Source organism: Gymnoscopelus braueri (genome assembly GCF_963280865.1).
Source record: "Gymnoscopelus braueri genome assembly, chromosome: 15".
NCBI lineage: Eukaryota > Metazoa > Chordata > Actinopteri > Myctophiformes > Myctophidae > Gymnoscopelus > Gymnoscopelus braueri.
Genome location: NC_137620.1, coordinates 12399147 through 12506646, shown reverse-complemented (window position 1 = coordinate 12506646; position 107500 = coordinate 12399147). Strand labels below are relative to the sequence as shown.

Genomic DNA, 107500 nt, shown 5'->3' with positions numbered 1-107500 from the left:
CACAACACCACCCACCCATAAAACAAACATGGGCAAATTCTCCTTCTACAGCACTGCCACCCAGGATTGGAATAGTCTAACTCCATCCCTCAAAAAATGCAGTTCGCTGGGCTCATTTAAAAGAGCCTTAAAAAATCACCTTTCAGGAGGCCAAAGGAGGAGGTAGTACCATTTTCCCGTTAGACAGCAGACCCTCCCCCCCCTGTTCTTGTACATATATTTTTTCCCCCTCTTTTTTATTTTTTTGTTGTACATAGTGTTATTTTTTTTTGCTGTTTATTTTGTAATGATATTTTAACTGTGGTGCCACTATATATGCCTATGAATTGAATACCAAGGCCCTCATTGGAAACAAGTCCGCAAGGACTTTTATGAACGGACCTGTTAGACAAAGTATTTTAAATGTAACTGTGCTGTTTTACATTTTTTGCCTAATAAAATATTCAATCAATCACACACACACACACACACACACACACACACACACACACACACACACACACACACACACACACACACACACACACACACACACACACACACACACACACACACACACACACACACACACACACGTGTGTTGACACCCAAACTTCCCCAGTGTGTGATCGTTGAATCAGTGTTTGTTGGCTGTTGTCTGCAGCACTCTGGTTTCAAGACACATGAACCTATGCTGAGGACAGCAAACTCTGTAGCTGTCTAGTTCCCTATATCCTACCATCATTATGCCAGAGATTCACAACCTATGGGCCGGGGCCTACTGGTGGGCCGTGAGGATATTGCAAGTTGGCCCCAAATAATTGGCAATACGCAAAATATTTAAGGATAATATAACATTAATATGAAACAATTGATGTAAGATGAAGTCATGGCGTTTTCTCTTTAAAACCTTCACTTTCAACCTTTATAAATTAATTTTTCATCGTGATACATATAAATAGTAACTATACTATGATAGATCCATCAATCCAAGCAGAAACACAATCGATTGACTGATCATTAATATCAAGACAATCCCTGATGAAGTTGGATACCACTGCCATGTTCGCCACACACACACACACACACACGCGCGCACGCACGAACGCAGGCACGCACACACGCACACACGCACACACACACACACACACACACGCACACACACTCCCCTCTGTCCACTCATCAGGGAGTCATTGGGGGGGGGGGGCACATTAGGAGTTAATTTGACCTATTCCCAGAGGTGTCAACCCTGTTGGGTCAGAGGACAGCTGTCACAAATGTGCCACCCTGACCCCAACAACATACCTGCTCAGACTAACAATGGGGGAAGGTGCTCAATGCAAACTAAGCACACTGACATGGTAACACGTTTCACACCCTGGCTGCTTTGACGTGTTAATATCATGGATGAACCCAACCACCCCACCATGAACCTCAAGCCAGAAAGCTGCAGCAAGCCATTTCCTTTTCCTGTGTTCACCCAACAGAGCCACACAGAGAGCCCATCTCCAAAAGATTAGGATATTTCTCTTTCTGCTGATGGGCCAACCACTAGCTTTGTAGAAAATCAATATAGTGGAAAGGACATTTTAATAGAGAACAGGGCGTTCTTCTTCAGTTAAACTTGTTAAACCCTGTTTGTGTTTGTGTGTGTACGTGTATGTATGTATGAATGGATGCATTATCCCCACCACATGGACTACAGTAGCCTATAATCAAATGGTATGTACTACTAACTACGTTATCCTCCTCTGTTCTATCTAATATTTGAATCTGGCATGCCAGAGCCAAGTATTAAACATATCATTTTGTATCATTGTGACCTCTCTAAGACTTAAGTAGGAAGAAATTATTGATATACTTCCTCAAGATTAGATTACAGTCCTTCCATCTCAGGAATGTGTGCCAAATCTATATGAATCATTACATCTATATGAATTATATTCTTCTGTAGAATTATTAATTAGTTATATTCAGTAAATGCTTCTAAAACATTGACATTTTAAAATAAATATTTTTTAAATGTCATAACTCCATTTTTTTTAAATGAAGTCTACTTTTAAATGACCGTTTTCTTCCACAACTATCATAATATTCTCGCTTATTTTGTAATGAATGTTGGATGATTATTATAATATATTTTGTTGCCATTGTATCACTAAATCCCAGATCTTATTTATTATATCTACACCAAAATTATGAAAGTAAGTAAGTACTATTTGGGCTTCTGATCTGATGCAATACCTTGCGGAGGAATAAAACCTAGTGCCAGTACGTCGGAGGTTTGTCTTGTTGCCTGGATACGAAGCGTTGCCAAGTTTCCCGAGAGAAACAAGCAACCAGGTCTATGAAAACAAGCCCAAAAGAAGCGAGCCTTCAAACATATTTGGCTATTTTCAAAAAAACAATTTGACATTTTAACAACACAAATCTTGTATGGGGGTCCCTGGCATAACATATTTTCAGATGGGGGTCCGCACTGCTCCACAGACAAATACATATTCATTTAGGGGTTCTTCTTCACTTGAGAATGTTTGAGAATCACTGGTTTAAACAACATTAGACAGCAAGCCCAAATAAGCAACTACACTTTAGAAACAAGCCCAAATAAGCAACTGCACTTTAGAAACAAGCCCCCACAAAAAACGCAACCACCAATATTTACAAGCAAATTTACAGAAAAACAAGCCCAAAGTCGCTTACAATAAGCGGACATGGCAACACTGTGGTAGATATTTTTCTGAATGAAACTGACGTCAGCCAGACGCCATGTTTGCTCTGAAAGCCGGCAGACCGTAGAGCGGGGGTCGGAGACCCCATATAACTCTATGGGAGACCCCTAGTCATGGTTTGTTACATAACCCAAAGTTCAGGGAACTATCTTTCTGCATCTATATTTTATAAACTCAAACTATTGACCATTTTAATGCAGTGAGATTTCAGGAGGACACACACATACATATATATGTACACACACACATATATACATATATATATATATATATATATATATATATATATATATATATATATATATATATATATATATATATATATATATATTTATTTATTTTTTTTCTTCTTTTTTTTTTTTTTCCCTTCTTTTTTTTCCTCCATCTTCTTCCAGAGAGCATTTGTTTTTACCAGAGTTGTAAACTATATTTATGTCTCTGTAAGTAAATACATAAATAAATCCTAAGTAGATATTATGTATCTTGGGGGGGGGGGGGGGGCTTTATTTTTCGCTTCTATGTCTTTAAGTTTCAAGTTGTGGTATTAAAGCCCAAGTGGGTTTTTCTTGCCTCATCTGCACATCTACTTTATAAATAAAACTATTTACCGTATTTTAAACGTTTATTTTGTTGTGTGTGGCGAATAAAACCAAATGAAAGTGAGACCGATATATTATTATATATTATATTATGACATTATATAATGTTATATAATATTATATAATATTATAACTATGAGTGGACTGGAGACCTTATTTTGAGCCGGAATGTCGTCCAGTTTCCCCCGATGCCTTTGAACGGGACAGCTCGATCTCGCGAGTGTCCATCGCCAAGAGTCACCGTGAAGGACCCTTTCAACAGATCTACATTATCGACCCACAAGCGAACGACACGTCAAGCGCAGCTTGTAGATCTGCGGTTTCGAGCCCGAGCGACACCGTCGTACTACATACATAACAGCACCATTGCCGTCGCTCGCGCGGCGTCCATGATAGATACGTGATGTTACCGCAGCGCAGCAGCTAGTGTTGCCATGTCCACTTATTATAAGCCACTTTGGGCTTCTTTTTCTGTAAAGTTGCTTGTAAATCATGGTAGTTGCGGGTTGCGGTTTTTGGAGCTTGTTTCTAAAGTGTAAAGTTGTTCTCAAATATTTTCATGAAAACGTTTTGTGCCAGGGAGCATTTGTGTTGTTAGAATGTTTAAAAAATATATATATATTCAAAATATTCCACATTTTAGAAAAGTTTTTGAAAATAGCAGATAGATTGGCTATTTTCAAATAGCCAATGCATATAGGTTTAAACTTTAAAGAGCTCATGTGGCCTAAAGGTGCTTCTTTTGGGCTTGTTTCCCTAGACCTGGTTGCTTGTTTCTCTCGCAAAGCCTGGCAACTCTGAGCAGCAGCGGCGGATTCCGGAGCTCGAGCTCTTCGGAAGAAGGAACAGCGGCGGCAGCGGGAGAGAAGTAACCGCTCCCCCTTCTCCTCCTCCTCCTCGGTATTACTTCAACTAACGGCAGGTAAACGAAACACAACACACAAACAAACACACGCACACACCGTGTTTGGTACTTAATGCGCTTTTGTTTACAAGCCGGTTGTCTTTACGTTAGTCGGGACGGTAATGGCGCACATTTTTGAAGGGAAAGCGTTCGGACGATCGGTCGCTTTACAGTCGCTTGCTGCTGGTCTGGTCCGGGGCAGCAGTAGCCAGCCAGCCGCTCCCCCTTCCTCCTCCATTTAACCGTCACAACAACCGGCAAGAATTATAGCTTGTAATGCAAAAACAATAAATGCCAAGTGCATGTTTTATCTATTTGAAGTTGTCTCTTCACTCTCTTGTCAAGGAAACAAGCGGTTTAGAACGAGAGTTTGCGTGTTGTTGTCGGTTCGAGTGAGTGAGCCGAGCCGCTCGATGCTATCTGGGGCTGTGCTTATGCTTGTGTGTATACACTCCGTCGTACTGTGGTGTTGTGCGGGGGGGAGAGGGAAAGCAGATCTCCAAGCGCACAACTCGCCGCGGACGCGACGCGCGCGAGCTTGCAGATCGGCTGATTTTCGGACGCGCGACACCGTCGTACGACGACGATGCACCGATCGAGTTTTTTTTTTTGCTAGCATGCTAATGCTAATAACGTTAGCTCCGTCGTTTAATCGAACGGGGAAGAAGAAGCGTCCCGTGTTTGTAGTAATGCGTTTCAACCTGCAAGCCCAACAGTGTTATGGTTGACATCGTTGTCACGTTTATTTTATTTGTTCAATTACGTTGTATTAAAACACCTGAATGTTGTTGTTTTTCCCAGTTTATTTGATTAATGAATTAAAGCTCGTTACATTGGGTTCAATGACGCTGTTGTAAATGAGCCCGTTCTCTCTGCGGTTAGCTCGTTAAGCTAAAGGTCGGTGGTTGAGCTAACCTTGCCGACCCGCCGCTGCTAGCCGACTGGAGTTGGTTTTAATGGCGTTTAACTGGCGTTGTTGTTTGTTATGGATCATGTGTTTTCATCTCGTTTTGCTTATTTTAACGTCATTTCATGTCAGCTAAGTGTCCCGAATACTGTTCTCTCTGGTCCCCAAAAGCCTCGCATATGATAGCTTTCATTGCATTGACATATTTATCGTAAATGCCATGCTAGGTAGTAGCTGAGGGTAAATGCATGCATTAAGCGGTCTCTTTTCTTGATAAGACATATGGCTATTTGTTATAACCACAGTTTTTGGTCGAACTTGTAATACTTCAGAGCCGGGTGCTTGTTGTGTCCCATCAGAACAAGCTGGGGTTGTAGGTTATAGCCTGTCGTCAGCCATGTTTGGCATTTATTGACAAACCAAACCTTTCAGGTGTGGTGCACTGTCTTACAAAATTGTCACAATTTTGTGCGTGATCGGTTTGACAGTTGAACTGATATGGTCATGAACGACGGTAAAGCGCCTTACTGTGCCCTTTTGACGCCTGTAACTGGTAGCTCGTAAAATGCCACCTCTGAGTGACACAAGCGTCAGCCAATGAGATGGGTGCAGCCTCCATTTGCTCCTCACGTTGGTTCCCTTGCCTAATCCACTACAGGCAATCAGGCACCAGTATGAAACACAGATGCCTTTGACAGCCAGTGTCTTACTGGACTGCCTACAGTACATAGTTGTAGGGCTGTCACGAATCGATTATGAAATTTCACTTGATTAATTGTCACACAGGTAATTGCGATTAACGATTTAGTTGTGTTTTGTTTTTGTCGTTGAACACCGGAACATATGAATGAAAATTCCATTTCTGTTTGGCTTTTAGGCTTGAAGTTGCACAGGGCAGATATGACAAATAAACTAAATATACAAAGAAATGACTGACTGACTTTATTTAACTAATAACTTTATACTTTTCAGAAAACATTAATAGTGAAAATAGCCAATCTACAACCCCACAACGTGTCTCATTGCAACGCGTTGTGAGCTTGTAGATCTGCTATTTCCACTATTTTTGGAAATGTTTGAACATAGAAAAGATTATGACGATTATGCTAAAATAATTGCGATTATCTCAAGTAATTGCAATTATGTAATACTTGTGACAGGCCTACATAGCTGTCACAATTGGACTTTGATATATATATATATATGTGTGTGTGTGTGTGTGTGTGTATATGTATGTATATATATATATATATATATATATATATATATATATATATATATATATGTGTATATATGTGTGTGTGTGTGTATGTATATATATACTGTATATATATATATAAGTGTATATATTATAGACTGAAAATTGCTGCCTAGATCAGCAGTCGTCACCCAGCAGTGACCATTTACAAAATAATACAACAGTAAAGCATAATATGATTTTCGTTGCTGAAACTGGTGACTTGGTTGGAATACCTTGGTTATCCTATTTTCTTGCCATTATGTTTGGCTCTGTGGCATTTTTAGACTTGGTCTTTGACTGTATTTTGGTGCTGTGGGATACTGTTTTCTGAAATCGAAAAGGTTTCACATAAAGTCTGCTTCCTCTATTTCAGGTTGTGCCGGAGAAGTAAGCTGTACCCCCAAAATGGACCCCTCTAACTGAGACGCAAACACAACTTGTGTTTTGCACAAGAGCTAGATGGCTTTCACCAGCCTAAACCATGCCTGACGAGTGAAGTTACCTTTTTTTTTGTTGCTCAAAGCAATAAAAAAAAAAAGCGGAAAGGAAACGGAGCATCCCACATGCCTCCCCATATAGAGCCCCATCAGGGCGTCCTGCTGGAGTGACCCCCATCATCCAGATAGGCTCTGCCTGTCTTCTCCACACCCATCCCCACAAGCCACCCTACATCAACAACCGGTCATGATGTTGCTCCGCCTGAAAATGGCCAACACCTGAGGTCCCATGCGCCCAGTGAGCGCCGATTCAGACGGTCCCGCTCCTCCTGAAAACCTGTCTCACCCCAACCTTCCCGTGGGCCCCCTGCCTACCTCAGAGATGTCCTTGCTTCAGTCCCTGGGCCCAGTGCAAAGCTGGCTGGGCCAGGAGCTTGAAAAATGCGGGATTGATGCCATGATCTACACCCGCTATGTCCTTAGCCTTCTCCTGCATGACAGTTATGACTATGACCTGCAGGACCAGGTGGGTCCCAGCAGTCACTAGGACACAGTCCCATGAATTCGATTGTCATCTGTGTGTTGCAGTATGCTTGTGTTAATATTCAGGAAATCTTGCATCTTATCTTCTTGCTTCGCCCTATTCACTTGTGTTATTTTCTCTTTCCCAATTTATGGCAATATTAATTATGCTTTTTTGTTTATATAGCTGAAATTGTGTATATTATTGTAGTAGCTCCTTGATGTGTGATTGTTGTTGCTTTGTATTTGGCAGGAAAATGACATCTTCTTGGGTTGGGAGAAGGGAACTGGGAAGAAATGGGGCAAGAGTAAGAAGAGAGGAGGGACGGACCTGAGCCTGGAGGAAATGAAGAAGCAAGCTGCTGTGCAATGCCTGCGTTCTGCATCTGATGAAGTGAGTATGGCTCTGCCCTAGTGTTGAACCCCATTAATGTGCTATATTCACATGGGGTTGGAAAAAAACCCACAGGGTATAAAGATACAATGGCAAGATGGTGCACAGTCATGAAATGACGGAGTGGTTTCTAGGCAACCACAGACAAAAAAAAAACACTCACATGGTCCATACGCCATATTTCCACTCAGTTGAGGGATGTAACTATGCCAAAATGATGCAAATAGTTATAGTATATTTCATTATGCGTCTTAACTCATTGAGTGCCATTCACGTGTTTTACCGCTATGGTGCAACGTGCCAATCACGTGTTTCACGTGTTTTTGATTATTTATTTTTTTTTAAACTAAAAATGTTCAGAACCCAAGATATCATTATCTGAAGATTTGCAGCTCCATCCACTCCTTGTTTAACTTATAACTGAAAAAGGCTGTGTCTCGCTTCCTAAGCACTTTTTTTTTTCTTTGGAAAAAAAATAAATCGCACTGGCCAGAAATAGACAGAAATAATTCTGGCACTCAGTGAGTTAAATATAGTTAATATTAAATATAGCTAAAGATACTTTCGCTAAGAAACTGTCCTGCTAAACTAAATTGATCTTGCAGCATCAAACTAAATTGATCTTGCAGCATCAAACAAGCAATGATTGAGCACTACACAAGCTAGAAATAAAACACAGATTGTTGTTTTATTGTAAATTAAATATCCTCAGCCATGCTAGTCAACTTCTGGCTAACAGCTGCCATGATGGCAGATAACAAAATTGGGTATTTTTCCTTTTTTATTTTTTGAAATATTTATCTTATATATATACTTTAATATACTTAAATATACTTTATTTATTAATGTGGACACCACAGTGATGCAGTCATGTCGACTACAAAGACAACACAAAATACAACATCGAAACAGAAGATAAAACAAAGAAAAGCAAGGCAAAACATTGACACAAAATATATCAGTAGAAAGGAAACAAAAACGCAAAATACAGAGGCACAAAAATACCATGAACCCATATTCTAGTTTATATTCTTTACAGCTCTTTTTCTCATTTGTTTGGTTGCTGGCCCCCCCGTCTATCCCAGCACAAAATCAGTTCTTTAGGCAGTTTTGGGATTTATTTACATTGTAAATGTGGACAGACAGGAAGGAGAGGCTGGAGCATATGGGTGATACACAACACAAATCTGACTGTCTGGAATAGAACGTTGAGATCACTTCAGCTATTTGTGCCCTAAAGTTTGGAAGTTTAAGTATGCTCTGTCAAGTGCGTAGTTTGCTGCGCATTGTCTAAATGTGAAGACGGCAGTTGGCTACACTTTACATATCTATGTGTGCTGTGTGTGTATTTACGGAGTTATAAATAATCAATTGGTGTGTTGTCCTTTCATTTACTGACATTACCACAATTGAATTTGAGGCGGCCTGTTTGTTGAAGCTTGGGCAAGTGATCTTCCACATCTGGCATCAAAACTTTTATGAATTGCATTAAGTATGCAGAAAGGATTCTTGTGTAATTTGTCTTAATTGTTTGTCAGAACCATGCTACTGTATGTATGAATTGTTGCTTATCGATGTGCATCCATGCAGATAGTATGATTGCAGATGGTAATTGCATTCATGATGAATAGTCTGCCTAAAGCTGAGCCTATTTGACAGGGTAAGTGGTTGAACTAGGGAAAGACCATCGTAATGTTTGCAGGGTTTTCATATGACCTCATTACACGGGTCACCTCATTTGGGTGTTACTGTGCTAGATTGTCAAGACATTAATTAATTAGTTATCACTGGCAAGGTTACAAAAAGGTCAGCTGAATAAAGTTTTATGTGATCATTAACTAATTATTGTCAGTGTAATGTGGTATATGACCTGGTAGTCTTTTGCATGAAAGCAATAAGCACTAGAAACTAGCACTAGCATTGTTTCATACCCTTCTGTGTAGAAAAAGAAGAGATTTGCTGCCATTCTAGTGAGTGTGTCAGTAGTATGGTAGGCAGTCCATAGTGGAGCTGGAGGGTGTACTGTGTAGGGGGGGAAGGGTCTGTTGGAGGAGGAGTAAGGAGTGTGCGTCCCTCTCGGGGGACTGGACGCTGCGGTCTATTTTTTAACCAGCACACCCTGCACGGGATTGCAGCAGTGAGCAGCAGAGCCGCTCGGCCTGTCAGCTGACCGGCATTAGCACAACGATGCAAGAGGAAACGCAGGGCATGGGAGAAAACTTTGCTTTGCTTTTCACTGAGCGGCATGGTAAGAAATCATACTTTCCGGCAGGGAGAAAGGCACATGTTTAGTTAAGGATTCCTGCTGAGCTGGTACTTGAGGACATGGGCTATGACGCTATGTTGTTGATGGCTATCCCACGAGCATGTTGGCTTTGGCAGTGCCTACATAGTCTGAGGAAGCATTTGGACATGGCTGCCTTACTTCTTTGTGACCCTAGTTGTTTACATAAAAACGGATCATGTTTTCTTCTTTTTATACAATACATAACAAACTTTAAAGAAAGCAGTGGGATATATATAATATATTGTAGTAAGTATTACATGTTTATATTTCATGGTGATACTCTAAATATATTTTCTTTTTTTTTCTTTGATGGCATGTCTCTCCCATAGCTAAATTTAACACACGGTCATGGTAGAGCGTGTCTAAGCTCTCTAAAGTCAGCTGGTTTGATTTCTGTCTACGCCATTCCTTTCAATCTGTTACGATGGGATCGATGTTTGAAACACCACTCATACCTTTGACGGTGCATATTTACTTTGACGCAGTTGGAGTTGTGTGTGTGTGTATAAAGAGTCTATACACAAACTTAGGAAAACTAATGGTTAATTCTACAGGTATTGGAAGTGTCAAGTCATGCAGTGTTGTTTAACCCATTAAGACCTGAGGGCGATTCTACAAAATGCCTTCTAAATAAGTAGTACTCACATTTTTAGATTTTTCAAAATTGTTCAAAAATGGCAGATGTACAAGCTCGCAGCGCCGCACATAGCGAATCGCTGTGAGCTTGTATATTTTTTTAATAGCCAACGCAAACATCTAAAATGACCACAGATGCTTTCCCGGTTTTAATGGGTTAAAAGCTATCTGAATGTACTTTTATGAGGAGGCATTTTAACGGTTGGCAAATGGTACAGGATGCAAACTGCCTATTACCATACTGTTGGGAAGACTCGCCCCGAATGGGCGAGCCTTCCCCTATTGGGCGGGCGCACGGGCGGGGACTTCCTCTACATTAGAAGAGTTAGGACGTCACATTCTAATACAGCCCGAATACCCAATCTCAGCACTGGCCTCAGTGGCGCACCTCGATAATCATTGGACTACCGATCCACTACCTCTGGGAGTCCGGGTTCGATTCCCGCTTGGGACAATACTTTTTCAAACAACCGCGGACTACTTTTTTTCGCAGATAAAGTATAGTTTTGGACCATGAGGGAGGCGCGCCGACTCAGCAGACCTTGAGGCCAAGGAGTCGTGCCTGAGCGCCTCCAGGCGCGAGTGCCCGCGACGACCGGCCGATGGTCTGCTAGTCGACTAAGCGCCGTCCGAGTTATGTACCGATAGGCACAGAATCGTTGTGGGGACTGCGTTTGCCCCAAATGCCACTCACTGCACTAACATAGCCCGCCAGCCCCGCCCCCTTGTGCTTCAACAGTATGGGAAAAGGCAGTTAGCGTACAGGATGGACATTGTTAACTAATGGTTAATTCTATTACAGATATCGGGGACGTTTATGGTCATGCAGTGCTGTTAAAGCTATCTGAAAGTACTGTCTAAGATGTCTACTAAGAGTAGACATCTTAACGGTTAGAAAATGGTACAAGATGGACACTGTTAATAGATTTGCTCCTTTCCTTTTTCTATATAGAACTCTGGAATTGAGAGCCTGGTGGAGGAGCTATGCTCCAAACTCAAGGACCTCCAAAACAAACAGAAAGGTTTGATTTGATCCTGTTTAATGCCATATTTAGTGCTAAACTTTTGACTTCTAACTAGTGAGAGAAGAAACATGACATAAAACCCTGCCTTATATGTAATGTTGTTGCTCTACTATGTCTCTGCAGAGGAAAAACAGATCAGGAAGAAATCTGATGGCTCTCAGTCTCCAGAGCGAGCGGAGTCCCCCTCATCAAAGGACCAGGTTGAAATGTAAGCTGCATCATGGCTATTGTGTAACCAAAATTTCATGTTTGTGTGAAATATTTGGTAATAAAGCTAGCTCATGTACTGTTATCAATACCACTGCATTTTAACCACGCTTCTCTCTTTGTGGCTTTAGGTACTATGAAGCCTTTCCTCCTTTGTCAGAGAAACCTGTTTGTCTCCAAGAGATCATGACGGTGTGGAACAAGGCTAAAGCCTGCGCATACTCCAGTTCCTCCTCCTCTGCCGCCCCACAGACCAGCACAGACACCTCCTCCCCAAAAGATTGCAACAGCGATGGTGAGGCTGTGAAGGAGAGAAACCTCGAGGCAAGCGGCAACGCCGCCGCAAGCAACGAGAGGGCCCAGCAACGACGTAGTAAGAAGGAGAAGGAGAACCGATACCATGGCGCCTCGACAGCGGAGGACAGATCTACCGTCTACTCCAAGAGACAGACGAGACACAGATCTGAGGGCAAGTATCGGCCCCGCTCCTGGTCGTCGGGCTCTAGTGAGGCAGGCTCGAGCTCAAGTGGGAACCAAGGCGACTCCAAATCATCCAGCAGCAAGGCAGTTAGAATCAGGCACAAGTCCAGGGAGGCAGTAAAGGGCAAGAGAGTGCGCAACAGCGGGCAAGTAAAGCTAGCTCTGAAGGTCATTGACAGAGACGAGCGAAGGAACACAGGAGGCAGCAGCAGCAGTACCACTGGCGGACCTGCCAAACATTCACAGCTTTATAAGAAGGGGAAGAGGCCGCTGAAGGAGATTCGTAAAGATCCAGGCTGGGGGGAAGTAAAAGAGCCCGGAGTTGAGGCCAAAAATGAGTACATGGAGGAGCCCCTGTGGTACACCGAGCCCATCACAGAGTATTTTGTACCCTTCAGTAGCAGAAGAAGTAAGCTGGAGACAACGTATCGAAGCAAGGCGGACTCTCCAGATGACTTCACCTTGTCTACAGACATGGAAAGGCTTCCAGAGAGAATCCAGGGAATCTGCATTGCCAACGAGAACTACCAGAGGACATACCTAGCAGCAGGCTCATTTGTGGACGGGCACTTTGTGGAAGGGCTGGTCGACGCAGAGGAAGAAGCTGCTGAACTCACTGGGACCTCAAGCTGCCCTCAGCCAGAGGATAGTAAAGATTTAGATGATGAGCATCTGTCTGAATTCACTCACTTCTATGAAGTTGACATTTATCAATCCATATTGGATACTAGTGCCTCAGACTCGATACAAGAGAGTCGAATCTTGAGCATGATTCGACAGAAAAGCAAAGAGCAAACAGACCTTGAGGCAGAATGTTGTTTAGTGTTAGATGGCCTTGAGCTGCGAGGGGAAAGTGCAATAAGGGCAGACTCGCAGGAAGTTTCAGGATCTGATGGATTCTTAATGCAGGATCTTGAAAACATGGCTCAAGTCTGGGGATGTTATTCACCCTCTAGCTCTGAAGACATAGATGGAGAAAGCTTTGTAGGAGATTCTCCCATTCGGCTCTCCCCCCTGCTAGACAGTGTTTCGTTCACCCTGAGCAAGTTATCCGGAAACCTGGAGGAGGCACATCTCCCTGAAGCGGCCAGTGAACCACCTGGTCTGAGCTCGTCCTGCTTCTCCCTTTTCGAGCTGCAGTATGAAAGCCCCACTCTTCCTTTCCCCCGCGACTCACTCACAGTTGGTCAAGAAAACAACACCGATTCAAGTAGCTGTCTTGATCCACATTCAAACAAGCAGTCTCGTTTGCTGATATGGACCAAAAATAGTGCCTTTGACGAAACTGAACACTGTTCAAACCTTTCGACGCGAACTTGTAGTCCATGGTCACATTCGGAGGAGACGCGGTCAGACAATGAGCAAGGAAATGCTCAAATGGAGGATCCTGCTCAAATTGGCAATGAAGAGATAAATTGTATAATCCCGCCGCTCTCTGGTACTTACCTAGAGGATGAAATCCTGGAGTTTTTGCAGGAAGACACTGGCAGTCAGTGTGAGGAGGTCAAAGTTCAGACCTTAACTAAGAAATCTAAATTGGAGTCTATTTGTGGCATAGCTTTGGAAGAGGATGAAAGCAAACAGTATGACACTGGCATGTTTTCAGACAATACAAACCAACAGAGTGATGAATACAGCTCAGGGATAATAAAGGATATTTGGACTGCGATTGGAGATGGCAATTCTGAAATGTCACAGCAAGGCGCAGAAAAGCCAAGTGAGGGACTGTTCTCCGAGGAGGGGAGCAGCTACCATTGCGGCTGTCTTGAGGTGCATGCAAAAGGAGCTCCAGCCCCGGGTCCCCAGACAAAGGCTGTGCAGCGGTCTGAGTATCACCTGTGGGAGAGCAAGAAGGAAGAGCAGGGCCTAGCCAAAAACAAGCTCTCCAAGGTAGACGGCGCTGGTGATTACATGACTCCGTCCAAGCCCTGGGACATGAACACTGACAAAGACAGCACGTCATTTATCCTGGGAGGGGTGTATGGAGAGTTGAAGACGCTAAGTGGCGATAAGAACTGGGCTGTCGTGCCACCTAGTGAAACGCAAGGCAGCCTGCTTCAGTGTGCCGCTGCAGCCGCATCTGCTGCCGGTACGGACATGGTCACCATCACTGGCACAGACGTGTTCATGAACGCCGGCAGCTGCTTCGCCCCTGGACATAGGCCCCTGTGGAGGCCGCTTGTCTCCTTTGGGCAAAGTGACCAGGCGATTAAAGGAGGTGCGGACGCATTGAATAAGGGATTTTCTTTCATCTTCCATGAAGATTTACTTGGGGGCTTCCACAGCGATGAGCGAGGTTTAGACTACCCGTTCTCATCCTTCAGCCTGAACAATCCCTTCTCTCAAGTCCTCCATGTTGAGTGTTCTTTTGAGCCTGAGGACATGGCTTCATTCAGCCCAGGGTTCAAGCCCAAATCGATACTGTGCTCCGACTCCGAGAACGAAGCCTTCCACCCACGACTGTATGGCATCAATCGGACTCAGTATAGGGCCATCCGCATTTCCCCCAGGACTCATTTCCGACCAATATCGGCCTCAGAGTTGTCTCCTGGTGGGGGGAGTGATTCTGAGGCCGAGTCTGAAAAAGAGGAGGTGCATCTTCCCGTCCTGGCGCCGGTGGACGTCTTTGATGATCCTCAGGCAGACCTCAAACCTCTGGAGGAGGATGCAGAATGCGAGGGCCCTTATTACGGCAAGTCAGAACTGGAATCTGGTAAATTCTTACCCAGATTAAAGAAGTCTGGCATGGAGAAGAGTGCCCAGACCTCTCTGGATTCACAGGAGGGCTCCAGTACCCTCCTTCCAATAGCTGAGCAAGAGATATGCTTAGACTGCGAAATGGCCGCAGCTGCATCAACCGCAGGGGGACGGATGGACGTCCCGGTCAGCAAGATTCAAAAGGAGGAATCGCCAGGAGAAAAGGAGACCTGTTTATGTGCCCCATCAGGTCCGATTGGGATTGCCTGTGACTTGCTTGCAGATGTTGCCGAGGTACGAATTTATAAATAGTTATGGTTTTAATGTGTGTGAGACTGTTGATGAAATTGCAAAGCCGCAATTTGGTATCATTTGGCTGTAAAATAATTTTAATTCTGCATTTTTCAATACATCTCCTGAGTGTCATTGCAAATAATCACATGACGTTTTCTCCCCACCCCTCCATTTTCCCAGTTCCCTCTGAATTTAAGTGGACAGGGAGGAACTAGCGACCAGCAAGATGAGTCCTGGTGGCAGAACACACTGTGTTCCCCCCTTTTCCCTGGATCTCAGTGTACAGGTAAAGATTACATTAAATTAGTGCATAGGCATTCCCATTGAGGATTAGGTTCACTGTATTTACACATTTACAAATGTGGTATAACTGCATTGCAGTGCATTTCTCTTCCCTGAGCTTCCTTATGCTACCAAAATGTCCGTACGGTTGCAGACTTTCTGCTAGTCTGCATCAGAAACATCCTGGGGGAAAGGACAGAAATCCGTTTTTGGTTAAAATAATCTTACATGTAATTTCTTCTTGTATTACTGTACAGGGAGAAGCAACATTTGAATACTCCAGTTTTGCAGTGGAAGCCTGTCATTGAGAGGAAAGTGCCTCTCCTTTTGTGACTGGACATCTACCAGCAAAGATTCAGGGGTACCTCAGAGCGAGAACACCTACCGTAGGCTACTGTTCCGAGGAGCGCCCCTCCACAACCCACCCTAACCCTGCTGAGTTTCATTTACTAACTTAAAACATTGTGTAATCAACAATCAGATCAACAAATAAGTGAGCAAAAAATAGAAAAACTCATGTTCTCCATGTTTTTTTGCGTGATGCCATGCGAGAACATGCATTTTAGATTTGTTTCAGTTAATTCTTCCATACATTGATCTTTGTTCAAGACTCACAGTTTATTATTAGGGATGATCTGTTTTCCCTTGTCAGTTTTCTTGCCACTTTTTTTTTCTTTCTCCCCCGCTTTTGAACTAGGGATACTGTAGTTGGTGGTGTCCGAATGGTTGTGCATGTGTGTTTGTCTTAACTATTCTCACTCCTCTTTTTCTAGTTTAAGCTGCAGCCATTTCTGTGACCTAACTGTGATGCAGCTGCTCTGTTCATAATGTGTGAAATGACTGCTATTGCATCCTCCATTTCTCATCTGCAGTTCAGAAAATCAGCATACGGATGTGGGGTATTTGAGTTAATTTAAATAGCCTGGATGCCTGTCTGAATGTGTAGTCGAGAATGCGTGCAGCTTTCTTTAAACGAAAAGGAGAAAAAATAATGGATTCCCCTCAAGTGTGAAAAGTTATTCTTAATGAGTCAGATTTTGAATGGTGATAGTCTTTCAAAACCTAATTGTAGACATAGTATGGGTTGTGAGGCAAAAAAAAAGAAAAAAGGTAAAATAAAAAAAGGAAATCCTAAGGAGTTTTGTTGGCATAAAATACTAATAACAAATCTACTTAAAATGCAATGCTATAAAATAATGGAAAAAAGGAGAAAAAAGTTTGCATTTTAGGGATAAAGGCCCATCACATAAGACAATTATAGCCATTTCCGCATTGACATGAATGGCACAATTGATTGGAAGTTTTTGTTATTTCCATGATACAAACAATTGGTGCTATGAATATGTTTAAACCTTTTTGAAGTTGCAGTTACATATTATGGCTGTGATGAGTAGATCCTAATAGCCTAGTTTTATTTGTAGCCCAGCAGTCGAGATCCATTGATATTTATTTTTGAGAAATTGTGAAAAGAAAAGGTTGGCCTATCACAGTTCTTGCTTAATGTGGCTTGGTTTTTATTTCAAAATGTCTTCTTAGTTGGGAGACCTGTCACATAGCTGAAAAATAAATACTTGCAGATATTTGAATTTCATGTTTCTCCAAATTCTTCTAAGCAGTTTATTTTCAACAGTCTGTGGGTGAAAGGACAAAATAATTTGTTTAAAATGTATTTCTCTTGTCAATGAAGATGCAACTAAAATGTGTAACAAATTGAATGAAAATAGTTCAAACCAAAAACATGACGAATACAATAAGGTAAATGTGTTTTTTTTCCTTTCATTTATTTTCTTTTTGAGGTGAGGTGTGTTCTTTTTTGTTTTGTTTACAATGTAACCAGTTGAAATATCCAGTAATGTCTCACTGTGTGTGTGCGTGTGTGTGTGTGTGTGTGTGTGTCTGCATTGAACTCGTAAAGACACTGGTTCAAAATGGGTGTGCTAGAACGTACAGTTTCTCTAAGAGTGAATGTATACAAAATGTACATTTACAAATTGCATTTGTGCCCTGCTAAATTAGTGATGCACCCGAAAAAAAGAAAAAAAATAAGTACGTTCCCTCAAACATCCCTTGAAGTGTCTGAATTAATAGTTTATTTTGTGCCCTGTGCATCAGTAATTACATTATTTAGTTAAATATCTGCAGATAAAGGCATTGTGCATTTCTTTGTGCACATCTTGTAATCCCTGCTGTGTATTATCGTTCCAGCTTTTCCCCCTTTTACTACTTTAATTATTTTAACAGGTTATGAGGGCGACAGCAGGGTAATGTTTTGCCTCATACCTTGAAATTGAAGCACAGATGACAAAAGTTAACCATGCCACCATTTGTAATGTGTTCATTGAGCAGAACAAATTTTGTCAACAATGTATGCAGACTTGCTGCAATGCACTGTCGCAGGTCATGGTTTGTTAGCATGGCATTCAAAATGTTTCCCCATTAGAAGATCTTGGCTGTAATGTGCAAATGGATGGAGTCCAGTTTAACTGATAAAGGACCTCATGTCTGCCCCATAGCTAAGTGTTTTTCTTTTTTTTAGTTTTCTTTGGTCAACTGCTGTGTAAAACTAAAACATGAATGAAAGACAACTCTGACTTCAGGCTTGTTTTATGTCAGATACTCAGGAACACTTTAATACAACTACAACTTGAGCTACTCTCAAATCTGTGACAGTGCATTCAAGCATTAGTGCAAAATATTTGATCGTAGCGCTGAAGTTATGGACAGTTCATTACTTTTGAGCTAACCACAGAGTAAAGCGATTAATTTAGAGGTAGTTTTAGAGCAAACTAAGCCATCGGAGATTGCATAAACAATGTGAAGGGGATTTTTGGGGCCCTCAGTCCTATGCAATACCTTGGCGCATGTAAAACATTCAAGAGTAAACTCATTAAAAACTTTGCATGTAGATTATTTTTTAATCAGGGAAAGCAAGAGAGAGGAAGAAAGAAACTCTTAAAAAGCAGCATGCAAACATCACACTCCATCTCCTTATGTTAAATTTAAAAAAAAAGATTTATTTTAAACAAAAAGGATGCGTAAATTTAAAGCAGCAATTGAAAGAATATATATATTTTGTGACTGAGTATGTATGTGGGAGTGTGTGCGCATCTTTGTGTCAGTGAAAGTGCGCAAGAAGCAAAGTCACAACATTTACCAACACCTAGTGGAAAGGAATGCATAACACCTTTCTCCATAATATTCTTCCATTGTTAGGCTGTGTTTTAAAAACGCGTGATGAGAATGCATTCAGAATCGGCGGGGCCTAACAACATTGAGTTCTGAGCACTGGTCTGAAAGTACATTCTCCAGCACTGACAAACCTGACTTTCCTCATCTCCATTAGAAGTCACCCCTTTCAACCCCCCCTCCCCCATGTCCCATCTAAACCCTGTGTCCCAAGTGGTTGTGTTCTGACTTCATGTACACCCTGAGTAAATTATTTTGTTTCATTGTGGAGTTTAACATCTAATAAAGGAATAAACCAAATACCTGCCTCTTTTTTCTGCATGATTTCACATGTTTGTAGATAGATCTAGACCTCTATTGATCCCACAGGGGAAATTCAGTTGTTATTGCAGTATAGAAGCTATGAAACGCAGGACAGATACAGAAAAAGGAGTAACAAATATGAATAAATGAAAATAGAGAATAAGAAGAAAATTATGCACATGGATAAGGAAAAGAGTATCCGTTACTCTTCCTAATTCCTATGCATTATTTTCAGAAAGAAAGATTAAAGGTGCTGTAAATGATACGAATCTTTTGTTGTAAAAAGTTAAAGCTTTATTTGGATAATCATTGCTATAAACTTTATAGTAAAAAGTGTTTGTTTTTAATAACACGGGTCTCCCCGTCTCCAGCTCTTTGAGTGAACAGAAAATACATTTTCAGGTGGGACACCAATTTCATTTCTCAGCCTCAATTTTATAGTGTTCCAATTCTGTCTGCTCATTCGTTTGTTTATCACTTCCAATTTCACTTGTTCATCCTGTATCCTGTATGAGCTCTCTCTCCTTATTGGATGAAATTGTTGGACTGGAAATGTATTTTATGTTTACTAAAGAGCTGGAGAGATGAGGAGACCCCTGTTACTGGACAAACTAACAATGATTGCTATAAGAATGTAGAAACAAAGAAAGAAAAATCACTTACATCACCTTTAAAGGTATACTACAGAAATCATGCATGTCCCTTATACACTTAGACTTCCTGGGAATTAGCATGACGAAAGAGCCACATTTGTGCATTTTGATAGATTTAGAAGTTATGTAGCATTCACTACATTGATACATTAGTCTCCACTCGCCATAGTCTCACGGTTGACACTAGGGGGCATGATGGTGATGCCTAAATCAACTACCCTGCTCTGAAAGAAACTGTGTAGGCCTACATGTAAAACGCAATTTGACATGTAATACCTAAAATATAATAAACAGCTGGGGGGGGGGGGGGGGGGGGTAATTTTCGATGGGTCACCAACACTGCCTCTGATTGCCTTGAGACTGGAGGTTGGCATACATGTGACATCTGCCAGACTGCCACATTGACTACTTCCTAATGTTTATTTATTATTTATATTTATTTATTTTGACCCTTGCTGAAACAGCTCTCTCTTGCTTGTACTTTCCTGTATGTGTATGTCTGTTTCCTGCCTACATAGGTTTACTTATTCCCAAATTGCCTTAGTTTAACAGGATAGGTGGGCACTAGGGACATCTGGGCACCTCATCTGGGCAACAAAATGTATCATTAGAACAATGTTTTTAAAGTAAAGTATACATGATTAGAACATGCTTAAACATTCGATACTATTCGACAGGTATAATATTTCTGCAATTGCCACAAATTCTACGCAACCTGTAGGCCTATATATATATATATATATCCAGTCATTTTGGGGCATAAAGAGAAGTTGGAGGATAAAATTAAGTCTGATAATGACCGTGCATGTTCACATCATGTATATACTCTAGAGAGACCATTACAAAAAAACAAAAAAACAAAAAAAAAATTTGGACAAAGTGCCCACCTATCCTGCAGAATAATACAGTTCTATTAAATTGTTGTTGTGTTATTTTTTTTTGAAAATAAATAAAGATTCGAATGAAGGCTGTGACAGGGTGTAAAATGACGATGGAGTTGATTATTTCTGCCTTCAGGCCAGGCATCATCATGATGATGATGATGATGATGACAGGTGAATCCATCCATCGGACTATTCTTGGCTCGATTGCGCCGCTCTGTTGTTAGTAAGTTTGTTTTAAAATGGCGGCGGAAGCATCGGCACAGGTATGTTTACAGTGTGGATGGAGGATACAGACAGACTCGAGTCTAAAAGAAGTGTTTGTTTTTTAAAATACATATAAAACAATACAGAGAGAATAACCACCGTTAAGGCATTTCGCCTCCGTTAAAAAAGCGGGGTGGTTTATTTTTTTTAACAGGCAGTTATTAACGTTTATAATTCACTAGTGCCGCAGCTGCACTTGATTGAGGAAGCGCTCGCTCTGCCCGCCCGGCTTTACATAGGAGGAAACAAGTGCACTACAATGGGGGAAGAAGTACTCACGTTTTTTACTTGAGTAAAAGTATCAATACGGCAATGTAGGAATACTCTCTGTTACAAGTATAAGCCTGGTGTTCAGAGTTAATTTACTTGAGTAATAGTACAAAAGTATTGGTGTCAAAATGTGCTTAAAGTGCCAAAAGTAAAAGTACTCGTTGTGCAGAATGTCCCATTGTAAATGTATACAACTCTTTTGAAAATAGCAGATCTACAAGCTCAATGCAGCATTGTGAGCTTGTAGATCGGCTATTTTCAATTGGCCGAAATATATATAGGGCTGAAGTGGTTAATGCGTGGTTTTGTAATAATAATAATCAAAATCTACAAAGTAACTACAGTAGTAACCACAGTTTTCATATAATTGTAGTGGAGTAGAAGTACAATATTTGCCTCTGAGATGTAGTGGAGTTAGTAGAAGTAAAAGTATAGAAAATTGGAAATACTCCTGTACGGTATAAATACCTCAAAATTGTACTTAAGTACAGTACTTGAGTACATTTACTTAGTTACTTTCCACCACTGGGGGGGGGACACAAGTGCTTTACTAACAAGAAGAAGTCCAGGCCGGTGTTGTTAATGTGGCATTTCTTTTTATAGCTTTTATACACCCTATTCTTTAAGTTAATTATTTCACATGTTGTGTCTGTCTTTTAAGTCATCCCCCTTTCTTCCCCCTTCTCTAAAAAGCTACCCTGAGGAGGAGGAACGCAGGTGAGGGTTGTTGGAGCAGCAGCCACAAGCCGCCAGGGCTCATCATCATCCTCATCATCCTCATCACCATGGACCCATCATCATCATCATCATCCAGCCTGCAGCTGCTGCACCCTGCCCACCTGTAGCATCAACCAGCAGCATCATGGCACATCACACCGCCAAGGACCGGGGAGAAGACACACAAAGTGGTAAATGTGTGATTCTTTCTCAACAGATTCTTTCTCAACAGTTTCTTTCTCAACATTTCAAGGACCCACCCAAAAATGTGATTATAACACCTGAGACTGATTCTACAAATGCCATCTAAACCAGTAGTTCTTTCAATAATGTTAAAAAATAGCAGATGTTCAAGCTTGTATATCTGCTATTTTTGAATAGCCAACGCTAATCATCTAAATTGACGCTTTCCTGGTTTTAATGGGATAAATACATAAAACTATGGGACCCCGACGAGCTAAGAAATGTTTTATTGTTAAGACTTGATTTGGTCTGATATAGTCTGTCATTTGGTGCAGAATGACTTCACTGTATGTACTGTAGGTATAGAGATAACAGTGGAAGTCGGATCAAAATGGCCATTATTATATTATTTACATGTAATAATGGTGAAGATTAGCTATCAGTTGTTTTGGTGGGGACCCCCTTAAGGACCCCCGAGGGTCCCCAGACCCCTTGTTGAGAACATGTGTATGTGTGTGTACATATATATACTATATATATATACACACACACGCTAGTAGTCACTTATCTATTCTTCCAGATAGCGAATTGTATTTATAGTATCTAGACATCCGTGTCATTCTAGGTATCCAATCAGGGAAAGTTAGCTCTAGAAAACCAGGAGAATAAAATTGGCAAAACATTGCCTGCAGGTAACTACCAGGAGTTATCATAGTTTTCTTTTTAAATTGACAACATTAAATGGATCCACGTTTAATTCCTGTGGAAGTGTTTGTTTGTGAATATCAGTAGCAGACAGGAAATACACCCAAGCTGTTCCCTAGCAACGCAATGCCACTGACAAAGGTCTATAAAGTCAGCATTACGAGAGTAGTCTTACTACTGAATCTAAACGACGTCACACAAGCATGGATGACAGCAGTTTATGGCATAGAAAGTTACTTTTAACCTCTCTGTCATTTTCATGATTGAAAAAAAAATTACACAACCCGGGGGTGGGCCAGAATATTTTTGACATGACCTACTAGTTAGTATACAGCCCTGTTTTTGTAGCAGTTTCTAGATGAAGGCTTTGGAGTGATGCAGAGAAGATGTAACTAGAGCGCAACAAGTGTCATGATATTAACCGATTAAATCCGGGAAAGCATCTGCGTCATTTTAGATTCACTTTTACCATTATTTTATACTTTGGCTATTCAAAAATAGCAGATATACAAGCTCATAGCGCGGCACGAGCTTGTATATCTGCTATTTTTTTAATCCTTTGAAAAAGCTATTTTGTGCAGATCTTTTAATATGCTGTATTTTTTTTTTTTTTAAGCGAACATTATTCAACTCAAATCTTTGCTTCTGGGGGTTCCTGAGACAAAATATTTTGAGATGGGGGTCAAATACATATCATTTTGGGGGTCCTTGACATGTTAAAAGTTTTGAGCACCACTGATTATAGCAACATGAGGATTTAGAAGATTATTTTTAATGGGTTAAAGCAGAGTGTGGTATGAGAGCCATGTAACAATTACAATATTAATTGCTAATGATGAAGATAATCGATCACAGATGCCGAGTCCGACCTTTCCTGGCTGTCAACGAGTTCATAATATCATCGCTGTCGGGCAGAAACCTCGTATCTCCATGTTTCAACTTTTTTTTTTCTGTAAACTTCATCATACAAAAGTGGCACTCAAAAGTAGTGAAAATGGCAGATCTACAAGCTCACAACGCGTCGCGATGTAGATTGGCTATTTTCACTATTTAAAAACGTTTTTAACCCATTAAGACCGGGAACGCATCTGTATCATTTTCGATTTCTTTGGCTATTCAAAAATAGCAGATCTACAAGTTCATAGCGCGGCACAGAGTGCCGCGCTATGAACTTGTAGATCTGCTATTTTTGAAAAATCATGTCATTTTTTGCAAACATTTAAAGCAAACATTTGTAATTCAAATCTTTGCTTCTGGGGGGTCCCTGGAACTAAATATTTTGAGATGGGTGTCCATATCATTTTGGGGGTCCTTGACATGAAAAAGTTTGAGAACCACTGATATAGCAACATAGGTTTAAAAAAAAAAAGTTAGGGTTTAGAAGACATTTTGTAGAATCGGCCTCAGGTCTTTGGACATACAAGGTTTCCACCCAACAGCAACGATTATTTATGGCGTCTCGTGCCGCAGTAGCACTGTGGGGAACAAGCCCTGGCTCTGTGTTGTTTGGGGCAAAGTCTACTGGGGTCACATGACAATGCTGCTGCTCAGGGTTTAAAGCCGAGGCCACAGCTGACGGCTTAATTCACTTAATCACATGAACCGTAGCGTCCCTGTTCTGTGCACGGCATGATAGGTGAACATTTGGGAAAGAGAGGTGACCATTTGTCGAAAATAACAGATCTACAAGCTGTTGTGTTGCGAGCTATTTTCACTTTTTTGATATACAATGAAATATGTCCGGTTTAAGTGGTTAAAGAGCTTTCAATACTGTGAAACACATTGCGTTTTCTTTTCTTCATTTTACTTACCATATTTCTACCGTATAATGGTGGAAAATATCGCAATATTCCTTATTATTATTATTATTATTATTAGAATAATTATTAGAGTAACAACCCTGGCCAACATTTTGCTTATTGCTAACAGTTGGTTAATGCCGTCACATTACGCCTCTGTTACCACTTTATAGACTTATTACATTGATCGTACTTTAATCCAAAACTGTGTTTCTCTTCCTACTGAATCGCATAAGCTGAAGGGTACATCTAAGTCTTATAACGACGTACCGTGCATGTTCATATCATGTATACTTTACATTACTTAAGACCATTTTTCAAATATTGTATTTTTTAACATTTTGGACAAAATAGACAATTTTGCATCGAGGTGCCCACTCTTCTTGTATTCGTTTCATATCCAGCCGTAAGCAGTAGGTGGTGCAGTCATGAGGCAGCTGTGTGTGTGTGTGTGTGTGTGTGTGTGCAGGCATGCAATGCTCATTTGGTATGTTCTTGCACTCTATTTCAATGACGTGGCTTAACACCTACACTGCAAGTCACACAATGGACAATTGATATGCATCTAGGCTTATTCCTATGTTAATTCGCTAGGTGTGAGTCGGGAGCCTTTGAAAACTTTGTTGAGGCGCGAATTTAAAGTAGTTTTAAATCTATGCGTGTGCCTGCGTGTGCTCCTGGTCAAATATGTTCCGGCACGGCGTGCAAGGCCGTCCAGTGAGCATTGCACCCCTGTGTGTGTGTGTGTGTGTGTGTGTACGGTGCACATGCACCGTGCATGTGCTGCCGAGCGTGGATATCCCTTTGTCCCTCTGCTGGAAACTCCCCTGTAGATAAGACGGTGCACAGTCCCAGCCGCTGGACTGCTGAAAGCATAATATACCGTAAGCCCTGTTTAAACACACAAGTCCACACAAGTGTGTGTGTGTGTGTGTGTTTTGATAGGCCATCATCCTCATATTTCTTTGTGCAGTGCATGATCCTATCTGATGGATTTGACTCGCATTGAAGTGGAAAACGGAAAGCACCCCAACCATTCCCCTCTGTGAGGCTCTCAGCAATATCTTATCAGCTAGCAGTGGCCTCTAGCTTCACAGCTGGTGTTAAAAGCATAGACCTGATGTGTAGGCCCACTAGGGAACGTGTTCACATTTCAGCCCGGGTTCCAGTTACAGCCTGGTTACTGCTGGATCAGCTTTCAGCTCCATGGATATCCGGGCTGCATTGTTTGGCCCTTTTTACTGTCCTGGTGGTGTGTGAGGAGTGAGCCGATAAGCTGGTGTTCCGGTCCAGACCTGCTTAAACTGTAGAATAAGCCTAATTTGGATGTTGAAACTCAGACATTGTGTGAGTCCACACACTCCACACACAGACTGAGGCCTCCTGGCCCTTTTCATTGTCTGTGGAACTTTTCCATGTTTAAAACACTCACAAATATGCTTTGGTTTGCACTGTGCTGAACCTTTTATGAATGACATTTCAGGGGTGAAAGCATCCTTTACAGGAGGTTGCAGGCTGATCACTTTTCACATTTCCCCTGTAGTTCAACCGTAGCCACTTAAACCCCCTTTACTTCATTGACTGTAGTCCCCCAGGGGTCTATACTACTAGGCCCCCTCCTTTTTCCCCAAATATCTTGTAAAGCTGATCTACAACCTAAAGACATGCGTTTTGAGCCAAATGTTCTCACCAGAATAGGGACGCTCCTCACACTAGGGCCCATGTGGTTAATGGTAGACATAGCTGCGGAAATTAAGATAAATAAAATATATTACAGATCGACTGCAACTCTAATGCAATATATATCTAGGCAACATACCAACAGAACTTGGAGCTAAAGACACACATCTTATTCACACTTTGCTTGCAGCTAGCAAGCACGCAGTAACTAGAAGGGTGATGAATACAGAGCCCTGAAAAAGATCCCAATGTGTTGTTGTTTTCAGGAGCCTACAAATGACTCTTGTCTTGAGAATGAAAACATTTACCGGTTGAACTTAAGTCATCCAGTATGTTCATTAATATCAGTGCACATAACTGGAAAAGCATCTCATTTATTTCCGTTTGTCTTGTCATAATGCATTGAGTGTTTGTTGTCTTCCAGGTGCGTCTGGAGGGGCCATCATGGAGAACGGCTCAGTGGTGAAAGTGCAGACCTCCACGACTACACTCCCTGGCCCCGACGCACACAACCACATCAACCAGCACCGCTGCCCCCCCGAGCCCCCCAGAGCGTCCCCCTGCATCCAACACTCCCGTCCCAGCTACAAGCCCTCCTCCACCCCCACTCCCATCTACTACAGCAGCCCCCAGAAGCAGAGCGGCCGAGGCGGCGGCGCGGATGCCGACCAGGACAGCCACAGCCTGGCGTCCCAGGACTCTGGCATCCCCACCCTGGAGATCAACAACCCGGAGCCCGTCTCCCACCCGCACCTAGCGGGCGCCGGAGGCCTGGGCCGGGCGTCCGCCCTCAACGACAGCAGCCCGGCCACCTTGTCCCTGGACACTAGCCCGGCCACCTTGCCCCTGGACCAGCCGGCGGACGCCACTGCCCTGCGCAAGTCCTCCACGTTCCCTCGCAGCGGCTACGACTCGGCTCGCCTCTTCAGCCCCGGCCCCAGGTTGTCGGCGGCGGCGGCGCCGGCGGGGGTGGCGGGCGGAGCGCTGAACCGCAGCGACGGCATCTCGGTGGGAAGCGTGTCGAGCCTGAGCACGGAGCTGTCGGCCACGCTGTCGGTCTCCAACGAGGACATGCTGGACGACTTCATGGTGACCTCGGACTCCAGCGCCATCGTCACCCTGGAGACGGACGACGGCGGCGCCGCCCACTTCTCGGACGTGACGCTGTCGCCGTCGCCGGGAGACCCGTGGAGCCCCGTGCGGTGGCCCCCCCTGGGGGTCACGCAGATGGAAGAAGACGGCAGGCGGAAGAGGCTGGGACCCCTGGCTAGTTTCTTCAACAGGTAGTTTTAAATGACCATTTGTTCTTTTTTGTATTTATTACTGTTATAGTTGTTTATATTATTACTTAAATGTTTTTTATTTGTTTAAAGCGGCACTATGCGAGAAAAATAAGAGTGTGTTTATCATGTAAAGCAGTGGTTTTCAACCTTTTTCGTGTCAAGGACCCCCAAATTGACACATATGAGCCCACGGACCCCCATTTGAAAAGATATGCCAGGGACTCAACCATTTTGATTTCTTGGGGGTCCCAATCTACACTGTATCATCAGCATTAGTGTTCATTTAACTCTGAGAGTGTACATTTGTACACTCAGAGTTACAGACACATAAGGATCAATTTGGTTCCTAACTATTAATTTGGCTGGGGACCCCCTGGAACCCCCTCAAGGACCACTGGTGGTCCCCGGACCACTGGTTGAGAACCACTGATGTAAAGAATTGAAAACGTATGAGATTGGCCCCATGGTTTTAAAATACTGTACGTTTACCGCAATGAGCTTGGTGGTCGGGCACTACAGTTAACTCTTACTGCCACTTGGGGCTGCCATCGTGCGCAAACTCTATTGCAGCTGTAATAAGAGCAGACCATATGATATGACAATTGTCAACAAACAAATACATGGGAGCAGTCAGCTGACATAAAGAAGTTTAGATCCTAAAGGACAACTGCAACGTGAGTCAGACAATAAATTAGCTGTTAAACGCAAGTGGACATGATCAATACAGTGGCAACAAAATGCATGCATTTTTATCAATCCAGTGCCAGTGAGCAAAAATGCACAGTGTGATGCAGTGGTGTAAAGTAACTAAGTACATTTACTCAAGTACTGTACTTTACAATTTTGAGGTACTTTTACTTTACTGGACATGGAGTACTTCCATTTCTCTGTACTTCTACTCCACTACATCTCAGAGGCAAATATTATACTTTTACTCCACTACAATTATTTGACAACTTTAGTTGCCTTATAGATTTTGATTATTATTACAAAACATACATTAACCACTTCAACCCTATATAAATATTGGCCATTTGAAAATAGACGATCTACAAGCTCACAATGCATTGTGAGCTTCTGCTATTTTCAAAAGATTTGTATACAATTTATACATTTGAAAAGTTGGGAAATGGGACATTCTGCATAATGAGTACTTTTACTTTTGGGACTTTAAGTATATTTTGATGCCAATACTTTAGTACTTTTACTCAAATACATTTTCATTACCGGACTTAACAGAGTATTCCATGTTGCAGTATTGATACTTTTACTTAAGTAAAAGATTTGAGTACTTTTTCTACCACTGGTGTGATGTAACCACCCACTGCACTCGTCAGGTGGGCACTTGCATGGGGAGGGAGGAGAATTGGCAACATCACAACACTTTACTTTCTCATGGTTCGTCAGCAGTGAGTCAGTCGTAGTTGATAAACGGTCATATTTCCAGTTTGAAATTTGTTTCACAAAACAATGACTTCTATTTATTATGTAGTGGCAAATCACTGTATCCCTGAATGCTTCTTGTGAGTCATTTGTCATTACCAGTAGGCCTCACTGTGCAGTATGCAGTCAACCCCCCTCCCCCCATGAGAGTCACTTAACCTTTGTTTGTGTGCAAGTGGTTGGACTCTACTTCACCATGCTTCTTGGATAACTATTGCAGGTTTACGTTTATTGCGCTATTACAAAGAAACAGTTTTGCTCAAGGTCATTCCGTTTAAGTGTATACACACACTTCCTGCCTCTGGTAAAGCATGTAGAAAATAGCTTGCCTTGGATATGACCCCTAGCCTTTGTCAACAACATAATAGCACTCGCCCTATTATAGGTCTCTTCTGAAGCAGAAACGCTTCAGTGGGCTACAACTCGGCTATGCCCTCATGTAATTGGCCCTAAACAATGGCAGGGACAGCTAATGACTAATAAAACCAGGTTCAAAGGGGTGCTGGTTTTAAAAGAACAAGAAAGAAGAACTTTACTTACAGGTCGTCTTTTGAAAACGGTACAATAGCCAAGTGATGTAAATCATTCTCTATATTTGTTGGGTACACAAGCACCCACGTGTATGAATGCAAACCGCTTGAGAACGAACCAAGCCTAATGCACCTGAACTTTGTTCCACAAATCACACTGTGCATGCACAGTGACCACGCTACATGCACTATAAAGTGCAAACTACATCTGTGTGCACAACAACTAGGCCTGTCACGAATCACGACTATGACATTTTTACATGACGATTAATTCGTCACACAAATAATTGCGATTAACGATTTAATTGTGTTTTGTCATTGATGTATGCATAATGAATACAACATAATGAATACAAACTTACATTTCTGTTTGGCTTTCAGGCTTGCACAGGGCAGATATGACAAATAACCTAAATATACAAAGAAACAACTGACATATTTAGTAACATTAATAATGTCAACGCGATGCGACACGTGAGCTTGTAGATCTGCTATTTCCACTATTTTTGAAAATATATGAAACGTTTTCAACATGGAAACGATTATGACGAAATAATTGCGATTATCTCAAATAATTGTGATCAGACGATTATGTAATAATTGTGACAGACCTAACAACACCACAACGCCTAAGGCTGTGCATGAGCATTGAGTGCAGAAGTAGCAGGACAGACATCTGTGCTGTGCCTGTTGGTAAGTGCTGTCCCAGGACACTGGAGGCAACAAGGGAATTCCGTTACGAAAAAACACTTCCCCGTACAATGGGTCTGGGCACGTCCGTATTCCTGTCCGTATTCCCACTTGAGGCATGATGGGACAGCAATTGGTTTTCAATTTTAACCCATTCAATCCGGGAACGCATCTACAAATGTCTTCTAAGTCCTAACTGGTTTCTGAAAAACCTACGTTGAGCTATATCAGTGGTGCTCAAACTTTTTCATGTCAAGGACCCCCAAAATTATATGTATTTGGCCACGGGCCCCCATCTCAAAATATGTAGTTCCAGGGACCCCCCCAGAAGCAAAGATTTGAGTTACAAATGTTCGCTTGAAAAAAAAATATTCAAAGATTTGCAAAAATGTTCATGATTTTTCAAAAACATCGCAGATCTACAAGCTCATAGTGCTTGATCACTCACTATGAGCTTGTATATTTGCTATTTTTGAATAGCCAAAGTATAGAATAATGTTTATACCTAAAATCTAAAATGACACAGTTTGTGTCAGTTTGTGTCATTTTGTCATGTGTTTCCCCGGATTGAATGGGTTAAACACTTAAACCCTATATACTGTACGTAGCTGACCAGGCTCCCCCAGGGGGTCCTTTTTCCCTTTACACCAAAAATGGCCGATGTACAAGCTCACAAAGCATCACATTTTGAGGTTGTAATTGGGCTTGTGTGTGGGCTATTGTTGCTGAATGTTCACCCCCAGATTAGGGACACTAATGTTGTGGTTTTAACGGTCTCTCTGGGTTACACTCTAAAAAGTCAGGGGAAATGCTTCAGTTCCCTTTTTGCTAAACGAGTATGAAGTGGCCAGCATGGAGTTGAGTCACTACCTTGAGCAATGTCCCAGTAACGGATCTCTCTACAGTTGCTATTGCTAAATCACCTTCCTCACATGAGGGGGGGGGGGGTGGGGTTGCTTTCAAAGTGTGCAAGGTGCAGTTTGAAGAGTCACTGTAAAGGTAACTCCAGACCAGACCGATTTTGGGCCGACTTGGCGTCGGGAAGCGTCGTATATAGTCGTCCAGTCGGTTAGGGGTCCGTCGGGGGGTCCGTCGGGACCTTTTCGGCCGACCCAGAGCCGACCGAACATGTTCAGCTTTCTGGCCGACTAGTAGAGCCATGGGGTGGTGAAGCGGGGGGAGGGAGGGGGGTGCAGGCTCTGTAGAGCACCCTGATTGGCTGTTTAGCTTGTTTGGTCAGACAAATCAGAGCACGAGTAGAGAAACGGAAGTGAGCCAACGAGAGAGAATAAAAGACAACACAGGGAGTTGCTATGGTCATGTGTCTAGCAATGGCGACTATGTGGACTGAGGAGGCGGAGGAAAACTTTATTGAACTGGTGGAGGAGAGGAGGCCACTTTATGATATCTCAGACACTTCATATTCTATTCGCTCTGGTACTGAGATGCAGTCACGGTAATTTGTGTTTTTCCTGCGGATTAACGGAGCGACTAGCTCGGTCAATCTATGGAACTGCTCGGGAAAAAGCCGGGAAAAGTTCTTAAAATCGGATGGTTCGTTATTTTCCAGCTCTTGGCAGAGGTTCGGGAAAGCCCCCTGTGCTTGTTTCCGCAGAATCCACGACCTCACCCATTTCTTTTTAGTATGCTTCGTCTTTTGTTTTTTCCCTTTCGCCAGCCTCTGATGTAGGAGCACGCCTAGAAAAGCCAGAGACATCACCCGTTGCAGTTTTAAACTAGATACCATTTTCTCAACTCTCAATTCCTACACTGTGATCAACTCCAAAGCAAAGCAGTACTACGTGTATGTACGTCTCGTCTACGACTAGAACTACATGCCCTGGGTGGGTTGTTGTTGTTGTGGTCACTGGTCAGCTGGTTAGCTTCCGGTCCCCTGAGTTCCTGCAGACTGCTGCCACCTACTGGTTTGGAGAATTATTGCATGTTATCTGAGCGACGCATGCGCTGTGACAATGTGAAAATGCGCCGTCGGCCGACTGCTTGGGCTGCTTTTTGTGCACAAGTTTTGCCAACTTTTGCCAGTCTGTTGCAGTCTGAAGTAGTCTGAAATAGTCTGGACGAGTCTGTTTGGTCTGGAGGTACCTTTAAAGGAGAATTTTGGACTAAAGTCTTCTTACCTTTTCTATGACGTTATGATATCTTAGGATGAATGGTACAGTAGAAAAATTTCATAACTCCACCCCTGAGCAGCCACAGCTTAAAAGGTGCGCGGATAGGCCTTAGGTTAGATCACATATTTTAATAGCTTTTTTTTTTTTTTTTTTTTTTTGTGAGATCTGACGTTCATAGTGACAGAACACTATGCAACCAAAAAAATAAAATAAAATAAAAACTGAAGTCTCGCTAGACGAGATTGAAATCTCCAGATTTCAATCTCGTCTAGCGAGACTTCTGTTTTTTTTTTTTTTTCTTTTTTTTTTGGGACAGTGTTTTGTCACTATGAACGTCAGATCTAAAAAAAATAAATAAAAAAAAGCTATTAAAATATGTGATCTAACCTAAGGCCTATCCGTGCACCTTTTAAGCTGTGGCGGCTCAGGGGAGGAGTTATGAATTTTTTCTACTGTACCATTCATCCTAAGATATCATAACGTCATAGAAAAGGTAAGAAAACTTTAGTCCAAAATTCTCCTTTAAGTGCCCCCCCCCCAAGTAATCAAGAAGTTGCCTAATCATTCGCATATTTAAAATGCATATGTGTAATCAGTTTACCCTCCAACAGATTTGATTAGTTCTCCTTTTCTTGTGTAATCCAATTACTGTAACCCCATTACATGCTATTCATTCTGCACATGCTGTGCACGGTCATAATGTGTGTGTGTGTGTGTTTGTGTCCGGACACATTTGTCTTTTCCCCCTCACAAGGTTAACCACTTATACTTTGTTGACCGGTTTCCCAAGGGCTCTAATACTAACTAGGCCCCTTTGGTTGTCGTTGTACACTAAGTATCTCAAAACGCGTTGTGTGCTTGTAGGCCTGCTATTTTCGCCCAGAACAGAGACGCTGTGGTTCATGCGGTTTAACTGCTGGGTTTGTTTATGTTGTTGTGGTGAGGAGGGAAACGGTAGTGTGTACCCTGCAGGGACCAGTCATGTCCCGGCCTGTGCTCACACACCTCATCCTGCCTGTGATTACATCAGTGCGCCGGCCAGCTGTGGCCCACCTACCCTTAACCCATTAAGACCCGTGAGGCCGATTCTACAAATGTCTTCTGAATCCTATCTGTTTTCTGAAAAACGTATGTTTCTATATCAGTGGTGCTCAAATGTTTTCATGTCAAGGACCCCTCCAACATGTATTTGGCCGCCAACCCCCATCTGAAAATATTTTGTTCCAGGGACCCCCACGCAGAAGCAAAGATTTGAGTAAAAAATGTTTGCTTTGAAAATATATATTCAAAGATTTGCATACATTTTCAAGATTTTTCAAAAAATTGCAGATCTACAAGCTCAAGCTTGTATATCTGCTATTTTTGAATAGTCAACCAATTTGCTATATATATGCATGTATCTCGGCGTGTAGGCATTTACATATAATTCAATAGTCAGTCCTTGAGTTGACTATCGCTGCGCTTGTAATGAGTCCATATGCGGTGAGTGGCCCATAATGACCTCTAGAGTTTTAGATCGGCGGGTCAGCTGCCTATACTCACACACCATGCCAAAGTTGACATGAGGCTATTTCCAGCTCAGTGCACTTATTTTGCACAGCCAGCCCCTCGGCCCGTGCCAGCCAGCTGATTTTTATTGTGTTTCTAGCTGTGCAATTTTTTTTCTTATTGTTTCCATTTCCTCTCACTTGTATTGCGCAATTCCTATTTCCTTGGAAGGGGCTCCCCCCCCCCGTCAGCTCAGCGCTGGACAGGAGGTGGAAGTGGGGAAGTGGTGGTGGTGGTGGGGGTCTGCAGTAGTTCTGCTCCGTCCACCTCTTGTTTGACCAGGCGGCGTCCGGTCGAAAATCCCCTACACTCACAAACTGTAACCCGATCCTTGCTGCTGTGTTTTTATGACGCGGATTGCTTGTCTAACTAACTATACGATTCAGAGATTTTCAAGTGTGTGTTTAATAATTCCAAGAGGTTCAAGGTTTCATTCAAGGTTTTTTTCCAGTCCCAGAACACCGTGTTACCCGTACCGTCCCTTAAAGCCCACCCTCCCTTCACCTTTGTTTCTCTATCCCGTGCTCTTCCTCCTCCTCCCTTCCTCTCTCTGCCCTCGCTCACACACTCTCTCTGTCCCTCCCGTTCAGCTGAACCTCCCACCCTTCACCCGGGAGGCGGGCAGAGGCCAAGTAGCTGTCTGCGGTTGACAGTCTCACACACAACACACAGTTTGCTCTGAGCTGTGAACTGTTTGACTGTGACTCTGAGTGTGTGTGTTTGTGTCTTCCGAAGGTCCTACTTTTCCAGGCTGTCCCAAGTGCTACCACTATGGGGGGGAGGGGGGTATGGGTTCGAGTCTCTCAGATTGAGTTGAGACAGGTTTGACTTCATCAGGAGTTTGTCATCTTTTTTTCCCCGTTATATTTTCTCTCCCTTGGATCTCTGTTTCTCCCCCTATTTTCTGGAGGACTTTTTTTTTTTCGTGGATTAGTTTGGGACAAAAAAACATGGCGACCCCTTCACTTCTCCTCTATATTGACAGGTAGGCTGGAAGAGGGATTGATTTATTCAGCCGCTTTATTGTTTTAATTTAATTGTGCCCGTGATCGTGAAAGTTATGCTATCATTGACGTTTTCACCTTTATACAGGTCTCTTGCGCTTTGCGTACACACGCGTGTCGGTGTATGATATTAGAGGTATGGATGCACTGTACTGTACAGTGTGTGTGTGTGTGTGTGTGTGCATTGTTATTGTCATTGTCCCATGTGTTCCAAGTGCTTGTTTACTGGAAAGCTTGAGGCAGCGCGTCCTTGTTTGGTAGTTGCATTGTTGGGGTGCAGTAGTCTTCTAGAAGACAACCTGGACAGGATACGAGCAGCTGTACCTCGGCTCCCAAACACTGAATGATCCCGTCTGTTTGTCCTCTGATGTCTCTTACAGCTTTGAATCTGTGTGCGCTCTGCTGCTGGAAGTGTCTAAAGTGTGCAGTTAAAAGACTGAAACACACAAACGTGTTCACTTCACGTCCCTAGGTTATAGTACTTGGAAGTGATGGACGCTCCAATGGTTCAGGGTCAAACACAAATCACATAGACCTAGGGTTAGTGGCCCTTTTTTATGACGTGGCTCTGCAGGAGTCTACGGATTTCACAGATTTGCACACATTTTCACAATTTTTCAAAAATGACAGATCTACAAGCTCGTAGCGCGGCACTCTGTGCCGCGCTATAAGCTTGTATATCTGCTATTTTTGAATAGCCAAAGTGTAAAATAAAGTTTTTTTTAGCTCAAATCAAAGAATTATACAGATGCGTTCCAGGTCTTACTGGGTTAAAATGAAAGGTCAGTCAATTGCTGCTGCCACAGTGTCATGTTTAAAGAGCACTCTTGAACGAGATTGCTCACTGATTTTGAACAAAAAAACGAGAAAGGACTGAAGTCTATTTAGTCCAGGGCTAATCCAGTGTCTTCACTCGAAGTCCAAACCCTGTTGCAGCCAGGTGTCCAGAGTTGCATTCAAATAGATGACTAACAACGTCAAATGACTTTAAGGTTTTAACGACAAGACGTTTCAGCCTATGCAAAGTGTTTGTGAGTATTGTGGTGACTTGCACCGCATGCCCTTGCGTCGAGCAAAGTTTACTTTATTCACTTTATAGTAGACAATTGTACAAATGTACTTATGTTGGGCCTGTGGCGTTTGTAAACCTTCCATTTGCGTACTGTTGTGATCACCATGCCCGTTCAACAAACACTAGAATGTGTTTTGTCACATCTATGAAAAGCCTTAAACTTAAGACCTGTATATTTTGCCGTACCATGAATATTGAAAATACTGTTTTGAAATTATAATGACCTGTCCAGAATATAGACGCCTGGCTGAATGTGAAAGGAACAAGTAGTTCAGTAATCTGATTTCTGGCCTAATCTGCCACGTCAAACCTTTAGTCCTTTTACTCAAGTTTCCACTCAGCAGTGAGCAATGTCCTCTATATTTCCTCTGTGTAGCATTCCTTTATGACGGCTCACAGGGTTACTGCCGTTCAGCACTATATGCACAGTTTAACAAGGGGACAAGCCCTCTGGTTACAGTTTAACTCTCCTGTTTACAAATCTATACCATTTTCATTTTTTTCTCTTCACTGCTCCCATGTACAATATTTTAATTGCCATCATCACATTCTCGTCATGTGTCACTCACAATGTTCGAGGAAGCCTCGTGCTTTTTCAGTTGTTTGTCTCTCCTTTTTTTGACTGCCGGTGTTAGTTATTTAACTTATTTTGATTACCGGTAGGTATTATTTATTTTCACTCGAGTTCTATCTCATAGTAAAGCACAGCACATTCTTTTACAGATGTCTGAACCTGTTAGACAGACACACACACACACACACACACACACACACACACACACACACACACACACACACACACACACACACACACACACACACACACACACACACACACACACACACACACACACACACACACACACACACACACACACACACACAGAGAGAGAGTTTTGTCATGTCAAGTGCTGAGTCAAGTCAGGCTCACACAAGTTAAATGTTCAGCCATTATAATTATGACTCTTTTACAGGCTTAGTTAAAATCCTGCAGAAGGGACCCAGACATACAGCTGTCTGGGTAGTTGCTAGACTAGATGCAAGCGAGATCTATTACCAACGTGATTTTTGGTATTTGGATTTTTGAGATTTAGACTTCTGATTTACAGTGCAGTTGCCTCAAGCCTATTTAATGCTTGGCTAATATTTGCAGTCTCGCTCTGTGTCGCCCGTATTGTATGCACTGTACACAATCTGTACAGTAGCTGCTGTTTACCACAGGGACTGGTTTGAGTCTTTCTTCCCTGACTTCCGTAGCCTTTAACTAATTTCCCATCCATTCATATCCTCTCACTTCACAGATTTTCTGTTTATGTTTTGCTCCTCCCTCTCATTCCCTTAGCCTCGAAGAGAGAGTGATGGAGAGATGCTTGTGTGGCCTCCCACAGTGTCTGTTTATGTCATCTCTGTTGGACGTACAATAGATTACCAGTAATCCATTTGCGTCATTCACATCGCTCCGTTAACCACCGACTGGGTGAGCTGGGTTTTGTTTCAACAGGCCCCATCTCTCGTTTTGACATGTTCTAGTTGAGTATTGCATTAGGCCTGTTCCCCTCACCTCCAGAGAGGCTGACCTTTCCTGTAGGCTTGCAATAAAGACGTGGACTCTGCCTGGACCTGATGGTGTTTAGCCTTTTATAATTAGATTTTATGGTTGCTGTGTGCAAAATTAGCCATTAGCCACCCACCCACCCACCATGAACAGATAATTTTTTTCTTTTACTCTTATTGTCCTGGCTTCTGCTTGTTTTCAAGCAGACGTGATTGATGATGACGTTCATTCTCTGTGCTCCCACGGTCTAGAAGTAGCATTTCCACTCCCTAGTCCCTAGTGCACAACGTTAAACTTTTGAACTCATGAAACTACTGTACCACCGTGTGTGCATTGATTGAGATTAGATAGCATGTATTTGAGGGCTGGGAACACGGAACGTGACGTTCTTTAGATATTTCTTGCGGTGTGTGTGTGTGTGTGTGTGTGTGTGTGTGTGTGTGTGTGTGTGTGTGTGTGTGCGTACTGTACATACCCTTTTTTCATAAATGAGCAAAGTCACCAGCAAGGAATTCCTTTCATCATTTTGCTCACTCTGAGCAATCTGTCAACAAGGGCAAGTAGAAAATATGCAGGTATCTGTTGTTTTAACATGGGGGCGACATGTGCCACCCTCTGACCTGTATGATGAACATGGGGGTGGCGTGTGCTACACAGTACCATGAGATCTGTATGAATACGAGGCAGCGTGCCACCGTCCGATCTGTTTTAACGTTTGTGCCACCATGATGTTTTAATGTGACAATGTGATCACCATGCCACCATGCATCATAGGATCTATTGTAACATGGGTGGAGTGACGTGTGCCACCTTGCGATCTGTTTTAAGATTTTTTTTGGGGGGCTTTTATAGATAGGACAGTAGGCTGGCAGGAAATGGGGAGAGAGATGGGGAGTGACATGCATCAAAGGTCGTCGGGATCGGGACTCAAACCCGCAACGCGCTGTCAGGCTAAATTGAGCCTAGGTGCCTGGGCCGCTACGCCAGCGGCCCAGGCCCCTTGCAATCTGTTTTTTTTTTTTACGTATGCCAACATGTGCCACCATAGTCTCTGTATGAACATGGGGTGATGCATGCCACCATAGTCTCTGTATGAACATGGGGTGATGCATGCCACCATAGTCTCTGTATGAACATGGGGTGATGCATGCCACCATAGTCTCTGAATGAACATGGGGTGATGCATGCCACCATAGGATCTGTATGAACATGGGGGAGACTTGCGCCGCCATGCGTTCTGTTTTAATGTGTGGACGACGTGGGCCACCATGTCCAAATTGCAAACATGCGTAATGTAAAACGAAACAACTCTTGATATGGTTATAAATTATTTGTTTCATCCTAGAAGAGGATCATACAGTGTTCAAGGTTTCTGAATGAGCTGTTCTGGCCATTTATTCACACCTCTTTCTGCATGAGATGTTCAGGCCTTTTATTCATACCTCTTTTCTGCAGTTAAAGTATCACTGCAATAGTTACACGAGAAAAGGGTCAAGCTTTTCTTAACATTGTTTTCATTTCACTTTGGTAGTTGGGCTTATCAGCTACCCGTCAATTCCACTAGAATTTAACCATATTTCTTAGACATTGCTGATAGTTCCATGACCTCATCATTATGTTGCTGTATAGGCTCCAGCAGTACAACTGAATGTGGTTTGTTGCTGCCAGTGCAATTCAAGGATGCAGGATGCCTGAACTGCTACTGTACAAGGTTCAGATAAGAATAATTAATGTCCCTGCATCAGCTGGAGTTTGACCAATGCCTCTAAAACCAAGGAAAGTAATCCATCTGTGATGGCCTCGATTGAACCAATCCACACTCCTGCCTTTACCCTTGTTGTTACCTAATAGGCTTTAGGCCAGAGTCTATAGGCCTGATCTGGATATCTTTGCATACTATTGATGACAATGGATTTGGTTGGATTTTCATGTAGTTTTATGTACCCTCCTGTACCGTGGTCTTAAAGGACCATACTGGTGGACTCGCATGTTTACTCCATTCATTGACTATGACTCGGAAGCCATTGGATTACATTAATTTCAGTGCTCTATGAAAATCAACATGCAAACATGATTGAGATAGGTAATACAAGTTATACCTGTTTTTGTTGTGTAATGTTATTTCCTTTGTGGTATAATAGTCCATGAGAAATGGAATGTGGTCCAGCTGTATACCTGGATGCGGACGAATGACGGTAAACTAAAACCTTGAACTGGTTTACCATTTTGTTTATTGAGCAAAGTTTTTCCTTGGTAGGGACATTCGTTGTAGCGCTGAAAGAGGCTGTCCATCACACTGCAAAGCTTTTAACTCGACAAAAGGCAGACCGGTCCTTTTTAACTCATTCAGTGCCACTGGACGTCTAAGACGTCCGTTGTATCACAAGCCCTTTTTTTTTTTTTTTTTTTTTTTGGAAAAAAATGTTCAGAACCCAAGATATGATGATTTGAAAATGTTCTGCTCCATTCACTTCTTGTTTAACTTCTTACTGAAAAAGGCTGTATCTCGGCTCCTAAGCACTTTTTTTTTACAATGAATTTTGGCTCTGGCACTCAGAGCCAAACTGCCAGAAATAAGTCAGGCACTGAATGAGTTAATCAGTGGACAAAAGCATTCTATAATTGGTGGAGCGGTACCTTAGTGTGACTACATTGACAACTCGAGGTTAAGCAGGCGATCAATTGTAACCACATTGATCCGATGGGTCTTGGCTAAAGATGGCAGTAAAATGTAGTCTATGGGAATGGACTACATGCTGCCAGTTATGTCACTTAAACATGGTAAAGATTCACTGCCGCACTGCAGCTGTGAAACCACCACATCACAGAATGAATCTCTTAGACCAGTGGTTCTCAACCAGTGGTCCGGGGACCACCGGTGGTCCTTGAGGAGGTTCCAGGTGGTCCCCACCTAAATGATGGAGAGTTGGTAACCAAATGGACCCTTATAGATCTTTAACTCTTGAGAGCGTAAAATTAAACTATGGGAATCTGGATAACAATTTGACTCTTGAGAGCGTAAAATGAAACCAAATGGGTCCATTTGGTTTCAGTTTACGTTCTCAAGAGTTAAATTATTGTTAAATATCTGCATTACTTAATTTACAAGAAGACTACACAATTAGAGAATGTAGAATAATTGTTATTTTGATCAACGTTGGCCTGTTATCTCTCCTATGATACCACATCAATACAGCATGAAATTGTGGACAAAATCTTATCCAACAACAACAAAATATTCTACGTTTTGGGTCTGAGAGTCTAAATCTCATCAAACGGTGGTCTGTGGCTCAAATGCCGAATAAATAATGGACCTTGATATGAAAAGGGTTGAAAACCACTGTCTTAGACCAACATTGTTTGTATTAAGCATGTTCCCAAGGACCCTAAAAGTAAATATACAAGGAAATAACAGGCATTTCATGTGAGTGGGAAAGGAGTTATACTAAGACATGATGTCTTCATTAGTTTGGGGTCTCTGCCCAAATCTCAGCTGTGACCCGTATGTGTGTTGGTCCTGGGACCCCCCTGTCACATGGTGTCAGCCAGCCTGGTCTCACTGCAGACTGGGTGGTCTCAGCCCAGGCCCAGGGCTTTGTTCCTAAATCCAGATTCCTCTAGTGCACTTATCTTGCCAGTGCACACTGGTAGCAAGAGAAACGCATACTATTGTGGTGGCAGCTCTGGGGGCCCGGCAGTGACCTGGAGAAGGCAACCACAGTAACAAATGTGTTCCACTTTTGGTTCCGCTTATAATAACCTAATTTCTCTCTCTTTCTTCTCCTATTGTTCTCTCTCTCTCTCTCCCCCCTTTTTCTTTCTCTCTCAGGAACCTCTTTGCTAAGAAGGTGAAGGACAGTCGGCCAGTGGAGCAGAGGGACCCAGGCTGGAAGCTCTTTGGCAAAGTCCCGCCCCGCGAAGGGCCCGTCAAGGACCCCAAGAGAATTCAGAAGGTAGAGGGAGACTTCATTAACATTCTGGTGTTCTGACCTGAGATAATGTAGTTGTTAAGCCCCACTGCTGTTGCTGTAGCCGTACAGTACCACTGCTGGTCCAGGATCAGCCCTGTCGGAGCCTGCTCCCCTGTGATTCCGCAGTGCCATATATCTCTCCTCTTTCATAAACCATTAAAAGAAACCAATACTAAAGGTACTACCCTCTCTTAAATAAGACCAGTCTAATAATGGTGTGGCTTCCCTGTGTAATCTGTAGCAATGGATAGCAAATTACTAGGTGTGCAAAGCTTGGCCTTTTGGTTCGCTGAATGCATGTAGCAGCTTGAGGAGAGCTGTGATTGGCGTAGCGTCGTCGGCTAAGCTGTGTGGTTTGCTTTGTAGTTCTCTGTGATTGGCCTAAATACAGAGGGACAGAGAGAGATCCAGACAAATCCTGTTCTAGACGTTTGGCCCCAACACCAAGCTGATGAAAAAGTGTGAGTTGTCATTGCCCGATCACCCAATTCAGTATGTTGAATCGGCGGCAGGACACATTGTCAGCGTAGAGCATTTCACTTACCCGCAGTAAGAAGCGGGTAAATTATTTGGACTGCACACAGATATGCTGTGTGTGTGTGTGTGTGTGTGTGTGTGTGAGAAAGGGAGAGACTTCTGGCAAAGGACTGTCACGTTTAATGTTATGTTGCTTGCAAACAAAACTCATTTGTAAAATCCCGCCCAAGGCAGAGGTGTGTTCATCAACTAAAGGAGCTGCAGTCATTACAGAGTCAATTGCCTTTTTATGAGGGGTAGGCTATAACGTTATTCATTCATATTATTTTCTCTCAAAGAGGCGCAGAACATTGCCATCAGCTCATTGTCAGCTGTGGTCTGTGCAGTGTGTTTTGAGCATTTTTTACCACAAGATTTCATCCATCGTCACCCAATCTTATCTCCTGTGTAATCAGGAGATATGTAATCAGGAGATATCAGGACAAGACAGCTTGAGATCTGTATGGGCCTTGAGGTTGTACTATCTCAACTGAAGCGTTGCTGTTGTATGTCAACACCTGGATGGATGTCTATCTGACCCCTATTATCCCTATTCTCTGGCAAAAATGCAAGATTACAATGTGTCGTGAAGAGTTGTGAGCTTGTAGATCGGCTATTTTCGGTGTAGAGGGAGAAAAGGTCAACACATACATAGGGTTTACTTTGGTTAATGCAACAAGCTGGCATCAGTTTATAACGCAGCGGCGGTGATCCCGTGACCCTGCGGGTCAGGCATGCAACGTACAGCTGGCCTAACACACATCAAGGCAAGACAATTTTATCAATGCAAGGCAATTCAATGTGCTTTACACAGAACATCAAGCAAAAGAAACGCATTAATAAACACAGCCATCTCAATTACACTGAGGCACTAGTGTGTTTTGTGTATTTCATAAAAAATCGCCATCGCCTTTGGTCGTCCCCCTTTGAGCCACTTGAGACCAAGTTGCAATGAAGATTTTATTCACAAATTATCAAGTAAATTGGACGCTCTGAACACACTTATTCATCAGCCCATGTCTGCTCAATAACCTAGCATGGTGCAAACATTGTTTTAGCTGTGTCAGCGATTTTGAAACAATCATGCTAGATTAAAAAGTCTGTTGAGAAGAATCTGAAAATCTGTGCTTTGTACATTATCACCGCTTGGGTAGTTTTGCCTCTATCTGCTGAAGCAGCAGTGGTTCACAGGTCATGCGGCTGAGTGCGCAGCTGTAGATGTGATAAAAGCTTTTAGTGTGGGTGGCTGAGCTATATCTTTTTGCACCATGCTATAGCTCCCGTAAAGGGAGAACGGCTATTATGGCCCATCTCTTCTGTAGGGCACAGATACTATCTGCTGACATGCAGTGGTGGAAAAAGTACTCACATTTTTTACCTAAGTAAAAGTATCCATACTGCAATTTAGAAATACTCTGTAAAAGTCCGGAATACAAAATTTACTTGAGTAAAAGTACAAAAGTATTGGCATCAAAATGTACCTAAAGTACCAAAAGTAAAAGTATTCGTTATGCAGAAAGTAGCAGATCTACAAGCTCACAATGCGTCGCGATGCGGCACATTGTGAGCTTGTAGATCTGCTATTTTCAAAAGATTTTTGGGGAAATGTATATAGGGCTGAACTTGAGTGGTTACTGTATGTTTTGTAGTAATAATCAAAATCTACTAAGTAACTAGTAACTAAAGCTTTCAAATAATTGTAGTGGAGTAAAAATTACAATATTTGCCTCTGAGATGTAGTGTAGTAGAAGTAAAAGTACTGAAAATTGGAAATACTCTAATACTCAAAACTGTACTTAAGTACAGTACTTGAGTAAAAGTACTTAGTTAGCCTACTTTACACCACTGCTGACATGTCCTTTATGTAACAGGACTTAGAAAGAGAGAAAGCGATAATAGCTATAAGGTGTGTGTGTATGTTGAGGGCGTGTTTATAGGGCCATTTAACCCTCCAGCTTTATTGTTATTTGTAAGAATACCACTGGGCTGTAAAGAACCAGCAATCTTTCTATTCTTTTTGAGATAGCGTAGCGTTCAGGGGTGAAATGTGACACGTGCAGGCGTTCCATACGAGCCGCTTTTGTTTGGAACAAAGATGCCCCCACGGCGTTCCCTGGTACTTGCCTCTTGTACAACGTGTGTGAGCGTGTGCGGGTGTGTGTGGCGGTGTGTGTGTGTGTGTGTGTGTGTGACTGTGTGTACACAATAACATTTGAATGGCAATCAAAGCCTTGTCCAGCTGCACACGGCCAAGATCAAAGAACACCTGTCCTGGCCTCAGAACAGCAGAACACACAGTCAAAAACGCAGTGTTAATTCACTGAGAGTGTACAAATGGAGCCTTATTTGTTTGTGGTCCATTTGGTTGTACTTGTGCACTCTCCGATTTAAAACCGCAATCTGTAAGGGATTCGAACGCGGGTCTCCTGCACAGGAGACAAAATATGTACCGCATTTTTTTTCATGATGCAATCCCTGCTTGGCCAGGGGAGATATTGCACATATGAGCTTCAGACAGTACTACTCGTCAACCAGTAGGCTACACAACGGTAGCCCACAGCGAGGAGTCGTCGTCTCAGAATCGCACAGAAGGTCCAATATGGGCACTTACCGGCAAAGGCCCAAATAACGGGCCTTTGCCGGTAAGGTTATAACGGCCCAAATAGCTTTTCGTGTTGTCAGATTAGTCCATTGAGTTAATAGTCAATGCAAAATTCTGGTTCATATTATTACACAGGTTAGAGTAGAGCTAGACTAGATGGCGTGACTCACTGACTGACTGACGGTGCCTTGTACTTCTCAGAATGTTGAAAGGAAAATGTTGGACTAGGCTCTTCAACAAAAGGCAGGTTGAAGTATACTCAAGGATGGAGACATCAGGGTGTAATCAGGGCTTGGAGAAGCCTGTTATTACTACCATTTACCCAGGGAAGTCGATGACACACAGGCTGAAACGCAGCACATTCCCCACTCTGTGCTCTGTGTGTGTGTGTGTGTGTGTGTGTGTGTGTGACTGGTGTGGAAGGCCTATTATTAGGATCCCTCAGCCCTTCTCCATTGCAATTTGCTGGATTGATCAGAAATTGAACCCCTCGTACGCTGAAATGTTTTCTTTTTTTTTACGGAATGCGTAGACCGACGCGAAGACGAGAGGCACGCACAGTCACACCTCTAAACCCTACGTCCATGTCGTTTGTGGTGGTAACCTTATATCGGGCCTCAGGGGTCAGTTAACAAGGATAGACTTACAGGCTTTTGTCTCGCCATGGCAACCGCTAGCAGGGCGAGTACCCTGCAGAAGAACATTGTGTGTTTGCCTGTCACGCTTTATTGCCTCCAGGAGGAGGAGGAGGTTAACCCATTAAGACCTGAGGACCCGGTTCTGCAAAGTGTCTTCTAAATCCTAACAGTTTTCTGAAAACCTTAGGTTGCTATATCAGTGGTTCTCAAACCTTTTCATGTCAAGGACCCCCCAAATTATATGTATTTGCAGATGTATTTTTATATGTATTTGCAGATGCAGAGATTTGAGTTAAAGATGTTCGCTTTAAAATAATCAGAGATTTGCACACATTTTCAGCATTTTCCAAAAATAGCAGATCTACAAGCTCATAGCGCGGCACGAAGTGACGCGCTATGAGCTTGTATATCTGCTATTTTTGAATAGCCAACCAATGTGCTATATCTATAGCTAAAATAAAAAATGACACTGATGCTTTCCCGGTTTTAATTGGTTAAAGGGATAATCCAGTTTTTTTAAACGGCACTTCAGTTGCTGAGAAATGCCCACTTGAGGCTTGTTAGCATTTTGTGGCAATGCTAAATATGGGGTCTGCTAGCCAGTGTCTGGCCGAAGTTCTGAAATATTCTTAAACCTCCACCAAGGATGCAGTGCTGCCCCATTCCACTTTTTATTACTTATAAATATAGCAAGTGTAAATATTAGAATCTAATTTTGCAGGGTGCACCTGTAGATGACTGGCTCTGTGTTTCGACCACATAATCAGTTTGATTCCAGCTGGAGAGCTGTGTTGCATGTCTTTCCCCTTTCTCTGCCCGCTTAATTTACTGTTTATACACTCCTGTCTAAATAAAAGCAAAAGACTGCCTACATTAAAAAAAATCGTAAAAATAAATTTGGGAACATAATATGGTTTCTTGAACCACTTTTTGTGGTTGGAAAGACAAAGTAATAGTTCTGTTACGTCCTGGTCCGTCATATTGCATAGTATGGATGTTCTGAGTCACCAAGCTGTGGCCTCCGGTATTGAGTTGAAATCGGACAACATACCCAGCGCAATTCCCGGAAGCCAGTGATGTTCCGTAGCCCACCCAAACTGAGGACCAGCCTGTCTTTGGACCGCAGCTGTCTGGACTCCTGGCCCTGCCTTCCATGGAGCTCCCTGTAGATTTGAGACTCAAAGGGAAAATGACTTGCTGACATCATTAAGTTGATAGAAACTGAATATTTGGCACTGATCACTCCAGACCAGCAGTTTGCAAGATTAGCTCCGGACACACACACACACACACACACACACACACACACACACACACACACACACACACACACACACACACACTGCCCCTCTCCTGCAGAGCCACACCGTTCAAAAAGAAGAGGGCTGGGAGTGAGAGAGAGAGAGACATGATCTGACACACTGCCGGAGCAGTCCTTCTCTGAGCCCAGACAGAGTAGATTATGGCAAAGAGCAGAGGGCTCCACATCTATTTCTCCAAGGTTGATTTAGAATGGCTGGCATCGCACAGGAGAGCACCGAGCTCGTATTATCCAGTGCAGCGATGGTGACTAATGGTGCGCGGCGGCTCTGATTCGCTGACACACTCGTGCTCGCGTCTGCGCACCCACACACACACACACGCACACACATCCCAGCGAGAGATCTGATCCGCTGCACTCTGCGCTGATGCGGAGCCTCTCAGTCATAGCGTCGTTGTGGAGAGAGAGAGAGAGAGTGAGAGAGGGAGGGAGGAGGAGAGCGCTAGAGAGAGAGAGAGACAGAGCAATACAGAAAGACGTAGAGGGACTCAGGAAGAAAGAGAGGGAAGGTATATCATGCTGCCGCATCGACCCACCGTCGGACGTCTCTCCGTCCCCCTGCCCTTGTGCGCTTCAACCTCCTCCAGTCCTCCCCGGGCGTCCCCGTCGTCAGGAGTGAGCCTGGCTGAAGAAGCCATGACGATATAGGCTAGACTTGGAAATAACCCCCGCACCACCACACACACACACACACACACACACACCCCTCCCACACCGCACTATACCAGAGAGGTCTGTCTGTCTGCCTGTACGGAATCACAGCTTTCATGGTGAGTGAGCTTCCACTCTGCGTGTGAGTGTGTGTGTGTGTGTTGGGTGGTGAAAAGAAGCCTGTGAGCTCAGCGGTCCACTGTCCTCGCACTCCTGTCTCCTTCCCACAGAAACGGAGCAATTGATAGTGTGTCAGAGCGTGAGGGAAGGGGATGGCTGGGGGGGCTTGCTTGACATAATAGACCCTTTCAAGTCAGTGCTCTTGAAAGGGGAGGGTGAGGGGGGACGGTGGCGTGGAGGATGCCTGCCTATCTTTGTCCATTTCCTCTCAGATAATTAACAGCCGACGAGAGGTCGTTGTGTTCTGTGCGCAGTCAAGATGTCTCTGGCGGATCATCGTGTTCCGTTCCTGGGGGAGAACGAGTTTAGCAGTGGGGGACGTCGCTGTTGAGTCTTTGCTCTTCTGGCTTCTTATTTCAAAGTTTGGCATATTATATCTAGGTCAGCGCTGATGGGTTTTCCATCTCGCCTTGTCTCGCTGAATATTGTATGATTCTCTCATTGTTCCTTGCCTCCACAAACTACTGCAGCAGTCGCAGTCCTCTAGGCTTACTAATCTGTCCCTGCAGAATCCTAACGTAGAAACAGTGTTTTTCCCTCTCACAAATTCAGTGCGTCTTCCTGTCCCCGGGCCAGAATGATGATGTATCCTGTGCCCCTCCAGGGAGAGGCCAGTGACCTTTACACTGTCGGACACCACGCGACAGCCGGCTGTGACTTCTGTCTCGCTTTCTCGCTCTCGCTCTGTTGCACACAGACACACACTTCATACAGATTACTTTTTTCCTTCTAACACTTTAGTCGTGTAGTCAGTCAGTTTAAGCTTAAACGTTTTATATTTAGTACCAGTTTTGAACAGTGGCGAATTGCACATACGACGGTCCTCAGGCGTGTTTAGATTGAATGAGCGTCGTTGACCAGGCATGGGGAGAATCAGTCTGTAGTGGAAACAAATGATTTAAACAGGCAGGGATGAAGCTGGTTTTAAAATGAACTACTTGAAGGCCTTCCACCATCAAGCATCTTTGCACACCGGTGAAATTTTAAGTGAAACTTAGCCTGAGGCCAAGTTATTGATAAATGTCTGATTCTGACTGGGGTACTTTGATCAACCTCATGTCTGCCATTGAGGAGTCCACTTTAGTTGGGTAGAGAGGCTATCTGGTTTGTCACTGGTCACTGGTTTGTGTGGTTTGTGTGTGGGGGGGTGACCTGTCCCCCCCCCCCGAGCACTCATCATCACCATTGGAGTAGCCATCAGCTAGCCTGGCATGGCCAGACAAATATCACTGCATAGATATTAGTCTGGAATCTCTGTATGGAACGTTTTTTCCCCCAAGGGACGGATAAAAAAAAGTCTCTGGTGATAAACCCCATATTTGCATACTGGGCCCTGATTGGTCCCTCACAACTTCGGAGGGAGTGAAATCCAATCACAACTGAGTGGTGCCAGACCAAATCTGCAGAGGGCAATGGCAGATTTGTCTGGTTTCCAGGCTAGCCATCACCTGGATGAAGCTTTTCTCTGTGGGATTATAAGGTAGCCCCCCCCCCTCCCCAAACAAAATCCAAAGGATAAGGATCTTGAGTGAGCCACCTTCAATGTTATTGATTGTAAAAGTAGGTCTCTGAGGCTGAGAGATTTGTGTCTTGAGAAGGGGAGATGTGTCACTTTTGTCTGAAAGTGACACGTCTCCAGGTTAGGTTGGCCTCATACACACGCATGCAAAAACGACACCGGCTGACTTTGTTCAATTCTATTGTTCAACGTTGCCATGCAGAAGTGTGGTTGACACGCTTTCCAAAATAACCTCAGAATATGACCTCATGTGGTGTGGAGATCAAATCAGCGGTGAGTCGCGAGTAATTTAACGTTTTGTAAAAACCCAGGCAGAACGCCATGCTTCTGATTCTGAAGCCAGGCAGAACGCCATGCTTCTGCCTGTGTCGTTATTCAGTTTACATGAACAACAAACCAAATGTCATCTACATAAGGCCACGTCGAGCAGGCAGTATTTTGCACTGTACAATGTACATGGAATTTATTTAAAAAACGTCTCGAGTCATTTAGATATTCTCTTGTCATCCGTGTAGTTTTGATACCATCTGTGAAACTATCTAAATGGTCTGCTATGCATTCTTCTGCTAAGGCTATTCAAATGTTTCACGTGATAGATCCCGTCTTACTAATTGTACTTTTGCTGAGTCCTGTTTCATTGTCGACTTAATTTATTTACCGAGTGCTGGTTCGCGGTGTCAAGTCTTTTTCCCTTAAAGGTCAGTCAAGTCACTCAGCCAGCCAGGTTGCCAGTCATTCAAGACAGTCAGCCAGTCAGCGAGTCATTACGTCATTACGTCATTACGTCATTAGCAGGAAATCAGAGAGGTTTTCCCAAACCTGGCATGACAAGGCAGGTTCCCCTGGTGACGGGTTGCCCTGGGACACAGTTGCCACCCAGGGCAGCTAAAAGCACCTCCCCACTGTATAGTTAGCAAGAGGCTAATGTAGCCTATAGCCTGGCTATCTTACAGTAACATTCACAGTCAACACTACTGCAAGGGCATTGTAGAGCCACCCATTCGGTTCAGTTTGGACAAGAACAAGGCAAAAGTTACCTGTCACATGAAATTGCAATATAATGAATTATACACTAATGCTTTTATTAACGAGAGAGACCCCCACATAGCCCACTATAAAACATCTAGCATTATTGATGCTTTAGTGATGGCTCAGTATGAATTGTGCTTAATAGCAGTTGAATGTGATTGTGGTTAGCTTTTGCTGCACTTATCGTGTCATAACCCCCATCTGTACTCAAGTAGTAGCAGCAATAATCATATGAACTTGATTTGTTCATTCATCGGATGGGTAGCTGTGTTTGGTAAATGTGAGAGATTGCCTCACTATAGCATAGCCGTACCCAAGTGCCTTTGATATAGGTGTGTGTACTTGTGACTCACAAACATGACTCACACTCGCACACCCTTAAATCTATTGGAGTGCCGCTCGTTCTTCTTATCTGTAAAGAGCTGTCCAGACCAAGAACGATAACTAAAGATAACCATACACTGAACGATAACGTTCTGTAAACGTGATGAATGTGACACGTTGAACCCGTACATTCGGATGGCTTTTTGATTGGTTTTTATCATTTGTCAGTTTGCTCAGAAAGTGATCCTAACGTTATCATTCGCCGTTATAGTTGTGGTGTGGACTCCGCCATCCAAGGAGTTATTTCTTTTATGATATATTTATAGTTATCATTCCTAATTTGGACAACCCTTTAAAATCAGATTATTCCATACTTTACACATAAATGCTTTGTTCTCACTCATGTCCTACAAATGTACAGTGGTGGGAAAAGTACTCAAAATTTTTACTTAAGTAAAAGTATCAATACTGCAGATGTAGAAATACTCTGTTTAAAATTTTACTTGAGTAAAAGTACAAAAGTTTTGGCATCAATATGTACTTAAATAATTGTAGTGGAGTAAAAAGTACAACATTTTCCTCTGAGATGTAGTGGAGTAGAAGTAAAAGAACTGAAAATGTAAATTAATCCAGTAAAGAGTTAAAAAATCCTCAAATTTGTACTCAAGTACAGTACTTACTTGATTACATGTACTTAGTTACTTTCCACCACTGCAAATGTAGTAGTACACACACACACACTCACAGAAAGCTTTTTGTTCTGTTTCACCTTGCTCTAGTGACACCTGCAGTGCTGCTGAAGTGCCAGGTTTCACCCCCCACTTTGCTTCCGCTCTCCTATCCTCTAGTCTCTCTCGCTCCTCAGCAGTATAAGCATTGACATGGTTACTATGGCTCTGTAATATCTTGTCCTCGGGCCTACTTTTATAATAAAAGCATGTATTTTACATGCCTGTGCAACATTAACCTGTGCACACAGCTGCCGGCTGTTGAACGAGTCAAGTCAAGTCAGTGTTGCTTGTCGTTCCTTTAAGTTAACAGGGTTTGCATGCACAGTGAATGCTATTTATCTAAGGTCAGGAATGCTTGAAAGTGATTGCTAGAAAGGGAAGTGATTTAACTTTTCGCTATTCTATTCAACAGAGGTTTTCAACCCTTTTCATATCAAGGTCCATTATTTATTCGGCATTTGAGCCACGGAACCACCATTTGATGAGATTTAGCCTCTCAGACCCAAGACTTAGAATACTTTGTTGTCGTTGGATACGATTTTGTCCACAATTCCATTCTGTATTGATGTTGGTACCAATAGGAGAGATAACAGGCAAACATTGATCATAATAACAATTCTTCAATTAAGTAAATGCATATGTAATTTAACTCACCCGGGAACGGGTGCATTTGTTTTCATTTGACACTCTCAAGAGTTAAAGATAAGGGTCCATTTGGTTACCAACTCTACATCATTTAGCTGTGGACCACCTGGAACCTCCTCAAGGACCACTGGTGGTCCCCTGACAACTGGTTGAGAACCACTGCTATACAACAAAGTATTACTTTACCACAACATAAACTAATGACTGTTGTTGCTTCAGCTTTATTGACACACAAAGAGTGGGTGAAATATTGTTTTGGTGCAAGCTCTCAAAATTGTCGTTAAGCATTAGTTTAGGGAAAGAGGTCAGAGAAGAAAGGGACACAGAACAAATACAACAGGAAGGCACAATCAAATCAATATACAAAGTCCAATATAATGGTGCATGGGTTGGGGGGATGTTTCAATGTGCATATATATTTTTTTGCAATGGATAAATGGTAAATGTTGCATTTATATAGCACCTTTATCCAAAGCGCTTTACAATGTCACCCATTCATTCTCACACCACACCACACACACACACACACACACACACACACACACACATTCACACACTGACAGCAAGAGGAAACCAATTCAAGGCACCAACCTACTCATCAGGAGCAGTTAGGGGGTTCAGTGTCTTGCTTCGACACTTAACACAGGGGAAGCTGGGGAACCGAACTGGGAACCTTCCGTTTCCCCCAAGCGGCCTGCTGCACTACCTCCTGAGCCTCTGCAGTGATGGCAGATGGCCCTATGGAAGGCAGAAGTGTATCTTGTGCAGGTGGAAAACATGTCCAGCATATCAAAAGCAGCAGTTAATCCATTAAGACCGGGAACGCATCTGTGTCATTTTAAGATTTCTTTGGGCTATTCAAAAATAGCAGATATGCAAGCTCATAGTGCGGCACCGAGTGCAGTCTTTGAATATATGTTTTTTAAAGCGAACATTTTTAGCTCAAATCAAAGCTTCTGGGGATTCTACAAATGTCTTTTAAATCCTAACAGTAAAAAAAAAACGTATGTTGCTATAATAGTCGTTCTCAAACTTTTTTCATGTCAAGGACCACCCAAAAAAGTATTTGTCTGCGGACCCCCCCCCCCCCCTCATCTCAAAATATTTTGTTCCAGGGACCCCCGGAAGATTTGAGTTCAAAATGTGTATATATGTATTCAAAGATTTGCACACATTTTCACAATTTTTCAATAGCAGATCTACAAGCTCTGATTGTGTAGATTTGCTATTTTTGAATGGCCAAGAAACCTAAAATGACACGAATGCTTTCCCAGTCTTAATGGCTTAAATGAAAAACAGCATTGCGCTTATAGAATGGCTCTTTATTTGACAGTACGGAGTGCTGGGGGAGACTCTCAACCTGCTATTATACATGCAGATAATGCAGCTTGCACATCCACTGCAGTAATCAAATGCAGGAAAAAAATATCAGCATAAAAGAGAGAAATTAAACTCCGTAACACTGTTAGACTTACTGCTACTATGTTGATTGCAAGATCAATGCTTCATCAGGAATTAAGTTTGAAACGTTGATCTTGCAATAAACACGGTGGGAGTAAGTCTAAAGAGTGTTACGGACACTCTTTAATATTTTTGAGGTGTTTGAGTTTGGCTTTTGTAAGCCTCCACAAAAACCCCAAAGTGAAACCAACAAAACAGGGACAGAAAATGCACAAGCAACTATTTTCAAAGTAACGGTTATTGTGGTAAGTGGTGATGTGTGGAGGGTGTCAAGAAACTGTGGAGGGTGTCAAGAAACTGTAATCATAATTATGTGTCAGCAGAAACCCTTAAAAATAGAGAGAAAAAAAAGTGCTTTAAAATATGCCCGTCTCGACCCAGCGCCTTTTGTTCATTAGGGCCAAAAACTGGAGCCCTGTGATAACGCTAAGATGAATGCTTCTGTACAACAAAGCACTGAACCTGAGGAGGGGAAGGCACTTGAGGTGCAGAAAGAAAGGAGGTGGATGTGAGGACAGGCAGAGCAGGGAGGACGCAGTAGAGCAGTGGTTCTCTTAACCAGTGGTCCAGGGACCACCAGTGGTCCTTCAGGGGGTTTCAGGTGGTACCCAGATGAATGATGGAGAGTTGGTAACCAAATGGACCCTTATCTTTAACTCTTGAGAGCGTAAAATTAAACCAAATGGACCCTTACGGGTCCATTTGGTTTCATTTTACGCTCTCAAGAGTAAAATTATTGTTAAACATCTGCATTACTTAATTAAAAGATTTATATTGATCAACGTTTGCCTGTTATCTCTCCTATGGTACCAACATCAATACAGCATGGAATTGTGTTCAAAATCGTATCCAACGATAACAAAATATTCTAAGCCTTGGGTCCGAGAGGCTAAATTTCATCAAATGTGGTGGTCCTTGGCGCAAATGCCCAATAAATAATGTACCTTGATATGAAAAAGGATGAAAACCACTGCAGTAGAGACTCCTATCTCTCTCTCTCTCTCTCTCTCTCTCTCTCTCTCTCTCTTCCCCCCCCCCTCCTCGTGTCTCAGAAGGGTGACTCATGGTCTTGCACTTGCTGTACTGTATGCATTCTCAACAATCAATCACCTCAATCCAAATATGAAGAGCTTTCCGTGGGTTTATCTGTTGGCCGCCTCTGTCACTGGTCCACTCAACTGTCTCTGTAGACTTTTTTTTCTTTTCTGTCTTCATATACCGTTACTGTACCTCTTTCGCCAGTCCTCATTCCTTGAAGGCAAAGAAACATTGTACGGCTAACCAATAGTGCGTGCCAAAAATCCTGAAGGGGGCGTCAACAAGTGTCATTTGGTAGCGGCGGCGTTCATCTTTGTGGGGTATAAACCGGTTGACTTAACATTGCCCCCACCAGTATGTCTGCAGCTACTATGCCACTATACCTCGCCGCCGTATGACAAACTGACATTATATACAGGGGTGCACATAACTGGTGCCCAGGCGCATGCGCACCCAAAATAAATAATGCGCGGCACATCAGACGACGCGAGGCACTTTTGCGTACCAACAGCTGGGACAGGAATTTCCAAGCTTTTATTTTTTAGCAAAACTAAAAAATGAAAGCCTGGAGGCGCAGGGGGAGAGGACGCATGCTGCACGTGATTGTGTGAGTGTCTCGCATCGCCTCGCATTGCCTCGCTGCGTGCACGCAGCCAGCAGCGGCTGTTAGAGGCACTCGTCACCGATGATGAACGCACCGTAATGGTGCAAAAATATGCCGTGAACGTCCCAATCTGACGGATAAAAACAGCGCAGCACAGGGCACCAACCACAGGGCTTCACCAAACGGCTTGAGAGAAAAAGAAACGGCGAAAATCGGCGGAATTTGGAAGCAGAGCGTCCTTTTCTCTCGTGCACCACCCCCTATCCCCCCCCCCCCCCCCGTTGACAAAACTGTCCGGTGGGCACCGTGCTGAATTCCCCCCCCCCCAGTTGACAAAACGGCACGGGACCATTTATTTTGTGCGCACCAAGTCACATCTCCAGGTGCTCTTCTGAGTACTAGACCTAAAAAGTTATGTGCACCCCTGATTATATACGTCATTTTGCTACGCTTCGATTCAACAAAATTGAATCTCCCATCGCCGTTTTCAATCTTGTTCGTCTTACTCTTGTCCAACAGTTTTCCCTGACCTTTTTGTTTAGGAGTGCAACAGTTAATCGAACTAATCGATTGAATCAATTATGTAAAAAAAGTATATGAATTGTGTAATGAATAATTATGAAGAGAACAAGTAGATGTGACTGGTGGTGGCACCTGTTTACTTCCTGTGACACCAGGCTTCTGTATATTTGCTTTTCTCTGACTCTCTCCCTCTCTCTCTTTGGACCACAGCCTCTGTCCCATAATGCCCCCCCCCCTCCCTCGGCACAATCAAATTCAATTAAATATATTCGTCCCCCGGGGGGCGATCGAAGCAGCGCCGTGCCGAGACAGAAACACAATGGCAGATTAATAACCCAGGCTGAGTCGCTATAGCAAACATGGATCATGCTTGTGACGCACGTACGCACGCACGCACAGTCTCGCACCCATGAGCTTTTCCCCCAGAGGCCTCAGGCCTGTGCTGATCAATGTGGACGTCCCTCTCCGCAGTAAGGCAAAGCTCTGAGCGTAGCTTGCATCATTACTCTGGAGGCAACGTGTATGTGTGTGTGTGTGTGTGTGTGTGTGAGTTCAAATGTATGTGTTTACATGTGTGTCAGTCAGGGAGAAAAAAAACTTGGGTGTGCAGTGTGCGCTCCTAGCTTACATTTAGCTGCCCGATTAAAACTGTAAGGCAACAAACAGCCCCCCCCCCAGGTGAAGAACCACTGCTTTAGACCAGTGGTTCTCAACCATTTTAGGCCGGGACCCCCAAAATAATCATATTTGAACTGGGGACCCCCCACCTTGACAAGCACTTGGAATTGTAGTCAGGGGATATTAGCAGAAAGATTTCCAATCTTGGAATAAATTCCTTACCAAAAAAAATCTTCACCAATGTGTTTGTAAAGGTGTCTAGTAACACATCTCACAAAGACTGAAATTCAGTTTCCCTAGGAGAATTTTTGACAGCTGCTGAAAGTTGGGGTACCCACCATTTCCCTGCATTTCCATGCAGGGCAAAAAAAATCAAATTTTAATTCTGTTTTAAGTAGCATGTGAGGGGTCAAACTAGGGTGTTTTTATGATTCTGAATCCATTGCAAGCATTTGTTTTGCACCAAAACCACTCCTTGGGCTAAAAACGGCCATAGCCATCCTTATGCAGGGAAATGGTGGGTACCCCAACTTTCAGCAGCTGTCAAAAATTCTCCTAGGGAAACTGAATTTCAGTCTTTGTGAGATGTGTTACTAGACACCTTTACAAACACATTGGTGAAGATTTTTTTTGGTAAGGAATTTATTCCAAGATTGGAAATCTTTCTGCTAATATCCCCTGACTATTGTAGGAGTTGATGCATTACATTTGGTTCAATCTGGGAACCCATCGCCAAATGAAAAGGAAAAACAGCGCCCTCTGCTGTTTTTGACTATCTCAGTTGGCTCTGGGAGGAAGTTGACGTAGCACCCGTGCGCAAGGAAACCGGGGTTTTGGTCTGCCTTCAGCGCATCACTTCCGGTGGTGCGACTGTTTTCATTCCCACTAACAATATTTCTACACGGAACACTAACACCACTTCTCCCAGAGAACATGGATCGTTTTGGTTATAAGCCCACTTGTTTCTATGATGAAAGAGTAAGTTAAAATGTGAATATCTTTCCGTGGTTTTGTCTGCTCCGCAGACGCTATTGTTAAATTAGTTTCGGTTTGTTTCGAGTGGGGAAGGATCGACGGACACGTGAATCCCGCCCACTACATTTGATTGGGTAAAGCGCGGCCTGCTTCCTGATCTAAAGGCACGCCCACTTGTAGGCCAGTGCGTACGCGATATGACGAACCCCCCCGACAGATTCAAACGCAGAGCAGAATCTGTTCTTGAGAGATTACATTTGGTTTGACTCGGTTCCATAGATAGAAATTGTGAAAATAGCTGATGAGGCGTTGTGAGCTTGTAGATCTGCTATTTTCAAATGTTTTGCCTCTTTCTTATATCATTAGACAATTTAGCCAATGTTGAACCAGTTTTTATAGTATAGTTTGTTGATTAGTTTTGATGCAGTAATGGTATTTTTTCAGGTATTAAAAAGGTCTTAAAAGTCCTTAAATTGTCACTTCACTGTCATCTGGGGACCCCCCAAAAAATCATATGGGGCCCCCCCTGGGGGTCCCGACCAACAGGTTACGAACCACTGCTTTAGACGACCTCTTTTTTTAAACATGTAGGTCTTCCCTGACCTACATTGTTTAAAGCTCCCAAGTGAAGTGCTGCCATTAGTGTACACAGGGATTCAGTCAACCGGTGGAACGAGTGCCACATGTCGCCTTTTTTTTTCCTCAAATTTCTTTTTAGTAGCGAATTATTTGTTTCTCCCAATTTAATTGTTATGCCATTTAATCGTCCCCACACATTTCTGTGTTTTTGCCATTGCTGCTGTTGTATTCTGCTACTGCCTGGCTCACCTAAGGCTCCACCAAGGAGATAATCGATAGCTGTAGCCCCACTACAGGCTTAAGAGACCCCTCACACTCATTAGATACACACTGACAAAAGCTAAGAGGCCAGAAGCAACCTTTTCACGAGGATGTGAGAACATTCTCCTCAGTGAGTGTGTGTGTGTGTGTGTGTGTGTGTGTGAGCACACAAATACTGTACTGTATTCTCTCACCATATTAGTTAAATTTGCTATCTTTTGGTTTTTGGTTAATTTTTTTCAAGCCTTTATTTGATGGTGGTAGAGAGACAATAAATGCAGAGAGAGAGAGAGAGAGAGAGAGAGTAGAGGAACGATATACAGCAAATATTCCAGGCATTTTGCGTCCGTGAAGTATGCGTCCAAACCACTTGGCTTTCAGGTCGCCCTGCATCCGTTAAAATTCAAACAAGTTTGTGCTTCTGAATTGGCTCTGCAGCCATCCATTTCTCCCAGTGGTAATTACCCCAGATGGGATTCTGCATGCGTCAACCATCCGTCTTTTTCTGAAATGCTATTCCACCAATGTTCTGATTGGTGTGTGTGTGTGTGTGTGTGTGTGTGTGTCTGGATAATGGATATGGATATTACAGTATGTTGTGACTCATCATTGCCGGCGGTTTGAAGCTAAACAGAGCCCAGCTGACATTGAGCCTGAAAGCGAGCTTGATTCAGAATCTAATATCAAACTCAACTCAAATTGCATAACTGTCTGAGCTGCTGTCTGAGTTGCGATGGCATACGTTACAGAGCAAAACACTGCAACAGAACCTTGGAACGATGCTCTGATGGACATTCATGTCATGTGGTTACATCCAGGGTTCGATTTGTAAAAAAGAAATGGGTGGGAGGGACATTTTTTGTCCTATCCACAAGTTTCCTAGGGCGTTGTGGGCATCACTTCCTGTCGATTTGATCAGGTATCAGGGATCAAATCGTCAGGAAGTGATGCCCACAACGCCTAGGAAACTTGTGGATATACTACTACTACTGAACGATAGCAAAAATAGCCGATCTACAAGTTCACAAAGTGTCACATTGTGATTCTTTTTTGTTATTTGTGAATAAGCTAATTGAACACTGGTGATACCTTACATGTCAGCCAGGCACCCTGGTAGCTCATCACATTTAGGCAGTGGTGTAAAGTACATTTACTCAAGTACTGTACTTATGTACAATTCTGAGGAACTTTTACACTACTGGAGCATTTCCAATTTTCAGTACTTTTACTTCTACCCCACTACATCCCAGAGGGGAATATTGTACTTTTACTCCACTACAATTATTTGAACACTTTAGTTACTAATTACTTTGTAGATTATTATTACAAAACATACACTAACCACTTCAGCCCTATATATATTTCGACCATTTGAATATAGCCGATTTGTAGATCGGCTATTTTCAAACGATTTCTTAAAACATTTTTAACTGCACAATGAGTACTTTTACTTTTGGTACTTTAAGTACATTTTGATACCAATACTTTTGTACTTTTACTCCAGTACATTTGGAATTCTCGACTTTTACTTGTAACAGAGTATTTCTGCATTGCAGTATTGTTACTTTTACTTAAGTAAACAATGTGAGTACTTTTTCCACCGCTGCATTTAGGGGGAACTCCTTGTCCATTTCCGAGCAGGTCTGTCTGTCCCTACAGGGATGTCAGATGAAATGCGCTCAGGCCTCTTGACCAGTTCATTTAGTCCATTCCACACAGTGCTGATTAAAGTGTTACTAGCAATCGTGCCTTCTTCTATTGTTACCCCGAGGCTTTAGAACAGTTGATCCCTTTGTATTAGGTCTAGGTCTTCTTTCCCTTCTAGCTTGTCTTAAGACATACGTTTAGTCCATAGCTCACAAGTCTGCTTAGGATTTGCGGCGTCTTAATGTTTGTCATGTGTTATATTTTGTGCATTGCGTGGTTGTTATTTTTTTTGTAGATCATTCTTTTATGCATTTATTTGTTTTTTGTTTTTTTTACTGATTTGACTACATGTCTTGACTTGACTAACAATTTGAACAGTTCAAGGATAAAAACAATAGAGGAAGACCACTGTATAATGCAAAAATAGTTTTAATCCCTTCAAAACAACTCTTTGTGTAGGCAAATCAACAAACGATTAGATCAAAACCGTACAGACCACTCAACAACGCGTTTCGGGTATAAATAACTGCCTCAGGCAGCAACAGTGCTGCCTGAGGCAGTTATTATACTCGAAGCGCTAGCTGTTTGAAGGCATTAAAACTATTTTTGCATTATACAGTGGTCTCCCTCTATTGTTTTTGCATTGGATTTTTGCCTCCTTGGGAACCCTAGGAGTAAAAAAAAAACTCTGTCAGGCTAGCTAGGTATTGGAGCCTATATGTAGCATGCGCCTTAACCACTAGGCCTTTGGCGCCCCGAATCTCCAGTTTTTTGTGCCAATAGTTAAAGGTAGGGTAAGTGATATCTTTTGGTTAAAACAAAAAAGAGGTTAAAGCTCCATATTCTGATAGTATTGCTATGGAGTGTTTGTTCAGTATCAGGGGTCTCCCTGTCTCTCCAGCTCTTTAATAAACTGAAAATACATTTTCAGGTAGGTGACAACATTTCAGCCAATCAGGAGAGAGTACCCATTTATCAGCTTCATTTTAGTCTTCCAGTTCCAATTTTTGTCTGCTCATTTATTTGTGTCATCACTTCCAATTTCATTTTTAATCTTTCACTTTTAACTTTTCACTTTTAATGTAAACGTTTAATCTGTATCCTGACTGAGTTCTCTATCCTGATAGGACACAATTGGTATCCCCACCTGAAAATGTATTTTCTGTTTAATAAAGAACTGGAGAGACATGGAGACCCCTGTTTCTGAACAAACACTCTATAGCAATGAGTACTATCAGGATATAGAGCTATTTAACTCTTATTTTAACCAAAGAAAATCACTCGCCCTACCTTTTTAAAGGATAAAAGCATGTAGCATTTCGATGTCATTTATTTAGACTGGATGTTGCCAACATATTATTCATGTTTCAGCATGAACCCTCAGAAGAGGCCACAACTTTATTAGCTTTGATTGTTGAATAGCTCTCATTCAATGTCCAGGATACTACTAATCGCCCTCCTCTGGTTGTAGTCATCTTAACAAGTGTGTTGTTTTCTGTCCCCTCACCAGGAATATGAAACCAAGAGTGGCAGAGCTGGACCAGGCAACCCACCGTCTCCCAGGCTGCAGGCCGTGAGGAAGAATCTGGACTTTGAGCCCCTCTCCACCACTGCACTTATATTGGAGGACAGACCTGCGTAAGTCCGCCCCTCACACACACACACACACACACACACACACACACACACACACACACCCCCACACACACACACACAGACACACAGACACACAGACACACACACACACACACACAGGGAAAAGAGCTTGTCTGCTTTGGGGGTGCAACAGTTAATCGATCTAATTTAATCGATTTTGTTGATCACTCTTGTTACGTGACACCGTTGTACAACAAAACATTTAATAGAAAAATAAAATACATTCAAAATGGTTTGATTTTTTTTCAAAAAACACGCTTCTAGATTATTCGATTAATTGAATAATCGCAAAGAAGATAATTGATAAGTTGCAGTCCTAGTCTGTTTGTTTCTGTCCCTCTTGCTCTCTCTCTCTCCATCCCTCCCCTGGGTCATTAGACTCCATTCAGTGTTTTTCCACTTGGTATTTTCTCCTTGGCTCACGGGGAGGAAGCCTCGGTTGAGAGAGAGAGAGAGGGAGATGCTACTGAAAGTTTAATGGGTCTTCCTAAGACGGGCTCCATTACCTTCCTCTTGATAACATAGTTCAGTCGTTCTCAAACTTTTTCATGTCAAGGACCCCCAAACTGATATTTATTTGGCCGAGGACCTCCGTCGGAAAACATTTCGTACCAGGGACCCCCAGAAGAGAAGATTAAAGTGGGAAAAAATATCAATATTATTCAAAAAAAATCCAAACATTTTTGATATTTTTCAGAAAATAGCAGATGTACTGCACGGCACGAAGAGCTGGTATATCTGCTATTTTTTAATAGCCAACACTATATTAACTGATTTTGCTGGGGACCCCCTGGAACCCCCTTTTTGTTAACCTTGGCTAAAGCTCTCTGTATATCATTGAAAACCTGAGTTCCAGATGTACTGATAACATTGATATTTTAATGGCTTTTATCAGGGTAATAATATAGTAATTTTAGATTAGAAAAACGGCGTTGTGAATTAAAAAGGGGTGAATTACTTAGTTCCTACACCTAGGAACTTTAAAGTCTTTTAGAGTTATACCTCACACCGTTTTCAACTTGAATTGTAGTGAATGATGTTTAAAAGTGAAGGTCGATATCCACTGTTGTGTACATGCAGCTCCAGTACTGTCCAGTACTTTTCTGCATTTGCTGTCTACTGGGCTTTAATGCTCCCCCTCCACAGCAAGGAGATGGCCACCATTAGCAGATAAACATGAGACATGTAAATACTGCACCTGGCTAGTTTAGCTACAATCCCCTGCTAACAAAGTAAATGAAACAAAGTAGTGTCTTGGGTCTGGTTTCAGTGTTGTGGACTAAGGCTGGTTTGAGACTTGACATTTCAGTCAAGCATCAGTACTGAACTGAAGCTTCTAAACCACTTAAAGGGATAGTTCACCCAAAATTGTTTTTTTCTATCGATTAGTCACCCCATTGAGACTTGAATTCATGGATATTAATTTGTTTTTTGATTGGCAGCGGAACCGCTGCCGATCAAATTATTGGCTTAGGAATGTGACAAAAACAAAAAAGATATCCACGAATATAAGTCTCCATGGGGTGACTAATTGATAGAAAAAAGTCATTTTGGGGGTGAACTATCCCTTTAAGCCCTATTTTACACTTCGTCATACAACAGTGTTGTGATGTGACACCTTGTGAGCTAGGAAAGAAATATCTGTAGAAGTGGCATGTACATCATCGGCTCCGTACAGACTTATACTCAACAATCATTATCACCCTGTAAGCCCAAAGTCACTCAAGGGCTCCCCTCGTGTGTGTGTGTGTGTGTGTGTGTGTGTGTGTGTGTGTGTGTGTGTTCCTCCCTCAAAGTGCCACAAGCTCAGCCATGATAAATAATGCAAGGCGACCAGTTTTGAAACCTTGCACAGCCTTGCTTTACCCATTTCTCTCTCTCTCTCTGTGTGTGTGTTTTGCAGTAATCTGCCTGCCAAGCCAGCCGAAGAGGCCCAGAAACATCGACAACAGTATGAAGAGATGGTGGCTCAGGCCAAGAAGAGAGGTGAGTGAATGACAACGGCACCGTCCGCGGGTATGAATGAATGAATCCCTATGACTCATCATCATCATGCCACGTAGCACAACTCATTCTGTTTATCTACCGTCCTGTCAAATGGACCTTTGTGCCTCAGAACCGTTTTTAAACCCATTCAATCTGGGAACGCATCTCGTGTCATTTTAGATTTATTTGGCTATTCAAAAATAGCAGATATACAAGCTCATAGCGCAAACCTTTTTGCAAATCTTTGAATATATATTCTACAAATGTCTTCTAAATCCTAACTGTTTAAAAAAATATATATGATGTGTATTTGGCCACAGACCCCCATATCAAAATGTTTTGTTCCAGGGACCCCCCAGAAGCAAAGATTTGAGTTAAAAATGTTCGCTTAAAATATATATATATATTCAAAGATTTGCACAAATTTTCACGATTTCTCAAAAATAGCAGATCTCTAAGTTCATAGCGCGGCAACGAGTGCCGTGCTATGAACTTTCTGCTATTTATTAATAGCCAAAGGATACAATATGGATAAAGTGGTTACACAGATGCGTTCCCGGTTTGAATGGGTCAAAAAGCTTCAATTTTCGGACTGTCAGGGAGTTCGGGAATGTTCTCGTTGGGCCGGTCGGTCTCGCCGTTTCTTTGTTTTATTTTGTTTTTCGGCAGCCAACATTAAATATATATATTATAACATGGCGTGACTCGCCTCCCTAATTGAACCTGCCAGCGCAATTGCAATGATTTACGAGTATTATATATCAGTTAATTCCCCTGTGAAATGAAAGCAAAATTACTTTTTTGACACTAGATGTTGGATCACTGTAATATTCTGTTTCCACAGACCATCATGGTGGGGCTTTTTACTTTGTATTTATATTTCTTTGAGCTGGTTGACACACGTGGACTACATGCTCGATTTTATCGGGCAGAAACCTCTTATCTCCATTTTTTTACTTCATCATACTACAGCGTCACACAAAAGTATCAAAAGTAGCAGATCTGCAAGCTTTTGCCATTTCTTTACTTGAATCCTGAAAAGTAACAGTTTTGGACATATTATGAGGTTTCCACCCGACAGAGACTATACGTCACTTTGGACAGAAATGGAGCTCCCGTTCTATCCCTGCGTTTGATGTCTTGAGTTTGATCACCAAAGAGATCAGCTGGTTTCAAGGTTTCCGCCACCGACTCCCCAGCTGTAAACAGTGGTGGAAAGTAACTAAGTACATTTACTCAAGTACAGTACTCAAGTACAATTTTGAGATGTTTTTACTTTAGTGGAGTATTTCCACATTTACTTTTACTTCTACTCCACTACATCTCTGAGGAAAATATTGTACTTTTACTCCACTACAATTATTTGAAAACTATAGCTACTAGTTAATCTGTAGATTTAGATTATTATTACAAAACATACATTAACCACTTCAGCCCTATATACATTTTGGCCATTTGAAAATAGCCGATCTACAAGCTCACAATGAGTCCCATCGCAACGCATTGTGAGCTTATAGATCTGCTATTTTCAATAGATTTTTAAAAACTTTAAAACTTGTGAAATGGGACATTCTACAAAATGAGTACTTTCAACTTTTGGTACTTTAAATACATTTTGATGCCATTACTTTTTTACTTTTACTCAAGCAAATTTTGAATTCCGGACTTCTACTTGTAACGAGTATTTCTACATTGCAGTATCGATACTTTTACTCAAGTAAAAAAATTTAGTACTTTTTCCACCACTGAGTTTGATCAACAAAGAGATCAGCTGGTTTCAAGGTTTCTGCCACCGTCTCCTCCAGCGGTAAACAACCCTGCCTGCCAGGTTTAGACACCACTGTATGCTGGGAAGAATTCTGTGGCTTTGGGGCAAGGACTTGAGATAAATATCTCCTCGCCTCCTTAGTGATACATTCCATTTAAACTGAAAATACACTATGTGTATATATACTGTTGTCAACACCTTTTTTCACTAGCAGGTACAATATTTGATATTTTCACCGTGTCAACTTAAGTAAACATGGAGATATCTTTCCTGGAAAGGTGTTTCCAGGTTATGGTTGTTTACAGTTTAACAAGTTGAGCACAAGCACCACCTAGTGGATAGATTGAAACATTGGCTCCTTTAAAAATATGCTTTGCTTTTCCGAAAGTGTTTTCCGTGGCAAAGCATAAATGAGTATATTCTCTCGCTCGTCGCTTGCCAGCCTACTCTCACCTTCATTCCTTCTCTTTCTTCTACCCCCTTAGGCTTCCACAGAACATTTGCAAATAAAATAAAAATATTTGAGGTTTTAAAATATATATATTTTAGTTATAGATGGCAATTATAAATAATGTATCGAGGCATATTTGGCTTATTAGCCAGGGATCCTTTTAACTACCCTATCCATTTATATGTTAGCTATTAAAAAATAGCCAACATCGGTGTCAGCATTTATATGCAGCCGATGTGTCCCGATTTGTAACCACATTCAACATTTCTGTCCCTATGTTTTGGGCATGTCATTCTTGGTGAAAATGTTCAAAAGTTTTCAAAACATAAAAAAACCCCCAGATCTATAAGCTCACAACGTGTTGTTTAGTCCGATGCCAATCCCAATTTTTTTGGATTGGCATCGGACTAAACATTCTGACATTGGTCGGGCTCTAGTATGTACGTACATGTATGTATGTATTTCCTTCCTTCACTTACCACGGCTGTCCCTTGTCCCTCCCTCCCTGCCTGCAGAGATGAAGGATGCTCAGAAGAGGAGGAAACAGCTGGAGGACAGATGTCGACTGGAGGAGAGCATCGGAACGGCCGCCCAGACCTGGAACCAGGAGATCCTACCTAACTGGAGCACCATGTGAGTAGTACTCGCTAACAACACTGTAAAATGTATTAATCAAAACTCTGAAGTGGATATTTGGTTCCATTTGTACCGTCTTGAGGTCCGTAGACACCGGGAGCATTTATTTTGTGCGATGAATTCACATTAATCTAAACTTCTCTTTTTGTTTGGAATACATCCACACAGAGCACCAAATATTGCCAACTGTATTGGTCAGTGATTTTTGCTGGGTTGACATGCTGGGTTAATTTAAATAGAACTGATATATCTATTTTTTAATAGTATGAAATGACACAGTTTCCTGGTTTTAATGGGTTAATCTCACATTAAACCAGTGTGTAAGGAATTCTACTCATTGAAGCAGCATGTCAGAAAGTTGACATGGGACTTAGATTTTGACCACGTAGATGTTGGATTAATGTTTTAAGTTATTTCTTTACACTAGGCATAAAATACTACAAATCACCATGGTTCAATAGAAATGAGCGCTATGAGCTTGTAGATCTGCAATTTTTTGAAAAATCGTTACATTATTGCAAAACTTTGAATATATATTTATATATATACCGGGAACAACCGGTATACTGGGTCCCTGGAACAAAATATTTCATATCAGTGGTTCTAAAACCTTTTCATGTCAAGGAGTCAAGGACCTCCCATAATTATATGTATTTGGCCGCCGACCCCCCCCCCCCCCATCGCTAAATATTTTGTTTTAGGGACCCCACAGACGCAAAGATTTGAGTTACAAATGTTGTTTAAAAAATATATATGCATTCAAAGATTTGCACAAATATTCATGATTTAAAAACAAATGTACAAGCTCATAGCGCAGGCTTGTATATCTGCTATTTTTGAATAGCCAACGCTAAAATCTAAAATGTCACAGATGCGTTCCCGGAATGAATAGGTTAATTTACAAAAATTCAGCTAAGATATAATAACAGCAACGATTATGTTTCAATATGACATGGACATAACGTTTCTCTCTCTCTTTCTCCTCCCTCTAGGTGTACCTCTCGGCGGGTGAGAGAGTTGTGGTGGCAGGGCGTCCCCCCCAGTGTCAGAGGCAAGGTCTGGAGCCTGGCCGTGGGCAATGAGCTCAACATCACCCACGGTACACACTTTCTGTGTTAATTTCGTCGACTATGACGAAAATTTTTCATTGACAAACTGAATAAAAACAAAATAAAAAAACTAAACTACGATGACTAAAACTATGACTAAATGTACTGACAATTTCGTCAACAAATAAAACAAATGTTAGTGGAGAAGAGATCCAGTGGAACTTAAGACTCTTTTATGCTTGGTTGTGCACTGCTGTCGTGCTCCGAAAATAGCCGATCTACAGTACATGCACACAACGTGTCGCAGTGCTATTTTCGGCACTTAGCTAGGTATAAATCAGGCATCACAATGCCATCACGCCCCCCAAAATACATTTTAGTTGACTAAATCGACTATAAATATAGTCGACTAAAATCTTATATTTAGTCGACTAAAATCTTATATTTAGTCAACTAAAACTAGACTAAAACTAAAACATTTCAGATTACTCAAATATGACAAACTGAAGGAATTTTATTCAAAAGACTATGACTAAATCTACATCCAAATTTGCTGTCAAAATTAACATTGCACAATTTCACTGCCTTTCTGTGTGTGTGTGTGTGTGTGTGTGTGTGTGTGTGTGTGTGTGTGTGTGTGTGTGTGTGTGTGTGTGTGTGTGTGTGTGTGTGTGTGTGTGTGTGTGTGTGTGTGTGTGTGTGTGTGTGTGTGTGTGTGTGTGTGTGTGTGAGGGAGAGCGCCGAGCATGCTCAGTTTAGGGCTAAGCAATATATTGTGCGATTCAGTATGAATTAGGCTTCACATACAAGTTACCCTTGGGACTCAACGTTGTACATACAGTGACGGTGTTGTCTCTTTAGTGCTCTGTTTGAGTCGTTGCAAACAAACAATATTGGTTCATCCATCAAACACACACACACACACACACACACACACACACACACACACACACACACACACACACACACAGCTCAATAACTTCAAAGTAATCAGTCCCTTACATTAGCGTTCTCTCAGCCTACTTCAAGGCAAGTATATATGGTAGTAGGTCATAATGATAATAATTATGATAATAATAATAGATAGTTATCATATAGTACTTTTTCATACCAAGTTAAAGTGCTTCAAACAGCATCAAAGATAAAAACTAAACATTTTACAAGAAACGACAAAAAGAGTGTGAGAAACATAATAAAACGTATATGAGGAACATAATACAAAGTGGTTAAGAGGCAATGTATCTTCACTGAGTAAGAAATTACCAGGATGTATGTAATAATTTATAATGTGGTTTATTTAATGATGTGGTTATTTCTTCTATGCTGAGAGATCTGGGTCTGTTATTGAAAAACAAAAGACAGGTGTCCAGGCATGCATAGATTAAAGATAATTTGTTTATTTTGCATATCCACATTCCTAATCCAGAACAAGTACGTTTGAAATTGCCATCTTTAAAGGACAGTGGACAAGTCGCCATAACATTTCTTCCTTTTTTTTCCTTTATTAAAGCTACACTATGCAAGATTGTTAACCAGAAATAGAAGTGTTTTATCAATCTAAACCAGTGGTTCCCAAACCTATTAGCTCAAGACCAAAAGAGAAATTTGACGTTTGCCTGGGGCCCTAACTAGTGAAAATAGCAGATCTACAAGCTCACAACGCCTCGGGATGCAAGGCGGTGTGAGCTTGCAGATCGTCTATTTCCCTTTTTTCCTGTAAAAACAAAAACATACAAGGTTTCCACCCGACGGCAACAAAATAGTATATAGTGCTTATACAAAATGGAATATGTGCAGGGGGTTTGTTATAAAAAGAAATCCAAGGGTGTGCTCTGTTGGGAGCAAAAAGGGGTGTTGTACAGATTGAAGACATTTGACCTGGTAGTTTAGTTTAGTTTGTTTTGCTTCGTCACTGTTCAGAGCTCTGATAGCGTAGTCTCTTCGTGGTGACCCTGTGCAACCAATGAGCTTCAGTGGTGTTGGAACGACAAAAATATCAATACAGTTGCCCCTGGCCACCACTTGGTGCCGCCACAGTACGCAAAGTGTGAAAACATTCCAGAAAAGCTGGGATGAAGGGAGGGCAGACAGACATGAGAGCAATCCTCTGGCAGGATTTTAAGGCTCAGATCAGTTCATGTGATTCAGGAGGCAAACGTCTCAAGCAAAAATAGATATATTTTCAGCGAAGAGATTTGTTGTAGAGGGGGTAAAGCGGACTAAGTACAGAGCCGAGCCGACCACGGTCAACTAAGTATTAGTTTACTAATTAGAGAGGGTTTAACTGGTTAATATACATTAATATATATTATTCCCCTTTTTTTAAACGGGACAAGTCTATTCTACATTAAACATAACAGGGGTTGGGGGCACGGTGGCACAGTCGGTAGTGCTGTCGCCTCACAGCTAGAAGGTCCTGGGTTCGATTCCCGCAGGGGACGCTGTGGGCGCTGGGGGCGTGTTCTCTCCTCCGCGTCATCAGTGCACATACCCTAGGTGGGGTTGGCGAAAGGGCCTTTCTGTGTGGAGTTTGTATGTTCTCCCCGTGTCTCCTAGGGTAGGTACCCTCACAAAAACATGCAGTAATCCTGGTCACTATACTGCCTCCCCCTGGCCAGCCGGGGCGCCTGATGGAGGGGAAGGGAACTGGTTGGAATAACGTGTTCCTTCCACGCGCTACGTCCAACCAGGGAAACTCTCCCCTGTCAGGTGACAAGAAGGTCAGTTGGCTCTCATGCATTGAAGGAGGCATGAGCTCGGCCCTGGCCTCCCTAGGTTGGCAGAGGGAAGGTAGTGCCCAGGATTACATAGACAATTAGCACTGGGTGTAAAAAATAGGGTTACAAAATCGTGGGATAAAAATTTAGTGAAAAAAAAAAAAACATAACAGGGGTTAGTCACACTTCTCATCAAACCCCTACTTAGGGTTTCCAAGTTGACCGGGAACGCATCTGTGTCATTTTTAGATTTCTTTGGCTATTCAAAAATAGCAAATATACAAGCTCGTGCCGCACTATGAGCTTGTAGATCTACTATTATTGAAAAAATCCTGAAATTTTGTGCAAATCTTGGAGGTCCTGGGACCCCCAGGGGTCACAATCATTTTAACCACTTTAACCATATGTTATACTTTGGCTATTCAAAAACTATTTTTGTGCAAATCTTTGAATATATATATATATTTTTGAAGCGAACATTTTTAACTCTTTGCTTCTGGGTGTCCCTTTCACTCGCGAAAATGTGCAGTTATTGGATGGATTTTGGGTGTTTTGGGGCGTTTTTTTGTTACTTTATTTCGGGGTTAGGGTTAGGGTTAGGTTAGGCTTATGTTATTTAATTATAATTTTTGCCTGATTTTACAGATTTTTTTTATCAAAAAATTAATTATATATATATATAAAAAAAACATAAACTGAGGGGGCACAATTTGAAACTGAGGGTGCCAGGCCCCCTCAGGCACCCCCGTGGCACCGGGCCTGGTCCTTGACATGAAAAGGTTTGAGAACCACTGGTATAAAAGGTCTTGATGGCCCACCAGGCAAAAAATATATAATCAGTAGGGTATTTGCACTTCTTAGAGTTTGTGTCGGGTCATCATGTTGAATCTCTTTCCACTCTCTCTCTGTCTCTCTCTCTGTCTTTCACTCTCATATCAACTCTGCCGTTGTGTGTTTGTGTCCCTGCAGAGTTATATAGCATCTGCCTGTCCAGGGCCAAGGAGAAGTGGAAAACCATGCTAACACCCAACTCTCACAGCTCTGAAAATGAAGGTAACTGTCCTCTCCTCTCCTCTCCTCCTCTGTTTACAAACCCTGACTGTTGTCAAATGTGAGTGTAGTTGAGCACTAGGGGGCGTTAAACCTCCAGAGCTTGGTATCACTTCTTAGGTATTATTTCCCCCCAAAACACATAGATATCATTTCATTATGATTGAACCATTCCAGAGTTCAACATGCAGTGTTCTTTTAGTTGAGGCTGTAAACCTTTTTGTTTAATTCCAGCCCGTTTACAAAGTATCACTCATAGGAGTCTGTTAACCCATTAAACCAGGAAAGTGAGGAGCGTCCGCTGCCAAATAAATATCATTTTGCGGGTCTTGGCACAAAAAAGTTTTGAGAACCACTGATTTAGAAGGCATTTGTAGAATCGGCCTCAGGTCTTAATGGTCCTTAACACATTGAATCCGGGAACACACTTTCGATTTCTTAGGCTATTCAAAAACAGCAGATGTACAAGCTCATAGTGCTTGCAGATCTGCTATTTTTGAAAATAAATCGTGAAAATGTGTGCAAATCTTTGAATTTATACATTTTTTACTCAAATCTTTGCTTCTGGGGGTCCCTGGAACAAAATATTTTCACATAATATTTTCCATGGACAAATGCATATCATTTTGGGTGGTCCTTGACATGAAAAAAGTTTGAGAACCACTGATATTACAGCAACATAAGTAAAAAAATTAAAACTGTTAGGAGACATTTGTAGAATCCCCAGAAGCAAAGATTTGAGTTTAACATTTTTTAAAAACGCTTTAAAAAAAATATATATATATTAAAAGAGTTGCACACATTTTCACGATTTTTCAAAAAATGTGCAGATCTATGAGCTTGTAGATATTAGATATTATATGTAGTATAAAATAAGCTAAGAAAATCTAAAATGACACAGCTATGCGTTCCCAGATTGAATACCCATGTTTTTTGTTCAAGGTTTATTTATTTTATATTTTCACATACAGGTCAATAACTAAAGGCGTACAAAAACAGTGAATGTATGTTACCCCTCCCACCCCCCCAAAGTTCCCGCTCCGAAAGAGCCACAACCCTGGTATATTATTGTACCATTAACACAAAGGACAATACAAACAAATAAGACACAATTGCAATGAAAAATGAAAACAAGTTAAAAATAAATAAATATACACAGCAGAATATATATATTATTAAAGAAAGATTTAAAATGAATTAAAAAAATACACAAAACATATAATACAAAAACAAATTCAGTGGGGTCAATTTATGGGTGATTAATGTCAGCAGCATTCAGTCTATATATATATATATATGTTATATCTATATATGTTAAAAAAGGTTGCCGGATGGTGTAAAATTTCAGAGCACACCCCCTTGTGGAGTAGCAAATGTTCCCCCAAAGTCAAATGATGCATAACATCATTACAGATTGAATACCCATTTAATGGTCCTTTCTCCCTTCCCTCCTCTCCCTCTCCTGTCGCTGTGCGTCCAGATGCAGGTTCGTCCGACAGGGAGGCCAGTCTGGAGCTCATCAAGCTGGACATTTCGCGCACGTTCCCCCACCTCTGCATCTTCCAGCAGGTCAGTCAGCCTCCCATGGAACGAATCACAACGTCGTCCACCCTTTAGTTTCAACCCGAAAAGAAAACTCTGCTCATTCCTTTCCGAGCTTTTAGGGGCAACTTTTACGTGGGCCAGTGTTTAGCCACTTAACCCATTAAAACCGGGAACGCGTCTGTGTCATTTTAAGATTTCTTTGGCTATTCAAAAATAGCAGATATACAAGCTCATAGCGCGGCACCAAGTGCAGCACTATGTACTTGCACATCTTTGTCCCCGGCCAAATACATATAATTTTGGGGGCCCTTGACATTAAAAGGTTTGAGGACCACTGATATTATAGCAACATAAGTTTTTTCAAAACACTGTTAGGATTGAAAACATTTGTAGAATCCCTAGAAGCAAAGATTTGAGTTACAAATGTTCACTTTAAAAAAAATTATATATATATATATATATTCAAAGATTTGCACATATTTTCATGATTTTTCAAAAAAATCGCAGATCGCAGCTTCATGGCATGTGTTTGTGAGCTTGTATATCTGCTATTTTTGAATAGCCTTAAGTATAAGATAATGGTTAAAGTGGTTCAAATCTAAAATGTCTGGTGCTTTCCCGGTCTTAATGGGTTAAACCACTTAAACCCCATTTGGTTGAGCAGAGTACTGTACCTCAGGGCTCTATGCTATTGTATTTTCTGTTATTGTGGGGGAAGGCTTGTGTCGCGTTGTGAGCTTGTCGATCTGCTATTCTTTCCCCACAATACGGATGCTGGGGTTTAAGTGGTCTGAAGTCTGTATACTTCATTGACCGGAGTCCACCAATGATCTGTACTATCAAACATCTTTGCCAAAATATTGCAGATCTGCAAGCTCACGTAAAACACTAATACGTGTGTGTGTATGTGTGTGTTCGGTCCTCAGGGGGGTCCATACCATGATGTGCTACACAGCATCCTGGGAGCGTACACTTGTTACCGGCCAGATGTCGGCTATGTAAGTCTAGCACAATAGCAGTGACTTTATTTGCTTATTTATTTTTATATGTCAGTATGAACTTATTAAATTCCTTCACTAAGTCTTAAGTACATTGAGTCTGGACAGACATGGTTGTAAACTGCAGCCGGTTGGTGGATGTATACCAACCAACCACAATGCAGCATTTCTAGTTGATCTTCACATTACCTCCCCAATATAATTGTTATGCTTCAACACCTGCTCCACCCAAGTGCCCCCCACATTTCTTTAGGACCGAAAATCTGAATTCTCGAATTGGAGCAGTTTGATGTAAGATGGTAATTGACACAACAAATGTGTGTTCACTCCTCGAAAGCAAGTTCCACCCAGGCTCATATATTATTGACATGTGTGTGTGTTGAGTGTGAGAGAGAAAGAAATGGCAAAAACCCATGGTGTTGTTTTAAATGCTGCGGTTTGCACTGCAGCACAGCCACATGCTGTGTAGAGACGAGTGCAAGCTTCCTGTGCTGACCGTCAAACCGTGATCATACGCACACACACTTACAACACCAGGCTTATACATGTACGTTTCTGTGCATGAGGGGGTTTTTGCATCCTTATGCACTTTTCCTGTGAGGTGTACTGTAAGTAACTGCTGTAAAGCTGTACAGAGCCCTGTTATCTGAAGCTATATCTTTATATAAGCTTAGAAGTATAATGTATACCAGTGTACTGAAAAGAGGCCACTGGCCGGCAGTGTGATTTTGGTCTACACATTTGGTACCAAAAACTAAAAAGACTTTGTGTTGAATGACGAATGCCAATCATTGCAGCTGTTGTACTACATTTCCATGCCACTGAACTCTTGTTATGTGTCTGTGTGTGTGTAGGTGCAGGGCATGTCGTTCATTGCTGCAGTGCTCATACTGAACCTGGACACAGCCGATGCCTTCATTGCTTTCGCCAACCTGCTCAACAAGCCCTGTCAGATGGCCTTCTTCAGAGTGGACCATAGCCTTGTTAGTGAACACACACACACACACACACACACACACACACACACACACACACACACACACACACACACACACACACACACACACACACACACACACACACACACACACACACACACACACACACACACACACACACACACACACACACACACACACTGGTCCCTATAATAGAGAACAGACATATACTGTAGTGTATGTTACAGTACATGTGAGAAACCAGTACAAGTGAGAAAAATTGAATGGGGAGCGCCCTTTGAGGCCCGGCCCCCCCGAGGCGGACGAAAGGCATCCACTGGGCTGGGGCACACGATCGCCCGGTGCCCCGGCATCGTCCCTTCCCGACGCAGCGACCCCCCCGGCCGAAAACGGGCGCTCCCGCTCTGTTTTTCTCATACAGTGACAATTAACAACTTATCTTAACTGAGAGAGTGGTACTGTACAAGTGAAACCAGATTTGAGTGACGTATACTCTGTGTGTTTGTGTGTTTTACTCAATGTGATCGTCTTCTCTCCTCTCCTCAGATGTTGACGTACTTTTCAGCGTTTGAAGTGTTCTTTGAAGAAAACCTACCAAAGCTCTTTGCACATTTCAAGAAAAACAGCTTGACTCCTGATATTTATTTGATTGACTGGTGAGTCTGGCCTCCTGTGAACGTCTTTGTTGTTTTCTTGCCCACATTTTGCTGGTATTGGAAAATGTGGTAATGCAAAATGTGATATTTCTTAATACATACCATACCTACAACGATATTACGCAATGACCATGATGTTAATGTGCAAACCGCTCACACAGAACAGGAATGAACAAGGGCTTTAGTTTGTTTCCTGCTATTTGTTTGATGCGGTTGGAAATAGGGTTCATGTAGTTAAACATGTGGTGTTCTTAGAAAACGGGATGTGGGTGTGTGGGGGGGGCTCAAAGAATTATTGCGCTATTATCAAACTTTTTTTCTTTCTCTATTATGTTTTGTAGCTGAAAATAGGAGCTTGTTACAGAAAAACTATTCACCCACTCTTTTACATCTGTAAACTTGTGATATGACCGTAAACTTAGTTGAAGATGAAAACCAGAAAAGCTTTCACATCAGTAAAACCCAAATATAGAAGTATAGATTGTTTTGCTCTCCATCTTGCTTTTCTGTTAGTTTATTGTTGTTTTTTATTGTTTGTCATTTATCGCACTGCCGCGATTAAAACACTGAAACGGAGTGAACTTTAACGCCCTGTCTTCCAGGATCTTCACACTGTACAGTAAGCCCCTGCCGCTGGACCTGGCGTGCCGGGTGTGGGACGTGTTCTGCCGCGACGGCGAGGAGTTCCTGTTCCGCACGGCGCTGGGCCTGCTGCGTCTCTACCAGGAGGTGCTGACGTGCATGGACTTCATCCACATCGCCCAGTTCCTGACGCGCCTGCCCGACCTGGTGCCCGCCGAGCAGCTCTTCCAGAACATCGCCGCCGTGCACATGAACAGCCGCAACCGCAAGTGGCCGCAGGTAACGGACCGGAGAGATGTAGAGCAGTCCAGTGGTTCTGAAATATATTTTAGCCGCTTACCCCCTTCTGAAAATGTTTTGTGCCAGGAACCACCAGAAGAAGAGACGATTTGTGTTGAACAAACTAAATCCAAAATGGGCCTGGACCGCTGGCGTAGTGGTCCAGGCACCTAGGCTCTAAAGTAGCCTGACAGCGCGTCGCGGTGTTCGAGGCCTTTGCTGCATGTACTATCCTATCAATAAAGGCATAAAGAAAAAAAAAAAAAAAAAAATGATTCCAAATTTTCCAAACCCTTTCAAGATTTTAAAAGAAAATTGCAGATGTACAAGCCCATCTATGAGCTGATCTGCTATTTTTGAATGGATAAAGTGGTTTAAATGATTGTGATGCTGTACTAACAAATTTAGCTAGGGATCGCCCCCAATGACCCCTGGGGGTCCCCGGACCCCACTTGGAGAACCACTGATGTAGAGACAAAGTGTGCGAAAATACTTAGATATCACTCTGGATGAGAGCGATAAGAAAGCATCTGTAAAATGCAGATGCAAAAAACTGATTATCACACAATTAATTCCTGTTTCTCCGCTCATGCCCTCAGGTTCTGCAGGCCTTGCTGAAGGAGCAAGAGAGAGGCAGCCCTGTTCTGAAGCGCTGACAAGAGCACTTCCAAATGGAGAACCGCCACTACCGACACACACACACACACACACACACACACACATGCACACACGCACACACGCACACACACACATGAACACAATGACTCCAAGCTCCAGCACTAACCCAGTTGTCCTTCAACCCCAGCCCCAAGTCACTGGAATCTGAACGGTGCCGCAAACCGAACGCTTCCTGCGTTTGCGGCGGTTATACTTGAACCCTATCTACAGCTGGGGAGAGGTCTTGACCGTCTTCTTTAAACCCCAGGGACATTTCTCTGGTTGTAGACTGGCTGAATCTAGCAGACAAACCCCACCCCACACACCCCACTCACTCTGGTTCACACAGAGCCTTCTCACACCCAGAATTGGGTTGCCGGCGCGTCTAGGAGGTGGAGGGGCCTGCAAAGGGACAGACGGGAGGCGAAGGGGGATACGAGGCCTTATAACTCCCCTCCTACCACCACCACCACATCCAACCAACACCCAACACTGTGCCCCGCCCCAAGCTCATGGCCTGGAGACTGTAGCAGGCGGAGGCCGAAGAATGTAATCCTATATGTGTGTGTGTGTGTGTGTGTATGTACTGTATGTCTCTGGCTTTCTGCCACTGACCCCTGGGACACGGTTGAAGTACCCACTGACTCTCTCCATATCTGCCTCAACTGTTTCTCGCTCTGTCCCCCCCACCTCTCTCTCTCTCTCTCTCTCTCTCTCTCTCTCTCTCTCTCTCTCTCTGTCTGTCTTTCATCTCGGACTTTCTCATGGTCTTCCTCTCGCTCTGCCTTCTTCTCGTTTTCTTTCCACCTTTCTTTCCCTCCGAACCTCCGTCGTCGCTTCACATACTGTTCAACCAGGTTCTTTTCAAACTCGTTGCTTGTTGTGACCTACTCGTGACTTTCACGTTTGTCGGTTTTATTTTTATTGTTTTCCACGCCATTCCATGAAGAACACGTTTCCCCAAGGACAAGCCGTAGGCTGCTATTTATTGGATAGAAGCTCAGTCACTTGAAAAGGAGACGGAAGTATTTTAGGAACCTTTTTTTTTTTTTTTTACATTGACCACCTAAACGGACGTTCTCTTGTCTCGAAGAGCACAGCTATGTTACTTTTTAAAGATGTGTTTTTAACCCTAAGAGGACCTAAGCTGCCTGGATAACGGAGTGATGCTAGTGTATTTATGGAAGAGGAAGCTGGAATGCTTCATTGGTTGGACAGTGTGCACACGTCTTCCTCTTGGACACAGTTAAACTTCACAGCATATCAGGCCACCTCCCTTTTCATGGGTCCATTTCAGATCTTAATTTTGTCCTTATGTTTTGTTTTGCTTAGATCTTGGTCTGAGTGTGATGTCTTCGTTATGGAGTCCTCACTTGAAGTTTTATTTATTTGTACAAAAGCAAGACTGGACTGAAACAGGCCTTGATGTTTTGGCCGATGTCTCATACTATAGTTTAACTGACCTAACGTTAAAAAAAAGCCTAAATTATCGAGATTTATACTTTGACTTACGTTTGCTGAAAATCAGTCAAGCAGTGAGTGATTGTACACTGAAGTATAATTCAGCTGTTAATCTGATACAGATGATTGTGAAGAAGAAGAAAGAGTAGTTTTTTTTTGCCATCCATCTACAGGGGCAAGTACTGGTTAATACTGTATTGGTGAATGATAATGTCACTTTTGACTTGCACCTTAACGGAAAGGAAGGATTGTAGGATTTCTGTAGTCAGCCAGGCAGTCAGATTCTGCCTCGCTAGGAGGGGCAAGTGCTGTGCTTTCCAAAAACGCCTTTTTGTCCTCCCAACAGCCCAGCAGCACCCAAAGTCTCACTCACATCTTAAGTAAAACACGAGAACCTCTGGGTTTGAAGTGTGAGGCCCAGTAATGGATGCATAAATCACCTCGATTTCTACTCTCTTAAATAGCTAGAGCTCCAATAGATGATGATGATGAATGTGTGTGATGATGGCGATTACTCCAAATCAAAGTACCGGGCCCTCAATTCTCATTTTGGCTGCTAGCATACAGTGTATTAAGCTACTGTACATGAAACACCGTTATTTTAATCCACATGTTGCTGGCAGTACTGCTGTTTGTGCTTTAACCCATTTAGACCTGGAAAGCCTATACTATGCGTTGTTCTACCTTTTAATACGGGAAAGCATCCGTGTCATTTTAGTTTTGACTATATATCGTCACTGTCGGGCAGAAACCTTGAATCTGCAAGTTTAAAATGTTATTTTTTCCCCGTAAATTAAAGCCCTTCATCATCATACAAGAGTGTTGCACAAAAGTAGTGAAAATAGCCGATCTACAAGCACACGCAAGGCGTTTTGTGCTTGTAGATCGGCTATATTCACTATTTTAAATTGTTTTTAAAATCATCATAAAAAGGGAGCGTTTTTTGGACATACACGGTTTCCGCCCGACAACAACGATATCTAGCAACATGATTTAAAACAAATTATACTTTTAATCAAAAATAGAACTTTTTCCCTTAGGTTAGGATTGGGTGTTTTTAGAATCGGCCTCGGGTCTTAATGGGTTAATGTATTGTGTACCTCATCACATGACCTGCACACACAGTCGTCGTTTGGATCACTTTTCTAGATGCACTCCTCTCCCCACGCCCCCAGTGTGGTGAGCACTGCATTACTGCAATAAAGCTGTTTGCACAACATGCCTTTATTTGTGCCTCATGATAAAGATAGTGTCATCACTTGCAATTTAAATTAACCATGGTTTTAGTCTCTGTCTGTCTTTTTCTTTTCTTTTTTGCACGTGACTAATTCACAATGCAAAATGTGTGTTGCTTTTCAAAAATGTGTGTTTGTGTCTTTAAGTGACATTTCTAAGAAATGAGAAAGAGGTGATATAAAACAAGTTTGTTACTCTTGATTGTTACAGCAAAAGGCTGGCCTATGTATGAAATAACCCCCCTGCCCCGCGTAGCCAACAGTATATGTGCCCTTCAACCCTCTTATCGCAGAAATGAAAAATCAAAACGGCATGTTATTGTACACATCAACAATGTTCTGTTTGGTAAAATGTGCAATGAAATCTGGAGGTGAAATTCTATCTTAAAACGATTCGTCTGATTTGTCTTTCAAATTTTCCTAGGCAGTTTGTGTTTTTGTCTTTTTAGATTTTCGAAGGCCCCCCCCCCCATCTCTGTTTTAGAGGACTGGACTGATGAGATACGTATATATACTGTAGTTGGAAGGGGGCAGACTGGCAAACACTGGATCTGTGTTTCACTTGAAGTGTGTACATATATATATAAATATATTACAGTTTTATTAAATAAAGAGCTGTACATATTCAACAAGAACAGTGTTGTGGCCTCTATTTGTCTTTACAAAATATTTACATACTATTACATACTATACTATTTACATACTACACTATTACACTGCATCTCTTTTAACCCATTCAATCCGGGAACGCATCTGTGTCATTATAGATTTGAGCTATAACCATTATTTTATAGCTATTTTGGCTATTGAAAAACGGCAGATCTACAAGCTTATACTTTTTTTGGCTATTGAAAAATAGCAGATCTACAAGCTCATAGCGCGGCACTCTTGTAGATTTCTTTTTGAAAAATCCTGAACATTTTTGCAAATCTTTGAATATATATATATATATTTTTTTTAAAGCCAACATAACTCAAATCTTTACCTCTGGGGGTCCCTGGAACAGAATATTTTGAGATGGGGGTCGGCGGCCATATCCATATCATTTTGGGGGTCCTTGACCTGAAAAAGTTTGAGCACCACTGATATTATAAGGACTTAATGTCCTTTGAATCATAAGACTAGCTATCTAGTAATGATTAAGAATTCTTACTGACATAATTTTCTTCCCTTTGTAGTGTTTCTAATTTTAAACATTGTTTTATTGGTTTTTTTTTGCACATTAATAATGTAACAATTTCATTATTTGGTTCGTGAAACGTGCATAACCTTTGTAGTATTTCCCCTTGTCATGCTAAGAGTGGAACAAGCAAAGACGGATTGATAATATGAGCGGATTGTGAGCTTAACCACACGTTTCCTTTGTAAGAAACATAGGGTCTTTTTTTCTCTTTTCTTATGTAGACTTTTGAAAGAGTGGAAAGTTTTTTTTTGTCACAGTGAAGCATCTTTCCGCGCCCCGTGACACCCCACCTCCCTCCTCTTGCAATTTCTCTTTGTTCTTGATAAGCATCAGTATATGGGCTTTTATTTAGACACCTTTTTGTAGTGGCTGAAGAGAGCTGTCATCCATCCATCCCTCCATCCATCCATCCATCTCTGCAGAAGTTGAGACCATGGGAAACAGTCTCCTGTTCTGCATCCTGATAGGAGCAGCTCTGTGCTGCTCTGTGACGGCCAACAGTAAGTAAACATGCATGTTTTTAGTGACCTTATTACAAATTGCTTTATTTACCCATTCACTCCGGGAACGCTGGAATCTGTGTCATTTTAAGATGTATTTGGCTTTTTTTTAAAAATAGATATACAAGCTCATAGCTCACAGCACCGCGTGTTCCAGGGTCCGTGGAGAAATGCATATCATTTTGGGTGGTCCTTGACATTTGAGAACCACTGATAGTATAGCAACATAATTTTATTTATTTATTTTAATTAGGATTTAGAAGATATTTATAGAATCCACAGAAGCAAAGATTTGAGTTTAAAATGTTCGCTTTAAAAATGTATATATTCAAAGATTTGCACACATTTTCACGACGTTTCTAAAAATAGCAGATCTGCAAGCTCATAGTGCGGCACTCTGTGTGATAATATCTATCGTGTCATAAAATACAACCATTATATTAACATTAAGTAACATGTTATGCAGATGCCAGTGGCCCTGATGACTGCTGCTTTGAGTTCTACGCAAAGAGAGTGAAGATCGACCTCCTGAAGTCTTACTACCTGTCTGACCATCGCTGTGGAAAGGCAGGAGTCATGTAAGTTTTAGAGATAAATACATTTACAGTATGAATATATGCAATGTGTGTGTGTGTATGTATAATATAGATATATAGATATTGATTGATTTATTGAATACTTTGTTATCATGCTTATTAACAGTAAGCAGGTACTGTAGTACAGTCAAAGGTTATGCAAAAAGGATAACAAAAAGTTATTGTTTTTGTCCTTTTTATTTATATAATGCATACATATATATATATGCATTTTCTCTTGATAAAATCACAAACACCACCTACTATTCTAGTAACACACATGTTTTTCTTGTTTCTTGCAGTGTGATCACGGCGAAGAATTCCCGTCTCTGTATGGATCCTGAGCTTAAATGGGTGAAGAAGATCATGAGCGCTCTGGATGAGCGCAGATTCTAGTAGCAAATGTACAGCAGTGGTTCTCAAAGTGGGGTCCGGGGACCCCCAGGGGTCCTTGTGGGGTGGTGGGGGGGGGGGGGGGTACCAGGGGGTCCCCAGCAAAATTAGTTAATATAGCATCACAATCATTTTAATCACTTTAAGCATTTATTTTATACTTTGGCTATTCAAAAATAGTAGATCTACAAGCTCATAGCGCGGTGCCGCGCTATGAGCTAGAATAGATCTGCTATTTTTTTTTAAATCCCTTGCACATAATATTTTTTAGATGGGGGGGGGGGGGTCCGCAGCCATATACATATCATTTTGGGGGTCCTTGACATGAAAAAGTTTGAGAACCACTGATGCGCAGGGTGGAAAAAAACTAACTGATCTTTTTAAAACTCTTCTGTTTTCTGTTCCTCATCTGGTTACTGGTTTAATAACACTTAACGCATATATTTTAGAATGAGAACATATTTTCTAATAATTTACTGTAATAGGTAAATGTCACAAATCCCAAGTGTTTTTGTTAGGTTTCTCCTTTACTTTTTACATTTTTATATAACCTACAAAGTATGCATTATACATCCACTATGGGGCATATAAATAAAATCCTTGGCAAAATATATTGTCGTTCTTGATTTTTCTTCCCAAGTTTGTCTAATCCCTTTTCAATGCGCTAGATAATAGACCATGTGGTTCACAAAAATCTTCACGTGAAGGACCCCTAAATTGGTATGCATTTGGCCACAGACCCCTATTTGAAAATTGTTTGTGCCAGTCAACCCCATGAGAGAAGATTTGCTTGTTGAAACAAGTTTTCAAATTTAAAAATGTTAATTTTGAAATTCTTCAAAAATAGCATATATATATATTCTATATATTATTAATACATGAATTATTTGTCAAAAAGGTTTGATCTTTGAACAGAAATAAACATAATGAGGATATGTACACAGGGCCATCTCACAATTATTACATAAAGAAGAATAACCTAATGTACCCCCGGAACTCAAGTCTCATTCTGAGTTAGGGAGTAAATTTCATTAGGGAGTAAAGTTCATCAATTGAAGTTTCATTTATTCCTACAAATGCACGACTGGCCTGAAACAGGCCTTGTTTAGGCCCTTAATGTTCTCAGTCAACTGAGTGACCATTTGGCCTGTGAGCACAATTTGATTTGACATTTAAAAAAAATAAAAGTCTAATTCGATGAACCCTTCAGCCTAATTGCATGTAATTGTTTAGATATGGAAATGTTAAAATTTTTACATTAATATATATTTTTTTAATTCAGCCCATTTTGACATGGTACAGTAGCACACCCAAGAGGATAAAAACAGAACTTCAAACAGTTCAAAATAAACTAGTCAGGGTGGAATTGAACCATGGCAGTTGGCCCTTTCCATTAAAGGGCGGGTTTAAAATATATTTAATTGATTGATTGAATACTTTATTAGTCAAACATTTTAACAGTATATAGTAAAACACTAAGGCTAAAAGGATAACAAAAAGGTCCTGGGGACTTGTTTCCATTGTAATCCTATGTATTATAAGCTGAGACTATATATTGATATTACAAGGTAAAGAGCCATGCTAAGTTGGAGGCCAGCTAGGACACGGACACATTTGTGCCCTGTAGATTTAAAACATATTCTGGGCAAAATACCTTTCTTTTCATGGCAGTGGTAGAGTGGACAGTCTTCCAGACAGTTGAGATCAAATCGTGTGTGTATCATGTGTGTGTATAATTTGTCAGTGGTGGAAAAAGTACTCACATTCAAGTAAAATATCAATACAGTACTCTCAAATACACTGTTACAAGTAAAAGTCCAGAATTCAAAATTTACTTGAGTAAAAGTACAAAAGTATTGGTATCAAATGTACTTAAAGTACCAAAAGTAGAAAGTACTCATTATGCAGAATGTCCAATTTCACAAGTTTTCAAATGTATAAAAATCTTTTCAAAATAGCCGATCTACAAGCTCACATTGAGTCGCATCGCAACACATTGTGAGTTTGTAGATCGGCTATTTTCAAATGGCCGAAATGTATATAGGGCTGAGGTTAATGTTTGTTTTGTAATAATAATCAAAATCTACAAAGTAACTGGTAACTAGTTTTCAAATAATTGTAGTGGAGTAAAAGTACAATATTTGCCCGTAGTAAAAGTAAAGTAAAAATACCTCAAAATTGTACTTAAGTACCGTACTTGAGTAAATGTGCTTAGTTACTTTACACCACTGTAATTCGTAGCCTAAGGTGTAAATGACACATGCTGCTACATATGTATTTGGACTGTATGTGTCCATGTGTAGCATATGTTTAAGGCAATACTGCGCATGTATGTGACATGTGTATACAATTCAAAATCCAACTGCTCTCTATTTTTAAGAATCAAGGTGTCTCTATCTTCTCCTATAGGTAGAGTTCACATACTTCAATTACCTACACATATTAAAATGTCTGGCACTTGATTACTTTTGATCCTTATTCCTGATGCTCACTGATTCTAGTTTTTAATTGTCTACTGATTGTTCCTCTGTAACAAATGTCCACATGAGCATATACATCACATGCTTTGTGTTACATTGTCCGGATCCTGTGTGTGTGTGTGTGTGTGTGTGTGTGTGTGTGTGTGTGTGTGTGTGTGTGTGTGTGTGTGTGTGTGTGTGTGTGTGTGTGTGTGTGTGTGTGTGTGTGTCTTTCAGGAGGTGTGAGCGACATACAGTAGAGAAGAAAGGGAGTTCTACGTCAGCCAAGTTAAAGAGGTAGTGAAATGAAAAATACGTTTTTCACACTTTTAGAGCATATCCGTGGTCATAATATGGACATACAGTACTGTACCTACAGTAGCAAGGGATGCCCCCAAAAAAGAAGATTTTTGTGTATTTTCTTATCTAAAAGGCCAATCTTATTTACTTCCAGTGAACGAAAACGTGCTGCGTGATGACATAGATAGACCTGTATGAATATAGATGAATATATATATGTCTGTTTGTACTTGTAAGACTGCACTAAGGCCCCCCGCCTCTGATTGTGTTATGTTGCTGTGAGCCCCACTAGGAGCCCCTCTCTGATTGTTTTATACCCTTATACCCATAATGCAGTGTTTTATAGTATTCAGGGGTTGTCTTATTCTACAGACTACATTTCAAGCACTTGTTGTTTTTGTAAGGAGAGTTGAGGTCAGGGGTAGTTAGGTTGCCAATTTTTTAAACCTCATCTATCAATTTCAATTCAAGTTTGTCATTTTATGTCGCGCTCCCCAGCCCGACCGACCCAGCCCTTAGAGCCAATCCTTATCCTGAAGTTACGGATCTGACTTGCCAACTTCTCTTATTACCCGCCTTGTTCTAACATGCCAGAGGCTGTTCACCTTGGATCCAAGACTTCCAAGTGTCATGTTTTATTGTTTAACACCAAGTATGTATAAGCTTACGCCCAAACATTGTTCTTGTTTGAGAATGTTTACACTTTGCAGCTGGCAGCCTGGCACAAGGTCAATATTGACTGGGCCTGTATAAGTTGATGTCTGTTTACATCATAATGGTCACATAATATGCATCTTCTCAATTGCACTGTCAGTGCAGTGGTGGAAGACAAGGTCAATCTGATCATATGTGTTCCTCTCATCTATTGCTCATATTTTGGGCATGTATCATTGCCAGGGGTCATCAACATGTCCGTACACTGACAAACATGTCCGTGGCAATACAGTACATGTCTATGACCGTGGCACATTTTTATTTTGAAAAAAAATTAAAAAATAATCTAGATATAGCCTATATATTTTCTTCATTATAAAGTAGAAACATATCAAAATGAGTTGCAGGAGATTTTTAGCAGGCCTGTTGCACATGTACACACAATTGCATCAGGTAAAGACAACAAGACTAAGCTAAACGAAAAGATTGCTAATAACTGCCTCAATTCTGTGAAAATAGCTAAATGTGCTTTTAAAAAAAAGGTAATATTACCAGAATCACATAGGCCTAGCCCTAAATATATGATAATGGACTCCTGATGTGCCATATTGTCTACTCTATTCCACAGCGCTACATATTTTAAAACAAGCCACTTATCAAATAAATAAAAATATTGTTTGGGGGGGAAAGCCGATCTACAAGTTGGATTATTATTATCCAAATCAAGCAATCACAACCACAACTCATCACAGCATCTTGTGAGCTTGTAGATCAGTAATCTTCTTATCTTTTTTTTTTTTTTACCTATATTGACAAAATTGGGATGTCAGGGTTAAAGTGGTAGCTATTTTTTCGAACACCTGGAGACTTGGAAGTTATCCACTGTATACTGGCAGGTGGCAGTCCTGAGACAGGCATTAAATGTGGCATGGTCCAAGTATATTCCATGTTTGGGATTTCAATAATTGACTATAACTATATAACTATATAACTGTAATAACACTCCACAATCATAATCCATGGAAACCCTCCATCCACAGCCTAGGACCTCCTCCAACCTAAAAGTTAGCTCACGTCTGATCAAACTTAGGTGCCTTCACATGAAACTATTGTGACACTGCAGTCAATTAAAATCCTGGCATGCCCTTCATTAATCACTCATCATGTACATATCTTTTTTGTCTCTCAAGTTTCCTTGTTCCAGTGTTCCATTGGCATTTTATCCTTGATGTTTCCGTGAGAAGCATTTAACATATAATTATTATGTCTAATAAATCAAAAACAAATCAAGTGTAGCTTGCAGGGTGTGTATTTTTCCATTGTTACATGTGCATGCCTTGGACTTTCTCATCAACAGAGAATACCTGATCACCTTAATGGAATCCACTAGCTACCGTACTATGACAAACCAAACCAAATGGTTTAGCTGGTAGAACTTGATCTCCTTCTGTCCTCAAGTAACTCTGTCTTTCCAGGAAGTAATGTACCAACTGGGTATAAAACAGTCAAAGTCATCCATATATCACCACAGTCTCAGGGGGCCCTTGAGAGGCATCATCAGACGTTGAAAACAATGATTAGAACATACTGTGTGGAGGACCCAGGTGACTGGGACAGAGGGATCCCCTTTCTGTTATTTGCAGCCAGGGATCCAGTAAATGAGTAAACAGTCCGTTTGAACTGGTTTTTGGGCATGAATTAAGGGGACCGTTAAAGTTGGTGAAGGAGCAGTTTCTTGAGCAGGAGACAGAGGTGAACATCTTGGATCATGTGTCAGAGTTTAAGGCCAGACTGAGAGCAGCGTGTGGGATTGCTAGAGAACATTTAAAGGGGGACTAAGAGAAAATTAAGGCTACAGTACGTATGACCAGAAGGTGCAGGCACATAGTTTCAAGGTGGGGGACAGAGTGCTGGTACTGTTGCCTATTAGGGGAGACCCCCTGCATGCTCGTTTTAGTGGACCCTATGTGATTGGTGAGAATTAAATGATGTGAATTATGTAATTAATACCTTGGATAGACTTAAGAAGAAAAGATTATGTCACATAAATATGTTAAAGTAGTATCATGGTCGGGGGGAGAGGCCAGTAGTAGCTATTAACATAGAAAGAAGTGAGCCAGAGGAAGATAGTGGGTCGGAGAGTTTGGAGCCAGTGAGAATACGCTTGGTAAATAGTGAGGTGATGGCGAAGTGGGGTCAGTTGGTGGATAACTGCAGCCCGTGGTGAATTGAGATTGAGCAGGATGTGGGAGACCATAGGGCGACACAGGTGGCGTGCTCGCCCCCAACACAGCTTGTCGTGCACGCTCACAGCGGCTTGGTATTATCAACGCCTCGTCCATGTCTGTCGCCCCCTGTTCATGGCACTTAGCTCGGAGAGCAGGATCCAGCCCAGCAAGAAAACGCCAGAATTTCTCCCCATTCTGTCATATTCAGGAAATGTATATATGTTCAAATATATAGGGGTGGGTGATACCAGATCGTTGTTGTCGCTCCCTGTTTCTGTATGATATTTAGGTAATTGCACTGCCTTCATGGATTGGCCAAACTTTGCATGACATTCGTGCCACTCAACCGATATAAGAATAGCGTACACGATAGGACTCCGATTAGTTTACACACCAAGGCTTGAAAAGTCAGATTTAATCCATAGTGGTAAAAGAGATGTTTTCCTGGACAGTAGATCTGAAAGGATCAAACAGAGACGGTCACTGTTTGTCCTACGTGACAGTAGGACAAACATCCAGCACCCAAAGTCTCACCAACATCTTAAGTAAAACACGAGAGCCTCTGGGTTTGAAGTGTGAGGCGCGGTAATAGGTGCATACATGGCATTTAGGCGCAACTCACCTCGATTTCTACTCTCTTAAATAGCTAGAGCTCCAATAGATGATGATGAATGTGTGTGATGATGACGATTACTCCAAATCAAAGTACAGGGCCCTCAATTCTCATTTTGGCTGCCTAGCATACAGTATAGGATACTGTACATAAAACACCGTTATTTTAATCCACATGTTGCTGGCAGTACTGCTGTTTGTGCTTTAAACCATTTAGACCTGGAAAGCCTATACGTTGTTCCTTTCAATCCGGGAAAGCATCTGTGTCATTTTAGTTAAAGTAATACTAGGTAACTTTTTCAATAAAACTAAAGTTAAATTGTATATATTTTGTGAGTGGCAAATGTTTCACAACACCCACTCCATGAATTTCACCCCCGAAAGCCTTTTATTTATATATTTTCTATTGAACGGTGTCGGGGGAGACTCTCCCGCGAAAATGACGTCATCTGGCCGGAAAACGGAAGCGGAAATGCACCGGTTTCCTGTTTGGCCAGGTTCTACCGCACCGGTTTCCTGTTTGGCCAGGAACTACCGCGCTAATAACAAAAAGGAAACTCACACGCTGATTTTAAGAGATTGTATGATTTGAAGATCGAAAAACAACAGAAAAATAAAACACAGCTCACGGTAACTAAAGCTCCACTGGCTAAGAGAAACGATCCACAGATTGTATAAAACAATTAAAAGAACGCTTTTTGAAACGCTTCCGTCTTCCGGTGAAAACAAATGGAATTCTGGGTAACAGAGGAATAAACGAACAGCCGGCAGTGACGGTAATGACCAGCAGAGGCTGCTAAAAATCGTTATTTGTGGACCTGCATTGTATAACTCTAAATATCGTCACTGTCGGGCAGTAACCTCGTATCTGCAAGTTTAAAATGTGTATGTTTTTTCCGTAAATTAAAGCCCTTCTTCATCATACAAGAGTGTTGCACAAAAGTAGTGAAAATAGCCGATCTATAAGCACACAACGCCTCACGACGTGAGGCGTTGTGCGCTTGTAGATCGGCTATTTTCACTACTTTAAATTGTTTCTAAAATTATCATAAAAAATGAACGGTTTTGGACATACAAGGTTTCCACCCGACAACAACGATAATCTAGCAACACGATTTAAAACAAATTATACTTTTAATCAAAAATATAACTTTTCCCCTTAGGTTAGGATTGGGTTTCAGCCTCGGGTCTTAATGGGTTAGTATATTGTGTACCTCATCACACGACCTGCACACAGTCGTCATTTGGATCACTTTTCTAGATGCACTCCTCTCTCCCCACGCCCCCAGTGTGGTGAGCACTGCATTACTGCAATAAAGCTGTTTGCACAACATGCCTTTATTTGTGCCTCATGATAAAGATAGTGTCATCACTTGCAATTTAAATGAACCATGGTTTTAGTCTGTCTTGTCTGTCTTTTTATTTACATCTTTGCACATGACTAATTCACAATGCAAATGTGTGTTGCTTTTCAAAAATGTGTGTTTGTGTCTTAAGTGACATTTCTAAGAAATGAGAAAGAAGTTTGTTACTCTTGATTGTTACAGCAAAAGGCTGGCCTATGTATGAAATAACCCCCCTGCCCCGCGTAGCCAACAGTATATGTGCCCCTCAACCCTCTTATCGCAGAAATTAAAAATCTAAACGGCATGTTATTGTATTGTACACATCAACAATGTTCTGTTTGGTTAAAGGAGTAGTTCATCCAAAAAAGTACTTATTTTCTATCCATTACACACCCCATGAAGCCTTGAATTTACGGAGATGTTTTTGTTTTGGTCGCATTCCTAAGCCAATAATTTGATAACCGGCGGACTCTCCGGTAGGAGACTCAATGGAGACTATTTGAGTCTATACCGGAGACATTAGCATCTTTCCGCCGGTCATCAAATTATTGGTTTAGGAATGCGACAAAAAAAATTAAAATCTCTGGGTGTGTAATGGATAGAGAATTTGTAACTACTCTTTTAAATGTGCAATGAAATCTGGAGGTGAAATTCTATCTTAAAATGATTTGTCTGATTTGTCTCGACCATTTTATTTTCCTGGGCAATTTATGTTTTTGTCTTTTAGATTTTCGAAGGGCCCCCCATCTCTGTTTTAGAGGACTGGACTGATAAGATACGTATATATACTGTAGTTGGAAGGGGGCAGACTGGCAAACACTGGATCTGTGTTTCACTTGAAGTGTGTACATATATATATATAAATATATTACAGTTTTATTAAATAAAGAGCTGTACATATTCAACAAGAACAGTGTTGTTCAATCCGGGAACGCATCTGTGTCATCTTAGATTTGAGAAAAAATTGAGAAAATAGCAGATCTACAAGCTCACAATGTGTCGCGATGCGACATTGTGAGGTTGTAGATCTGCTATTTTCAAAAGTAGCCAAGTTCCTGTCTACCTGGTCTGTCAGTAACTTATCTTGTAATCAGTCGTTTTCAACCACAAATACATACATACACTTCTCTTTTTGGTGCTTCAGTGACCTCTGCTGCACGTCTCAGTGGCCTGCCAGGACAGTCATGGGGTTAATAAATTCATATATTTTCACATCAGCTAAAACCATTATTTTATACTTTGGCTATTCAAAAATAGCAGATATACAAGCTGTGCTATGAGCTTGTAGATCTGCTATTTATTTATTTTTATCCTGAAAATGTGTGCAAATCTTTACTTCCGGGGGAGGGGTCCCTGGAACAGAATATTTTGAGATGGCGGGTCGGCAGCCAAATACATATCATTTTGGGGGGTCCTTGACATGAAACAGTTCGGGCACCACTGATATTATAGCAACATAGGTTTTTCAGAAACCAGTTAGGATTTAGAAGACATTTGTAGATGTGTTCCAGGATTCAATGGGTTAATGTCTTGATGTACTTTGAAACATTAGACTATCTAATGATGATTAAGCTTTAAGCTTATACTGACACAATTTTCGTCCTTCCCTTTGTAGCGTTTCACCTTGTCTTGCTAAGAGTAGAACAGGCAAAGACGTATTGATAATATGAGCGGATTGTGAGCTTAACCACACGTTTCCTTTGTAAGATACATTGTATCGGGTATTTTTTTTCCTTTTCTTAGGTAGACTTTTGAAAGAGTTGTGTTACAGTAAAGCCTCTCTCCGCCCCCCTGTGACCACAACACCCCACCTCCCTCCTCTTTGCAATTTCTCTTGGTTCTTAAGCATCAGTATATGGGCTATCTTTCATTTAGACACCTTTTGTAGAGCTGTCATCCATCCATCCCTCCATCCATCTCTTCAGAAGTTGTGACCATGGGAACCAGTCTCCTGTTCTGCATCCTGATAGGAGCAGCTCTGTGCTGCTCTGTGACGGCCAACAGTAAGTAAACATGCATGTTTAGTGACCTTATTACAAATTGCTTTATTTACCCATTCACTCCGGGAACGCTGGAATCTGTGTCATTTTAAGATGGATTTGGCTATTCAAAAACAGCAGATCTACAAGCGCGTAGCTCATAACTCTCTTTTGGGAGAAATCGTGAAAGTGTGTGCAAATCTTTGAATGTATACATACATTTTTTAACTCAAATCTTTGCTTCTGATGGGGGAACAAAATATTTTGAGATGAGGGGGGGGTCTGTGGACAAATACATATCATTTTGGGTGGTCCTTGACATTTTGAGAACCACTGATATTATAGCAACATAATAATTACAAAACAAATTATAATAATGGTAGGATTTTGAAGACATTTGTAGAATCCCCAGAAGCAAAGATTTGAGTTACAAATGCAAAGATTTGCTCAAATGTTCACAATCTTTCTGAAAATAGCAGATCTACAAGCTCATAGTGCGGCACTCTGTGTGATAATATCTATTGTGTCATAAAATACAATCATTATATTAACATTAAGTAACATGTTATGCAGATGGAGGTGGCCCTGATAACTGCTGCTTTGGATTCTACCCAAAGAGAGTGAAGATCGACAAACTGAAGTCTTACTACCTGACTGACCACCGCTGTGCAAAGGCAGGAGTCATGTACGTTTTGGAGATAAATAAATAAATATGTACAGTATATATATATTCTATATGTGTGTGTATATATGTATATATAATAATAATAATATTAATAATAATAATAACTAGAAAATGTGCTCCTCGGAGCACAAGTCTCCGCCAGCAGACCCGTGCTATTTTAATAGCACGGGTCGGTCGTCTTGGTAGAACGGGTCGTCTTGGTAGAATGCGCGTGGTTTTTGGTGTTCTGCAGGGGCGACTGAATATGTAGTGTCTGCATCTAAAAAATGTTCTTCTTGAAGCAATGTGTCATATGGGAGTCGTCGTAATTGACTGGTTTGTTCAAATTCTTGTCTGTCTTCTTCATCTTCATTGTCTTGAACAGTTTCAGCAGTTGATTGGTGTGTTTGATCTATATCAGTTTTCTCTAGTGCTACATAATGTATTTGATCAAGGTGGCCAATTGTTACAGTATTAAGACTTCGGCCTTGTTGTGGGATCAATTCAACTCTATAGTCCTCTTCTGTGTTACTGTTGTAGATGAGTATGCTTTCTTAGCTTTGGCCTTCTGCGCCTTTGCTTGACCAATGTTAGGTGTTCTCAGAGGGACACACACACGCACGGACGGACGGGTGATTTGTACTGGAAGGTACTGTTCCAATCAAGACTGATTGATCCTGTCTTACCTCACTTCAAAATACATAAATGGCTTTTTGAAGTGACACACCTATTTATAGGATTTTATTTCGTCATGCGTCCCTCTAGCCAATCAAAGGCATTGGTGTCAACATATTGACACGTGTCACGTGGAGCTTGACCAATGTTAGCTTGGCTAGGAGGGAGGTGAACACACAGCGGGACGAAGCGAAAACATACTCTCCGCCTCCGGCGGAGACAATAATAATAACTTGAATTTATATACAGTAGCGCCTTTCATAAACCCAAGAACCAAAACAAACAATGAACAACAATGAACAATGAAACAATGAAAAAACAATGAACAACCAACAAACCTATAATATATATATATATATATACAATATGTATGCATTTTCTCAAACACCACCTACTATTCTAGTAACAGGCATATTTTTCTTGTTCCTTGCAGTGTGATCACAGTGAAGAATATCCGTCTCTGCATGGACCCTGCGCTTCCTTGGGTCAAGAAGACCATCAGCGCTCTGGATGAGCGCAGATTTTAGTAGCAAATGTACAGCAGTGGTTCTCAAAGTGGAGTCTGGGGGCCCCCAGGTGTCCTTGTGGGTGTGTCTTTATGTTTTATTTTGCTAAGATCTTGGTCTGAGTGTGATGTCTTCGTTATGGAGTCCTCACTTGAAGTTTTATTTATTTGTACAAAAGCAAGACTGGACTGAAACAGGCCTTGTTTTGGCCAATGTCTCAGAGTTGAACTGTTTTAACGAGATTTATACTTTGACGTACGTTTGCTGAAAATCGGTCAAGCAAAGTGATTGTACGCTGAAGTATAATTCAGTTGTTAATCTGATACAGATGATTGTGAAGAAGAAAAAAGGAGTGAGTGGTTTGTTGTTGTTTTTTTTGCCATCCTACAGGGGCAAGTACTGGTTAATACTGTATCGGTGAATTATAATGTCACTTTTGACTTGCACCTTAACGGAAAGGAAGGATTATAGGATTTCTGTAGTCAGCCAGCCAGTCAGATTCTGCCTTGCTAGGAGGGGCAAGTGCTGTGCTTTCCAAAAACGCCCTTTTGTCCTCCCAACAGCCCAGCAGCACCCAAAGTCTCACTCACATCTTAAGTAAAACACGAGAACCTCTGGGTTTGAAGTGTGAGGCGCAGTAATGGATGCATACAGTAAATGGCATTTAGGCGCAACTCACCTCGATTTCTACTCTCTTAAATAGCTAGAGCTCCAATAGATGATGATGAATGTGTGTGATGATGGCAATTACTCCAAAGGAATCAAAGTACTGGGCCCTCAATTCTCGCTTTGGCTGCTAGCATACAGTGTATCGGCCAATGTAACACTGTTATTTTAATCCACATGTTGCTGGCAGTAGCCTACTGCTGTTTGTGCTTTAATGTATTGTGTATCTCATCACATGACCTGCACACACACAGTCGTTTGGATCACTTTTCTAGATGCACTCCTCTCTCCCCACGCCCCCAGTGTGGTGGGCACTGCATTACTGCAATAAAGCTGTTTGCACAACAGCTGTTTGGGGGGGGGGGGGCAAGGGGCAGAAACATGGCATGTGTGAGAGCAGAAGTTAGGCTAATTGCATTTTAGGGAAGAAAAATATTGCCAACTTAAAGGCATGCAACTATAGTCGCAACTCCTTGATCTTTTTAAAACTCTTCTGTTTTTTTGTTCCTCATCTGGTTACTGGTTTAATAACACTTAACGCATACATTTTAGAATGAGAACATATTTGCTAATAATTTACTGTAATAGGTAAATGTCACAAATCAAGTGTTTTTGTTAGGTTTCTCCTTTACTTTTTACATTTTTATATAACCTACAAAGTATGCATTATACATCCACTATGGGCATATAAATAAAATGATTGGTAAAATATATTGTCGTTCTTGATTTTTCTTTCCAAGTTTGTCAAAACTTGGAAAATGAGTACTTTTACTTTCAGTATTTAAGTATTTTAATGCAAATACTTTTGTACTTTTATTCAATAACATTTTTGATACCTGACTTTTATTTGTAACAGAGTGTTTCTACATTGAGCCTGAGGTATTGGTACTTCTACTTAAGTACACAATGTGAGTATTTCTTCCACCACTGCCCAAGCCATCCTATTCACACGCTGAGTTGGTGGTGCCCGGGGTCTTTACTGTCCAAAGGCCAGTGTGCTCGACGACTGAGTGAGCCAGACACACGCACACGCACACACACACACACACACACACACACACACACACACACACACACACACACACGCACACGCACACGCACACGCACACGCACACACACACACACACACACACACACACACACACACACACATAGCTAGAGCTTTTTGTTCTGTTTCACCTTTTGCTCTAGTCTAGTGACACCTGCAGTGCTGCTGAAGTGCCAGGTTTCACCCCCCACTTTGCTTCCGCTCTCCTATCCTCTAGTCTCTCTCTTCTCTCTCTCCTCAGCAGTATAAGCATTGACATGGTTACTATGGCTCTGTAATATCTTGTCCTCGGGCCTACTTTTATAATAAAAGCATATCTTTTACGTGCCTGTGTGACAATAACCTGTGCACACAGCTGCCGGCTGTTGAGCGAGTCAAGGTGAGTCAGTGTTGCTTGTCGTTCCTTTTAAACAGGGTTTGCACAGTTTTGCACATTGGAAATGCTTGAATGTGAACGTTATCTATCTAAGGTCAGGAATGCTTGAAAGTGATTGCTAGAAAGGGAAGTGATTTAACTTGTCACTATTCTATACAACATAACCACAACATAAACTGTCTATGACCGTCTTCAGAACTAGACAGACACACACACACACACACACACACACACACACACACACACACACACACACACACACACACACACACACACACACACACACACACACACACACACACACACACACACACACACACACACACACACACACACACACACACACACCATTTATTTAGACTAGGGCTTAAGTGGTTTCAACTATATTAGATACATGAATTATTTGTCAAAAAGGTTTGATCTTTGAACAGAAATAAACATAATGAGGATATGTACACAGGGCCATCTCAAATTTATTACTTAAAGAAGAGTAACCTAATGTACCCCCAGAACTCAAGTCTCATTCTGAATGTGATGTCTTCATTAGGGAGTAAAGTTCATCAATTGAAGTTTCATTTATTCCTACAAATGACTGGCCTGAAACAGGCCTGGTTTAGGCCTTTAATGTTCTCAATCAACTGAGTGACCATTTGGCCCATAAGTGTAATTTAATTTGACATATACATAAAAAAGAAAAGTCTAATTAGATGAAACCTTAAGCCTAATTGGATGTAATTTTTTAGATAAGGATGTTAACATTTTTACATTAATATAATTTTTATATAAAAACGGAACTTCAAACAGCTCCAAATAAACTAGTCAGGGTGGTATTGAACCATAGCCCCATATCCCATATCATTCCATTAAAGGGTGGTTTAAAATAGCATAAACCAGCTTAAAGGGATAGTTCACCCCCAAAATGACTTTTTTTCTATTGATTAGTCACCCCATGGAGACTTGAATTCATGGATATTTTTTAGTTTTTGTTGCATTTCTAAGCCAATAATTTGATGCCCGGCAGTGGTTCCGGTAGGAGACACAAAGAGTCTCCTTTTTGTCTCCTACCGGAACCGCTACTTACCGGTCCGCTGGTCATCAAATTATTGGCTTAGCGATGCGACAAAAACAAAAAAATATCCATGAATTCAATTCTCCATGGGGTGACTAATCTATAGGGGGGAGAAAATAGTTTTGGGTGAACTTATCTCTTTATATTGATTGATTGATTGAATACTTTAATTAGTCAAAAATGGAAACTGTAAATAGTAAAACACTAGGGCTAAAAGGATAACAAAAAGGCCCTGGGGACTTGTTTCCATTGTAGTCCTACAGTATGTAGTATAAGCAGTGTTACTTTTAAAAAGTAACTAGTTATAGTTATAGTTACTGCTCCAAAAACGTAACTATTACTTGACTAGTTACTAAATTATGAAAGTAACTAGTAACTAGTTACTTTACTTTTTTTTAATAAAATTAAATAAAAATATATATATTATTTCCAAATGATTTTTGAAAGGCTATACATAACGTTTATTTGTTTCTTCTTCTTTAGAAATATTTTCTTTCACATCAGGATGTAATGATCATTAGACTCAGAGCAATAACCCACCTATCTCCCACACTCCCTCCCAGTCAGTTATCAGTTTGAATGAATTTGATGTCATTTGCATATAGATGTGAGTGGCCTTAATTTAACTGACTAAACCTTTTTATTAATTTTAAAATAAAATAAACTCTCACACTTATGCCAGTGTACTGTATCACACACACACACACACACACACACACACACACACACACACACACACACACACACACACACACACACACACACACACACACACACACACACACACACACACACACACACACACACACACACACACACACACACACACACACACACACACACACACACACAGAGAGAGAAAGTTTTAGTCTTGCTCTGTGGCACAGTGAGAGAAAAGGCCATTGTAGTCATTATGAAATGTAGTGGAACAATTAAACGTCTTTCTGCACTGTAGTGGCCCTGCTGCTTTCAGTGCTATTTTGCTGACTAGATAAGTTGAGAATGTATTGACATTACAAGGTAAAGAGCCATGCTAAGTTGGAGGCAAGCTAGGCAATTCAAAAATGGCCCCTGTCCAAGTCCTAACCTACCCCATGTCCTAACCTAACCTACCCCCCTACCTCCCCCCTCTCTCTTTCTTCTTTTGTACATATTTTTCACTTTTCATACCAGTAACCTGTAAACTGATTGTATGACATTCTGTATAGTACCGTAGTGTGTATATCTGTCTGTCTCTTATATGTCATCATGATTTGTGTGCATGGGGTTCTCATCTTAAACAAGCTTAGTGCTTAATGAGATTTCCAGTTTAGTAGACCTTGTATTGTGAATTTGTACTTCCATGTACTGTTATTTACTGTCATGTACTGTTCACATGTCTTACTAAATAAAGTACATCAATCAATCAATCAAAGGCCACAAACAAATTTGTGCCCTGTAGATTTAAGACATATTCTGGGCAAAATACCTTTCTGTTCATGACAGTGGTAGAGTGGACAGTCTTCCAGTTGAGATCAAATCATGAGGTGAGTGTATAATTCCTGTATAGTGTGTAAATGACACATGCTGCATACAGTATTTGGACTGTATTTGACTGTCTATGTGTAGTATTATTGACAGGATCGGTTTACAGCATTTAGATGTGCAGCTATAAATATATATATAATGTGTATATAAGTTCTTTCTTTGATTGTATTCATTTAATTGAATATCCTGCAATGTATTAATTCAATGTGTTAGCTAGTAAATTTCCACTCCTCTGTCTCCTCCCTTCTCCTCTCTTTTCATAATAAAGTGCTTGGGCAGAGGGGAAGTGCGCCATTGTAATTTGGGATCGTGTGAAGTGAGTTACATGGTCGTTACAATCCTCGTACGAGTAAAAGAGATCTCGTGTGTCACGTGTCTTTCTTCATCTTTGTGTGATCAACAGCAAGGGGGTTTATTGATTTACGATCATAAACCTAACAATTATGTTTAAGGCAATACTGCGCATGTATGTGAAAGTGAGAGCATGTGAGGACAGTGATACAGTGTCAATGCATGCATGTCTATGTAATGTACTGTCTAATTGTATGAAAGAGAGCATACCAGTGTGTTGGTTGGCCTGTAGCCATTTCTACACAGGAATACAAGAACGCTCGCCCCAAAACACGCTTGCCCCGGGTCCTTTTATTCCTAAACTTAACCTCAGTGAAACTATGCCTAACCCCAAAGTTATTGTGTCTGTCATCCATCCATCCCTCCATCCATCCATCCATCCATCTCTGCAGAAGTTGTGACCATGGGAACCAGTCTCCTGTTCTGCATCCTGATAGGAGCAGCTCTGTGCTGCTCTGTGACGGCCAACAGTAAGCAAACATGCATGTTTTTAGTGACCTTATTACAAATTGCTTTATTTACCCATTCACTCCGGGAACGCTGGAATCTGTGTCATTTTAAGATTTCTTTGGCTATTCAAAAATAGCAGATCTACCGAGTGCCGCGCTATGAGCTTGTAGCTTGTAGATCTGCTATTTTTTGGGGAGAAAATTGTGAAAGTGTGTGCAAATCTTTGAATATATACATACATTTTTAACTAAAATCTTTTGCTTATGATGGGGGTCCCTGGAACAAAATATTTTGAGATGAGGGGGGGGGGGGGGGGGGGGTCTGTGGACAAATACATATCATTTTGGGTGGTCCTTGACATTTTGACAACCACTGATATTATAGCAACATAATAATAATAAAAATAAAAAAAACATAATGGTAGGATTTAGAAGACATTTATAGAATCCCCAGAAGCAAAGATTTGCACAAATGTTCACGATCTTTCTAAAAATAGCAGATCTACAAGCTCATAGTGCGGCACTCTGTGTGATAATTTTAGCACTTTGAGGTTTGTTTCAAATGTAAAGTGCAATACAAATAAAATGTATTATAATATCTATTGTGTAATAAAATACAACCATTATATTAACATTAAGTAACATGTTATGCAGATGGACGTGGCCCTGATACCTGCTGCTTTGATTTCTACCCAAAGAGAGTGAAGATCGACAAACTGAAGTCTTACCACCTGACTGACCACCGCTGTGCAAAGGCAGGAGTCATGTACGTTTTGGAGATAAATAAATAAATATGTACAGTACATATGTGTGTGTATATATATGTATATGTATATGTATATGTATATGTATATGTATATGTATACGTATATGTATATGTATATGTATATGTATATGTATGTGTAATAATAATAATAATAATAATAATAATAATAATAATAATATTAATAAAAATAATGACTTGAATTTATATAGCGCCTTTCATAAACCCAAGGACCAAAACAAACAATGAACAACAATGAACAATGAAACAATGAAAAAACAATGAACAACCAACAAACCAATATATATATATATGTCACAGGTAGATTGGCACTCCAGGTAGATTGGAAAAGAAGCGCTTGTTTTCAACGCCCGTCCGCCCCCCAGGCAATTCTGTAGAACCAACGCCAGAGGGCAATGCAAGCCAGACAGACATGAGTCCCACACCACACACGCACGCATGCACACGCGCACAAACGAGCACGCACACACGCATACGCGCACATGCACGCGCGTGCACACACACACCCGCGAACAGCCTTATTCCATGGGCGAGCCTGAGGAGGCGGGGCTGGCGGGGCTGGCGGGCTATGTTAGTGCAGTGAGTGGCAGTTGGGGCAAACCATAGCGGGGCAAACGCAGTCCCCACAACATCATTTACGATTCTGTGCCTATCGGTACATAACTCGGACGGCGCTTAGTCGACTAGGAGACCATCGGCCGGTCGTCGCGGGCACTCGCGCCTGGAGGCGCTCGGGCGCGACTCCTTGGCCTCAAGGTCTCCTGAGTCGGCACGCCTCCGTCATGGTCCAAAACTATACTTTATCGGCGAAAAAAAAAAATCTGCGGTTGTTTGAAAAAGTAATCTCCCAAGCGGGAGTCAAACCCAGACTCCCAGTAATATTGGATGGGGAGTCCAATGATTATCGAAGTGCGCCACTGAGGCCGGTATGTATGTATATTCATGTTGTCGTTCTCGTCGTTCTCGCATCGCAGCCCCGCCCCGAGCCTAAAAACAAGCGCTCCACTTCCAATCTACCTGGAATGCCAATCTACCTGTGACATATATATATAGATATTGATTGATTTATTGAATACTTCGTTATCATGCTTATTAACAGTAGGGGAGAGTGGGGTCCAACGACGCACCCTTTTCTATTTCCCTCCCTGCACAGAGATTACTTAATTTCATGTAACCATACTTTTTTGTGAACAAGAGACACTTGTCCTCTCCCATTACCCGCAGTCCGTTTTAATTTTAGTGAAACGAGTCGAACGCAATCGGTAAGTAAAGTGACGTTGCGCTACTCTCCGCACACGGCCGCCAGTCGGGACGAACGGTGCATACACGGGGGTCGGACGGCGCGGTCGGATGAAATGTCCTATAACAAGTACAAACGTTACATTTCTGGCATCTAACTCTCATTGATGCTTCAGTAGAACCCTACGAGCAAATGACCATGCTGATAGTCAAATAAATGTATCATGTTAATGTCCCCTCTGTCTGTTTCCTCAACTTTGTGTTTTACACATGCACCGTTCGTCCCTCCCTGTCCGTAATGCATCGAGTGGCTTAATGCGCCGTTCGTCCCTCCCTGCCCTCCCCGGATGTTTTGCTAGCTAGCACAAAAGCTAATGAATATTTTTCAATGGAACCTTCACTGAGAGTTAGCCCACAGATTAGCCTAACAGACAAAATCCATTTACAATCGGCACCAAATAAACACAGCAGTACAAATGGAAAACACTCAAATAGGGTATTTTTTACTACAGTGTCGAAATACACAAAAGTGGCTTCAACTCTGCCAATTTTGATCAGAACTGGGAAAAAAATCGTGTCTGATGTTTTCGACCGAAGACGAAGAGGGTGACGTCGCCGGATGTGACGAATTTTAAGTGTAGCATGAAAAAAGGTCCGTGTTGCAACCGTCCCTGCGCGTCGTTCGTCCCGGTTCTACCCTACAGGTATAGTCAAAGGTTATGCAAAAAGGATAGCAAAAAGTTTCCATTGTGGTCCTTGTATTTATTTTGATTTATATAATGCATATATATATATATATATATATATATATACCTACAGTATGTATGCATTTTCTCAAACACCACCTACTATTCTAGTAACAGGCATATTTTTCTTGTTCCTTGCAGTGTTATCACAGCGAAGAATTACCGTCTCTGCATGGACCCTGCGCTTCCTTGGGTCAAGAATATCATCAGCGCTCTGGATGAGCGCAGATTTTAGTAGCAAATGTACAGCAGTGGTTCTCAAAGTGGGGTCTGGGGGCCCCCAGGTGTCCTTGTGGGTGTGTCTTTATGTTTTATTTTGCTTAGATCTGGGTCTGAGTGTGATGTCTTCGTTATGGAGTCCTCACTTGAAGTTTTATTTATTTGTACAAAAGCAAGACTGGACTGAAAAAGGTCTTGTTTTGGCGAATGTCTCAGAGTTGAACTGTTTTAACGAGATTTATACTTTGATGTACGTTTGCTGAAAATCAGTCAAGCAAAGTGATTGTACGCTGAAGTATAATTCAACTGTTAATCTGATACAGATGATTGTGAAGAAGAAAAAAGGAGTGAGTGTTTTTTTTTTTTTTTTTTTGCCATCCTACAGGGGCAAGTACTGGTTAATACTGTATCGGTGAATGATAATGTCACTTTTGACTTGCACCTTAACGGAAAGGAAGGATTATAGGATTTCTGTAGTCAGCCAGCCAGTCAGATTCTGCCTTGCTAGGAGGGGCAAGGGCTGTGCTTTCCAAAAACGCCCTTTTGTCCTCCCAACAGCCCAGCAGCACCCAAAGTCTCACTCACATCTTAAGTAAAACACGAGAGCCTCTGGGTTTGAAGTGTGAGGCGCAGTAATGGATACATACAGTAAATGGCATTTAGGCGCAACTCACCTCGATTTCTACTCTCTTAAATAGCTAGAGCTCCAATCGATGATGATGAATGTGTGTGATGATGGCGATTACTCCAAAAAAATCACAGTACTGAGCCCTCAATTCTCGCTTTGGCTGCTAGCATACAGTGTATAGGCTAATGTACATGAAACACCGTTATTTTAATCCACATGTTGCTGGCAGTAGCCTACTGCTGTTTGTGCTTTAATGTATTGTGTATCTCATCACATGACCTGCACACACACAGTCGTTTGGATCACTTTTCTAGATGCACTCCTCTCTCCCCACGCCCCCAGTGTGGTGATTACTGCAATAAAGCTGTTTGCACAACAGCTTTTTTTGGGGGGGGGGGGTTTGTTCCTCATCTGGTTACTGGTTTAATAACACTTAACGCATATATTTTAGAATGAGAACATATTTGCTAATAATTTACAGTAATAGGTAAATGTCACAAGTGTTTTTGTTAGGTTTCTCCTTTACTTTTTACATTTGTATATAACCTACAAAGTATGCATTATACATCCATGGGCATATAAATAAAATGATTGGTAAAATATATTGTCGTTCTTGATTTTTCTTTCCAAGTTTGTGGAACCTGGCGTCTGTGGATGAAATAAGCAACCAGCATCATGTCGTTCTGCAGGAACGATAGCTCGCTCGCGACATTCAGTGCACGTTTGAGTATCATGACACTCCACGATGAGCAGTAGTAGAGAAAATACTAACTTTACATCGGTTATAATAGACGATTTTCACTCTTACACGGGCTCCCATTATGCCAACGGAGGGGGTCGACAGACTGGACGACACAGGACTCTCTGAAATAACTCAACGTCCCTTTCAATGATGGTGAGTGATTAGCAACACATCAAAGATAACACTTAAAATGGGCGGATCTCTCCTTTAAGTATTTTAATGCGAATACTTTTGTACTTTTATTCAATACAATTTTTGATACCTGACTTTTATTTGTAACAGAGTGTTTCTACATTGAGCCTGAGGTATTGGTACTTCTACTTAAGTACACAATGTGAGTATTTCTTCCACCACTGCCCAAGAACATATTTGCTAATAATTTACTGTAATAGGCAAATGTCACAAATCAAGTGTTTTTGTTAGGTTTCTCCTTTACTTTTTACATTTTTTTTAACCTACAAAGTATGCATTATACATCCACTACTATGGGCATATAAATAAAATGATAGGTAAAATATAATGTCGTTCTTGATTTTTCTTTCCAAGTTTGTCAAAACTTGGAAAATGAGTACTTTTACTTTCAGTATTTAAGTATTTTAATGCGAATACTTTTGTACTTTTATTCAATAACATTTTTGATACCTGACTTTTATTTGTAACAGAGTGTTTCTACATTGAGGTATTGGTACTTCTACTTAAGTACACAATGTGAGTATTTCTTCCACCACTGCCCAAGCCATCCTATTCACACGCTGAGTTGGTGGTGCCCGGGGTCTTTACTGTCCAAAGGCCAGTGTGCTCGACGACTGAGTGAGCCAGACACACACACACACACACACACACACACACACACACACACACACACACACACACACACACACACACAGACACATAGATAGAGCTTTTTAGTAGGGTCATCTTTTGGCACTTCCGTGACCGTGGAGAGCAAAGGTCCGTTTCTCAATGGATTTGTCATCTAGGAGGGTTATCAAACAAATTTAGCCGGGGTGTATTTTTAAAAGGGGCGGGGAAAATTTGTGAGAGGCCATAGGCCGTGAAAATGAACTTTTTAATGGTTTGACCTACAATTTTCAATTCAATTCAATTTTATTAAAGTGTCAAATCAAAACAAGTTGTCTCAAGACACTTTACATGTAGAGCAGAGACCCGACAGTCCCACCCTGAGCAAGCAATTTTGCGACAGTGGCAACGAAAAACAATGATGCACAAATTACAAATCATGGTTTCAGAGCTTATTTTGGTCAAGGAATACTATTGGTGTTTATATAATGATTTGTCCTATTGTTGACCTTCAAATGCAAAATAGCTGCCAATTATGAGCTCTAAAAGTTTTTTTTTTTTTCAAAATCGTCACAGAGCCATCTTATTAGGCTCTAATGAAAGCTCTGCTCATGATGAGTTGAATAATATGCAGTATAAGTACACAATATAAATGCAGTATAAGTACATACTTTTGGCCTCAGCCAAAAGTACACATGATCACATGGAGCCATGTGATCATGTGTATCAGTTCACATCAGTGAACTGATACACATGACATACGCAAGGTGTACTTTTGGCCTCAGCCAAAAGTACACCTTGCGTATGTCACTGATCACATGACCTCAATCAATTATCCAGTTCTAGGCAACATATTGAGATATTCTTGATTGAGTCATGTGATGAGAATTAATTTAATTTATATTTGTGTGGTGGTGGACTGGTGGAACTGCGCGCTGCATCGCGACGTGTGTGTGTGTCTGTGTGTGTGTGTGTGTGTGTGTGTGTGTGTGTGTGTGTGTGTGTGTGTGTGTGTGTGTGTGTGTGTGTGTGTGTGTGTGTGTGTGTGTGTGTGTGTGTGTGTGTGTGTGTGTGTAATACAGTACACTGGCATAAGTGTGAGAGTTTTTTTTATTTTAAAATTAATAAAAAGGTTTAGTCAGTTAAATTAAGGCCACTCACAACTATATGCAAATGACATCAAATTCATTCAAGCTGATAACTGACACACACACACACACACACACACACACACACACACACACACACACACACACACACACACACACACACACACACACACACACACACACACACACACACACTAACACACACACACACACACACACACACACACACACACACACACACACACACACACACACACACACACACACACACACACACACACACACACACACACACACACACACACACGAACACAAAGACTCCAAGCTCCAGCACTAACCCAGTTGTCCTTCAACCCCAGCCCCAAGTCACTGGAATCTGAAACGGGCCGCAACCGAACGCTTTCCTGCGTTGCGGCGGTATACTTGAACCCTATCTACAGCTGGGGAGAGGTCTTGACCGTCTTCTTTAAACCCCAGGGACATTTCTCTGGTTGTAGACTGGCTGAATCTAGCAGACAAATCCCACCCCACACACCCCACTCAGTCACTCTGGTTCACACAGAGCCTTCTCACACCCAGAACTGGGTGGCCCGGTGCGCCTAGGAGGCGGAGGGGCCTGCAAAGGGACGGACGGGAGGCGTACAAAAGCAAGACTGGACTGAAACAGGCCTTGTTTTGGCCAATGTCTCATACTATAGTTGACCTAACGTAAAAAAAAAAGAGCCTAATTTAACGAGATTTATACTTTGTTGTACGTTTGCTGAAAATCTGTCAAGCAAAGTGATTGTACGCTGAGGTATAATTCAGCTGTTAATCTGATACAGATGATCGTGAAGTTGTGATGTTCAGCACTGCACCCTTGCACACATTTTCACTTTGTGAAAATGTGTGCAAATCTTTGAATATAACATATTTTAAAACGAACATTTGTAACTCAGATCTTTACTTCTGGGAGAGGGGTCCCTGGAACAGAATATTTTGAGATGGCGGGTCGGCAGCCGAATACATATCATTTTGGGGGGTCCTTGACATGAAACAGTTCGGGCACCACTGATATTATATAGCAACATAGGTTTTTCAGAAACCAGTTAGGATTTAGAAGACATTTGTAGATGCGTTCCAGGATTGAATGGGTTAATGTCTTAATGTACTTTGAAACATTAGACTATCTAGTGATGATTAAGCTTTAAGCTTTACTAACACAATTTTCGTCCTTCCCTTTGTAGCGTTTCACCTTGTCTTGCTAAGAGTAGAACAGGCAAAGACGTGTTGATAATATGAGCGGATTGTGAGCTTAACCACACGTTTCCTTTGTAAGATACATCATAGGTTTTTTATTTTATTATCTTAGGTAGACTTTTGAAAGAGTTGTGTCATAGTAAAGCCCCTTTCCGCCCCCCCTGTGACCACAACACCCCACCTCCCTCCTCTTTGCAATTTATCTTTGTTCTTAAGCATCAGTATATGGGCTATCTTTCATTTAGACAACTTTTGTAGAGCTGTCATCCATCCATCCCTCCATCCATCCATCCATCCATCCATCCATCCATCTCTGCAGAAGTTGTGACCATGGGAACCAGTCTCCTGTTCTGCATCCTGATAGGAGCAGCTCTGTGCTGCTCTGTGGCGGCCAACAGTAAGTAAACATGCATGTTTTTAGTGACAAATTGCTTTATTTACCCATTCACTCCGGGAACGCTGGAATCTGTGTCATTTTAAGATTTCTTTGGCTATTCAAAAACAGCAGATCTACAAGCTCATAGCGCGTAGCTCATAGCTCTCTTTTGGGCGAAATCGTGAAAGTGTTTGCAAATCTTTGAATGTATACATACATTTTTTAACTCAAATCTTTGCTTCTGATGGTGGTCCCTGGAACAAAATATTTTGAGATGAGGGGGGGGGGGGGGGGGGGGGTCTGTGGACAAATACATATCATTTTGGGTGGTCCATGACATTTTGAGCATTTTTTATTATAGCAACATAATAATAACAAAAAATAAATAATAATAATGGTAGGATTTTGAAGACATTTATAGAATCCCCAGAAGCAAAGATTTGAGTTACAAATGCAAAGATTTGCTCAAATGTTCACGATCTTTCTAAAAATTGCAGATCTACAAGCTCATAGTGTGGCACTCTGTGTGATAATATGTATTGTGTCATAAAATACAACCATTATATTAACATTAAGGTACAAGTGCAGATGGAGGTGGCCCTGATAACTGCTGCTTTGAGTTCTACCCAAAGAGAGTGAAGATCGACAAACTGAAGTCTTACCACCTGACTGACCACCGCTGTGAAAAGGCAGGAGTCATGTACGTTTTGGAGATAAATAAATAAATATGTACAGTATATATTCTATATGTGTGTGTATATATGTATATATATTAATAATAATAATAATAATAATAATAATAATAATAATAATAATAATAATAATAATAATAATAATAATAATAATAATAATAATAATAATAATGACTTGAATTTATATAGCGCCTTTCATAAACCCAAGGACCAAAACAAACAATGAACAACAATGAACAATGAAACAATGAACAACCAACAAACCAATATATATATATATATATATATATATATTTTGATTGATTTATTGAATACTTCGTTATCA

General features: G+C 41.5%; 3 protein-coding genes across 4 annotated transcripts; all 3 read left to right on the top strand.

Annotated features, from left to right (window-relative positions):
• The first annotated feature begins 4100 nt into the window (after window positions 1-4100).
• On the top strand, window positions 4101-17208 carry kiaa0232 (KIAA0232). 2 transcript variants are annotated; one of them, XM_080452237.1, is made up of 8 exons: window positions 4101-4232; window positions 6735-7324; window positions 7574-7714; window positions 11590-11659; window positions 11786-11870; window positions 12001-15340; window positions 15521-15626; window positions 15880-17208. In XM_080452237.1, the coding sequence occupies exons 2-8, from the start codon at window positions 7088-7090 to the stop codon at window positions 15894-15896; spliced, it is 3996 nt and encodes a 1331-aa protein (XP_080308363.1). In that variant the 5' UTR covers window positions 4101-4232; window positions 6735-7087; the 3' UTR covers window positions 15897-17208. The 2 variants fall into 2 exon arrangements, with proteins under 2 accessions (XP_080308363.1, XP_080308364.1); XM_080452238.1 differs by having other exon boundaries at window positions 4143-4228.
• Window positions 17209-20894: 3686 nt separating this feature from the next.
• On the top strand, window positions 20895-79675 carry LOC308102485 (TBC1 domain family member 14-like). Its single transcript, XM_080452232.1, is given in 17 exon segments — window positions 20895-20911; window positions 21876-22090; window positions 26691-27206; window positions 27209-27242; window positions 27244-27549; window positions 41353-41476; window positions 60866-60993; window positions 62915-62997; window positions 65732-65849; window positions 66845-66951; window positions 70588-70671; window positions 72149-72237; window positions 73140-73211; window positions 74066-74194; window positions 74717-74826; window positions 75429-75687; window positions 76287-79675. Coding segments are annotated over 16 exon segments (2262 nt in total). The 5' UTR covers window positions 20895-20911; window positions 21876-22044; the 3' UTR covers window positions 76344-79675.
• An 846-nt stretch (window positions 79676-80521) lies between these two features.
• On the top strand, window positions 80522-82302 carry LOC308102486 (eotaxin-like). Its single transcript, XM_080452233.1, has 3 exons — window positions 80522-80723; window positions 81190-81301; window positions 81601-82302. Exons 1-3 carry the CDS (start codon window positions 80657-80659, stop codon window positions 81692-81694), a joined length of 273 nt encoding a protein of 90 aa, XP_080308359.1. The 5' UTR covers window positions 80522-80656; the 3' UTR covers window positions 81695-82302.
• Window positions 82303-107500: the final 25198 nt, after the last annotated feature.

Bases quoted from the DNA above. Each gene is read 5' to 3' on its own strand.
- kiaa0232 (XM_080452237.1), top strand. From the start codon at position 7,088: ATGCGCCCAGTGAGCGCCGATTCAGACGGTCCCGCTCCTCCTGAAAAC. The intron at 7,715-11,589 runs GTGAGTATGGCT...TTTTCTATATAG, and splicing joins TGCGTTCTGCATCTGATGAA to AACTCTGGAATTGAGAGCCT. The intron at 11,871-12,000 runs GTAAGCTGCATC...TTGTGGCTTTAG, and splicing joins TCAAAGGACCAGGTTGAAAT to GTACTATGAAGCCTTTCCTC.
- LOC308102486 (XM_080452233.1), top strand. From the start codon at position 80,657: ATGGGAAACAGTCTCCTGTTCTGCATCCTGATAGGAGCAGCTCTGTGC. The intron at 80,724-81,189 runs GTAAGTAAACAT...CATGTTATGCAG, and splicing joins CTGCTCTGTGACGGCCAACA to ATGCCAGTGGCCCTGATGAC. The intron at 81,302-81,600 runs GTAAGTTTTAGA...TGTTTCTTGCAG, and splicing joins TGTGGAAAGGCAGGAGTCAT to TGTGATCACGGCGAAGAATT.